This window comes from Anabrus simplex, chromosome 1, assembly GCF_040414725.1.
Source record: "Anabrus simplex isolate iqAnaSimp1 chromosome 1, ASM4041472v1, whole genome shotgun sequence".
Taxonomy (NCBI): Eukaryota; Metazoa; Arthropoda; class Insecta; order Orthoptera; family Tettigoniidae; genus Anabrus; species Anabrus simplex.
The window spans coordinates 183,395,403-183,539,581 of record NC_090265.1 but is presented as its reverse complement, the minus strand read 5'-3'; the positions used below and the strand labels follow the sequence as shown (position 1 = coordinate 183,539,581).

Here is a 144,179-nt window from a genome sequence, read left to right as displayed (position 1 = left end):
GGATAGTCGGTATGAGGTAGTGACGTGAGGTAATTTGAGTGAATTAAAGGAGGAGTAATTGTGTTCGATGTTAGGTAAGCATCGAGAGGTATTTAGTGGTAAGTGAGGAAGAACACGTATATGAACATAAATTTGTAGTACATGACCATTCATCATTTGTGGGAGGTAAGTACCCCATTCAACTTAAATGTGCTAGTGAAGTCTAAGAACAAATAAGCATTATGCTGGATTACGGAATAATTGAACCATCTTGTAGCCATGGTATTGATACTTTAATTATTGTTGCCAAGGAGGATGTGATCTATTGAGATATATAAGTCAATGAGGGCAAAATTGGTTCAGTTTGGGTGACAAGGTGCTACTCAAGAGTTCCATTTTCATCATCTGCAGAGGCGGGAAATATGTCTAAATTCTTTTTCTGTATCAGGGGTATTTCACTATTGTGAGCCGTATCGAGAAGTGTGCATATTCCTTAAAAGATCAGGAAGGGAAGATTGTCGGTACTTACAACATTAAGAACTTAAAGAAGTATTTCACGTGAGATTTGTTGAAATAAGAGTAAGATGATTAAATTTTGTGAGAAACTGGCAAAATAAAACTAACATCTGCGATATGCGTGTGAACCAAGTGTCGTATTGGTGTATTGGAAGAATAAGTGCTACATTGTCATGTTCTGTGTGACAAAACGGAGAACAGGACATTGGACAGTTATCTGCGATAACAATATGCGAGAAAAGTTCTCATATAAGTGAATTTTCACAAAATATTTTGATATGTTAAAAAAAGGAGAAGAATGTTGTATATTGATTGAAAATTATTTGTGTGTGTTAAATTAAGGGCTATGCTCTTGTGTATTGTATGAGAATGGGACACTGGACAGTTACCTGCGATGACAATGTGCGAGAAAACTCTCATATGTGATGTATTATAAAATGTATGGATGCTGAAAAAGAAAATTATTGTTGTATACTCATTTAAAGTGTTTATATGTGTCAGTGTTATATTTATATTATGTTGTTCATAAATCAATCGATTATTTGTTCTTCGATTTATTTATGAGGGAGGCGAATTGTAACGGTTCAAATCCCGTTACAAGATGATATCTGTATTTTTATTATTGTATGATTTGATCTGTATTTTATTATTATTATTATTATTATTATTATTATTATTATTATTATTATTATTATGTCAGTATTATTATTATGTTATCTGTGATATTGTTACTATTATTGTAATTATCAGTCTTATTTCATTCGATTTTGCAATGCCTGTTGCTTGCAAGATTGTACTTAAGTGTATGCATATATAAGTATATGTAGATTAACATTAAATACCTGTACAGTAAGAGTTTCGATGTATCAGATGTGGCAGTGACGTTGTTATATTGCTATACCACTGGCGATTCTGCCAAGTCATCGCCACTTCATGGCTACGGCATCGTATTTATTTAGCAATGCGCTCAGAGAGTCAGCCGCCCCGGGCTATTTCACCACTGTATGTAATATCTGTCGCGTAGGTGGGAGTATGTCATTGTTATTTCTGGAGATTACGTAGATGTGTCAACCAACGTCTATATAAGGTAGCTCCATATTGTAGCGTCAGTCATTACTTAAACGGAAGCAGTACAGTGAACAAGTCTACTAGATGAAGAGGCCTCAGTCGGTCAGTCAACGAGTGTGAACGAGAGATGGAGAAGACTCAGTGAGCCATTAATCATTGGTCATTGAGAGAGTGAGGACAAAGGCTGGTCGCTCACGTAGTGGAAGACACGGACGCAAGGGCTTACCATGGAGTCAGAAAGGGCAACCCTGGACCTGCCAAGAGGTAATACCATATTGACTTACAAAGAAGTCAGATGATATGGAGAAGAAGCAGTCACAAGGATGTTTCACCAAGTTAGGCGTGACACATCTACAGTAAACACCAGATCAAAGGAATACGTCGTAATTACACTCAAAGTGTTGAAGGTACAGTCAAGTGAATCAGTGAGGGAAATATTTCGTATAAATTGTTAAATGTCCGGTCAAGAAGAATTCAAATTCATGCCTAGTTTCTTTCAGTTGCAATGTCATAATTTCATATTCTCATCTGTTTTATCGCAACAAGACTCACTATTTTTTGATATATTATTTAAAGAATATATATTGTTCTATCAAACGAATTCATAGTTTTATTTCATTGACAGTAAAATATCTTAACCTCAAAATTAATGAGGAAACCGAATGCCAATCTCCTTTTCCCAGAACTTATATGGTATGTTGTCAAAAGTAAGCTTATTACCCCAAACCCTAGAGATAGTCAAGAGTCTCTTTCTATTATTGCTGCACTGAGTGGCAGCTGGCGCCCTTCAAATAACGTATGTGTAAGTAAGCAGGTAACAAGCAAGTGTGAGTACAAGGTCCAACGAGTGTGTATTTTATTTAATGAATGTTAATTTTCATAATTTCTATTTTAAATGCAGATATTCAGATTTTCAAGTTAAATACAGTTTTATATAATATTTGTAAATTTAGTCAGAGAGTTAGGAAAGTCACACAAAGAAGGCAGCTAAGGATAACATGATGGCAAGCATAATTGGCAGTCATACGAATTTTAGTGAAAAATGGAAGGGTATGTATAGGTATTTTAAGGCAGAAACAGGTTCCAAGAAGGACATTCCAGGAATAATTAATGAACAAGGGGAGTGTGTATGTGATTATCTTCAAAAGGCAGAAGTATTCAGTCAGCAGTATGTAAAGATTGTTGGTTACAAGGATAATGTCGAGATAGAGGAGGAGACTAAGGCCAAAGAAGTAATAAAATTTACGTATGATAACAATGACATTTACAATAAGATACAAAAGTTGAAAACTAGAAAAGCGGCTGGAATTGATCAGATTTCTGGGGATATACTAAATGCAATGGGTTGGGATATAGTACCATATCTGAAGTACTTATTTGATTATTGTTTGGTCGGAGGAGCTATACCAGATGAATGGAGAGTTGCTATAGTAGCCCTTGTGTATAAAGGAAAGGGTGATAGACATAAAGCTGAAAATTACAGGCCAGTAAGTTTGACATGCATTGTATGTAAGCTTTGGGAAGGCATTCTTTCTGATTATATTAGACATGTTTGTGAAATTAATAACTGGTTCGATAGAAGGCAATTCGGTTTTAGGAAGGGTTATTCCACTGAAGCTCAACTTGTAGGATTCCAGCAAGATATAGCAGATATCTTGGATTCTGGAGGTCAAATGGACTGTATCGCGATTGACCTGTCTAAAGCATTTGATAGGGTGGATCATGGGAGACTACTGGCAAAAATGAGTGCAATTGGACTAGACAAAAGAGTGACTGAATGTGTTGCTATATTTCTAGAAAATAGATCTCAGAGAATTAGAGTAGGCAAAGCTTTATCTGACCCTGTAATAATTAAGAGGGGAATTCCTCAAGGCAGTATTATTGGACCTTTATGTTTTCTTATATATATAAATGATATGATAAAGGAGTGGAATCGGAGGTAAGGCTTTTTCCGGATGATCTTATTCTCTATAGAGTGATAAATACGTTACAAGATTGTGAGCAACTGCAACGTGACCACGAAAATGTTGTGAGATGGACAGCAGGCAATGGTATTGCCCCCATTTTTCCCGAGCTAAGCCCAGCCATCGAGCGATGAGTCCCAAGGTGGACCGTTCGATCGTTGGCTATCACTTTCTAGAGGCATTTAAGGGTTGTAAGGATTGATGACCAAGCAGGATAAAAAGAAATATTAAAACAACACTCTGACATTTATTCACATAAGCAATTAAACAACAAAATATTCTTGCTAATATTTCCTTTTTACATAACAGAGCTTTCATAATATCGGGCTTCTTCCTCGATTTAGAGTGACTTGTGTTCATATCTCCAGCTCTACTGTGCTGTAAATGAAACCAAAGAAGTAATTAGGCCACTTGCCTTTTTAAACCAAACATTTGACTGAAAGAACTAAATAAACATGTGTTCAAAGTTTCACCAATTTAAAGTTGCCTCAACACGTGGTCTTTACAACGTACACAGCTGAATTAGTCATTTACAATATTTAATAATGGTTAATGACGCTAACATGAACTTCAGTAGCAAAGAAAAACTGTTTCCAAAATTCTCAAAATTAATTAATTATTATCTCGATTATTATTATTATTATCATTCAATTAACCTGTTTCATTGTAACACGATCGTGCTCTTACTAATTCTCCACCGCATCATTTATCTAATGTTCATCATTAGTATTTCAGAGTAATGATTTTTGATTAATTATTAATGACTTATTTTTACAATGTTGCAAAGCAATCATGCGGCTGACAAAATTTCTACCTTTAATCTTTGCATGTCATTTCTATTCAAATTAATCTTAAAGTATTTCAGATTTTTAGAAATTTACATTACCAACGTGTGAGCTAGTTAAACAAATTTTGTTACAAATCGAGTGCCTTTACAAAGTAACGAGATGATCTTTCCTTTTAAATCTCGCAAATAAAAAATTAAATTCCTTCCTAGTCTTCCTTGACTTAATTTAATTAAACTTTCCCTTAAGGGCATGAAATTATTTCTTAAGGCAACACACAACGATGAATGTGATCCGCGTCACGGCGAGTGCGCGACCAGATCAAAGTTAAATTAAATAAACATGGCACAAGAGAAATATACACATTTACACACACATTCACACTAGGGAAACACGTTTTATGTACACTATTTACAACGAATCCTGACTTGGCAATTTTAGTTATGATTTTTATCGATGGACGGGACGCGTAATGTCTCGCAAAAATAATTCGTGTACAGAAATTCTCTTACATTAATGGTGGCTAGTGATCGAAGTCATGAGTATCACTTGGTAGAAATACATTTCATATATCAGCACAAGTTCATCTAATTCATGAGATTATAATGGAAGATTCTAGTAAAATCCATAAGCACTACCATCATGTGGGCTACAGGTTGAATTTACCGCAAGCGTGAGCCTTACTCGCATTATTTTTACTTCCTACCTGTGAAATACACTCACAAACACGTGCTCCACTAATTATAATCTATCTTGCGCTCCAAATACACAAGAATAAATCAATATCACCACTAATTCATCATTTACTTAATTATGCAACGAATATCCCTCAGGATAGGCCATATTCCAGACCCTTCATGAACAGAGCACATTCCATCTCACATTTAGGAACTCTACAATAGTTTTATGGCTCACGAGCGTTTACTTCTGTTTTACCCGATCTTTAATCAACATTATTATTATTTAAGTGATTATTACATCTACTGATTCTCCTGGAATGTCGTAAAATTAGATGACTTCATCATAAAAAAAACAACAAGTGATTTTAAAGACACTAGGTTCGACCCTATTCACTCAAAATGTACACGCGAATTTTCCGTCCGGTAACTTTCAATATTACAAATAAAGTATATTTATCGTGTGGTCAGTGATTATTAAACTTAAGCTCCTTAAGCATGGGAAGTCAGTCAAAGACAACCTACATGTCTACTCTAATAGATTCCAAAATCTCATTCACACGTACCTAGTCTACCATGACACCTTAAGAAGTAGGAAAATGAAATATTTCTAACTACAGCAAACTGATAGATCTACGACTTAAGAAGAAAGACCTCTAGTTGTACAGAAGATAGAACAGATAAATTAAATTAAAAAGGTACTCAAGTTTTTGTAGAGTTCGATTCCCGTCGACAGTCAGTTATTTCAGCATACTCCGGCCAGTCTTCTTCCAATTACCAGAGACGCCTTACATTTTTACAGCTCCATGGAGGCTCTGTGATGGATGTCCCTCGATGAAATGATGATGGTAGTTGCGGAATTCTTCATCTTGAGATCTTCAATTCCAAGACGTCTTCGTTGATTGCTGGTCACAAGCTGTAACTGAGATGACAAATTAAGTATTTTGAACAAGCACACGCAGAACATAAACAGCTCGTCTACACTGTCACACTTAACTTGGCTCCTAGGTGTTTTTATTCCACAGAATTCACTAATTATCAGACTAAATTCTGGTAGAACGGGCGTCGACTTGTCTTGAAATTTCTCCTTCCACGTGATCCGGTGATGAACAAGCATTAAGAAGAGCGTAAAGAGCAGAGCATAAAGCATTAAGAGAGCGATCCACTCGAAGCAAGGCCTTTTATAATTAGCCCAGGAAGGCGTGTTCTTCAGCGAGTACGGTAATTGGCTGATGATCACCTTTAATTTGCGCAGACTATTCCAGAAACAGGCTGAGTCGCGCGTGCGAAGGTAGTCACGTGGTTAGCTATAACCTTGACACAGTCCTGCCGGTGACGTATCGCACCCCTCTGAACGACAAAAAAAAACTCGTTCACGGCTCGCCACAAGTTCCCAAGTGGTGTGTTGTAGCTTCAAGCAGACAATAAAATCTTTGCTTTCCACTTGTTAAAATATTCGTAAAGTCGCCAATTTTCACGGGGACATCTCTCCCTTGGTTGGAATATAATTTCATTTGTAGATGAAATTATTACATAACAGTGTCCATTACTATTGTTCCGGAAAATTGGTTGTTGAATCACCTGGTAATAACTTAGTTGAGCTCGCGATAGGTGTGAGACTCGGAGTTCTTCGTTCCGCTCCTGGCATCCAGTAGCCTAGTCTCTCCATACAGGGTGTTTCTCAAGTTTTATTTCCATCTTCGGTAACTTATTTTTCCCTTTTAACAGATGGTTACACGGTGTCAGCTAGTGGTGTAGATGTTCGGTAGAGTCTATGCGTCGACCTGTATCGCGCTTCCTTCTTGAAGTTTAGTGATTTTGCCTTCAGGATTCGTTCTCTCTCTTCTCATTGGAGATGAGGTCTTTTCTTAATGGCACCTTGGCTGTGCTCCTGACTCGAGTTGTTATGTTGGCTTCCCCGAGCCTTGGCCTCTTGGTATTGAAGGCTTTCCGCTCCCACGATATCAGGGTTGGTATCCTGGGTTTGGATTGCTCTTCGCCATCTTTCGTTTTCCTGCGTCGAGTTTTGAAGGTCTTTTAGATATTTCTCCTTTTCTTCTTCTCGCCAGTCTCTCCTTCCTCTTGAGTGGCGGAAGTCCTGGTTTCGGTTCCAGCTCCTTCGGTAATCTGAGTATGGACGCTTCCTCTCGTTACGTCTGGAATATTCCCAGTTTCTAATGGGTCTATTTCTGCGTACGGGCGATCGATCACGAGGTGAATCTTGCCCTCCAGGGTTACGTTTCCACGTTCTCCCTTGGTTGACTGATTTCGATTCTTCCTCCTTATTCGTTGTTACCTGATGGATCTGAGGTTCCGAATTTCGTCCCTGACGAACTGGTTCCTTGGACGTCATGTCTAATTGTCTTAACAACGCCTCAGCCTGAATTGCAGATTGCGTATTTGAGGCTATCATGATCCTCTGCACATCTGGTGGTAACTGTCGGGTGATCAACTTAACCAACTCAGGTTCTGATGGCGGTGAGTCTAGTTCCCTTAATTTTCTTAATTGGCTGGACAGGAAGTCCGCATATCTCGTGGGCGTAGATGATGCATATTTCCTGGCGTATAACTCCGTCCTAAGGTTGTATTGGACGTCGCTATTCCAGTACTTCTCCAGGAATGCTTTCTTGAAACTTTCGAAATCGTCAAACGAAAATCGAAATGCAACAAACCAGGTATGAACTGAGTCTTCCAGGAATTTTTCGGTGACTCTTAGCTGCCTTTCTGGTGGAATTTTCGCATCGCGAAAGTAATCCTGCAGTTCCCGAATAAAGCCTTTCGGAGTCACGTTTCCTCTAACGTTATTGAATTTCTTGGGTTGGTCTTCGTGAAGACGAATTATGTTTACTATTTGCGTCTGGCCGGTTGTATTCATTTGGGACGCATTTACTGTCGGCTCTGAAGAAATGTCGATTGTATTCGCAGCGCCTGTCCCTGCAGTTGCAAGTGGAGTTGACGTCAGACCCGTGCCGGTTACACGTTGCTCCAGTAATGCCTGCTTCTCTAGCAATGAGTTGGTGACCTTGCTAGTGTTCTCGTTCTGGATTTTCAGGAGATGCATTTCATGTACAAGCTCCTTAATTCCATCCGTGTACTCCTTTCGAATCCCTTCGGTTTCAGTTTTTGACTCAGTCGTGACCTTATGTATGGCATTCATCAGGGTGGTTTTAATGGTTTTTATTTCGCCCCAACTATCCTCAAGCGACTCGTGGATATAATCCATCCGTTCCGAGGTATCGACTTGGGATGTCTCGATTTTGTCGAGAATGCCCTTTTCGACTTGTTGTAGTTTCTCGTTTAATCCAACGAATTTCTTCGCCCAAGCCGTTTTCGTAACCTTAAGGTCCTCTGAATTTGTGTCAATCTTTTCCTCAATATTCAGGAATGATTGTTCAACTTCGCCCTTGTATTTGTCGATTCCAGTTAATATGTCCTGCTGAACGTTCGCCAGTCGTTCACTGAATTCATTGGACATGCCCGCCATAGACTTGGCAATGTTTTCGTTTACCTCCTTTTTCATAGTAGCGAAATCATTTTTGACTATTACGAGCTCGCTCTGCATTGAGGCTAGCTTGCCGTTAAAAAGTTTAATGTCCGAACATATTTTTCCTAAACCTTCTTCAGTTTGGTTTTTAATGTCCGTCAACTTTTCTTCAATAGCTTCCCCGAGAGATTTTTCGAGGTTTATTTGTGCGTCACTGAGATCACTAAGTCCTTTTTCTAAGTGTACCTGAGTGTCACTAAGTTTTCTCTCTAAATGCAATTGATTTTCATTAAGCTTTTCCTCTAAGGTTTTCTCTAAGTTAGCTTGACTATTATTGAGTTCAAAGAGTCCTTTCTCTAAGTTCACCTGACTATTATTGAGTTCAAAGAGTCCTTTCTCTAAGTTTTTCTCTAGGCTGGCCTGATTTCCACTAAGTTTTTTCTCTAAGTTAGCTTGACTAATGTTCAAGTTGGCGTTAATCCTCTCCTCCATAGCCAACAACATCTGCCTTAAGTCCTCCATAGTTACAATTATTCATTAAATGGCTATTCTGGTATTGGAAGAATTCTAACCGGACTACTGAAATATTGGGAATCGAACTCTATCAAATTTGTGAAGGCACCGATTTGTCGATATCATGAAAGTTCCAAATTTTCACCAATATCGGTCGCAATTATGAGTCTAACTTTAATTAATTATCATCGCAGCAAATTCAAATTTCTAATTACCAGCAAGAATTTGTTTTTAACAATATTCGTACAAGTTACATTTAACATGTGCTTATGTTAGCCACAAGAATTTGGGCGAATAAATGTGTCAGAGTCAGCCTAATTTAATTGGTCATCTGATCTTGTCAATGTCATAAACACTGGACAGCACAAGATCATTTTCGAGCTTGGATAAGCCAATCTCGAGCCCCACGCTTGGATTAAGCCATCTTAAATGCCCCCATTTTTCCCGAGCTAAGCCCAGCCATCGAGCGATGAGTCCCAAGGTGGACCGTTCGATCGTTGGCTATCACTTTCTAGAGGCATTTAAGGGTTGTAAGGATTGATGACCAAGCAGGATAAAAAGAAATATTAAAACAACACTCTGACATTTATTCACATAAGCAATTAAACAACAAAATATTCTTGCTAATATTTCCTTTTTACATAACAGAGCTTTCATAATATCGGGCTTCTTCCTCGATTTAGAGTGACTTGTGTTCATATCTCCAGCTCTACTGTGCTGTAAATGAAACCAAAGAAGTAATTAGGCCACTTGCCTTTTTAAACCAAACATTTGACTGAAAGAACTAAATAAACATGTGTTCAAAGTTTCACCAATTTAAAGTTGCCTCAACACGTGGTCTTTACAACGTACACAGCTGAATTAGTCATTTACAATATTTAATAATGGTTAATGACGCTAACATGAACTTCAGTAGCAAAGAAAAACTGTTTCCAAAATTCTCAAAATTAATTAATTATTATCTCGATTATTATTATTATTATCATTCAATTAACCTGTTTCATTGTAACACGATCGTGCTCTTACTAATTCTCCACCGCATCATTTATCTAATGTTCATCATTAGTATTTCAGAGTAATGATTTTTGATTAATTATTAATGACTTATTTTTACAATGTTGCAAAGCAATCATGCGGCTGACAAAATTTCTACCTTTAATCTTTGCATGTCATTTCTATTCAAATTAATCTTAAAGTATTTCAGATTTTTAGAAATTTACATTACCAACGTGTGAGCTAGTTAAACAAATTTTGTTACAAATCGAGTGCCTTTACAAAGTAACGAGATGATCTTTCCTTTTAAATCTCGCAAATAAAAAATTAAATTCCTTCCTAGTCTTCCTTGACTTAATTTAATTAAACTTTCCCTTAAGGGCATGAAATTATTTCTTAAGGCAACACACAACGATGAATGTGATCCGCGTCACGGCGAGTGCGCGACCAGATCAAAGTTAAATTAAATAAACATGGCACAAGAGAAATATACACATTTACACACACATTCACACTAGGGAAACACGTTTTATGTACACTATTTACAACGAATCCTGACTTGGCAATTTTAGTTATGATTTTTATCGATGGACGGGACGCGTAATGTCTCGCAAAAATAATTCGTGTACAGAAATTCTCTTACATTAATGGTGGCTAGTGATCGAAGTCATGAGTATCACTTGGTAGAAATACATTTCATATATCAGCACAAGTTCATCTAATTCATGAGATTATAATGGAAGATTCTAGTAAAATCCATAAGCACTACCATCATGTGGGCTACAGGTTGAATTTACCGCAAGCGTGAGCCTTACTCGCATTATTTTTACTTCCTACCTGTGAAATACACTCACAAACACGTGCTCCACTAATTATAATCTATCTTGCGCTCCAAATACACAAGAATAAATCAATATCACCACTAATTCATCATTTACTTAATTATGCAACGAATATCCCTCAGGATAGGCCATATTCCAGACCCTTCATGAACAGAGCACATTCCATCTCACATTTAGGAACTCTACAATAGTTTTATGGCTCACGAGCGTTTACTTCTGTTTTACCCGATCTTTAATCAACATTATTATTATTTAAGTGATTATTACATCTACTGATTCTCCTGGAATGTCGTAAAATTAGATGACTTCATCATAAAAAAAACAACAAGTGATTTTAAAGACACTAGGTTCGACCCTATTCACTCAAAATGTACACGCGAATTTTCCGTCCGGTAACTTTCAATATTACAAATAAAGTATATTTATCGTGTGGTCAGTGATTATTAAACTTAAGCTCCTTAAGCATGGGAAGTCAGTCAAAGACAACCTACATGTCTACTCTAATAGATTCCAAAATCTCATTCACACGTACCTAGTCTACCATGACACCTTAAGAAGTAGGAAAATGAAATATTTCTAACTACAGCAAACTGATAGATCTACGACTTAAGAAGAAAGACCTCTAGTTGTACAGAAGATAGAACAGATAAATTAAATTAAAAAGGTACTCAAGTTTTTGTAGAGTTCGATTCCCGTCGACAGTCAGTTATTTCAGCATACTCCGGCCAGTCTTCTTCCAATTACCAGAGACGCCTTACATTTTTACAGCTCCATGGAGGCTCTGTGATGGATGTCCCTCGATGAAATGATGATGGTAGTTGCGGAATTCTTCATCTTGAGATCTTCAATTCCAAGACGTCTTCGTTGATTGCTGGTCACAAGCTGTAACTGAGATGACAAATTAAGTATTTTGAACAAGCACACGCAGAACATAAACAGCTCGTCTACACTGTCACACTTAACTTGGCTCCTAGGTGTTTTTATTCCACAGAATTCACTAATTATCAGACTAAATTCTGGTAGAACGGGCGTCGACTTGTCTTGAAATTTCTCCTTCCACGTGATCCGGTGATGAACAAGCATTAAGAAGAGCGTAAAGAGCAGAGCATAAAGCATTAAGAGAGCGATCCACTCGAAGCAAGGCCTTTTATAATTAGCCCAGGAAGGCGTGTTCTTCAGCGAGTACGGTAATTGGCTGATGATCACCTTTAATTTGCGCAGACTATTCCAGAAACAGGCTGAGTCGCGCGTGCGAAGGTAGTCACGTGGTTAGCTATAACCTTGACACAGTCCTGCCGGTGACGTATCGCACCCCTCTGAACGACAAAAAAAAACTCGTTCACGGCTCGCCACAAGTTCCCAAGTGGTGTGTTGTAGCTTCAAGCAGACAATAAAATCTTTGCTTTCCACTTGTTAAAATATTCGTAAAGTCGCCAATTTTCACGGGGACAGTATGTTGATAAACGGGGTTAAAAGTCAGGTTGTGAGTTTCACAAATAGGAAAAGTCCTCTCAGTTTTAATTACTGCATTGATGGGGTGAAAGTTCCTTTTGGGGATCATTGTAAGTATCTAGGTGTTAATATAAGGAAAGATCTTCATTGGGGTAATCACATAAATGAGATTGTAAATAAAGGGTACAGATCTCTGCACATGGTTATGAGGGTGTTTAGGGGTTGTAGTAAGGATGTAAAGGAGAGTGCATATAAGTCTCTAGTAAGACCCCAACTAGAGTATGGTTCCAGTGTATGGGACCCTCACCAGGATTACCTGATTCAAGAACGGGAAAAAATCCAAGGAAAAGCAGCTCGATTTGTTCTGGGTGATTTCCGACAAAAGAGTAGCGTTACGAAAATGTTGCAATGTTTGGGTTGGGAAGAATTGAGAGAAAGAAGAAGAGCTGCTCGACTAAGTGGTATGTTCCGAGCTTTCAGCGGAGAGATGGCGTGGAATGACATTAGTAGACGAATACATTTGAATGGCGTTTATAAAAGTAGGAAAGATCACAATATGAAGATAAAGTTGGAATTCAAGAGGACAAACAGGGGCAAATATTCATTTATAGGAAGGGGAGTTAGGGATTGGAATAACTTACCAAGAGAGATGTTCAATAAATTTCCAATTTCTTTGAAATCATTTAGGAAAAGGCTAGGAAAGCAACAGATAGTGAACCTGCCACCTGGGCGACTGCCCTAAATGCAGATCAGTATTGATTGATTGATTGATTGATTGATTGATTGATTGATTGATTGAGTAATACTGCAATCATCTCTGTCAACGTAATGGGAACAACAATATCTGCAGTGTACAAACCACCACAGGAACGCTGGCCAGATCCACCTCTTCCAAACATAACTCATCCAGGTGTTTACCTTGGCGATTTCAACCGTCATCACGCTTCATGGGGTATGACAAATATGATGAAAACGTAGAAAAGCTATCAGATTGGATGGACTAGATCCAACTTTATCTGTCCTACAATGCAAAAGACAAAAAAATCTTTCCATTCTGCTAGATAGAGTAAAGACACCAATCCTGATCTCTGTCTAATAACAATGGATGCTAACCATATTCCTTTACCTCACACAACATATTTACTATCAGGTTTTCCACGCAGCCAGCATCGTCCAATTATTTTAACCATCGGTTTGCAAGTCCCATTAATTACAGCAAAACAAAAAACCAGATGGAACTTTAAGAATGCGCAATGGATGAAGCATTATCATGACGTTGATTCTCATCTTCGGTGGATTCCACCTAAACTAGAGAATCATAAACGCTGCACCCGCTCTTGCAACGGTCAGTGCAAGATTATGCCGGTAGCTCATTAATTCTTCTCAGGGTATCCTTTTTTCGCCCATAAAATCTGAGATTTTATATGTAATTATTTAACGTGGTTTCGGAAGAGAAATTGGCCGCTGGGGTACTCGTGATGGGAGTATCGATATCCACGAGAATGACGACCGATATCTAGAAATCATCTCGCATTTCGTTTGTAAAAACTTGTCGATTGCTTACATCTAGAAAACTTAACAACTAACTTAACTCTAAACGTTACCAGAACAGAAATCATAACTCAGTCACATACTAAAGAAAATATATAAGATTATTTATTGACAAAAATTAATGTTCGAGATATAGTGAAATCTGGGTAGTATTAATTCCGTGTTATCTCATCATTTGAAAATAAGTTAGAGTCAGTGCTGGCTCATTTAAGATAAAATAGTGGAACTTAAAAAAAATGCTAACATTCTCTCATTTATAAGTTCAAATTCCAATAAATACACATGTGAACCTTCGTAGCCATGTTCCGAAAGTATTACATTTTTTTTAAAATAATATTTGCGATCATTGAGCATTCAAGGAATCAAATAAAATTTTCATATTGTAAATACTGCTCTGTTAATTATTAAAGTTATCCTCACAACATATGAGACATGTTTCCCAAGTATACACTTTCGCGTGTATTAAATTGTGGCAGTGTTCACCGTCCTTCCATTCTTAAGTTAAAGTCTTTCATAGGTTTGAACTCCGAGTGTTAGGTAATATCTTTCTAGTGTGAACAAGTAACGACTTACGAGCTAAAGCAATACCACCCTCGTGCCTACGATATCTGGCTCCTAACTAACCATTGTAATATTCTTCATTTTTATATACTGAGTTAAAATCATATTTATCTGAGTAGAAATAAAAAAAATCTAACTAACTCTTCGAATAGTTTCTAATCTACACACTCATCTATTAGTGGCTCAATGTACTCTTATGATCTGCACTGTCTCAATATTTCATTTATATACGTGCTACTGAACGTGTATGGATAGTATAGAATGCAGGTATTTCATATCAACCTGTAAGATCACCGCTCCATGAAATACTAGATATATAATCAATCATGAGTCTATTGCATCATATATATAAGAACACTCTCTCTTACGCAGTACCTGTTATTCACCCAAGTCAAACACAATATCACTGTCACGATACACAATTCTACATAATTCATGTTTACCTTACCTTGAAATGGTCATCTGCGCGGAATTCTCTTCTTGACGTATATTTTCAAACATGGCATAGAAACTCACCTTATATTACTAATAAATCATTAACACGTCAAATAGCAATTCTTACACTTCCCGTAGAACATAACTAAATCTCTTCACTTAAACCATTCATCAATATATACTCACATTTCAATACACTACCGTCGATACTTTAACATCCTATCGGCTTCCATTTAGCCGCCTGCATATAGCCATAACTCCGAAACCATATGCTAAATATTCAAGAATTGCTTAGCAAAATACGCAGTCAATAACCTCTATTTTTAATAACAGTAATATGAATTCATATGCCCTCTTTCTCTGACGAAAGGAATACTTAATTTGTCAATGATCATCGTATTGCGCAGGTAATTCGTGACGTAAACTATACTCAGGTAAAACGAGATTAATCGAACCTTTACTAGTAACTTAGACTCATTGATTCTAGCTCTACTCAAGTAACATACCTTTCTCTTATCGGATATTATTTCCACTGTCGATGTGCTAGTGCAGTATCCAGTATATGTCATATTGTCATTCTAATTCATCACTTCCATCTAATTTTAAAATCTTAAGTATTTCACACATTACTTATATTACACACGCGTTCTTAATTACTTCATAAATCACCAAACTCTCAGCACATGCCAAAATAGACTGAGGGTGCAGATTGCAAGAAACTACTCTACTATAGAAAAGTATGGACTTAGCTCGTCAGTTGCTACATCTGGTCTGGTGGTTGCTCCGTCCTTCACTTGCTGCTAGACCCTCAGATTGGAACTGGATCTCTGTCTGAACTGGACATTCACGGTCATCTGCTGGTTACATAGCTCGTCAGACCACTTCGTATCATCCGGTCTTTCGGCTGGCCGATGCTCATTCAACGTCATCATCTCCACTGGTTGGTCTGTCCAATAATCTCCGCCTGGTCATCTGATTCTACGGTACATATCCCCAGTTCGGTCCATCTTGATGAATTAGCAGACAGTCATCATCTTGTATCTGTTGACAATGAAAAGAATTCCCTGTGCGCAGTAATTAGTCATGATATTCTGCATTTTCTGTTATTTAAAATAATCGTTAAAGTTTTTCTTTTTGTAAAAAGTTTTCTCCGTAAATAATTATTTTTTTTACTGCTACGGTAGTTATACTCTTCTCGTGTGTAGTTATTAAATATTTCACAATGGTGAATTCCGATTCTTTCTATCGTTACGTTGCTACTTGATATTCCAAATCCGTCGTATATCACCAAAATTTATATATTTTTTTTCTCGGCTCATCTACTGGCATACAGCGATGAATACTTTAATTATATGCTGTCGCGAATATATTTAATTAATATTCTTCTTCAGTAGGCAAATCTATTCTTGGAATATGTAGATCTGCTCGCATCTGCATCTTGTCTACATGAAAGTAATTTTTTAGAGTCTCGTTAAACAATTCACCCGCTGCTATATTTTTTAAAACAATTCAAATGAGCCTCTACTGTTCTCCAGTGTCTTCGAAACCTATCCTTTCCGTGACGTACATAGCCTCCTATACGTTGCATTGATACGAAGTTCATTGCCTTAGTAGATCGCATGGGCCATACCTTCCTACGCCGCCATTTTGTTGTTGGTCTACGAGATGCGAACGGGCACATTTAATCCCCCTGGCATGAAGAAAATATATTGGTCACGATATATTTTCTCATTGTTAACTTGAATCTCAAATGTGACTTTGCATCTCGTATATTCTCTGCCATTGCGATATTATCTATTCGATTATCGAATATCAGCAGATTGATATCGATTACGTCCTAGTTGCATTAATTTGTTTACATGTCCCGTAACCATGTATTTGGCAACTGCTTTTTCTTCATTCTAGTGGTCGTAATAAAGATATTTATTCCTTCCTCTTTGCGCATTTCACAATGGTAGGTCATTTAATGGCTTTAGACTTTCTTATCTCTTAAGTTCTTATTACATTTGCTGATTCTCTTGGAAGTACAACTTGATATTGCATGCATTATGTACGTTACGATATTTGCCATTTATACTTGCTATTTCGTACGCATTATTCCCAAGTACGCGTTCGATTTTGTAGGGACCATTGTATAACGGCAGAAATTTAGCACATATCTTTGCTGGTGCATTTGATATTGGTGCAGTCTTAACCAGAACTAGATCTCCTTGTTTGAAATGTGGATGGAACTTCTTATTCCGTAGTCTTCTTAACCGTTTTTGAGACTGATCCTTGAGTCTCTGTTGGATCTTTAGATTTATTTCTTGAGGATCTGGCTTTTTCTCTAGCTGCATAGTGAAAATGCTGTCCCATGTTCTCTGTGGGTGAACATTTTTATGGGCTACGCTAGGAATTTGGGCTATTGATTGATTAACCGTGTTGTTTAAACTTTCAGCTATGATATCTAGCATATCTATCCATTTCCAATGTTGTTGACTACAATATATTCTCCCGAATTTAGCGATCTCCTTCATATATCTCTCTACGGGATTAGCTGCTGGATGACGAACTGAGCATAACGTATGCTTGATGCCCTCATTTCTTATTCGTTCGCGGAACATAACTGAAGTAAATTGTGTTCCTCTATCAGTAAGGATCCTCTCAGGTTTTCCCATTTCAGGAAATGTCTTATTAATGAGGCCGTGTAAAACTTGTTTAGTATTGGCTCTCTGTATGGCTTGCAATGAAATATATTTAGAGAATATGTCGATAACCACTAGTATATATTTCTTTCCCTTCCTAGCAGTGGGCAACTTTCCAAAAATATCTATTGCATAAATTTCCTGAGCTCTAGATGGTATAATTGGGATCGGTTTATGTCCGCATGTGTAATTGTTATGCTTTACTCTCTGACACACATCGCATGTTTTTGCTATGTTTCTTACTGATCTTCGTAATCCATTCCACGTGAATTTCTCCATTATCGTCCCTATAACCTTGTCTATACCAGCATGTCCTGTCATCTTATGAGTATGCCAGATTAATTCTCTTTGTAGCTCTTCCGGTATTACAATTCTTTTGCTGTTACTGATCTTGTCCACTACTTTCAATAGTATTCCGTCTACGATTTCATATTTCTTTGTGAGTTCTGGCGTTGATTCCCTGTTAACCAAATTATCGATGATGATCTTTAATTTCTGGTCAGATTCTTGAAATTCTCTCAGATTCTCTAACTTTCTTAGTAGTTGTTCGTCTTGAGTATCCAGTTCGATTGCTAGCACATGTTCTTCACCTTCATGTGGGTTTCTACTTAACGCATCAGCTAAGATGTTTTCCTTTCCACTGCAATGTTCAATCTTTAGGTCAAACTGTTGCGTGAATAACATCCATCGCGTTATCCTTTCGCTGATCATGACGGCTTTTAACCCAAAAGTCAACGCCTTGTGGTCTGTCCGTATTGTTACTGGGTAGCCATAAATTATACTTCTCCAATGTTGTAATGCGTGCACTATTGCGAGTAGTTCAAGCTCAGTAGTGGTATAATGTTGCTCATGTTTTCTAAGTTTCCTACTGGTAAATGCCAAATAAGTTCTTCTTTTGGTTTCATTATCTTCTTGATATAGGCATGCTCCTACACCAACGTGTGATGCATCAGCTTGAATTATGAATCTCTGTTGATAATCAGGATATCCCAGTTTGATACTTTTCTTCATCAGCTCTTTCATATTGATGAATGCTTCTTCTGCCTCATCATTCCACTTCCATTTATTGTTGACCTTTAGCAAGTTCTGTAACGGTGCAGCCGTATCTGTGTAACCTTCACAATGGTCTGAGAAGAATCCAGTCAACCCAAGAAATTGCCTTATATGCTTTACTTTAGTCGGCCTTGGGAAATCGCATATTGCCTTTATTTTTACGGGATTTGGTCTTATCCCTTCTCCATCGATCACGTGACCTACAAAAAGTACTTGACTTTGGCAAAATTTAGATTTTGATAAATTTATTTTGAAGCCAGTTCTCTGTAAATTACTTAATAGCTTTTCCAATTTGACACAGTGTTCTTCGAAGGTAGTGCTCGCAAAGACTAAATCATCAACATAACAATTTACAAAGTCCTTTACTTCACTCGTTAGGCTTCTGTCTAGTGCCCTTATCAATACTGCCGAACTTACCTTTAATCCGAAAGGCAACCGACAATAGGCATATGTTTGGTTATTAAACATAAAACCTGTTAATAACCGTGACTTTTCTTCAAGTACAATATGGTGAAATGAAGCTGTGCAGTCCATACTCGTAAAATATTTCTGACCTCGAAATCTCTTCACAATGTCCTTAATTTTAGGGGCCTGACTATACTCTGGAATCAGTCTGGAATTTAGGACTCGCGCATCGAGGCACAAACGCAGTTTTCCGTTTTTTTTCTTTACAATTACTATTGGGTTCAGAAATGGAGTGGTAGTCTTCACGATCAATCCATCAACTAACATTTCCTCGATGATTTGTTTAACTTCAGTGAAATACTTCTCTGGCACATCATATATTTTTCCCTTGTATGGCGTCCAGTCAGTAACTATCAGTTTGTACTTGTAGTTAGGAATCTGCCCTGGTTTATCACTAAAAACTTCAATATATTTGTTTATGATGTTGTACAATATTCGTTTTTCTTCTGCAGATACCTCAGCTTGAGTAATAGCTTCCCAAATTTCAGATTTTTCATAGCTCTCCTCTTCGATTGCAACGATTTCCTCAATTCTCATGATTAATTCCGGCTCTATTTCTGTGCTAAGATCTTTTTCTTCTAGTTCTTGGCTCTCTCCGTCCAATAGATCCACTTCTTTTCCCTCGATATTCAACCATTCATTTTCTTCAAGTGTGCTACTAATTTGAACTCTTTCTACAGTTCTATTTCCATCATTTTCTACCACTGGAAATCGAATTTCACCCTTATCCATATCAATTGTCATCCTAGAGCTTATCATGAAGTCTATTCCAAAAATGACGTTGTACTTTATTTTCTTCATAACCATGAATGGATGCTCAAATTCATATTTTCCGATCTTTATACTTAAGTAGGCTTGTATCTTGCATTCAACAGACTTGTCTGGAATTATGCCTCGGATTTTTACACCAGATACAGGTATGATTGGTATCTGTATTTTCTGATTTAGCTCTTGGAATAAGGTATATGACGTTACACTTATGCTAGCTCCAGAGTCCACTAAACAGTACAATCGGGTGTTGAACACTCTCACAACTATTACTGGTAACTTGAATTTAGGTTGAGTTTCGTGACAAGTATCTTCTTTAATTAAATCTTCAGGTTGAATGTCCCAATGATCTATTTGTGCTACTACCCAACTGCGAATTTTGACAATATTCACTATCGGTTTAATATTTACAATTTCGTGTTTAACTAGTTCATCATCGGCGTTTTTTTTTTCGCTCAGATGTTTGGGAAATTTCTGTGTTCCCATGATTTTCATGCTCCTTCCAACCTTCTTCCTGTCTTCTTCGTTTATAATTCTGAAGTTCGAGACTTTCTGCGCCTTCGAGGTCGCCGTTTATATCCTTATTTTTGATGGCTTCCTCCCATCGGCTCCTATTTTGTCTCTCTTCTCTTAGCTCTTGAAGATATCGCCTATTCTCTTCATTTTGATTATATTGTGCAGGTCTTCTCCTCTCATCGTATCGCCTTCTGTTCCTCTGATATGGTCGACTTCTATTGTTCCCATATCGAATGTTACTCCTATACTGGAAACTATTTCTATTTCCAATTTGCCCACATCTTCCGTGCTGTTGACCACTATACTGACAATAACATTTTCTTGGTTCTTTGTTTTGGGCTCTAACACAATCCTCTGTCCTGATTTCATGACCCTTATTTAGTCCTTGGTTAGTGATTTCGGAGCTGAGCGTATTGACTGCTTCTATTTGTCTTATATTTCTGGGGTTCCTCTCTATTAAGCAGGATGACGTTAGGTCGATCTGTCTTAATCGTCTCTCCATGTCAATAGCAGTTTGTATATCAGAGGCTGCTAATAATCTTTGTATTTCGAGTGGTAATTGCCTCTGAATATTTCTAATTGCCTCCAGTTCGCTAGGTGGAGAATCTAAGTCCTGAAAACGATGAAATTGTAGGGAGAAGAAATCACTAAAGCGAGTTTGGCCTGCAGTCGAAAATTTCCTTGAGTACAGCTCTAATCTTAGCTGTTGCTGGATCTCAGGATCCCAGAACTTCTTCAGGAAAGCTACCTTAAACTCGTCATAGTTATGAAATGTGTACTTGAAAGCCTGGAACCAAATATTTGGGTTCCCGTCCAGATGTTTTTCGATAATTCTCAATTTCTTTTCCTCCTGAATTTTTCCTTTCCTAAAATATTCCTCTATGTCCCTAAGGAATTGTTTCGGTGAGGTCTTAGCCGAACCGTCGAAATGTTTCGGGCGGTCGTCGTAATTTTTAATAATATTAATTATCGTACTTCCTTCACTCTGTTTACTACCGTTTAATATTTCTATATCTCTTCTACTTGGGTCGCTTATCCCTGAAGGTGTGTTCTCTCTCTCATTAATCTGTACCTCTACTGCTCTATGTCTATCACTAAAGCTTGAGGCCATAGATTTCGCCGTGTGTGATTCCACCTTCATCTCCTGTATTTCTCTTCTAATCTGTTTCACCACTTCTTCCGTCTTTTCGATTTTTCGTTCCGATTCCACCTTGTTATCTTCTATTTTCTGCTTCAATTCATCAATTTTCTGCGCTACTTTGCTCGCAGCTTGGTCATATTTCTCATCTAAGTCTTGTTGCCTTAGATTTAATCCTTGCATACCAGCTGTTATATCATTTATTTTCTCTTCTTCCAATTTTCGGATCGTTTCCTGGCTCTCTGTTACCATCTCATTTATTTTATTTATTTCCTCGTGTATTTCCCTGTTTCTATTCTCCATGGTTTCAGTCAACCTCGTCTGCATGTTTTGGATTTCGTTCCTAACTTCATATACTTCCGACCGTGTTTTCGCTGTTTCTTCAGTCGCTTCTTCTTGTTTCTTGCGTAGCTCATCGATCATACCTTTGTGTTCATCTTATATTTTTCTAACGAATTCTTCTAAAGATTCTTTCTGTTTTAGCTGATCCTCTCTTCTTTCCTCTCTCATCTCAATGATGCATCTCTGGAATCTTGATTCCCGTTCCTGTTCTTTCTCTTCTTGTTTCTGTTGCCATTCTTCTTGTTTCTTGTGCAATTCTTGCATCAACTCATAATCCTCTTTCTTTCTTTCTTCGCGTTGTTCTTGTTGCTTTCGTTCCTTTTCTGTCCGTCTTCTTTCCTTCTCTTCTTCCAGCTTCCTCTCTTTTTCTTCACGCTCCTGTTTCTCCTCCTGTCTTTCTTCTTCCAGTTTCCTCTCTTTTTCTTGTTGTTGCTTCAAATATTCGAGAAACCATAATGGCGCTCCCTCTTGTTTCTCTTGAGCTCTTCTCATCTCCTCTTCTTGTTCTCTTCTTGTCTGAACTCTACCCTGTGTTGCCATTTTATGTCGTTTTCTATATATTCGTTATAATATCTCAAAGTTTATATTAAGCTCTCTATTTTGTTAAAAATCACTTATTTGCCTAACAGTCCTCTAAGTTCACAAAATATTAAATATTATATCACACACACCACAATAACTTAGTCTACAAGGTTTAAAAATAGTTCAAGGTTTGCACTATATGCACTAGTTTGAAGTTTTCTCTTCAGTAAATAATAATACTGATGGACCTTCCTGGAGATCGGCACCATCTCACCAGATAGACCAACAACAACCAGACCAAGAGTTCAAATCTATGATTTCGTTCACATTTCGGAACATGTTACGAAATAAATAAATTAAAATTCCGTTATGCTGCATTCCATATTTATATGTATGGCCATCAGCCTATACCATAATTAAAATTAACTAAGTTTCATTTCATATTGACTTAAAATCACCTAACCCTAGATTATTATTATTAAAAAGAAGCATTCATCTAATAAATACAATAATTCCTTATTAATATATCTTCACAGGTTCAGCCATGTGGTAATAATTAATAAATTACTCAATACATTAGTGACATGTTTTCTATACCCGATACCTACATTTCGAGCTTCGTCACATGATTGCCTATTAAGTAATATAAATTATCAGACTATTTTCATACACTCCCGCGATGCGTTTCTCTTCAGTCGCCAACCATTAATGCGACATTTAATTTATTTCAAAGTGAAGACCGTTTCCAATACTTTTTTCACTTTATTTGGCGTTCCCACGGTGTATTTCTCTTCACTCGCTCCACTGTTGCGGCATTTTATTCTTTGGCAACCAACAGTTCCCACGGCATCTTTCTCCATTTTAAATCACGTTATGATGTCAAAAATTACCTCTGGCAACCAATATTCAATGATCCCGCGGTGTCTTTCTCTTCAAATCGTCACACATTGCGGCGTCATTTTAATAACTTTCCCACGGTGTGTTTCTCTTCAATTGCCCCACAGTTGGGCAGCCATTTTAAATACTTGCACCCGCTTTTGCAACGGTCAGTGCAAGATTATCCCGGTAGCTCATTAATTCTTCTCAGGGTATCCTTTTTTCGCCCATAAAATCTGAGATTTTATATGTAATTATTTAACGTGGTTTCGGAAGAGAAATTGGCCGCTGGGGTACTCGTGATGGGAGTATCGATATCCACGAGAATGACGACCGATATCTAGAAATCATCTCGCATTTCGTTTGTAAAAACTTGTCGATTGCTTACATCTAGAAAACTTAACAACTTAACTCTAAACGTTACCAGAACAGAAATCATAACTCAGTCACATACTAAAGAAAATATATAAGATTATTTATTGACAAAAATTAATGTTCGAGATATAGTGAAATCTGGGTAGTATTAATTCCGTGTTATCTCATCATTTGAAAATAAGTTAGAGTCAGCGCTGGCTCATTTAAGATAAAATAGTGGAACTTAAAAAAAAATGCTAACATTCTCTCATTTATAAGTTCAAATTCCAATAAATGCACATGTGAACCTTCGTAGCCATGTTCCGAAAGTATTACATTTTAAAAAAAATAATATTTGCGATCATTGAGCATTCAAGGAATCAAATAAAATTTTCATATTGTAAATACTGCTCTGTTAATTATTAAAGTTATCCTCACAACATATGAGACATGTTTCCCAAGTATACACTTTCGCGTGTATTAAATTGTGGCAGTGTTCACCGACCTTCCATTCATAAGTTAAAGTCTTTCATAGGTTTGAACTCCGAGTGTTAGGTAATATCTTTCTAGTGTGAACAAGTAACGACTTACGAGCTAAAGCAATACCACCCTCGTGCCTACGATATCTGGCTCCTAACTAACCATTGTAATATTCTTCATTTTTATATACTGAGTTAAAATCATATTTATCTGAGTAGAAATAAAAAAAATCTAACTAACTCTTCGAATAGTTTCTAATCTACACACTCATCTATTAGTGGCTCAATGTACTCTTATGATCTGCACTGTCTCAATATTTCATTTATATACGTGCTACTGAACGTGTATGGATAGTATAGAATGCAGGTATTTCATATCAACCTGTAAGATCACCGCTCCATGAAATACTAGATATATAATCAATCATGAGTCTATTGCATCATATATATAAGAACACTCTCTCTTACGCAGTACCTGTTATTCACCCAAGTCAAACACAATATCACTGTCACGATACACAATTCTACATAATTCATGTTTACCTTACCTTGAAATGGTCATCTGCGCGGAATTCTCTTCTTGACGTATATTTTCAAACATGGCATAGAAACTCACCTTATATTACTAATAAATCATTAACACGTCAAATAGCAATTCTTACACTTCCCGTAGAACATAACTAAATCTCTTCACTTAAACCATTCATCAATATATACTCACATTTCAATACACTACCGTCGATACTTTAACATCCTATCGGCTTCCATTTAGCCGCCTGCATATAGCCATAACTCCGAAACCATATGCTAAATATTCAAGAATTGCTTAGCAAAATACGCAGTCAATAACCTCTATTTTTAATAACAGTAATATGAATTCATATGCCCTCTTTCTCTGACGAAAGGAATACTTAATTTGTCAATGATCATCGTATTGCGCAGGTAATTCGTGACGTAAACTATACTCAGGTAAAACGAGATTAATCGAACCTTTACTAGTAACTTAGACTCATTGATTCTAGCTCTACTCAAGTAACATACCTTTCTCTTATCGGATATTATTTCCACTGTCGATGTGCTAGTGCAGTATCCAGTATATGTCATATTGTCATTCTAATTCATCACTTCCATCTAATTTTAAAATCTTAAGTATTTCACACATTACTTATATTACACACGCGTTCTTAATTACTTCATAAATCACCAAACTCTCAGCACATGCCAAAATAGATTGAGGGTGCAGATTGCAAGAAACTACTCTACTATAGAAAAGTATGGACTTAGCTCGTCAGTTGCTACATCTGGTCTGGTGGTTGCTCCGTCCTTCACTTGCTGCTAGACCCTCAGATTGGAACTGGATCTCTGTCTGAACTGGACATTCACGGTCATCTGCTGGTTACATAGCTCGTCAGACCACTTCGTATCATCCGGTCTTTCGGCTGGCCGATGCTCATTCAACGTCATCATCTCCACTGGTTGGTCTGTCCAATAATCTCCGCCTGGTCATCTGATTCTACGGTACATATCCCCAGTTCGGTCCATCTTGATGAATTAGCAGACAGTCATCATCTTGTATCTGTTGACAATGAAAAGAATTCCCTGTGCGCAGTAATTAGTCATGATATTCTGCATTTTCTGTTATTTAAAATAATCGTTAAAGTTTTTCTTTTTGTAAAAAGTTTTCTCCGTAAATATTTTTTTTTTTACTGCTACGGTAGTTATACTCTTCTCGTGTGTAGTTATTAAATATTTCACAATGGTGAATTCCGATTCTTTCGATCGTTACATTGCTACTTGATATTCCAAATCCGTCGTATATCACCAAAATTTATATATATTTTTTTTCTCGGCTCATCTACTGGCATACAGCGATGAATACTTTAATTATATGCTGTCGCGAATATATATAATTAATATTCTTCTTCAGTAGGCAAATCTATTCTTGGAATATGTAGATCTGCTCGCATCTGCATCTTGTCTACATGAAAGTAATTTTTTAGAGTCTCGTTAAACAATTCACCCGCTGCTATATTTTTTAAAACAATTCAAATGAGCCTCTACTGTTCTCCAGTGTCTTCGAAACCTATCCTTTCCGTGACGTACATAGCCTCCTATACGTTGCATTGATACGAAGTTCATTGCCTTAGTAGATCGCATGGGCCATACCTTCCTACGCCGCCATTTTGTTGTTGGTCTACGAGATGCGAACGGGCACAACCCTTTGTTGGAACAATTATTGGAGCAGCAAGACGTAACATACCTCGTGGGTATAGTAGGAACTACATTCCTTTTCGGAATGAATAGACTGAAGAGCTTGCTAAAGCATACGAAGGAAACGGATATCCTGCCTTGGGCATTCAGATTCTACAATCCTTGAACACTCAAAGAAGGGAGCACTGGCATAGCACAACACAAGGTCTTGATTTTACTCACTCCAGTTACAAAGTTTGGTCACTTCTTAGAAAACTTGGAGCAGCAACACCACTGCCGATTTCCAGAACTGAACTTAATCCATCTTCCATCGCACAACACATTAAAAAGAGGTCAGAAGATGTTCCGATAGATGCCTGCAGATACAAAATTATACAAGAGAGTCTTAAAGCAATCAATGATCACCTGGATGATAACCCATTTTATTCCTCTCCTGTTATGAAAACGTAGAAAAGCTATCAGATTGGATGGACTAGATCCAACTTCATCTGTCCTACAATGAAAAAGACAAAAAAATCTTTCCATTCTGCTAGATGGAGTGAAGATACCAATCCTGATCTCTGTCTAATAACAATGGATGCTAACCATATTCCTTTACCTCACACAACATATTTACTATCAGGTTTTCCACGCAGCCAGCATCGTCCAATTATTTTAACCATCGGTTTACAAGTCCCAGAATTTTTTAACGCACCTAAGAAATAATGGCAGGAAGTGGCTCAGGAATTTCTTCTCAGATATCCTCGCCAAAGGAAAAACACCACCAGAGTTCAAAATTGCAAAAATCATCGCAATCGTTAAACCTGGGAAACCAGCAGACGACCCAGCAAGCTACTGTCCAATTTCACTCCTCAGCGTTTGCTATAAAATTCTGGAACGCCTAATTTACAAAATATACTGCACATTAGGCAGGAGAATACCACCAGAACAGGCTGGATTCAGGGAAAAACGAAGCTTTTGTGAGCATGTCTTAGCCTTAACATTCTTTATGGAATCAGGTTTCCAAAGAGGATTGAATACATCCGTGGCTTTCATTGACTTAACTGCTGCGTATGATACAGTGTGGATTGATGGATTAATGTTGAAGATAAAACAAGTACTACCGTGTAGAAAACTCACTGCCCTGTTATCTACTATGTTAAGGAATCGTTATTTCAGAGTGTGTGCAGTTGACAAGATGAGCAAATCGTACACCACCAAGAATGGCTTCCCTCAAGGATCGGTTTCAGCCCCATTGTTCTTCAACCTATATACAAGTGATGTTATAGAAACAATGTCCTGTAAGTTCTGCTATGCTGATGACTCTGCCATAGCAATTCAAACTAACCATCTTGAAGAAGGAGAAGAAATACTGACACAGGATCTACAAAAACTAGAAAACTATTTCAAACAATGGAGGCTTTGCCCAAACCCGTCAAAATCGGAGGTCACAGCTTTTCACCTTAACAATAGAATCTACAAACAAGAGCTGAACATTAAATTCTGCGGAAAAAAGGGTGAGAAACAATCCTAACCCAAAATACCTGGGGGTTACTCTGGACCTCTCTCTGACTTACAGAATACACCTCGAGAATACTGCACGAAAACTTAGGACCAGGAAGGAATAACATCATTCGCGAACTAGCCGGCACAACAAGGGCTGCTGATGCAAGTACTCTTCGTATGGCAAGCCTTGCTCTGGTCTACTCTGTTGCCGAATACTGTGCACTGGTATGGTATAGAAGTGCTCATGTCCACAGAGTGGATACTCAGCTCAATGAGACCTTAAGGACGGTAACGGGCACATTAAGATTAACCTCTGTGCCATGGTTGCACGTACTGGCAAGTATACCTCCTCCATAACTGAGAAGACAACAAGCTGCTGCCCAAACTTGGAAAACTTATATCTGTCCTGACTTTAAACACCTTCCAATTCATTTAGTACTGAGTAATCCACCAACCATTTGTCTGAAATCCAGGAAGCCTATTTGGGATGATAACATTATTAAGCAGCCAGGGCCTTTCAACACCAACAAAGTCTGGAAGGAAGGGTGGAGAGATTCCTCATCATCTCGTCAAATCCAATTAGATGATCCTTCCCAACATGTTCCAGGAACTGATCTACCAAGAGCTACGTGGTGCCAATTAAACCGCATACGAACTGTTCATGGTAGGTGCAAAGCAACGCTGCACAAATGGGGATGGCTAGATTCACCTGCTTGCGACTGCGAGCTCAAGAACAGACGATGAATCACATCATTCGGGAGTGTCCAGAGCGTACCTTCACAGGTGTTTAAAAAAGTTCATGAAAGCATCAACTCCAGCGCTTTCCTGGCTGACGAGTCTTGATATTCATTTTAAATTTATTACGTACATATTTGTGTTAAATAATGTAGATCATTTGTTCCGTACGAAATCTATATATATAAAATAACTTGTCCTGACTGACTGACTGATTGATTCATCATCGCCGAGCCAAAACTACTGGACATAAAGAAATGAAATTTTGGGGATATATTCATGTTAAGATGTAGGTGCTCGCTAAGAGAGGATTTTTAGATATTCTGTCGTTAAGGGGGTGAAAAGGGGGATGAAATTTTAAAATGAGTGTATCTATATCTCAAAACTTTAAAAGTTTACAGATGTAAAAATTGGTATTTAGAATCTTCTTTAAAAATAAGGAAACGCGTATTTTTTGTTTTCAAAAAATTCCAATAGGAGGGGTGAAAAAGGGTGAAAAAGTGGTTGAATGCCTTTCATAGGATACCGGTACTTATATCTCAGAAATTGAAGATATTACAGACCTGAAAATTGGTACTTTTGATCTCTTTTAAAAATAAAGAAACACGTATTTTTTGTTTTTGGAAAATCCATTTAATGAGAGGGTGAAAAGGGGGGTGAATTTTTAAAATGAGTGCATCTATAACTTAAAACTTTTAAAGTTTACAGATGTAAAAATTAGTATTTAGAACCTTCATTAAAAATAAAGAAGCACGTATTTTTTTGTTTTCGGAATATCCCAATAGGAGGGGTGAAAAGGGGTGAAAAAGGGGTTGAATGCCTTTAATGAAGATACTTATATCTCAGAAACTGAAGATATTACACATCTGAAAGTTGATGTTTGGGATCTCATTTAAAAATAAAGAAACACGTATTTTTTTCTTTTCGGAAAATCCAATAAATGGGGGGGGGGTGAAAAGGGGTGAATTTTTAAAATGAGAGTATCTACAGTATATCTCAAAACTTTTAAAGTTTATACATGTAAAAATTGGTATTTAGAATCTCCTTTTAAAATAAAGAAACACGTCTTTTTGTTTTGGGAAAATCCCAATAGGAAGGGTGCAAAGTGGTGAAAAAGTGGTTGAATGCCTTTAATGAGGCTACTTATATTTCAGAACCTGAAGATATTACAGACCTGAAAATTGGTATTTGGGATCTACTTTAAAAATAAAGAAACAGGTATTTTTTAGTTTTAGGAAAATCCAAATAATGGGGGGTGAAAAGAGGGGTGAATTTTTAAAATGAGTTTGTCTACATCTTAAAACTTTAAAAGTTTAAAGATGTAAAAATTGGTATTTAAAATCTCCTTTAAAAATAAAGGAACACGATTTTTTTTTTGTTTTCTGTAAATCCCAAAAGGATGAATAATGGGTTGAATGCCTTTAATGAGGATACATAGATCTCAGAAACGGAATATATTACAGAACTGAAAATTTGAATATGGGATCTCCTTTAAAAATAATGAAACACGTATTTTTGTGTTTTCGGAAAATCCAATTAATGGCGGTTAAACATGAGTGAAATTTGGGGTGAATTTTTTGAAAGACTATATCTACAGAATATCTGAGAAACGTAAAATGTTATAGATGTAAAAAGTGGGTATTTGGAATCTCCTGTAAATGTAAAGAAACACAGGTGATTTGTTTTTGGAAACTCCACTTAGGTAGGTAGGTAGGTAAGGGTTATTCTGCCCGAAGGCAGGTCCGAACCTCCGCAGAGGTGTTCCTGAGCCGGAGTTTACGTGCGGTAGGGTGGCCAGTTCCTTTCCGCTCCTCCATTCCCTTACCTCCACCAACAGCGCGTGGCAACCCATCCATCTCCTGACCACGCCCAATGTTGCTTAACTTCGGAGATCTCACGGGATCCGGTGTTTCAACACGGCTACGGCCGTTGGCTAAACTCCGCTTAAGGGGAACTATAAAGGGGTGAAATTTTAAAATGAGAATTTCTACAGTATATCTCAAAAAACTTAAACATGTTACAGAAGTGAAAAATGGTACTTTTTATTTCTATTAAAAATACAGAATCGTGTATTTTTAGATTTCGGAAATACCACTTGGGCGGAGGGGGGTTAAAGTGGTTGAAAATGGTGTTGAGTTCTTTTAATTGGGCTACTGATATCTCAAAAATGAAGATGATACAGACGGGAAATTTGATATTTGGAGTCTGCTTTACAAGTAAAGAAACACGTATTCTCCGAGAATCCAATGAAAGGCGGGGGTGAAAGAATTGAAAAATTAATTGACTTAATTGTATGAGAATACATACATATAACAAAAACTAAAATTGTTACAGACGTGAAAATTGGTATTTGGATCTCTTTTAAAACAAAGAAAAACGCGTTTTGTGGGGGAGCGTGAAACCGTGTTGGGGGGCGGGAGTGAAAAGGATTTGAATTCCTTTCATGAGGACACATCATTTACTATTAATGAAAAAGTATTTCTTGCCGGAAAATTCACTTGGGCGGGGGGAGGGGTGGTGGGAGGAGTGTGAAAGGAAATGAAAAAAAAAATTATTTTACGGGGATACTTAGGCTATATCTCAAAACTGAAGGTAATAGACGTGAACATTGGTGTTTGGAATCTCCTTTAAACGTAAAGAAACACGCCTCCTTTTAATTTTTTTTTGGGGGGGGGACAAATAAACGGCGGTGGGGTGTAAAAGGAGGTGAGACCAATTGATTTTACTGTTCATAATGTACTTATAAGGAGCATCCGTAGCTCAGGCGGCAGCGCGCCGGCCTCTCACAGCTTGGTTCCGTGGTTCAAATCCCGGTCACTCCATGTCACTGGCATTCGTGCTGGACAAAACGGAGGCGGGACAGGTTTTTCTCCGGATACTCCGGTTTTCCCTGTCATTATTCATTCCAGCAACACTGTCCAATATTTCATTTCATTTGTCATTCATCGATCATTGCCCCAGAGGAGTGTTTCGGCAGCCGGCACAATTCCTATTGTCGCCACTAGATAGGGCTTTATTAATTCCATTCCTGACACTGTCATATGACTGGAAACAGGCTGTAGATTTTCGATGTACATATTCTGAAAATAAACCGATCATTTTTAATCTTTCCTGGGTTCGTTTTCAACAGCAATTTGAACAGCTTTCGGAGAACGTTCTTAGATTACAGTACATTCTCCTGACATATAAATAAAAATTTAAACACATTTGAAGTAAACGATGGGAATGAGATTGACCGTCAAATTGTTCACCTCTATAATAAGGTCAATAATGCACGGAAGTATGTCATTCTTATCGCCAGAAATCCCGCACACTTGCCTACACGCGACAATGGTGCTGGTCACATTGTCAACAATGACGATGGCAGCAGATTTAATTTACCGCCATGTAGCGGTCTTGCTTCTTACTGTGGGGTCCAGAACATCTATAATAATAATAATAATAATAATAATAATAATAATAATAATAATAATAATAATAATAATAATAATAATAATGTTCTGGACCGTCGTCAAATGTGCGGACCGCGCTGGAAACGGGTCCTGGACGGGTAATGACTAAGAATGCAGTCTGGCCGCGGGTTCAGTACCGCCAAGGCACCCAAGACGACACCACGCCGGATCTCCTGAAGGATTTGATCCATATTAAAAATGCTTGTAGGAAAAGATGGCAAAGATTTAGGGACCCAACTGACCGGGTGGAATACCTGGACCTAGCCCGGGAAGTAAGAAATCGACTGCTGGAAGGAAATATTGAAAAATGGGAGGAAACTTGCGGTAATCTAATAAAAAACGAGTCAAATCGCGAATTTCGGCGTATTATATATCTAGAACAATAAGCATTCAATTACAAAATTCAATATAATACCGTAGCGAAGCACGGGTATCTTGCTAGTATACATATATATTGATAAGAAAGCGATCGCCAACATATTGATAGTCTGGAGTCTACCGAGCGTTGTGGTAGTATCGGCGTGTATAGATTTTTCCTACACGAATAAAATCCCCTGAATGACCTCAGGTTTATAACTAGACAACTTAAAAGAGCACTAGAAGTTTCAAAGCTACACAACAGTTTGGGAGAAATGAAAGTAAAATACACGACTTCGGTTTTATTTTTAGATTATCATTTTAAAACGCAAGAGGAGTTTTTTATTCGAACCGTAGGAGAAGTAATCTTTCCTCCTTTCTGACAACCTGCTCTCGGTCAAACTTGTATAGTTCGAGCGCGGACAGTGCATAGACGCAGAATTCGAGGCTCGTGGCGAACGTGAATTTAGCAGGTGAATTTTCGTAGTGTGGCAGCTCAGAGTTTATTACACTATCTCTACCAGTGCAGTAGTTCCGTGTGAGTGTTAGTGAAGTGATTGGTGAAAGCGTAAAGCAAAAATTCAATAAATTAATAATTCCACGCAAGGTGAAGCAAGTGCCAATGGAAGCCATAGTTAAGCAGGCCGTACAAGAAGCGCTGAGCAGCAAGGAGACACTTGGCACGCTTACCAACCTTATCCAGGACCAGGTAACAAAGTCAGTTGTTGATCAATTAAAGGTGACTATTAATTTTAATACGAGTGTAATTGAAGAACTTAGGAGGGCCCTGGAGGAGCGGGACAAAACAATCAGTGATCTAAAAACTGAACTGCAGGATTAAAACTGACTGTTTGGAACAATATCAAAGAAGGCAGTGCCTACGTGTGTTCGGTATACCGGAAACTGCGGACGAGAATACTGACAACTTAGTTCTAGACATTGCGAAGGAAATCGGGGTCAGTCTTTCCGTGGATGACATTGATAGGTCTCACAGGGTTGGGAAAATCCAGAACGGGCGTCCGCGACCTATAATTGTCAAGTTTGTATCATACCGTAAGAGAAACGCTATGTTCACGAACAAAAAGAAACTTAAGGGCTCGAATAAAACCATCCGCGAGGACCTTACTCCAGCAAGACTCCGGCTTCTTCAGGACGCAGTCGCAAAATTTACCGTCCAAAACGTATGGTCTAGAGATGGGATCATATATGTAAAACATGGGAACCGAAAAATAGCCAATACTAATCGTTCAGATTTGAGCAGTATTCACTAGCCATGAGCAGATTCTCTGCAATATAAGAACCGCCATAGTTGTTTTAGTTCACTTATGTTAATTTTCCACATAGTTGTAGTGTTGATTTAGGTGCTAATCTTATAGTTATAGTAGGTAATTCTTACTATCAGTTGTCATAACGTTCAAGTTGGCAACATTAAGCAACCAGAAAACAAATGTCTCTAATTTCAGCCTCCTTTCACCACTGTCCCAGGCAGATCATTACCCCGTCGTGCCAGCCCCCTCGAAGAATACCGCTAACCGTCTCAAATACATTCTTGCGCCCTACCCTACTTCTCTACAAATAGCACATGTCAATGCACAGAGCATTGTCCCACATTTCTGAGAATTCTCCGAAATATTTTCAACCTGTAATCTGCATGCTATAATGATTTCAGAATCATGGCTGCGTCAGTCTATCCCTGCAGCACTGGTTAAAATGAGTGGATACACTTTAATTAGGAACGATAGAGAAGGAAAGCCTGGAGGCGGAGTCGGAATGTTCATACGTGACGATTTGAAATACAAGGTAATATTCAAATCGCCAAGTGAATACTCTCACAGGCTCGAGTTCTTGTTCGTAGAAATTGAAATTCGTGGTACGAAGTGTTTACTCGGTGTAGTGTATCGCCCACCGAAGACCGGAAACACAACGGATCTAGAGGAAGCCCTACAGGATTTAATATCCAGGTATGAACACATGGTTTTAATGGGAGATTTTAACACCGACCTGACAAATGAAACTACTGAAACTAGGCGACTAACATGCATGTTTGAATCCATCAATATGACAATTCTGCCCTTACAACCCACACACCATGTTGCAACATCGCACACACTCCTTGACTTAATCGTTGTAAACATTAAAGACCGTATATTGTCATATGGACAGATACCTGTGCCAGGCCTTTCCCGCCATGATATGATTTACGCTGCATACTCTTTGAAGTGTCCAAAATACAAGCCTAAGATAATCACATACAGAGATTTCAAAAATTTGAACGAAGAAACCCTCATTGAGGACGCTCTGAACACACCATAGCACACAGTTCAGTACATAAAGGACATCGACGACAAAGTATCTCATTTTAACGAACTTCTCTTAACTTTATACGACAGACATGCCCCATTACGTACTGCTCGAGTAAAGCGATTATCTAACCCGTGGCTCAATCAAGAAATTCGTGATCAAATGAAAGACAGAGACGTAGCCTATAGCTACTATGTGAAATATCCAACACAAGACAATTTTGTGAAATATAAAAGACTCCGAAATAAAACAACGCAGATGATAAGAAACGCTAAAATACGCTACTCGTACGAAGTTTTAAATACACATAACTCTGCAGCTGTATGGAAAACTCTCCGCGATATGGGTCTAAATAAAACAAAGACAAAGGATAGTAACTGTAATGTACCTCTGGACGATCTGAATAATTATTTTTGCTCAAGAAACGTCCAGACGAATGGAAATACAAAGAGAGCCACTATTAACAAAATATCTTCAAAGAGAAAGCATGGTGGAGAAACATTCTACTTCTCTCATGTGACTCCAGGTGATGTAAAGAGCGCCCTCAATGACATAAAATCAGGGTCTACCGGACACGACGGAATAAACCTATCCCTTTTAAGAAAAATTCTAGACATCATTCTTCCTACAATAACGCACATTATTAACACCTCTCTTATGACGGGAATCCTTCCTGAGAACTGGAAAAATGCCATCATCAGACCCTTGCCGAAAAATAGTCCCCCTATAACCTTTGACGATTACCGACCTGTTAGTATCCTCCCTGTACTAGGAAAAGTACTGGAAAAACAAGTACACAAACAAATGACAGACTATCTCTTACATCATAACTTACTCGACAGATATCAATCAGGGTTCAGATCGAATTACAGTACCAACACAGCATTGGTAAAAGAAACTAACGACATTCAGCTAGCAATGGATAACCGATAAATGACAATTCTAATTCTTCTCGACCTTACAAAAGCATTTGACTGCGTAGACAAAGACATTTTACTAGCCAAATTAGAAGCGATGAAATTTTCTAATAATGTATTATGCTGGGTACGTTCCTATCTCAGTGGACGTAAACAATGTTTGTCAGTGGGAGACAATATGTCTAGATGGCTAAATACTGAAATAGGGGTAGCACAGGGTGGGGTGTTATCACCGCTTCTGTTCTCCCTATACATGAATGACCTATCAGAACAATTGACGAACTGTAAATATCACTTATATGCTGACGATATCCAATTGTATATTCATACCAAGCCGAATGACATACAAGAAGCAACCATGAAACTAAACGAAGACCTATTTAACATTAACGAATGGACTAGTAGCCACTGCCTGAAGGTAAACCCACTAAAATTGCAATCCATCATAATAGGATCTAAAAAAGCGCATGCTAAGTTAGAAAGTATCAATATACCGGTTATCAAGATCAATGAAACACCTATAACACTGAAAGACTCCGTTAAGAACCTTGGAATAATTTTTGATAAGTATTTAAGTTGGTCAGAGCACGTAACAAAAATTTGTCAACGTGTATTCGGCTCATTACACTCACTGCACAAACTGAGGGACTTTCTTCCTGTCAAAACCAGGAAACTGCTCGTTCAAGGACTAATTCTACCAATATTTGATTATGGTGACGTAGTTTATAATAACATTTATTCACTTGGTTCCAAACTTCAACGGGCGCATAATGCCTGCATTCGATTCATTCTAAATGTTCCGCTCCATTCCCACATCAGCCCATTCCTCCATCAGCTGTCCTGGTTAAGATTATGCCATAGACGCAAGCACCATGCTGTTTCTCTTCTGCACAAAATACTGCGAACAGGTAAACCAGACTACCTGAGAATAGATTTCAGCTACCTCTCTTCCTCAGGTAGAACACCCGCAAGGTCATCAACACGATCCCTGTTGTCCATACCCATTCACCACAGTAGGATGTATAACTCATTTGTACCGGGGACCATACGTTCCTGGAATTCCCTCCCGACTAAAATTAGAGACATAAGCAACCTAAAGGTATTCAAAAAAATGTGCTGGAACTTTTATCTACAATCAGAATAATTTACTCCAAGAAGTACCCTCAAATGTTAGATTAAGTCAAATGAATAAAATGTAAATGTAAAATTAGTAACATTAACAATTTTCGAGGTATAGTTTTAATAATAGTAAATAGCCTACTATAAATTCATTTTAAAATGTTAAAAACAAATTATGATACTTTACATTTTCAGTTAAATTACATTTCACGTTAATTTTAAATTATATTCAACTTATTTTTAATTTTAAGTAGTTATAATGTGCTGTTTACACAGGTGTACAATTATATGGTTTGGCATAATAGCAGGCTTCATAGCCTGAGCCTCGCCATGTACAGAAAGACATTAATAAATAAAAATTAATAAATAAACATGCACCGTGCCTGTGTACATTTATGACTAGCAGTCATTCCTCGTCAGGTGACGCTGCTATCATCTGGACGGGTTTATATCGATAGTGGGTAGATAGTCATAACATTCCGGCTGATCAGTGTAAGTTTGGTGTGTACATGCTTAACGTAATACCTTTTCTTTGCTAGTAGCTTTACGTCGCACCGACACAGATAGGTCTTCTGGCGACGATGGGATAGGAAAGACCTAGGAGTTGGAAGGAAGCGGCCGTGGCCTTAATTAAGGTACAGCCCCAGCATTTGCCTGGTGTGAACATTGGAAACCACGGAAGACCATCTGCAGAGCTGCCGACAGTGAGATTCGAACCCACTATCCCCCGGATGCAAGGTCACAGCCGCGCGCCTCTAAGTGCACGGCCAACTCGCCCGGCAATACCAGTTTTGCCGAATGGCTAACGTATCACCTTCCTAACTTTTAACATGAACACTTTCTTCATTCATTGACTAAATGTATAATGACTCAATGTAAGAATCAGTGTTCTTCCTGACTTGCAGATCCCAAAGTCATTGGTTCAAACCTGGTAGAAGTTCTGTACTCAAATCCACTCTAGGGTTTTATAAAGTCCATTCGGCACTCAATGTTGTACGGTGTTTACAAAGGTCCCTTTCGGCGTACGTTCCTTGATTACTCAACAAAATGTTTTAAAAAAAGCTGACTTCCAGGTTCCCTGCCGTCTGGTAGGGTAAAACGGAGCGCCGAAGTTAATATAAAGGCATTCAAACTAGTCGAAAATCATAATGCTTGGACACGGTATATGAGTATAGCTGCAGTCGCTTAAGTGCGGACAGTGTCCAGTATTCGGGAGGTAGTAGGTTCGAACCCCACTGTCGGCAGCCCTGAAAATGGTTTTCCGTGGTTTCCCATTTTCACACCAGGCAAATGCTGGGGCTGTACCTTAATTAAGGCCACGGCCGCTTCCTTCCCACTCCTAGCCCTTCCCTGTCCCATCGTCGCCATAAGACCTATCTGTGTCGGTGCGACGTAAAGCAACTAGCAAAACAAATATATATATATTTTTAAAAAATTAGATTTTGAATACAGATCTAACAATGATAATTCCTTGTAAATTAGGCATCAAAAATTCCGTGATTTAACTTTAGATTCCCCATTTAATCCCAAATATCCTGAGAGTTAGCCGCCTCTGTGGTGTAGTGGTTAGCGTGATTAGCTGCCACCCCCGGAGGTCCGGGTTCGATTCCCGGCTCTGCCACGAAATTTGAAAAGTGGTACGAGGGCTGGAACGGGGTCCACTCAACCTCGGGAGGTCAACTGAGTAGAGGCGGGTTCGATTCCCACCTCAGCCATCCTCGAAGTGGTTTTCCGTGGTTTCCCACTTCACCTCCAGGCAAATGCCGGGATGGTACCTATCTTAAGGCCACGGCCGCTTCCTTCCCTCATCCTTGCCTATCCCTTCCAATCTTCCCATCCCCCTACTAGGCCCCTGTTCACTATAGCAGGTGAGGCCGCCTGGGCGAGATACTGGTCATACTCCCCAGTTGTATCCCCCGACCAAGAGTCTGAAGCTCCAGGACACTGCCCTTGAGGCGGTAGAGGTGGGATCCCTCGCTCAGTCCGAGAGAAAAGCCGAACCTGGAGAGTAAACAGATGATGATGATGATGATGATATCCTGAGAGTTACTCCTCTCTAAACACTAGGAAACCAGGATTAGCGGTTGAGAAAATTGAGCTCCTGTTTTCTAAAGCAAACGGGGTTCAATGTCGGGTTAGTACGGTGGTATCTATCCATCATCCCTGTTTACAGTTGTTGTAATTTTGTTGATGACTTTTTACTCCGGTGTAAAAAAGTAAACTGCATCGGCCGGGAATCGAACCCGGGCCGCCCGCGTGGCAGGCGAGCATTCTACCACTGAACCACCGATGCTACACACGGCACAACACGATATGTGCTTCAATACACCAATATCTTGTCTTGGAGAACGTGAATGGAACAAGCCCTATAGCCGCTTATCACTTAATGAGAAGCTCTCTGCCTAACTGATAAAGTAAGCTGAGAATAGTACTGAACGAGATTAGCACTAGGAAACGTTGTGATACGACTAATATATCACGCCTTCCGGGCACGCGTGTTTCAAAATCAGTTGCTACCAAAGATTACCCTGATTCCCCAAAATGTCTTCAAACTTTCTCCAGATATCATGGAAGAAGGCATAATCAGGTCTCAAAGATTCTAAAACAATCGTCCTCTTACCTTTAAATTTTATAAAATAACGTCGGTTACCAGTCTATTCATCACTAGTCCAGCCCAGACCCGGAACTAGGGCGGGGCAGATTTCTGGGAGGGGCAAAATTTGAAAAGCATATTAAAAAGAATAGTAAGTTATTTAATTTTTCAAAATAATAATACCACAATTAATATTGTTTAATTTTATTTAATTTTGTTGCCCAATCCATCAACTATATTACACTGAGACTCTATACCAAGTTATTTTCTTCATTATAAGACACGACGTCCGCCTCTGTGGTGTAGTGGTTAGCGTGATTAGCTGCCACCCCCGGAGGCCCGGGTTCGATTCCCGGCTCTGCCACGAAATTTTTGAAAAGTGGTACGAGGGCTGGAACGGGGTCCACTCAGCCTCGGGAGGTCAACTGAGTAGAGGTGTGTTCGATTCCCACCTCAGCCATCCTCGAAGTGGTTTTCCGTGGTTTCCCACTTCTCCTCCAGGCGAATGCCGGGATGGTACCTAACTTAAGGCCACGGCCGCTTCCTTCCCTCTTCCTTGCCTATCCCTTCCAAACTTCCCATCCCTCCACAAGGCCCCTGTTCAGCATAGCAGGTGAGGCCGCCTGGGCGAGGTACTGGTCATACTCCCCAGTTGTATCCCCCGACCAAGAGTCTGAAGCTCCAGGACACTGCCCTTGAGGCGGTAGAGGTGGGATCCCTCGCTCAGTCCGAGAGAAAAGCCGAACCTGGAGAGTAAACAGATGATGATGATGATGATATCCTGAGAGTTACTCCTCTCTAAACACTAGGAAACCAGGATTAGCGGTTGAGAAAATTGAGCTCCTGTTTTCTAAAGCAAACGGGGTTCAATGTCGGGTTAGTACGGTGGTATCTATCCATCATCCCTGTTTACAGTTGTTGTAATTTTGTTGATGACTTTTTACTCCGGTGTAAAAAAGTAAACTGCATCGGCCGGGAATCGAACCCGGGCCGCCCGCGTGGCAGGCGAGCATTCTACCACTGAACCACCGATGCTACACACGGCACAACACGATATGTGCTTCAATACACCAATATCTTGTCTTGGAGAACGTGAATGGAACAAGCCCTATAGCCGCTTATCACTTAATGAGAAGCTCTCTGCCTAACTGATAAAGTAAGCTGAGAATAGTACTGAACGAGATTAGCACTAGGAAACGTTGTGATACGACTAATATATCACGCCTTCCGGGCACGCGTGTTTCAAAATCAGTTGCTACCAAAGATTACCCTGATTCCCCAAAATGTCTTCAAACTTTCTCCAGATATCATGGAAGAAGGCATAATCAGGTCTCAAAGATTCTAAAACAATCGTCCTCTTACCCTTAAATTTTATAAAATAACGTCGGTTACCAGTCTATTCATCACTAGTCCAGCCCAGACCCGGAACTAGGGCGGGGCAGATTTCTGGGAGGGGCAAAATTTGAAAAGCATATTAAAAAGAATAGTAAGTTATTTAATTTTTCAAAATAATAATACCGCAATTAATATTGTTTAATTTTATTTAATTTTGTTGCCCAATCCATCAACTATATTACACTGAGACTCTATACCAAGTTATTTTCTTCATTATAAGACACGACGTCCGCCTCTGTGGTGTAGTGGTTAGCGTGATTAGCTGCCACCCCCGGAGGCCCGGGTTCGATTCCCGGCTCTGCCACGAAATTTTTGAAAAGTGGTACGAGGGCTGGAACGGGGTCCACTCAGCCTCGGGAGGTCAACTGAGTAGAGGTGTGTTCGATTCCCACCTCAGCCATCCTCGAAGTGGTTTTCCGTGGTTTCCCACTTCTCCTCCAGGCGAATGCCGGGATGGTACCTAACTTAAGGCCACGGCCGCTTCCTTCCCTCTTCCTTGCCTATCCCTTCCAAACTTCCCATCCCTCCACAAGGCCCCTGTTCAGCATAGCAGGTGAGGCCGCCTGGGCGAGGTACTGGTCATACTCCCCAGTTGTATCCCCCGACCAAGAGTCTGAAGCTCCAGGACACTGCCCTTGAGGCGGTAGAGGTGGGATCCCTGGCTAAGTCCGAGGGAAAAACCGAACCTGGAGGGTAAACAGATGATGATGATGATGATAAGACACGACACAAGAATTAACGTACTTCATGGGTCTGAAGTGAGTCTTATACTGTTATGCCTACTACTGATATGAATAATTGCGACGTAAAGCCCCTAGCCAAAAAAAAAATAAAACTGATATGAATAATTAGTAGCCTGAGCGCTCGGCAGCGGGGTCGAGCTCGAAAACAGTTTGCCCTTGACGCGATGAGCGAGCATCTCATCTACCTCACCCCCTTTCTGCTTCCAATAAACAGTAAACACCTGCAGTCTGCACATGTAGCATGCTTACACTGTTGTCTGCGTGTGTTGATACGAACCGACAGTTGTTTTATTTTATTTGCATTTAGTATTTAGTTATTAGTGTTCGGAGTGTTGAGTTGTTATTCGTGTTACCGTCTATCAGCGTTTGGAAAACGGAGTTGTTCAGTACAATTTGAGCTGCGTTTTTGTCAGGTTCCAAATTATGGATGGCAGAAAACGACTCAGTGGAGCCGAGTATAGAAAACTTGCCAAAGAAAAAAAGGAAGAAAGGAAGCGATGTGCTGTCACAAACACCAAAATTAGAAGGATTTTTTTAAAAACCTAATGTTAATGAAGATGATGACTCAAAAGAAAAATCAAACAAGTAAATATTAATTTTTATTCAATAATTCAATTATAGCACATTAGGGAAGAGATGAATTAATTGTGCCTTATCGGACTTTACGACATTTTTTAAATTCTTCATTGTGTAATATATCATATTACTGATTGAATTTTAATACCGGCTTTTAATATTTTAGACTAGCTGATGTACCCGTGCTTTGCTACGGGATTCTCAGAAAGACTGACTTTGTGGTTTTCCTAACCTGAAATCAACATAGGTCATTACAAAAACGTAAGTATGAATGTAGCGATTAAAAGCAATGCTATCATATAAAATAATCGATCAAATGGAAAGCCGCACGTTTTATCACTTTTAACGAACAGTGCTGCGGTTAGATTGCGGTGCCAATCTAATAGTTCAAAGTTCCAGAGCTGGGATGACCAGGCCGCAGTTTGCCATGAACACTTATCTGCCACTATTCCGCTAAATATGCACACTGTTCATTCCAATCAGTGCCTCAGAGTAGGGATTAAATAGCCCGAATGCTATGATGATCCAGTGTGTCACGTACCAGTAGTATCAGAAAATTTATAAACCAGGGGAATGGCATGCTAAAGAAGAAAGTTATCTAACTCCCCAGCTACTTCCTATCAATATTCAGACAGGCTGTTACACTCTGTACGAATGGGCGAGTTGACTGTGTGGTTAGCGTTGCGCAGCTGTGAGCTTGCATCCGAGAGATAGTGGATTCGAACCCCATTGTCGGCAGCGCTGGAGATGGTATTCCGTGGTTTCCCACTTTCACACCAGTCAAATGCTGGGCCTGTACCTTAATTAAGGCCTAAGGCACTCCTAGCCCTTTCCTATCCCATCGTCGCCATAAAACCTATCTATGTCGGTGCAACGTAAATCAAAAAATGCTCTGTACGCAGCAGTAATCCTATCTACCAGAGATGAGGGGCAACAGAAGACACAAAGCACATCACGACAAACAATGGTCAATGTAATGTTATTGTTGATCAATGTTATGAGCTTTCTATATTGTAGGCCTTCACATTTAGTTTTCTTTCGACTCTGTGATTTGTAAAATATTTTATACCATAAACTGTAGTTTCTTATTCTCCGACTTTACATACCGATTTTCATTAAATACTGTTTACCCATTTTCTCGTTACTCGGCGCTGATATGGACTTAGTAACAAAAATCCAAATTCATGAATAACTTTGTGATCATAGCCAGTACGGTAACAATGTATAAGACATGAATAATAGGAAATTTAATACTATATAACCTTAATTATGTAGCATTCATCGATTACACCTCTAATAAGAAATATTTGAGAATTACATTTTAGGCCTTCCCCTAAATTACCATTTCACTCAGCGTGAATAAAAGAATTTACAGCTTAGACTATAGCGACTTATTTCCTGATTTTGCATACCGATTTTCATCAAGATAGGACTACTAATAACAACAATATTTGAGAATTAAATTTTAGGCCTTCCCCTAAACTACCATTTTTCTCAGTGTGAATACAATTAACTTATTGATAGCCTAGATTTTAGCAACTTATTCCCCAACTTTGCATACCCATTTTCTTTGAAATACGACCACTAATATAAGTAGTTGAGAATTCAATTTTAGGGCTTCCCCTAAACTGCCATTTCACTCAGCGTGAGTAAAATTATTTATAGCCTAGATTGTAGAGGCTCATCCCCCGACTTCACATACCGATTTTCATTAGACCACTAATAACATAAATAGTTGAGAATTCAATTTAAGGCCTTCCCCTAAACTACCATTTCACTCATCGTGAGCAAAATGATTTATAGCCTAGATTGTAGAGGCTCATCCCCCGACTTCACATACCGATTTTCATTAAATTCTCTTCAACCGTTTTCTCGTGATGCGTGTACAGACAGACAGACAGACAGACAGACAGACAGACAGACAGACAGACAGACAGACAGACAGACAGACAGACAGACAGACAGACAGACATTACGGAAAAGTAAAAAATGCATTTTCTTGTTACTATGGGCATGACCGATACAGAAATACCATTATTTTCAAATTCTGAGCAATGTACAGACAAAACTCTTATTATATATATATAGATGACGTTGAAGCTGGAGAGGAAGGCACGCAACATGTCGAACTTTGCAAGAAACTCAGTCCTACTGGTGAAGCGAATGAAGATGAATTATTATCTCGACCAGGCCCTACAACTGGTCTTCAAGAAACGTCCGAGTTTTCCTTTGATTTATGGGATCCTGGTTCATGGCCGCAGAGTTTTTCAGGTTCTGAAAGCTGTTACATAACAAAAATGAGCTTTGAAAATCTGATCGAGCCAAATTTAAGTAATAGCAGCAGAGAAGGCCGTTACTTTACCAAAGATTGGTTTTATAATGTTATTTGCTTTACGTCCCAATAACTACTTTTACGGTATTCGGAGACACCGAGGTGCCGGAATTTACTCCCGCGGGAAATGTTTACGTGCCAGTAAATCCACCGACACGACGCAGCGTATTTGACCACCTTCAAATACTACCGGACTGAACCAGGATCGAACCTGCTAAGATGGTGTGAGAAGGCCTGCGCCTCAGCGGTCTGAGCCACCCAGCCCGGCGAAAATGTGTTTGTGGGACATAAAACCATTATTATTATTATTATTATTATTATTATTATTATTATTATTATTATTATTATTATTACGGTGATACCGTAGAACGCAGAGGCGTAAGAAGGTGTTGAGGTAAATGGGTGGACAGAGAAGAGATCGAAGCATAATTTAAAACGATAAAATTTGAAATTTTATTTCTTTCCTTTCTTCTTTTTTTTTTTTTACTTTAAATTTGGTAAATAAATGACAGCTGAATAGAACAATCGTGAGCTCGTCAGCACCTGTTAAAAGAACCCCACTGCACTACAGCCCTTGACGGGCCTTGGCCTACCAAGCGACCGCTGCTCAGCCCGAAGGCCTGCAGATTTCGAGGTGTCGTGTGATCAGCACGAAGAATCCACTCGGTCGTTATTCTTGGCTTTCTAGACCGGAGCCGCTATCTCACCGTCAGATAGCTCCTCAATTCTAATCACGTAGGCTGAGTGGATCTCGAGCCAGCCCTCAGATCCAGGTAAAAATCCCTGACCTGGCCCGGAATCGAGCCCGGGGCCTCAGGGTAGGAGGCAGACACGCTACCCCTACACCACGGGGCCGGCACCTGTTACATTAATGCATTGTAAACCCAAAAAATTCATTTACTATAGAGAAAATTACTGACATGATTCCAAAGAGATGAATTTGTCGCTCGAAAGTTACACTATTACAAAGAGCACTTTTGCTCCAATCACTTATACTCTAGGAGACTGAGCTCAGAAATTTACAATATTCCAACCTCTCAAAAACTAAAGTTTTCAATCCAAATTTTACATTAGATCATTTAGAGAACAGTCTTTACTGTCTTACCCGTTCGACAGTCTGATAACACTTGATTATGAATCTTCAGAAATTAAACAGGGGCAAGTGCCCATACTAAATGGTCTTAGTAGTCAAAAGAAAAGGTTTAAAGAGGTCGACCATAAACAAAATGCTAGGAGGTGAAACACTTGCAGTCCTTTTGAAATCTACCTTGAAACACTTAAAATCCTATTTGGGCTTATGGCCCTAAGTTGCAGAGGCTAAGCCTATACTATAGAGGGTTACTAGACGGAGAAAAATATTAAGTTCCAAGAGGCGAGATAAATTTTAAGTTTTACAAAGTCATAGTCCCCCAGTACCAAGTTGATTGGGAATTAAAAGAGGGTGAACACTGTTTATTCCCTAAGTTAGAATAAAGTCCTTAGACTTGTTTGAGAATTTACATTTAAAAGATGATACTGAACTTTAGAATTTTACATTAAGAATGAATTTTGAAACCTTCTCCTCAGGTCAGCTTTCTGTAAAAACCACATAATTAAACGATGTCTGCCATTACCTTGAGCTGGTAGGCCTTCCGACGGTGGGCAACGCTTGATGCCTGCTTCCACTACGTATGCACTCTAATCCTCTAGACTGGATGGTAAAAACAACATGGCCAAAAAGCTCCCAGTTTTTATAGCCGAGGGGAAGGTTCCAGAACTCTCTAGGCCGAAGGCCTGTATACACCCTCAGTTTTGATTGGCTACTCTAATTAATATCAAAAAATTTTGATTGGATAATAATTGCATGAAGAGGGACGAGATAGAAGGGCTAGTAATCTTACAACAACAACAACAACAAAAAACAATCTGCAAACACTTCGGGTTATTAAACTCAGAAGCTACAAATTTCTTTGAAAATTAATTGTCCATCCTCCCACCAGAGGGGGCACATAACATGACAGTAGAGACATCTGAAGATTAAAGTTCAAACTCCTTCCAATACACAGTTCAAGGTTCACATTACAGATGACCTAGTGCACCCGAAAAGGGCATGATCCAAGGACCTCTGGTCAAGACTGGTCATTTAAATTGCAGACGCAGTGCTCTTTTGAGGACAGAAAATTAATAAATATCAATATCACTGTGACAGATGAAATAAGTCTTTAAAATTTGTTCTATAAATTTTCCGAATTTGCGATCCATTGCGCAACCTTTATCTTTATCTTTGTCCATTGGTAAGCTTGCGGAAGAGTGAAGCCTGTGACGTCATGGGTGGGGCTGTGCCGGTGATCCACCACGACGCAGCTTGGGGGAAGTTACCCCCACCTCACGTTCAAGAAAAGCGGGAGAGGCAAGCTTTTTCGAAGCAAAATATGAGAGCCATCTTTAAATCAGCTTGGCCAACTTGATTGTCTACGCTGTGAGAATTACTAACATCCATATTCCGGCGTCGCTTTTCGATCCAGAAGAGATAGTTATAATTGGGGTATTTATTTAAAGTGTGTAATATCCTTGTTGCTGATAACTTACGGACAGAGAAAGAATACTTAGTTATATAATAGTGGAAAAGTACTAGGAGCCATCTGGTTAGTGTTAAGACACCTCACTAACGCGGGGATTCACCCCAAAGTAGTGGGAGAACGAGGAAACACTTTTATTAATTACAAGAGATCCTACGAACAATAATCGCACGGATGTGTCTCATCTACATCAGGTGGATACTGGTCACCTAATGGTCGCACTATTTGACCTCTAGTGGGCCCTGGATAGGTCATATGCATATTTTAAGTGGGGGGTACCCTCCCTCAGACTCAACGATGGATCTCACCTCTACCGCCTCAAGGGAAGTGTCCTGGAGAGTGAGAATTTGGGATACAACTGGGGAGGAGGACCAGTACATAGCCTAGGCAGCCTCACCTGCTATGCTGAACAGCGGCCTTGTGGTGGGATGGGAAGATCGGAAGGTACAGACAAGGAAGAGGGAAGAAAGCGATCGTGGTATTAAGTTAAGTACCATTTCGGCATTTGACTAGAGGATAGTGGGAAACCATGGAAAACTACTTCGATGATGGCTGAGATGGAAATTAAACCCCACTCTACATAGTTGACCTCCCGAGGCTGAGTTGAACCCGTTCCAGCCCTCGTACCACTTTTGAAATTTCGTGGCAAAGCCGGGAATCAAATCCGGGGAGGCAGCTAATCACACTAACCACTACAGCGCAGAGGCAGACTACTCGTAATTTAATCTTGGAAGTAAAATTGTAATCGGCACACTTTAGTAATTGTTATGTTCTAGTAAGAGAAAGGCCACGAAGCGTGTGAAAATGGAAGACTCCCTAGACCTCGAAAACCTAATACGGTCAGGGTCGAGAAACAACAAGAGTTGACCAAGGGATTTCGGAGAGGAAAGATGAAACCGAGGGCCGGGCTGAGTGGCTGAGACGGTTGAGGCGCTGGCCTTCTGCAGGTTCGATCCTGGCTCTGTCCGGTAGTACTTGAAGGTGCTCAAATACGACAATTTCGTTTCGGTAGATGTACTGGCACATAAAAATACTTCTGAGGGACTAAATTCCGGCACTTCGGCGTCTACGAAAACCGTCAAAGTAGTTCATGGGACGTAAATATCTCACATTATTATTATTATTATTATTATTATTATTATTATTATTATTATTATTATTATTATTATTATTATTATTATTATTATTATTATTATTATTATTATTATGAAACCGAGGAGCCTGACATAAGAATTGTCAGACTCACCTTGCAGAACCGTGGTTGCCAACGCAAGTTCCCAAGTCGAGAGTCCCTGGTCCCCCTATTACTTGCCTCTTACGACAGAGTTTTATTCTATCGCCCCCATCCACAGGGGTTGCGTGGTTGAGAATGTAACAGAATTAAACATGCGACGGCGAAGGGGTTAAGTAATTTCCATTCCGCTGTTTGAATAAATATTTTGAATAAGTTACCATGAAAAAAAATGAAAACATGATTATGACATTCAAACTTTGCTTGGGAGCAGTCTTACCTAGTGACGATAGCCACTTAATGTCTCTATGGCTCTATGCTAAAAAGCACGAAGTGGATTAATTTATGTTTCCATGCAAACTTTGGTGTCATTCCATCCCCATGTGAAAAAGAAAATGTCATTTATTCCCAAGAGACACGCATTCTATGAAGTAATTGTAACTGTGATTTTACTGATTACTTGTTTAAATAGTAATCTTATTTTTCTTATTCTTGTTCTGGTTTGCCCCTGCGATAAGTCTTCTCGAACTGGGTCGATCCTGTACAGTACGTTTTGCGTCTTCATAGCTCCTGCATCCTGAGTTCACAAGAAATGTCATTTTCTTGGTCCTCCACGAGGGCGTTTCCCTGATATTTTACCTTCCAAAATGTCCATCAACACATTCCTATGTCGAAGCCTATGTCCCATCCAAAAAAGTTGTCTCTTCCTAATCTGTCGACTCAACAGCTGTCTCTTTCCTTGGAACCCCCTGTGGGTGCGGACGGTAGAATAATACCCACGGTATCCCCTGCGTGTGGTAAGAGGCGACTAAAAGGCGCCCCAGGGGCTCTCAAATTAAGAGGGCGGAATGGCGGCCACGGGGCCCTTAGCCGATTCCTGACATTGCTTCCACTTACTTGTGCCTGGCTCCTCACTTTCATCTATTCTATCCAACCTCAACTCTTGTTCTTTCCCGACCCCAACGGTTTTAGGATTGCGAATCCTAGGGAATCTTTCATTTTCACGACCTTCGTGGCTCTTGTCTTTCTTTGGCCGATACCTTCATTTTTCGACGTGTAGGATCCCTTCCATTTTTTCTCTGATTAGTGTTATATAGAGGATTCTTGGCCAGATGTACTTCCTCTCAAAACAATAATCACCACCACCACCACCATATTTTCTTGGACAATGTTCAATACCTCAGTGTTCGTCTTCTTCCCCACCCAAGTAGTTTCATTTCTAGCTTCGCTCCTCGCTGAATAACCTAACCTCCCATAATCGCGCGTATATTATCAAACTAATACGATTCTAACTAGGTAGGTTAAATAATGAAGATTTTCTTTATTCCGTACCTTTACCAATTCCTTGATATTGTTGTATAAAGCTTCAAACACCTCAGACACAATAACTGAAATTGATTGTTTTGATACTCTAGACGAATAGGTATATAAGTGAAATGTCATCAGTTCCTCGGAATCTTTAAAGTTGTAGGCTATCTATAAAAAATATAGGCTTTCCGATAATCTGTACCATTAGGCCTCTACTTGCAATTTCAGATAAAATTACTGTCAACAAGAACTGAAAATCATGTCGGGGTATTCTCAAGAGAATTCCGAAAACCTGCTGCATAATGAATTAAAGCTTCTGACATAAGTATACTTTTCAAACTTAATTCTACTCTCCTTTCCAGTATTTTTCTTTGTCACACTTCGCGTCTGCACTTTTGTCTAATCGTACTAACTAAAATAATGAAAGCTGTAGTTGTAAGTATTTTTTTCTTCCTGACAAATATTCGTTTGTAGGGAAGGGAGTTAGGGATTGGAATAACTTACCAAGGGAGATGTTCAATAAATTTCTAATTTCTTTCAAATCATTTAAGGAAAGGTTAGGAAAACAAGAGACAGGAAATCCTCCACTTGAGCGATTGCCCTACATGCAGATCAGTATGGATTGATTGATCGATTGATTGACCCAAATTATCCGTTGCAGCCGACGCGAACACCACATCTCAAAGGCTTCTATATGATTTTTCACGAGAGTTTAATCCTGATGTAAACAAATAGGCGGAGCATCTTGGCTTTGCACGTGGACATATACGTAGTTGATTGGAGAATCAACCGTCGCACTCACTGGACTGTATGCCAGCTCGAAGAAAATTAGTACGTCCCATTAATTTAATTTTATCTTCGTTTATTACATTTAGATAGTCTGAAGGAGTACGCAATCAAATTAAAATATGGTTGTCATATATACCGGTATATATCTATATATTTTTTAAATAAAACAGTGATTAAACAACGAGATATGAAGGCAGAAGGCGTGGTGTAATGCAGGAAGTCTTCTCAGAGTGAGGGAAAGTCCCAAGCTGTACAGCGTGGAGATAAGGTGTTGCATCTTGCAGCAGCAGTCAGTGTCAGTATTCATAGTGAGAGAAATGGAGCAAGAGGTAGGACCATCGCCTGTAGCGAAGCACAACAGAGGAAAACCGCTCAGAAGTGACCATAGGCAGTGCGTTGTTAATGTTTTTAATAAAATAAGTGAACAGAATCCAGAATATCCCTTCAGACCCCTCTGTTTAGTTTCGCACAGCTCAAAAACTGTTCCTCGTCTATTTTAGGTCATATGCGCAGCACTGTATGTCCGAACACGAGACGTTGACGGGGCGGAGGTCGATACTACACGCTCAGCGAATCACAACTCTTTCTTTGGCTGAGGCGTGGACATGCCTTGTTTACATCAGGATTAAACTCTCGTGAAAAATCATATAGCCTCTTAATATCACTCTTGGTTAAAGTCCAGGTGTCAACATAATACAGGCACCATTTTTTTTACGTAAGATGAGCGACATTGGTTTATGACATAGAAGGGACTGTTCATCACTGAAGGCTTGCTTTGCCCAGTGTTGGACTGAAGGTTTACTGTTATCATCTGGCCAAGGTATTTCAACACGTGTAATGGACGTGGCTTCCTACTAAACATCATGATTAATTACATTTGAATATTTTTCGGGCAACTATAAGTATGCCGAATTATTTTTATTTTTTACTTTTCCCATCATCATCATCATCATCATCATCATCATCTGTTTACCCTCCAGGTTCGGTTTTTCCCTCGGACTTAGCGAGGGATCCCACCTCTACCGCTCAAGGGCAGTGTCCTGGAGCTTCAGACTCTTGGGAGTCATACAACTGGGGAAGAGGGAAGAGGGAAGGAAGCGGCCGTGGCCGTAAGTTAGGTACCATCCCGGCATTGGCCTGGAGGAGAAGTGGGAAACCACGGAAAACCACTTCCAGGATGGCTGAGGTGGGAATCGAACCCACCTCTACTCAGTTGACCTCCCGAGGCTAAGTGGACCCCATTCCAGCCCTCGTGCCACTTTTCAAATTTCGTGGCAGAGCCGGGAATCGAACCCGGGCCGCCGGGGGTGGCAGCTAATCACGCTAACCACTACACCACAGAGGCGGACACTTTCCCCATCACTGAATATAATTATATACAGAGATGGGCAGTTTATTTCGTTAATCTTGGAAAAAGAATAAGTCTATTTACATAACTGTGTTAATAACGTTGCCCTTGCAGATGAAATGTATGTTTTCCTTTTCGCCTTCTTTCTTTGCTCAGCTGTACACAATCCATGATTATTCAAACAATTTCGAGCATTGCTTCCAATTATTACTTGCCATGGTCCTCTTTACCGATCATTGTCCTTCCCCTCAAAATCACTTGACAATCTCTAAATTAAACACATATTAATATAATTTTCTTTCTTTCATTCATTTTTTCTTTCATTCCTTCTTAATCCAGGTTTCATTTTTTTCCTCGGACTCGGACTCAGCGAAGGATCCCACCTCTACCACGTGTCCTGGAGCATTAGTCTTTGGGTCGGGGGTTAAAACTAGGGAGGAGGACCAATACCTCGCCCGGGCTCCCTCACCTGCTATGCTGAACAGTGGCCTAGTGGGGGATGGGAAGATTGGTAGGGATAGACAAGGAAGAGGGAAGGAATCGGCGGTGGCCTAAACTTAGGTACCATTTCGGAATTAGCCTGGAGAAGTGGCGAACCCCCACTACTCAGCTGACCTCCCAAGGCTGAGTGGACCCAGCCCTCGTACCATATTTCAAATTTCATGGCAGAGCCGGGAATCGAACCCGGGCATCCGGAGCAGCAGCTAATCACACTGACCACTATACCATAGAGGCGGGCATTATTATAATTTATAAGCATATAATTTCAAATTTCACTGACATTAAGAAATTAAGTAGGTTATAGAATAACCAGGAATTTAGATCAAAGAATATTATTTCAGACATTTGAACTACGAAGCTGTGACGGGTGATCAACATGCTTAGCATAAAATTATGCTTTCTGGGACATCTAATCGAATAATTTGTGTATAAAAATTGTGCTTCCTGCCGTGACCAGGATTCGAACCTGGGTTATTGCGGCCACAACGCAATGTCCTAACCACTAGACGATCACGGCTACGAGCACCGCGCTCTACAAGTGTTTCAGAACTGTATTACAGCTACTGGTACCATAACCAAGTGGTCTCGCTCCATTTCTCTGTGGACAAATTCCACGCCATGTGCCCTCTAGGAGCTACTGGAGGAACTGTTTCCTTGTAACTACCGTCCGGTATCCGTATTGTGACATTTAAAACAGAAAATTTCCTATAAAATGACCCAAACATCCAGAGCCCTCAAGAAATTAAAAAAAAATCATCAGCTTCTCAACTCTAAAGAATCTGGGTCCGATTCTACCTCACTCATTCAATACTTCTTTCTCCTCCTTTTATCTGTTCACCATCCAGGGTCGGTTTTTCCCTCGGACTAAGCGAGGGATCCCACCTCTACCGCCTTAAGGGCAGTGTCCTGGAGCTTCAGACTCTGGGTCGGGGGATACAACTGGGGAGGATGACAAGTACCTCGCCCAGGCGGCCTCACCTGCTATGTTGAACAGGGGCCTTGCAGGGGAATGGGAAGATTGGAAGGGATAGACAAGGAAGAGGGAAGGAAGCGGCTTCGAGAATGGCTGAGATGAGAATCGAACCCTCTCTACTCAGAGGCTGAGTTGTCCCCGTTACAGCTCTCGTACCACTTTTGAAAATTCTTAGTGGAGCCGGGAATCGAATCTGGGCCACCGGTTGTGGCAGCTAATAACACTAACCACTACACCACAGAGGCGGCCTTCAATTTATTTATAGTGGTGAACAAAATAAACACAGCACTATGGTAGGTATGTTATGTAAACAAATTAGATCTTCCTGACTATTGATTATTCTCTTTAATATTACCGGACAAGGTTTTCGGAAGGATAAAGGACACCATAGTCGTCCCTGAGGAATACATTCTCTTAGTTACTCTTTTATCAATTGGGTATAGAAGTATTTCGTGTTTATGATGGGAAATCAGCTGTATCTGAAAACCTAAAGCCATAATCCACTCAAAATTCTCCCCTGCAATGCATTTTGCTAAAAAAATTGAAATGGAAGTGTTAACGTGTCCATGAGTTGTGGAGTCAATTATGCATCAGACCTTTCTCATTTAAAGGGTGAATACAAGAAGGGTAGAAGATTTTCACCGAATAACCCTCTGGAGACAGAAGAAAGTAAGGTATGTGTTTGTGTGGCAACTGATCACACTAACCACTGCGCCATAGAGGCGGACATTGTGGTTATTATTAAGCACATAATTTAAAATTTCAGAGACATAGTGCAAATATAACAGATCTTGAATGACGAATGAGCTGGACACCGGGGGCCTGTTGGAGAGAGTGTGAGAAGTGTTTTCTTTATGTGCATTGTTTTGGTTCTGTTTTGACGGACATCTGCTTCTTGATACTAGAGAATGAAGAAGCTACTGCGGTATGAATGCTATGGTTATTTTGCTATTGGAATCAAGAAATTATATGAATGGACTTTACTTCAAATAGACGTTTAAAAATGCCTTCGGCCTCACTTGACTTCTCCTGCGGCTTTGTAGAAGGATCTTACATCCTTATTTTCCATGTGAGTGTGGTGCAGATTTGACAGTGTGGTAATTTCTTGTAAACTGTACTACTCTGCTCCTTTGTAATTGTATTTCTCTTTGACCTTCCTGGGAGTTTGTACTCTATTCAAAGTTGGTGTGACTGTAAATATTTATCTCCTCTTTGATGTAACTTTTATCTTTGTGTAAGTTATGGTTGGCAAATTATCAACTTCATAAAAAAATTTCATGTCATTTTAGAAATGTACACTTGGACCCCTGTCTTTATCTATATGTGGTTGTTGGGTTTGACTTTCTCTGAACCTGATATAAAAAACCCCTGTGGGTGGGGGCGGTAGAATAACAACCACGGTATCCCCTGCCTGTCGTAAGAGGCGACTAAAAGGGGTCCCAGGGGCTCTGAACTTTGGAGCGTGGGTTGGCGACCACGGGGCCCTTAGCTGAGTCCTGGCATTGCTTCCACTTACTTGTGCCAGGCTCCTCACTTTCACCTATCCTATACGATCTCCCTTGGTCAACTCTTGTTCTTTTCCGACCCCGACGCTACTAGGTTTGCGAGGGCTAGGGAGTCTTTCATTTTCATGCCGTTTGTGGCCCTTGTCTTCCTTTGGCCGATATCTTCATTTTTCGAAGTGTCGGATCCCTTCTATTTTTCCTCTGATTAATGTTATATAGAGGATGGTTGCCAAGTTGTACTTCCTCTTAAAACAATAATCACCACCACCACCACCTGATATAAAGTGTCAAGCTGGTGAAAAATCGGCTTATTGTATTTAATATCGCTTACTGGTGGTTGTTATCATAATAATAATAATCATCATCATCATCTGTTTACCCTCCAGGTTCGGCTTTTCCCTCGGACTCGGCGAGGGATCCCACCTCTACCGCCTCAAGGGCAGTGTCCTGGAGCTTCAGACTCGCGGTCGGGGGATACAACTGGGGAGAATGACCAGTACCTCGCCCAGGCGGCCTCACCTGCTAAGCTGAACAGGGGCCTTGTGGAGGGATGGAGAGATTGGAAGGGATAGGCAAGGAGGAGGGAAGGAAGCGGCCGTGGCCTTTAGTTAGGTACCATCCCGGCATTCGCCTGGAGGAGAAGTGGGAAACCACGGAAAACCACTTCCAGGATGGCTGAGGTGGGAATCGAACCCACCTCTACTCAGTTGACCTCACGAGGCTGAGTGGACCCCGTTCCAGCCCTCGTACCACTTTTCAAATTTCGTGGCAGAGCCGGGAATCGAACCCGGACCTCCGAGGGTGGCAGCTAATCACGCTAACCACTACACCACAGAGGCGGACAATAATAATAATAATAATAATAATAATAATAATAATAATAATAATAATAATAATAATAATGTTATTTGCTTTACGTCCCACTAACTACTTTTACGGTCTTCGGAGACGCCGAGGTGTCGGAATTTAGTCCCGCAGGAGTTCTTTTTACGTGCCAGTAAATCTACCGACACGAGGCTGTCGTATTTGAGCACCTTCAAATACCACCGGGCTGAGCCAGGATCGAACCTGCCAAGTTGGTGTTAGAAGGCCAGCGCCTTAACCGTCTGAAACACTCAGCCCGGCGGTGGTTGTTATACCCACGTTGACATGAGTTTTGAATTCAAACAGTAATTCTATACTTGTATTACTGTACCCGATTTTTTGGATGTTTGTCCTTTCGAGAATTCTGTTTATACAGTGCACATATCTTGGATTTCCGTTCATTGTGAGGTTAGTTCTTACTCCGCTTGAAATTCTTCAATATTTTCATTCCCGAGCATGGTCGTATTCATTTTAATTCGTAGCCCTGTGTTATGTCAGTTGTGAATACGAGGAATCTTGACGTGACATTTCATTTTCTTGTACCATCCACTTGACCTCAACTGCACTCTGCCCTTTTCCTATTCTTATTCTGTATATTATTTCTATTCTGTCCGCCTCTGTGGTATAGTGGTTAGTGTGATTAGATGCCACCGCCGGAGGCCCGGGTTCGTTTCCCGGCTCTGTCACGAAATTTGGAAAGTGGTACAAGGGCTGGAACGGGGTCCACTCAGTCTCGGGAGGTCTAATTAGTAGTAGTGGGTTCGATTCCCACATCAGCCATCCTCGAAGTGGTTTTCCATGATTTCCCACTTCTCCTCAAGGCAAATGCCTGGATGGTACCTAAGGCCACGGCCGCTTCCTTCCCTCTTCCTTGTCTATCCCTTCCAATCTTCTCATCACATCGCAAGGCCCCTGTTCAGCATAACAGGTGAGGCCACCTGGGCGAGGTACTGGTCATCCTCCCAGTTTTATCCCCAACCGAATGTCTCACGCCCCAGGACACTGCCCTTGAAACGGTACAGGTGGGATCCTTCTCTGAGTATGAGGGGAAAAACAACCCTGGAGGGTAAACAGATTAAGAAGAAGAAAAATATGTCTATTCTAGATACTCTGATGAATGGTCCATGTAATATTGCAATACATTATTTTTGTAAGAAAGTCCAATGAATCATTTTGACATAAAAAGTGTTCGCTGCCGTAACCAGGATTCGAACCTGGGTTATTGCGGCCACAGCACAATGTCCTAACCACCAGACGATCGCGACTACGAGAAGCACATACTATCAATGTTTTAGTACTGCATTACAGCTACTGGTACTATAACTAAGTGCTCTGGCTCAATTTCTCTGCTGTCAAATTCCGCGTCATGTGCACTCTAGCAGCTACTTGAGGAACTGTTTCCTTGTAACTACCGTCCGGCATCCGTATTATGGCATTTAAAACATAAATAATTTCCCCTCAAATGTCATACCAAATAGCCAGAGCCCTCAAGAAATAAAATACACTCTTCAGCTTCTCAACCATAAACAATCTGGGCAAGATTCCACCACACTCATTCAATACGTACGTTCGTAATCTATTTACCCTCTAGGGTCGGTTTTTCCCTCGGACTCAGCGAGGGATCCCATCTCTACCGTATCAAGGGCTTCAGACTCTGGGTCGGGTATACAACTGTGGAGGAAGACCAATACCTCGCCCAGGTGGCCTCACCTGCTATACTGAACAGGGGCTCTGTGGGGGGATGGGAAGTTTTTGGGAGGGACAGACAAGGAAGAGGGAAGGAAGCGGCCGTGGCCTTAAGTTAGGTACCATACCGGCATTTGCCTGGAGGAGAAGTGGGAAACCACGGAAAACCACTTCCAGGATGGCTGAGGAGGGAATCGAACCCCCTCCCGAGGCTGAGTGTACCCCGTTCCAGCCCTCGTACTACTTTTCAAATTTCGTAGCAGAGCCGGGAATCGAACCCGGACCTCTGGGGGTGGCAGCTAATCACACTAACCACTACACCACAGAGGCGGATCCTCATTCAATACACCAGATAAATTCAAACAGACTGGTGTTTATAAAATCACCTATTAAAACTGTGAATGATTTTACATAGGACAGATTTCAATATTTCAAGAACACCTGGTGACTTCGGCTACAGAAGCAAGAAAAATCAGTAGTTGCTGCACATCTACATGATACAGGACAAGAAGTATCAAGAGGACGGGTGGCCACGGCTCTACGCCTCTGCATTCGGTAGAAGGGACAGGGCTGGTCCTCACAGCTGGCCCCAACCGTCGGCTGTCCTGAGAAAGGTTTTCCGTGGTTTCCCATTCTCCTGCACTGAGGCGAATGCCGGAACAGTTCCTAGTATAGGCAAGGGCCACCAGCCCCATTACCTTCTCCGAGCATCTCCTTCACCGTTACAAATCTCCCGGCCTGAGAGACGGCGTCACCATCTAAGAGGCCCGCCTCCCCCTTCAGGGATAGCCTCCAGATTTCTCTCACCATTTTACACACACATCCAGAAGGGACAAAACTGAATATTTTAGAATCTCTAGAGTCAGCCTTTGTGGTGTAGTAGTTAGTGCGAGTACATGCCACCCACGGAGGCATGCATGCATTTCCAAAATTCGCCTAATTCATACTGTTACGAAGACACCGAGGTTCACAGAGGTGAAAGAAGGTGCGGGCATGAATGTGTGATTATAACACAGTCAGAAGATTAATTTAAAATTGGAGTTATATTACTTTCTCTGCTTGTTCTTTTTTTCCTTTTCTATCTTAAACTTTACACTTTGCTAAGCAAATAACAAGTCAGGTGAAAAATCTAGCTCGTGAGCTGGGGTTACAATCTTAGAAAATCAGAAAAATCAACAAAGAACCAATTAACAAACAGAACTTGAAGATCACTAATTACATGAGCGCTGCTGTTCCTTTCAACCAACAATCAAGGCCACGGCTCTCCCATTTTTTACATCAGTAGAAGAGATTCTCTTCTTTCTCAATCTGTTTAACCTCCAGGGTTGGTTTTCCCTCGGACTCAGCGAAGGATCCCACCTCTGCCGCCTCGAGGGCAGTGTCCTGGAGCGTGAGACATTGAGTCTTGGGATACAATTGGGGAGGATGACCAGTACCTCGCCCAGGCGGCCTCATCTGCTATGCTGAACAGGGGCCTTGGTGGGGGATGGGAAGTTTGGAAGGGATAGACAAGGAAGAGGGAAGGAAGCGGCCGTGGCCTTAAGTTAGGTACCATCCCGGCATTTGCCTGGAGGAGAAAAGGGAAACCACGGAAAACCACTTCCAGGATGGCTGAGGTGGGAACCGAACCCACCTCTACTCAGTTGACCTCCCAAAGCTGAGTGGAACCCGTTCCAGCCCTCGTACCACTTTTCAAATTTCGTGGCAGAGCCGGGAATCGAACCCGGGCCTTCGAGGGTGGCAGCTAATCACACTAACTACTACACCACAGAGGCGGACTAAGAGCTTCTCTGCTCTACAAATTTACACTTTCTAGGCCTATCAAAGACACAACCTACATTTAACAAATTAAACAGTATTCACCAACTGGTCAACAGTCAGATTTGCCTTTAAAATGAATTAAATAAGGTTAACTGTAACAGGGGTAACAAGTACCCATTCTACCTGCCCTTGTTTAAAAACAAAGGGTCAAAGTTACTGGCCGAACATCAAATGTTAGGCGGCTAACTCTTGCACTCCTTGAAATTTACATGAAATACTTAAAACCCTACTTGGACTTATGGCCCGATGTTACAAAGGCTAAGCCTAGACTACGGAGGTGACTAGATAGATTTTAAAGGTTACAAAATCGTAGACACCTCAATATCAAGTTGAGAGCGAATACAAGAGGGTACCTCACTCTTTATTCCCTAAATTCGAGTAAGTTCTTTAGACTTGTTTGAAATTTGCATTAAGAAATAAAAGCTACATTGCGAAAGACATTTGAAACCTTCCCCTCGAGCTAGCGTTCAAAGACTATTACGTTGTTAAGCAGAATCTGCCATTACCATGAGCTAGGTGACCCCCCAAAGATGGACGAGGGAGCCCTTTCCCCCTGCCTCCGACAAACACATTCTAGACTGCAGCGATCACAAAAGACAACATGGCCCGAAATGTGCCAGCTTTTGCAGCGGAGAGGAAGGTTCCAGATTTATCTGAGTCGAAACCCTGACACACCCACAATTTTCATTGGACAATCAAATAAATATCAAAAACCGTGATGGGTTACTTAAATAAATCTACGAATTTTTTCATTGGTAGAAACTTTTACTTGCTGGAAAGAGATAGAAGTGTAAATAACTTTTGAATACAAAAAACGAACTATAAACAATTCAGATTAGGAAACCTTGACATACAAAATACTTTGCAAATTAATAGTTCATCTTCACCCCACAGGGCGCTATAGATGTTGAAAGTAGCGATATCTGTCGAGAAATGTCCAAACCTCTTGTATTAAACAGTTAGACGACCCAGTTCTAGATGGCCTTATAAAAGGCGCTTGATTCAAATGCACGGGGCGGGTGTACCTCCCGTACACATTTTTTAAAAATGGGTCAGAGGTTTAGTTTGCTTCTTTCTTCCTTTCTTTCTTTCTTTCTTTCTCTCTCAATCTGCTTACCCTCCAGGGTCGGTTTTTCCCTCGAACTCAGCGAGGAATTCTACCTCTACCGCCTCAAGGGCAGTGTCCTCGAGTTTCAGACATCGGGTTGTGGGATACAACTGGGAAGGATGACCAGCAGCTCGCTCAAGCGGCCTCATCTGCTATGCTGAACAGGGGCCTTGCGGGGGGATGGGAAGATTGGAAGGGATAGACAAGGAAGAGAGAATGAAGCGGCCGTGGCCTCAAGTCCGATAATGCATAAAAACTACTGCACCGCCTCTGTGGTGTAGTGGTTAGTGCCATTAGCTTCCACCCCCGGAGGCCCGGGTTCGATTCCCGGCTCTACCACGAAATTTGGAATGTGGTACGAGGGCTGGAACGGGATCCACTCAGCCTCGGGAGGTCAACTGAGTAGAGGTGGGTTCGATTCCCACCTCAGCCTTCCTGGAAGTGGTTTTCCGTGGTTTCCCACTTCTCCTCCAGGCAAATGACGGGATGGTACCTAACTTAAGGCCACGGCCACTTCCATCTCCCTTTCTTATGTATCCCTTCCAATCTTCCCATCCCCCACAAGGCTCCTGTTCAGCATAGCAGGTGCGGCCGCCTGGGCGAGCACTGGTCACCCTCCCCCTCCCTATTGCATCCCCCGATCCAATGTCTCATGCTCCAGGACACTGCACTTGAGGCGGTAGAGTTGGGATGCCTCGCTGAGTCCGAGGGAAAAACCAACCCTGGACGGTAAATAGATTAAGAGAATTGGAAGGAGAAGAAGAAGAAGAAAAAGCTAATTTCCTGTTGCACTCATGCCCAGAAAATGAAATAAGGGTTACTAAATAAAGTTAATATTCTTTATATGTAAGAAAATGTTACATTCTTCACATAATATGTAACATACGTAATATCACTAAGAATGTGTAAAAATATGAGAGCGATACCCAAGTATAAGCATATCAGAATCACAATCCGTCGACATTTCTCATTTTCAGTGGTTTTCAAGTAAAGGAATGAAATATGTAATTATATAAGTATCCGCATCCTAGTGATAATTCCACTTAACAATACAAAGGTGTCCCATTCTAGAAGTGGGTGGACAAACAGGGGTTAAAAGGCAGTGCAAGTCACCGCGCACCTCATCCCTCCTGGGGTCATCGCACGCACCTGCTGTCCGGAGTCGTGAATTCTGAGACTCATTAGGATGTCAGTTTAGCTACGAGTTTGTAGTCGTGAGTTTTGATACTATTTCTACTGATATCAGTCCGTGAGTTTTGATACTATTTTCTACTGATATCAGTCCGTGAGTTTCGATACTATTTTCTACTGATATCAGTCCGTGAGTTTCGATACTATTTTCTACTGATATCAGTCCGTGAGTTTCGATACTATTTTCTACTGATATCAGTCCGTGAGTTTTGATACTATTTTTTACTGATATCACTCCGTGAGTTTCGATACTATTTTCTACTGATATCAGTCCGTGAGTTTCGATACTATTTTCCACTGATATCTGTCCGTGAGTTTCGATACTATTTTCTACTGATATCAGTCCGTGAGTTTTGATACTATTTTCTACTGATATCAGTCCGTGAGTTTTGATACTATTTTCTACTGATATCAGTCCGTGAGTTCGTTCGTTCTTTCGTAATCTGCTTACCCTCCAGGGTCGATTTTTCCCTCGGACTCAGTGAGGAATCCCACCTCTACCGCCTCAAGGGCAGTGTCATGAGGCTTCAGACTCTGGGTCGGGGATACAACTGGGAGGATGACCATTACCTCGCCCAAGCGGCCTCACCTGCTGTGCTGAACAGGGGCCTTGTGGGGGGATGGGAAGTTTTGGAAGGGATAGACAAGGAAGCAACCGTGGCCTTAAGTTAGGTACCATTTCGACATTTGCCTGGGGGAGAAGTGGGAAACCACGGAAAACCACTTCCAGGATGGCTGAGGAGGGAATCGAACCCCCTCTACTCAGTTGACCTCCCGAGGCTGAGTGGACCCCGTTCCAGCCCTCGTACCACTTTCCAAATTTCGTGGAAGAGCCGGGAATCGAACGCGGGCCTCTGGGGGTGGCAGCTAATCACACTAACCACTATACCACAGAGGCGGACAGTCAGTGAGTTTTGATACTATTTTCTACTGTTATCAGTCCGTGAGTTTTGAGACGCAACCGTGAGGAATCCCACCGCTGCCGCCTCAAGGCATTGCTGCGGAGTATGGGACTTGGGTCGGGGATACAACTGGGAAGGAGGATCAGTATCTCGCCCATTATAACAAACTGTCGAGTATAATTAGTGGATATCCAATTATGACACTGAGAATATGCATTGGAAATCCCAGCATCAAGATAAAACAGAAACTCTATTTTATGACGTCAATAAAGTTTAATAGCAAGTAGGAGAAATTTCGGGTTTCGATTCCCACCCCAGCCATCCTCGAAGTGGTTTTCCGTGGTTTCTCAATTCTTCTCCAAGCAAATGTCTGGATGGTACCTTAGGTCACGGCCACCTCCTTCCTTGCCTATCCCTTAATATCATGTACATCTCTCCTGTTCAATATTGCAGGTGAGGAAACCTTGGCGAAATACTCGTCGTCCTGCCCAGTTGTATCCTCGATCCAAAGTCTCACGTTCCAGCACACTGCCATTGGGGAGGTAGGGGTGGGATCTCTCGATGAATCTAAGGAAAAACCAACCCTGGACGGTAAACAGTTTAAGAAAGAAAGAAACAAAGAAAGAAAGATAGAAAGAAAGAAGGACATTTTGCTGTGGTATGAGATATTGTAATTTTGTTTGTGGATTTAAAGGCGTGAAACAACGATTAAAATATTTTCCATTTCACCACAAATCTAAGCAAATATTTCATTGCTATATGTCAACGCTCTCTCATTTGCCATGTTTTCTAAGAGACGCCAGGGTGTAGGAATTTTTTCCCACAGGAGTTTTCTAGCACGCCGGAAGTGGAAGGCATTTAATCATCCTCAAATGCAATAGAACCAAGCCAATATCGAAATCTATACCTCGGAAAATGAGGGACGACTAATCGATCTACCCATGGAGATTTAAGGAACTGAATGTTTTAAGGGAAATTTGACACTTCCTTTATTGTAAACATCATCATCATCATCATCTGTTTACCCTCCAGGTTCGGTTTTTCCCTCGGACTCAGCGAGGGATCCCACCTCTACTGCCTCAAGGGCAGTGTCCTGGAGCTTCAGACTCTTGGTCGTGGGATACAACTGGGGAGAATGACCAGTACCTCACCCAGGCGACCTCACCTGCTATGCTGAACAGGGGCCTTGTGGAGGGATGGGAAGTTCGGATGGGATAGGCAAGGAAGAGGGAAGGAAGCGGCCGTGGCCTTAAGTTAGGTACCATCCCGGCATTCGCCTGGAGGAGAAGTGGGAAACCACGGAAAACCACTTCCAGGATGGCTGAGGTGAGAATCGAACCCACCTCTACTCAGTTGACCTCCCGAGGCTGAGTGGACCCCGTTCCAGCCCTCGTACCACTTTTCAAATTTCGTGGCAGAGCCGGGAATCGAACCCGGACCTCCGGGGGTGGCAGCTAATCACGCTAACCACTACACCACAGAGGCGGACTATTGTAAACATTCCACTCCTGAATTGGAATCTCCTTGTTAATCGGCATGCCTGTCGAATATATATTGTGCATAAATATCAATAATCAAAATGAGGAAAGCTGAGGTACAAAATTTGTGCTCCTGCCGTGACCAGGATTCGAACCTGGGTTATTGCGGCCACAACGCAATGTCCTAACCACTAGACGATCACGGCTACGAGGAACAAGTAGCAGTGCTTCTTACTGCTCAATAAGATCAGAAATCTCAAACTCTGGTGGTCTCGCTCCGTTTCCTACGATGTTCACTAGCGTCTGGGGACCTCTGGCAGCGTGTAGAAGAACTGTTAGTTTGTAGCGCTCTTCCGTATCGCGACAAGACCGACCCCAATCCTCAGACCTTAATGCTACTCTTCTTCTTCTCGTTCTTAATCTGTTTAACCTCCAGGTTCGATTATTCCCTCGGAATCAGCGAGGGATCCCACCTCTACCGCCTCAAGGGCAGTGTCCTGGAGCTGCAGACTTTCGGTCGGGAGATACAACTGGGGAGAATGTCCGGCTCCAAGGCCAAATAGTTAGCGTGCTGGCCTTTGGTCACGGGGGTCCCGGGTTCGATTCCCGGCAGGGTAGGGAATTTTAACCTACATTTGTTAATTTCGCTGGCACGGGGGCTGGGTGTATTTGCTGTCTTCATCATCATTTCATCCTCATCACGACGCGCAGGTCGCCTACGGGAGTCAAATCAAGAGATCTGCACCTGGCGAGCCGAACATGTCCTCGGACACTCCCGGCACTAAAAGCCATACGCCATTTCTATTTCACTGGGGAGAATGACCAGTACATCGCCCAGGCGGCCTCACCTGCTATGCTGAACAGGAGCCTTGTGGGAGGGCCTTGTGGGGGGATGGGAATACTGGAAGGGATAGACAATGAAGAGGGAAGGAAGCGGCCGTGACCTTATGTAAGGTACCATTCCGTCATTTGCCTGGAGGAGAAGTGGGACACTGCCCTTGAGGCGGTAAAGGTTAAGAGATTAATAAGAAAAAGAAGAACTCTTTGTGATCATAATATAGTGTAAAGTAATAGCGTCCGAAGTTATTCAAGTAAAGATTTGCGACTGTTGATGCGGATTTTTTTCCGTAAAATGCTATCTCAGCATTTGTGCGGACTAGATGGGAAGAGAGGGAGATGAGAGAGTTTTGATAACCTACGTAGCGGATTGAAATAATCAGAATCGCATCCAGGTGAAGTCTGTCACCGTTAATCAGAAGACGAGCAAATAATTGACTTTCACCGGAATTTACGTGACTGTGGAGAAAAAATCTTGGGTAAGGTTATCATGTCTGTATGAAATACAAAACACAACAAGTTACATGTAGTCACTTGAATATGCAATTGGTGGCTGAAGGAGAACTGCTGTATGACCACTACTTGCTCAGAAACATGTAAGCTCATCAGTAGCTAACTCAGTCAGTGAAAATCACTTAGAATGTGACTTACTAGGAGAGCTGAGAAGCCGACGTGACCATAGAAATAAAATAACAATCACAGTCACAGCCTTTGATAAGTACCTCTTAGTTAGATTATCAACCTCAAGTGCCAAACATACGAGCATCGGTGGTTCAGTGGTAGAATGCTCGCCTGCCACGCGGGCGGCCCGGGTTCGATTCCCGGCCGATGCAGGATAATTTTAACTTATACGTAGTAAATTTGCCTACGATCCACTGAACTCCTTTTGCCTGAAATGTGAATATGATGTGACCATGGTAAAGATTTATATACAATAAAGGAATGCTAACCCACTGAGACGTAAGTGTGTAGTTTAATTGAATTGAAAACCTCGTAGAGCTATGTAGTGAAGTTATTGAATTTGTCTAGCTCCATTATTCAAAAATAGTCTCACAAATTGCCACTTCTTCATTCACTAAACGGCTGTAAAGTAATGAAATGTTTTATTGGGGAATTAAATCGGATCTACACCTTCTAAAGACCCGTCAGTGCTTCATTTGTGCAATAAGGTATTTTTTTAAAATTACAGATATTTCTCCACTCACCCCCTTCGCAGACGAAAATCGGTTTAGCCTTCTTTTACTTCCACTTCTTCTTCTACCACTACCAGCGATTTTCCCACACCTATGTGGTGAACCCTCCAGGGTTGTTTCTCCATCCGGCTCAGCGAGGCTGTATGTGTGAGAATGAGACTACGGTTCCATGATACAACTGAGGTGGAGGACCAGTATTTTGAACCAGTATACTGAACAGATATCTTGTAATGGGAAGATTGAAAGCCCGTGGCCTTAATCTCGTCATTTGCCTGGATCAGAAGTGGAAAACCACCGAAATCCACTTCGAGGATGGCTAAGGTGGAAATCTAACCTCCCTCTACTCAGTAGACCTCTCGAGGTTGAGTGGAACCCCGTTCAAACCCTGGTACTACTTACCAAATTTTGTGAAACAGCCGGGAATCGGGCCCGGGGTTTCGGGGTGGCAGTTAATCACGCGAACCAGTACACCACAGAGGCGGACTGAAGAGTCTCATATGCGTTCAATATCTAAAGCTCGCGTCCAATAGTATAAGATGATTTGACTCTAGCAAATATTACCGAATTGGTATCCAAGTGATATCAAAGCTTAATTCTCACCAAGTTGCCCGCGGTTCGAATCCTGCTAATGCCTGAGGCTATAGAAATGAAAAGTGGCGTCCCTGTTCTTCGTGAGTCATTTAAAACTGGAGGTCCCGTGGCTAAAATACTAAAGCGTCGACTGATAAATTAAACTAAATTCGAATAAATGTCGTTAGCCATTTTCCCTCCGTGGACATAATCTTTATTTCTTTCTTCTTTCTTAATCCGTTTACCCTCCAGGTTTGGTTTTACCCTTGGACTCAGCGAGAGATCCCACCTCTAACGCCTCAAGTGCAGTGTCGTGGAGCATAAGACTTTAGGTTGGGGATACAACTAGGGAGGGAGACCAGTACCTCGTCCTGGCAGCTTCACCTGCTATATTGAACAGGGGACTTGTGGGAGCATGGGAAGACCGGGAGGGATAGACAAGGAAGACCGAAGGAAGCGACCATGGCCTAAAGTTAGGTACCATCCCGTCATTTGTCTGGATGAGAAGTGGGAAACCACAGAGAAGCAATTTCAGGATGGCCGAGGTAGCAATCGAACCCACCTCTACTCATTTGACTTCAAGAAGCGAACTCGAACTACTTATTTTTGCAGAAAATTATGTTTTCCAGATCGTCTAACAGATTATCTTCCGGAATAAAAGCGTATTCTTTGCCATGTCCAGGAATCGACCCTGGGTTATTGGGGCCACAACGGAATGTCCTAATCACTAGACGATCACGGCTACGAAGAATGTTGAGAAGTCTCTCTATACGACTGCCTTATAAAGGTTGGTGCAAAACCTCAGCCCATGATTGAGTTTAGCATTTTTTTCTTCTAGTTACTCGCGCACGACTCCTAGTGTTCATATTTCCTTCCCGAACTTAAACATTTCCAACCCCCATGATATTAAGTTTGAGATTTGAGAGGTCTGGGGTGTCTGTTATTTTGCACTCTTTGTGACCCTTTCTCTCGTCGATCCTTCCATTAGGCTGCTCCCACTTCTGTCTCTGATTGATTTGGAAAGAAGATGATTGACCAATTGCACTTCCTCTTTAAACAACAATAGCCCCCATCAAGTCCGACTCGTTGGCTGAATGGTCAGCGTACTGACCTTCGGTTCAGAGGGTCCCGGGTTCGATTCACGGCCGGGTCGGGGAATTTAACCTTCATTGTTTAATTCCAATGGCCCGGGGTTTGGGTGTTTGTACTGTCCCCGACATCCCTGCAACTCACGCACCACACATAACACTATCCTCCACCACAATAACACGCAGTTACCTACGCATATCAGATGCGCCCACCCTCATTGGGGGTCTGCCTCACACGGGCTGTACTCGGCTAGAAATACTCACACGAAATTAAAAAAGGCCCCACCAAGCAGTATATTTTACAGTGTACGGTACGGTACGTGGAAAATGGTCGTTTATTTTAACACATTTGAACATTTTAGTCGCCCGCTGCCTTCTACGATATGCAATCCACCAGTTGATGTCAAGGGGACTTACAGGTACGAACAAACGTCAGATAATGTAGGCTGTATAAGAAATGTCGTCCAATAACAAAAATGTAAGATGCTTCAAGAGTAGACTCAAGCATTCTGTACATTGTGTGTAAATTTATATGTGATAGCATCATATTTTAATTCACTGTAAATTATAGTATTAAGGCATCTGAATTATTTAAGGTATGTGTGAATTTGTACAATACTAAGTTTATAGTTGTAAGTGGACGGCTCCATCTAATGCAAACCATAGTATAATATTTTAAACTACTTAAGGTAGGTATGCATTTGTATATTCGGTGTTGTTATGTTAAGCTGGTAGTAAACACAACCTATAGTATTGGAAGCCATAGTGTTAAGCACTGGAGATACTCTAGTTGTATGTGAATTTGTATATGATGATGATGATGATGATGATGGATTTACAATGTTAAACAAATTGTATTTCTTGTAAAATTTTCTTTCCATGGAATTGGTTGTTTTACTCTGTAAATGATCATTGCCACCTGGATAATTCCTAATTTCGATGCATTTGTTAATGATAATATAACAAACCACACACATAGACAGTGAGGGTCAGTACAATTAACACCGCAACTGGTATCACATATATTCGTAACATAATTGGTATAATGGCAGTAGAATCTGTTATAACACAGATATTTGAATTGAAATTAAAGAATGAGTTCTTAATAATAATAATAATGTTATTTGTTTTACGTCCCACTGACTACTTATTGGTCTTCGGAGACGCCGAGGTGCCGGAATTTAGTCCCGCGGGAGTTCTTTTACGTGCCAGTAAATCTACCGACACGAGGCTGACGTATTTGAGCACCTTCAAATACCACCGGACTGAGCCAGGATCGACCTGCCACGTTGGTGTCAGAAGGCCAGCGCCTTAACCGTCTGAGCCACTCAGCCCGGCGAATGAGTTCTTAATTTGTCGTTCTATCTATCTATCTTTCTTTCTTTCTCTCTTTCTTTCTTATCGCTTGATCATCCAGGAATGGATTTTCCCTCGGGCTCAGCGAGGGATATTACTACCGCCTCCAGCGCAGTGTCCTGGAGTCTAGGACTTCGGGTCGGAGGATACACCCAGGTGGTCTCACCTGCTATACTGAAGCTGCGCCTTGCGGGGAGGGGTATGGAACGATCGGAAGGGGTAGACAATGAAGAGGGAAGGAAGCGGCCATGGCCTTAAGTAAAGTACCATTCCGTCGTTTGCCTGGAGGACAAGTGGGACACTTTCCTTGAAGCGGTGGAGGTTATGAGATTTATGAGAAGAAAAAGAATAACTCTTTGTGATCATAATATAGTGTAAAGTAACAGCGTCCGAAGTTATTCAAGTAAAGATTTGCGACTGTTGATGCGGAATTTTTTTCTTCGTAAAATTCTATATCAGCATTTGTGTGGACTGGATGGGCAGAGATGAAGATGAGAGAGTTTTGATAACCTTTGTAGCGGACTGAAATGATCAGAATCGCATCCAGGTGAAGTCTGTCACCGTTATTCAGAGGACGAGCAAATTAATTGATCTTCACCGGAATTTACGTGACAGTGGAGAAAAAACCTTGGGTGAGGTTATCTATCATGTTTGTATGAAATACAAAACACAACATGTTATATGTAGTCACTTGAATATGCAATTGGCGGCTGAAGGAGAACTGCTGAATGACCACTACTTGCTCACAAACATGCAAGCTCATCAGTAGCTAACTCAGTCAGTGAATCACCTAGAATGTGACTTACTGAGAGAGCTGAGAAGCCGACGTGACCGCAGACATAAAATGCCAATCACAGTCACAGTTAGATTATAAACCTCCAGAGCGAAACTTTCGAGCATCGGTGGTTCAGTGGTAGAATGCTCGCCTGCCACGCGGGCGGCCCGGGTTCGCTTCCCGGCCGATGCAGAATAATTTTAACTTATTCGCAATAAATTTGCTTAGGATTCAGTGAACTCCTTTTGCCTAAAATGTGAATACGCCATGTATGCATGGTAAAGAGTCATACACAATAAAGGAATGCTAGCCAATTGAGACGTAAGTTTGTAGTCTCAGGGAATTGAAAACCTCGTAGAGCTACGTAGTGAATTTATTGAAGGTGCCTAGCTCCGTTATTCAAATTAACTCTCACAAACTGCCACTTCTTCATTTGCCAAACTTGTGAAGTACTGAAATGTTTTATCTGGGAATTAAATCGGACCTACACCTTCATTTGTATAATAAGATATTTTTTCAAATTATAGATATTTCTGCACTCACCCTCTTCGCAGACGAAAATCGGTTTAGCCTTATTTTACTTCTTCTTCTTCTACTACTACTAGCGACTTTTCCGCACCTGTGTGGTCACCTCTGCGGGGTTGATTTTTTTCTCGGACTCAGTGAGGCAGTTTGTCTGAGCGTGAGACTATGGTTAGGGGATACAACTGAGGTTAAGGAGCAGTATTTTGCCCAGACGGCTTCACTTCTTATACTGAAGAGGGGCCTTGTAATGGGAAGACTGGAAGGTGTAAACAAGAAAGAAGGAGCGAAGCAACCGTGGCCTTAAGCTAATTACCATCCCATCATTTGCCTGGAGAAGTGGAAACCACGGAAAACGACTTCGAGGATGGCTAAGATAGGAATCCGACCTCCCTCTACTCAGTAGACCTCCCGAGGTTGAGTGGACTCCGTCCCAAGCCTTGTACCACTTTGCAAATTTCGTGACAGAGCCGGGAATAGGGCCTGGGCCTCCGGGGGTGGCAGTTAATCACGCGAAACACTACACCACGGAGGCGGACTGAAAAGCTTACTTCCAATAGTATAAGACGACTTGACGTTAGCAGATATTATGGAACAGGTATCCAAGTGATATAGTAGTTTAATTCTCACCAAGTTGTCCTGCCAATGCCTGAGGTTAAAAAATAAATAATGACGTCTCTGTTCTTCGTATGTCATTTAGAACTGGAGTTCTCGTGGTTATGATACTAATGCGTTGACTGATAAATGAGTGTAAATTCGAATAATTGACGTTAGCCATTTTCCCTACATTGACAGAATCTTTCTTTCTTTCTTTCTTTCTTTCTTTCTTAATCCGTTTGCCCTCCAGGGTTAGTTCTACCCTTGGACTCAGTGAGGGATCCCACCTCTAACGCCTCAAGGGCAGTGTCCCGGAGCATGAGACTTTAGGATAGGGACACAACTGGGAGCGGGGGGGGGGGGGAGACCACTACCTCGTCCAGGCGACTTCACCTGCTATGCTAAACAGGCGCCTTGTGTGGGGGTAACGGAAGGTTGGAAGGGATAGACAAGGAAGAGGGAAGGAAGCGGCCGTGGCCTTAAGTTACGTACCATCGCGGTATTTGCCTGCAGGAGAAGTGGGAAATCACGGAAAACCACTTCAAGGATGACTGATTAGGGTATCGAGTCCCCTTCTACTGTTCTGACATACCGTGGCTGAGTGGACCTTGTTCCAGCCCTCGTGGCAGAGTCCGTAATAGAACTCGGGCCTCCGGGGGCGGCAGCTAATCACACTAACCACTACACCACAGAGGTGGACATCACGCAGATTTACAAAGCCTATTATGCAACATTTAAGAGTCTTGAAATGAAATGGCTCTGATGACATCTAGTTATTTCCAAGATTACAAGAACATGTTATCGGACAAAAACATTCGGTTTAGCGTTTGAATTTGTCTATAATGAACATATTTTGGATGCGTTCCTTATGTCAGCTTGACGTGAGTCAAAAATCTATGATATCTATGTAAAACCTGAAGTTTCTTAAAGTTTTCAAATTCACACACACACACACACACACACACACACACGTACACACGCACACCTGTGTCAGTTACTAGAATGTCTCCGTGAGGAAGATAGGAACAATATTGTCCATTGATATCCAAAAGGGCCAACGTTACATTTTTTGAGACTTTGAGTTCTGATGACACGCATATTCTGGCAAAAAAGCGGGTGTTTTAGTCACACTAAAAAAAACAGAAAATACAAAATATGAGTCTGGGGCGAACGTTCTCCAGACGTTACTGCCATAAGGGCCAACGTCCTATCTTGACCACACATTAGGCCCGTTTTTTGGAAGAAAATAAGGTACGTTATATCCTTATATGGATCGTTGTTACAATTACAGAAAATGCGTTTTTAACAACTCTTAATATCCCAATCTAAACCTAGCATTTTTTGCACTATCATAGTAACGAGAAAAGCAACGGAAACTACAGTACTCCTCATTTCGCTAGTACGCCTCTTCAACGATGCCTAGGCCATCTATGACAGCTGATGGTGGAGCTGTTGAGGATCCAACCAGCCTTAGGGCTGAAGACTGAACATACATACTGTATATCATAGTATCTGTGTCGTGTAGCAACAGTGACATTAGAAAGATTTCAATTGCACTGCAGCGTACAAAGAAATACTCCATAATAAAACGAAGTTCCTCCACTATAGTGTAGTGGTTAGCGTTATTTGCTGCCATCCCCGGAGGGCCGGGTTCCCATTTCCGCCTCTGTCGAGGGCTGGAAATGGGTCCACTCAGCCACGGGGTGCCAACGGAGTGGAGGAGGTTTCGATTCCTACCTCAGCCACCCTTGAAGTGGTTCTCTGTGCTTTCACACTTCTCCCACAGGCAAATGCCGGGATGGTACCTAACTTAAGGCCACGGCCTCTTTCTTCCCTATTCCTTGCCTTCCCTACCAATCTTCCCATCCCCACGCAAGGCCCCTGTTCAGCGTAGCAGGCGAGGCCGCCTCTGCGACGTACTGGTCAATTTCTCCAGTTGTATCCCCTGACCCAATGTCTCACGCTCCAGGACAGGTCCCTTGAGGCGGTAGGTCGCATCCTTCGCTGAGTCCGAGGGAAAAACCAACCCTGGAAGGTAAACGGACTAAGAAAGAGAAGAAAAAATAAAGATTATAATAAGTTCCGTTTCACAACGACTCTAAGCAAATATTTCATAGTTCAATAATGACTTTGAAAACCATGAATTTAAAAACATATTTTTGCTATAGTCCCCCTCTGTGGTGTAGTGGTTAGCGTGATTAGCTGCCACCCCCGGAGACCCGGGTTCGATTCCCGGCTCTGCCACGAAATTTGCAAAGTGATACGAGGGCTGGAACGGGGTCCACTCAGCCTCGGGAGGTCAACTGAGTAGAGGTGGGTTCGAATCCCACCTCAGCCATCCTCGAAGTGGTTTTCCGTGGTTTCCCAATTCTCCTCCAGGCGAATGCCGGGATGGTACCTAACTTAAGGCCACGGCCGCTTCCTTCCCTCTTCCTTGCCTATCCCTTCCAATCTTGCCATCCCTCCACAAGGCCCCTGTTCAGCATAGCAGGTGAGGCCGCCTGGGCGAGGTACTGGTCATACTCCCCAGTTGTATCCCCCGACCAAGAGCCTGAAGCTCCAGGACACTGCCCTTGAGGCGGTAGAGGTGGGATCCCTCGCTATGTCCGAGGGAAAAACCGAACCTGGAGGGCAAACAGATGATGATGATGATGATGTTGATGATGATTTTTGCTATACATTGTATGTTAATGCTTCCTCATTTGCCATGTTTTTTAAGAGATGCCTGGGTGTCGGAATTTTTTCCCAAGGAGTCTTCTAGCGTTCCGGAAGTTGAAGGCATTTAATCACCGGCAAATGCAATAGAATTATCTGCCTCGGAAAATGAGGGACGACTAATCAATCGACACATGGAGATTTAAGGAACTGAATGTTTTAACGAATATTTGTCACTGAATGTGCTTCCTTTTATTGTCATCGTTTACTCCTGAATCTGAATCTCCTTGTTAATCTGCGAGCCTGTCGAGTACATTATGCATAAATTACAGTAATCTAAATGAGGAAAACTGAAGTACAAAATGTCAGCCCCTGCCGTGACCAGGATTTGAACCTGGGTTATTGCGGCCACAACGCAATGTCCTAACCACTAGACGATCACGGCTATGAGGAACACGTAGGCTAGCTCCTTACTTCTTTATAAGATTTGAAATCTCAAACTCTGTTGGTCTCGCTCCATTTCCTACGATGTTTACTACCGTCTGGGGACCTCTGACAGCGTGTAGAAGAACTGTTGGTTTGTAGCGATCTTCCGTACTGTGACAAGACCGACTCCAATCCTCACTCCTTAATATTATTGCCGATCGTTCAAGGATGGCGAATCGAGTAGCCGGTTATGTTGGAAATGTGGGATTGTTTCGGTTTGTTGTGATCGTATGTAGTCGGTGTAATTTCATGAAAGTTGACGATGTAGTGGTTTGTGTGATTACCTGCCACTCCCGGAGGCCCGGGTTCGATTCCTGGCTCTGCCACGAAATTTGAAAAATGATACGAGGGCCGGAACGGGGTCCACTCAGCCTCTTGGAAATGGTTTCCCGTGGTTTCCCACTTCTCCTCCAGCCAAATGCCGGCATAGTACCTAACTTTAGGCCGCGGCCGCTTCGTAGAATGCTATCTCAGCATTTGTGTGGACTGGATGGGCAGAGAGGGAGATGAGAGAGTTTTGATAACCTTCGTAGCGGACTGAAATAATCAGAATCGCATCCAGGTGAAGTCTGTCACCGTTAATCACAAGACGAGCAAATTAATTGATCTTCACCGGAATTTACGTGACAGTGGAGAAAAAAACCTTGGGTGAGTGACGATGAATGTTGGTTTCTTTGTAGAATATAAGTGTGTGAGTGTATTTATATGAGTCAGTGGACATTTATGATCTGTCATTCTCCACAGTTGTATCCCCCGACCCAATGTCTCACGCTCCAGGACAGTGCCCTTGAGGACGTAGTGGTGTGATCCCTCGCTGAGTCCGAGGGGAAAACCTACACTGGTGGGTAAACAGGTAATTAAAAAGAAGAAAATGAAGAAGACAGTGCTGTAGTGTGCATGCATCATTTTGAGAATAAGTCTGAGGATCGGAAAGACTTTTCTCTAATTGCAGGCGGTGTTCCTCGAGAGATATTAATTTACATAAAATATAATTGATATTGTGATATTCCGTCAGTATCTATGTGCTTCAATGTTCTGCCAAAAATTTGAAAATTACTACGAGGACGGGAACGGTGTCCACTCAGCCTCAGGGTGTCACTTCTTTTCCGGGCAAATTCCGAGATGGCACCTAACACCACGGCCGCTTCCGACCTTCTTCCTCGCCAATCCCTTCCAAACGTCTCATTCCCCACAAGGGCCTTGTTCAGCATAGCACAGGTGAGGTCGACTGGGCGAGTTACTGGCCCGCCATCCCAGCTGTATACCGGACGAAATTTCTCAGGCACCAGAACAGTGCCCTTGAGGCGGTAGAGGTGGGAACTCCCGCTGAGTGCGAGGGAAAAACCAAACTGGGCTGTAAACGGCCACATGTTGGGTACCATTTCGGCATCTGCCTGGAGGAGAAAATGGAATCCATCGGAAACTACTTCGAGGATGGCTGAGGTGTGAATCGAATTCCCATCTACTCAGTTAACCTCCCGAGGCTGAGTGGACCCCGTTCCAGCCCTAGTACCACATTTCAAATTTCGTGGCATAGCCGGGAATCGAACCCTGCTCTCCGGGGCGTGGCAGCTTATCACACGAACCACTACACCACATAAGACACTTTGATTTATTTTTGAAAATATAATGTGAATAAGGTGAGTTTTGGAAATGTGTGCTCATTAAGTTATGAATAATGGTATTTTTTAATATTTCTACACTTTTATTGTCAGTACATGTTTGTTTAAATTGTATAAGACTAGTTATTCGCTAAATAGTCGAAATAATTATAAGTTGAGCTCCAGATTCGCTGTAGATCAGTTCTAGAGCTAGTGTATATTACTGCAGATGAAACCGGAAGTTATGGCTTCTAAGTAAACTTGACTCGATTTTTTGTCTTCTGAAGGTGTCAGAACCCGTGTTAAGTGTAACATACAGACTCAACGACATACTAAAGAAGGCTAGATTTAAGGAAGATACTATCGATTAAGTGACTGCGCGTTTTGTGTCATGTAACTATCACCTTGCAATCCAGAGATAGTGGGTTTGAACCCTATTGTCGGCAGCTCTGATGATTATTTTCCGTGCTTTTCCCATTTTTATAGCAGGCAAATGCTGGGGCTGTACCTTAATTAAGGCCGAGTATTCCATCGTCGTCCTAAGAGTTATCTGTGTCGGGGCGACAAAAAGCAAATTTAAAAAAATCATTCCTGTGATAGTGGACACAGAAGAACTCTCACATCAACGCTGGGAACCAACCCACAGAACACATGCTTTCTTTAATACGACATTCATGACGTCTTAGGGATTGTCACGTCCGACTCGGCCGGGTCGGTGATTTTAACCTTCATTGGTTAATTCCAATGGCCCGGGGACTGGGTGATTGTGCTGTCCCCAACATCCCTGCAACTCACACACCACACATAACACTATCCTCCACCACAAATACACGCAGTTACCTACACATGGCAGATGCCGCCCACCCTCATCGGAGGGTCTGCCTTACAAGGGCTGCACTCGGCTAGAAATAGCCACACGAAATTATTATTAGGGATTTTCACAATTATTAATTAAGATATGTATTTATTTATATCCTGTGATGAAACTGTGTATGGCTGAGTGGTCAGCGTTGAGGCATCGGGTTATATGGTCCCAGGTTCGATTCTCATCTGAGTCAAGGATTTTAACCGCATTAATCGAGTTAATTCCTCTGGGTCGGGGACAGGGTGTTTGTGTTAGTCCCAACATAGTCCTCTTCACATTCACACAACAAATCACACTAACTACCACCAGTGAAACACGTAATTGTGAATACTTTCTTCCACAATCGGTTGGCGTCGGGAAGGACATCCGGCCTTAAAATAGTGCCAAATCCACATCTGCTGTACAGTTCGCACCCGCGATCACACCAGGGTGTGGGAATAGTGGTAGACGAAGAGAGCAAGAAGAAGAATATGTCGTATGGTAATCGTAGGTTTTTTGAATCCCTTACAATTTACCAGATATTTTATCAAAATATTAGGACCGGTCACGAGGCTGAGTAGGTCAGATGGAAGAACGCTGGCCTTTGCAGATGAAGTTGGCGGGTTCGATCACTGCTCAGCCCGGTGGTATGTAAAGCTGCTCAAAATTTAAAAAAAGATACTACCAATTAAGTGGCTGCGCGGTTTGTGTCATGTAGCTATCACCTTGCAATGCAGAGAAAGTTGGTGTCCGTAGATTTACTCCGGGACAAAATTACGGCCCCTTGGTGATTCCGAAAACAGCAAATGTAATTAGTGAGACGTAACACCAACACAATTATTATTATTATTACTATTATTATTAGTTATTATTATTAATTATTATTATTATTGTTATTATTATTAATATTATTATGATCATTATTATTATTATGAGATGCGGAAAAGACCAAAAAACCGATCACGCAAAGCTCACTTACAAGTTGTGCATTTCCTTCTTTGCCAGGCAGCCTTCAATTTTTCTCTCATCGTGGTTCTTCGGTCTTCTGTCCACTTAGGTCCTGTCTTCTTCTTGTGGTTTCTCTCTGACTCTACTTCCCACTTGTTGATTTTCGTTCTGTACCAGGTTTGGTCAGCGATTTCGGCCACTTTGATTCCTGATTTTTCCAAGTCTTGGCGGATTTCCGTTGTCCACCTATTTGTTTTGGTGTTTTCTGTTGCCTCAAGTAAGATTCTTGTCAGTCTGTTTTCTGGAAGGCGTTTGATGTGTCCGTAAAATTTCAGGCGTCTTTTTCTGATGTCGGCCGCAAGGTTTGAGAGCTCCTCGGTTTTTGTACGAGATTGCAGTCTGTATCCTTCGTCAGTCCGTTTTGGGCCGAGAATTTTTCTGATGAGTTTACGTTCCTCTTTAAGGATGTCTTCGAGTACTGTTTTCCTGTGGAGATCCAGTGTTTCACTCGCGTATAGTATTTCAGGTTTGATCACAGTGTTGTAATGTCGATTTTTGGTGAAGATTGAAAGGCATTTTTTGTTGTAAATGTTTTGCATTCGGCCGAGGGCTCTCTTCATTTTCTGGATGCGGACCTCGAGGTCCTTCTGTTCATTTCCTGTTGGTATTATAATTTTCCGAGATATCGGAATTCAGTTACTTTTTCGATTGTGCCAAGTTTCGTGTTCAAATTCTGGAGGCTGCAGTGGTTGCACATGACCTTGGTTTTTTGAGAACGAGATTTGTAGGCCGAATTTTTTGGAGTATTTCTTGAGGGTTTCGATTTGGCTGATTGGCCGTTTTTCGTTTGTTGCAAGGATCGCGAGATCATCTACGAAAGCGATACAGGAGATTTTTACATGCCTTCTTGTCATATTTAATGGTTGCCAATTTCCTTGAGCTTTTAGAGCCTGTTCTCATTCTCTCATGATTTTGTCCAGGGCTATGTTAAAGAGTAGTGGGGAAAGTCCATCTACTTGTCGGACACCGGTTTTTATCTGAAATTTTTCAGATATATTTCCCATGAATTTTACTTGGGAAGTTGTGTTGGTGAGTGTTAGTCTGATGATTTTTTGAGTCTTCTTGACCAGTCTTCATTGCTGGTCAATGGAGTCGTATGCTTTCTGGAAGTCCACGATGGTGCCGATTGTGGGTTGTTTTCTTGTTATAATAATAATAATTATGTACTAATTGAAATGTAGTCGTCATTTACATGTGGTTGATGGGTTTGAATTTCTCTGTACCTGATCTTTTATTAAGATATGTCAAGCTGGTAAAACACGCCTTATTGTATTTGTAAACACAGTCAGTATCGCCTACTGGTTGTTGTTATACCCACGTTGATTGGATGCTTGAATTCAACCATTATTCTATATTTCTATAACCGTGCCTGATTGTTGGACGTTTGTCCTTTTTGAGAATTCTGAATATAGGCCTATATATGGCTATATCATGGATTTCTGTTCATTGTGAGGTTAGTTCTTACTCCCCTTGAATTTCTTCAATTTTGTTACAGTCCTGATTATGGTTCATGGCATTGAATTATGTCAGTTGCGAATACCAGGAATCTTGACGTGATATTTCATTTCCTTGTGCCCAGTTGACCTCCACCGCCCTGTACTTATGCTTCCACTGCAATCAGCCCTACGTTCGTTCGTAATCTGTATTCCCTCCAGGGTGGGTTTTTCCCTCGGACTCAGCGAGGGAACCCTCCTCTACCGCCTCAAGGGCAGTGTCCTGGAGCTTCAGACTCGGGGTCGGGGATACAACTTGGGAGGTGACCAGTACCGCGCCCAGGCGGCCTTACCTGCTATGCTGAACAGGGGCCTTGTGGAGGGATGGGAAGATTGGATGGGACATGCAAGGAAGAGGGAAGGAAGCGGCCGTGGCCTTAAGTTAGGTACCATCCCGGCATTTGCCTGGAGGAGAAGTGGGACACCACGGAAAACCACTTCCAGGATGGCTGAGGTGGGAATCAAACCCGGACCTCCGGGGGTGGCAGCTAATCACGCTAACCACTACACCACAGAGGCGGACATCAGCACTGTTTACAGAGGAAACTTTTTAATGAAGGTTTTTATTCAGGTGTGAATTAAAATGGAACTGCATCGGCCGGGAATCGCACCCGGACCTTCAATAAGTTCACTACATAGCTCTACAAGGTTTTCAATTCCCCGAAATTATAAACTTACATCTCGATGGGATAGCATTCCTTTATTGTGTATAACTCATTTCCATGCATATACCACATTCACAATCAGCCCTACGTACTATTCTTATTCTGTATTTTACTTCTCCATATCTATTCTACATGGTATGATCTCACGACGCAATGAGTAATTGTGTTATTTCAGGTACTTAATTTTCGATAATCTGATGAGCAGTCTATGTAATTTTTGCATTACATTAACTTTTTCAGAAAGTTTAACGGAATAATGTCTGCAATAAAAACACGCTCCCTGCCGTGAGCAGGATTCTAACCTGGGTTATTGCCACACCGCAATGTCCTAACCACTAGACGATCACGCCTAAGAGAAGAATGCTACACCGCACTACGCTACTATCTTATAATGGATGGTGTTAACGTCAGCTGTCTCCCTCCATTTCTCCATGGTCTTCTTGAACGACAGGTGGCCTCTGGTAGCTACTTGGCGACTACGTATTTCCTTGCGGCCACAATCCATCATCTATGCCGGTTGCACTTGCAATGACTGTATTCTTTTTTTAAATGTAAAATTAAGACTATTTCTATTGTTGCTTGTATTTCAAACACCATATATTTAGTAAAACTACATCCACATAAGCTTTTATATGAAGATCACTTGATAGATGTCTATTACCAGTCCCTTTCATCTATCACCTTACATTCAGCCACTGCGCCTCTTCTGGCCAGAGAGCAGTGGCGGCTGGTGCAGAAAATCAGTTGTGTGCTGTAACCCATCCCCACTTCAAAAAATAAAAATATTTTGAAACATACCGGGCCCGCCTCTGTGGTGTAGTGGTTAGCGTGATTAGCTGCCACCCCCGGAGGCCCGGGTTCGATTCCCGGCTCTGCCACGAAATTTGAAAAGTGGTACGAAGGCTGGAACGGGGTCCACTCAGCCTCGGGGTTCAACTGAGTAGAGGTGGGTTCGATTCCCACCTCAGCCATCCTGAAAGTGGCGAAGTGCTGGTCATACTCCCCTGTTGTATCCCCCGAACAAGAGTCTGAAGCTTCAGGACACTGCCCTTGAGGCGGTAGAGGAGGGATCCCTCGCTAAGTCCGAGGGAAAAACCAAACCTGGAGGGTGAACAGATGATGATGATGATGAATCATACCGGTATGTGGTTTTCAAGAGGCTCTCCCTTGAGTATTCCACACTGAACAAACACGCAAATAACCCCAACACATATACACATTCCTGTCCTGGAGCTTCAGACTCTGGGTTGAGGGATGAAACTGTGGAGGATGACCAGTACCACGAACAGGCGGCCTCACCTGCTATCTGAACAGGGGCCTTGGTGGGGGATGGAAGATTGGATGGGACATGCAAGGAAGAGGGAAGGAAGCGGCCGTGGCCTTAAGTTAGGTACCATACCGGCATTTGCCTGGAGGAGAAGTGGGAGACCACGGAAAACCATTTCCAGGAGGTGGGAATCGAACCCGCCTTTACTCAGTTGACCACATTCCTCATCATCATCTGTTTACCCTCCAGGTTCGGTTATTCCCTCGGACTCTGTGAGGGAATCCCATCTCTACCACCTCAAGGGCAGTGTCCTGGAGCGTGAGACATTGGGTCAGGGGATGCAACTGGGGAAGATGACCAGTAACTCGTCCAGGCGGCCTCACCTGCCGAACAGGGGATTTGGTGGGAGGTGGAAAGATTGGAAGGGATAGAACAGGGAGACAGAAGGAAGTTAGGTACCATCCCAGCATTTGCCTCCAGGAGAAGTGGGAAACCACGGAAAAACTACTTTTAGGACGGCTGAGGTGGGAATCGAACCCACCCCTACTGATTTGACCTCCCAAGGCTGATTGGACCCCGTTCCAGCCGTCGTACCACTTTTCAAATTTTCGTGGCAAAGACATGAATCGAACCCGGGCCTCCGGGGTTGGCAGCTAATCACACCAACCACGACACCACAGAGGCGGACATCAGCACTGTTTACAGAGGAAACTTTTTAATGAAGGTTTTTATTCAGGTGTGAATTAAAATGGAACTGCATCGGCCGGGAATCGCACCCGGACCTTCAATAAATTCACTACATAGCTCTACGAGGTTTTCAATTCCGCGAAATTATAAACTTACATCTCGATGGGCTAGCATTCCTTTATTGTGTATAACTCTTTACCATGCATATACCACATTCACATTTTAGGCAAAATGAGTTCAGTGGATCGTAAGCAAATTTATTGCATGTAAGTTAAAATTATTCTGCATCGGCCGGCAATCGAACCCGGGCCGCCCGCGTGGCAGGCGAGCATTCTACCACTGAACCACCGATGCTCGCGTGATAGGCGTTGGAGATTTATTGTGAAACTTACAAGTACTTATCAAAGGCTGTGACTGTTACTTTTTGTATACGGTCACGTCGGCTTCTCAGCTCTCTCACCGTCTGAGTTAGCTAGTGCATCTTTGTGAGCTGGTAGTGGTCATTCAGCAGTTCTTCAGCCGCCAATTGCATATTCAAGTAACTACACAATTATGGCATGTTGTGTTTTGTATTTGATACAGGCATGGTAACCTTACCCGAGGTTTTTTCCCGAATGTCAATTAATTTGCTCATCCTCAGAATAACGGTGACAGACTTCACCTGGATGCGATTCTGATTATTTCAGTCCGCTACGTAGGTTATCAAAACTCTCTCATCTCCCTCTCCGTCCATCTAGTCCTCACAAATGCTGAGATAGCATTTTCATCATCATCATCATCATCATCATCATCATCATCTGTTTACCCTCCAGGGTCGGCTTTTCCCTCGGACACAGCGAGGGATCCCACCTCTACCGCCCCAAGGGCAGTGTCCTGGAGCTTCAGGCTCTTGGTCGGGGGATACAACTGGGGAGTATGACCAGTACATCGCCCAGGCGGCCTCACTTGCTATGCTGAACAGGGGCCTTGTGGAGGGATAGGAAGATTGGAAGGGATAGGCAAGGAAGAGGGAAGGAAGCGGCCGTGGCCTTAAGTTAGGTACCATCCCGGCATTCGCCTGGAGGAGAAGTGGGAAACCACGGAAAACCATTTCCAGGATGGCTGAGGTGGGAATCGAACCCATCTCTACTCAGTTGACCTCCCGAGGCTGAGTGGACCCCGTTCCAGCCCTCGTAAGCCGGGAATCGAACCAGGACCTCCGGAGGTGGCAGCTAATCACGCTAACCACTATACCACAGAGGCGGATTTTACGATAAAAAATCGGCATCAGCAGTCGCAAATCTTTACTTGAATAATTTCGGACGCTCTTTCTTTACACTATATTATGATCACACCGAGTTCTTTTTTCTTCTTCTTAATCTCATAGCCTCCACCGCCTCAAGGAAAGTGTCCCACTTCTCCTCCAGGCAAATGCCGGGATGGTACCTAACTTAAGGCCACGGCCGCTTCCTTCCCTCTTCCTTGTATATCCCTTCCAACCATCCCATCCCCACCAAGGCCCCTGTTCAGCATAGCAGGTGAGGCCGCCTGGGCGAGGTACTGGTCATCCTCAACAGTTGTATCCCCCGACCCAATATCTCACGCGCCAGGACACTGCACTTGAGGCGGTAGAGGTGGGATCCCTCACTGAGTCCGAGGGAAAAGCAAACCATGGAGGGTAAGCAGATTAAGAAAGAAAGAAATATATATAGACCGATTAGCCTCTGTGGTGTAGTAATGTGATAACAGAGTAAAGAAGGTTAAAATATAATTAGCCAACAACAACAAGCAATTCGGTGGAAAGAAGATATTACAAGAAATGACACTAGTTTAGCATTGTAAATCCATCATCATCATATACAAATTCACACAACTTAAGTATTTCCAGTGCTTCCAATACTATAGGTGGACCAGCTTAACATTACCACACCACCATATACAAATTCATACCTTCCTTCAGTAGCTGAAAATTTCACACTATAATTTGCAATAGATGGAGCGGTCCAATTACTGACTATACAGTAATCTTAGTATTGTACAAATTCACACATACCTCAAATATTGCAGATGCCTTAATACTACAATTTACAGGGCAAAAAAATATGACAGTATCATATGGATATGTACACACAATGTACAGAATGCTTGAGTCTACTCTTGAAACATCGTAAATTTTTGTTATTGACGACATTTCTTATACATCCTACATTATCTGACGCTTTTTCGTACTTGTAAGTCCTCTTGAGATCAACTGGTGGATCATAGAAGGCAGCGGGAGAGTAAATGTTCAGATGTGTTAAAATAAACGACCATACACTGTAAAATATACTGCTAGGTGGGGGCTATTCTTGTTTAAAGAGGAAGTACAACTGCTCAATCATCTTCTCTAAACGTCAATCAGAGACAGAAGTGAGAGCAGTCTGATCCATCCAACAATGAAAGGATCGACGAGAGAAAGCGTCACCAAGAGTGTAAAATGAAAGACATCAATCAATCAATCAATCAATCAATCAATCAATCAATCAATCAATCAATCAATCAATCAATCAATCAATCAATCAATCAATCAATCAATCAATCAATCAATCAATCAATCAATCAATCAATCAATCAATCAATCAATCAATCAATCAATCTATCAATCACTACTGATTTGCATTTAGGTGGCAGATTCCCTATCTGTGGTTTTCCTAGCTTTTTCTTAAATGATCGCAAAGAAATTGGAAAATTATTGAACATTTCCTTTGGTAAGTTATTCCAGTCCCTAATTCCCCTTCCTATGAACGAATATTTGCCCCAATTTGTCCTCTTGAATTCCAACTTTATCTTCATATTGTGATATTTCCTACTTTTAAAGACGTCACTCAAACTTATTCGTCTACTGATGTCCTCCCACGCCATCTCTCCACTGACAGCTCAGAACAAACCACTTAATCGAGCAGCTCGTCTCCTTTCTCCCATTTCTTCCCAGGCCAAACTTTGCAACATTTTTGTAACGCTACTCTTTTATCGGAAAACACCCAGAACAAATCGAGCTGCTTTTGTTTGGATTTCTTCCAGTTCATGAATCAAGTAATCCTGGTGAGGGTCCCATACACTGGAATCATACTCTAGTTAGGGTCTTACCAGAGACTTATATGCCCTCTACTTTAGATCCTTACTACAACAGCTAAATACCCTCATAACCATGTGCAGAGACCTGTACCCTTTATTAACAATCATATTTATGAGAATGAAGGTCTAGACCTCTCAAACCTAATACGATGGTGGTTGGAAATTTTTAAGGTCCGGCAGGAAATATGAACATGAAGAGTCGTGCGCGAGTAAATAGAAGCAAAAAATGCTAAACTGAATCATGGGCCGAGGTTTTACACTGACCAATATAAGACAGTCGTATAGCGGGTGCATTCACTATACTTCGTAGTCGTGATCGGTTAGTGGTTAGGGCATTGCGTTCTTGCCGCAATAATCCAGGTTCAAATCCTGGTCACGGCAGGGAGTGCTCTTTTATTCCAAAAGATATTCCGTTACACGATCTGAAAAACATAATTTTATGCAAAAATAAGTAGTCCGTCCACCTCTGTGGTGTAGTGGTTAGTGTGATTAGAATCCACTCCCGAAGGGCCGGGTTCGATTTCCGGCTCTGCCACGAAATTGGAAAAGTGGTACGAGGGCTGGAACGGTGTCCACTCAGCAGCGGGAGGTCAACTGAGTAGAGGGTTCAATTCCCTTCTCAGCCATCCTCGAAGTGGTTTTTGTTTTTTCCGACTATTCCTCCACGCAAATGCGTACTTAACCCTGACAGTAACACGTCTATAAATATCGCTTTAGTTACACCACACGTTTCGAAGACGTGTCAGTCAAAGCCTATTATTTAAAGTTACATTAAAGTTACCAGATGGAATGAACAAGGAATAGAGGTGGTGTGGGAGATAACTCTCCCCTTCTTAAGAGGAATAGATGGCATTCATTCGCACAACACGTCAGAAAAACGTATGGTGTTACTGTCAGGGTTAAAGTAATGGCCACGGCCGCTTCCTTCCCTCTTCGTTGGCTGTCCGATCCAATCTTCCCATCCCTCACAGGGCCCCTGTTCATCATAACAGGTGAGGTCGCCTGGTCGAGGCACTGGCCCTCCTTCTCAGTTGTATCACCCGGCTCAATGTCTCACGCTCCAGGGTACTGCCCTTGAGGCGGTAGAGGTGGTATCCGTTGCTGAGTCTGAGGGAAAAACCGACCCCCGAGTGTAACGGGATAAAGATGAAGAAGAAGAAGAAGAAGAAGTGGCGAACGAAATAAAAACTCTACTATATTAGGAATGTAAATAAATTAGATCTTTCCCATGTTTAACCAGACACAACAACACTTCTAACATTGTTACAATATTTAAAAAATCCTTCTGTGTGAAAAGAACAACTTTCCTCCCCACAATTCTTGTTTCAGGGACCTCTCGTGATCCGCGGACTACAGATTAAAAACCATAGGGTTACTGGACATTCTTTCTCAGTAACTGTGTTGAAATAAACTTCTCTCACCTGCTCCGTAGCTCAAATCACAGCAAGAAACCTCCTGGTGAAAGTCAGAGTAGTTCGAAGAATGAAAGTATCGATAAAATAGACGCCCACCGGAGGGCGTGAAAATTAAAGACGCCATAGCCCTCGAAAAAATTGTAATATCGCGCTCGGAAACGAATAAGTGACGACCAAGAGAGGTCGGGAAGAAGACATGAAACTGAGGGGCCTTGCACGAGTAAGTGGAGCTAATGTTAAACTCAGTCATAGGCCCTGTGGTCGCCAAACTACAATATGAATTTATGGCCCTTATAGCCTACATTTATCCAATTCTACTGTAAGACAGGCTAGGTAGAGCATGGATGTGACATCCCTTGTGGGGGGAAGACAAAATTGGAAGGGATAGACAAGGAAGAGGGAAGGAAGCCGCGGTGCCTTAAGTTAGGTACCATCCCGGCATTGGCCCGGAGGAGAAGTAGGAAACCACGGAAAAACCACTTCTAGGATGGATGAGGTGGGAATCGAACCCACCTCTACTGATTTGACTTCCCAATGCTGAGTGGACCCCGCTCCAGCCTCGTACCACATTTCAAATTGTCATGGCGAAGACGGAAATGGAACTCGGGCCTCCGGGGTTGGCAGCTAATCACGCTAACCACGACACTACAGAGGTGGACATCAGCACTGTTTACAGAGGAAACTGTTTATGAAGATTTTTATTCAGGTGTGAATTTAAATTGAACTGCATCGGCCAGGAATCGCACCCGGGCCGACCCTTTGGCAGGCGAACATTCTACCCCTAAACAACCGATACCGCACGCCGATGGTCAAATGTACGGATGTCTTGTCTTGGAGAACGAAAATGGAACAATTCCTATGCCCGCTTATCACTTATTGAGAGACCCGCTGCTCGGTGACAAAGTTATGTGAGCATAGTTCTGAAAGTGTTTAACCCCGGGTAACGTTGTGATAGGACCAATATACAGTATGTGGCTCTGTTATTCGTACAGGCTTCAATTTCTTATGAAGTCTCGTATATTCACATTAATGATTGAAAAACTGAAACAAAACGTACATTACGGACATAAACACGATTCGTCAATGCTAATTCGTTAGTCAAAACCATACTTATCTACACACAGGCAGGAAGATTTTATATGAATGTGCCGGCATCGACAAACGGGTGTACCAATTGAATTCGTATACATGGACAGGATGATGCGCGCCGTGTATTTGCGATGCACGGAGAAGTCTGTGACGGCATACGACTTGCCAAGTGTGTTATTCTCCTTCCTAGTTTATCTGTGACCGGGCGAGTTGGCCGTGCGCGTAGAGGCGCGCGGCTGTAAGCTTGAAGCCGGGAGATAGTAGGCTCGAATCCCACAATCGGCAGCCCTGAAGATGGCTTTTCGTGGTTTCCTAATTTCACACCGGGCAATTGCTGAGGCTGTACCTTAATTAAGGCCACGGCCGCTTCCTTCCAACTCCTAGGCCTTTCCTATCCCATAGTCGCCATAAAACCTATCTGTGACGGTGCGACGTAAGCCGCTAGCAAAAAAAGAAAAAAAAGTTTATCTGTGCTGGACATGGGTAGGAGTGTCTACTAGAAAAAGACCTGCACCAGGCCTCTCCGGAGACCATACGCCATTATTATATGGGCAGGAGTGCAGACTTAAGTACCGAGCTTAAGAACACTATACTGTACATTAAGTGCCACTTCAAGGATTTTCATTACAAAAAATTAGACAGCTGGTCAATAGAACACATTCTACGGTGCAATATGGGGTTGATAAATTTAAATAGAAAGGCACTGTTAAGAACACTCCCAGTCAACCCAGGAGAAAGTGCTTAGCGGAAAGGAACATTTTTGTTCGACTTCAAAAGTCAGATTCCAAATTAAGTGCACCAATATTGATGCAACTCACGGAGGAGCGACCTGGAAAGAAGATCAACAACTCCACCATCCGTCGGATCCTACATCGGCTTGGATACTATGGAAAAATCTCTCGGAAAAGGCCATAGGCCTACATAAGTAGAAAAAACAGACTGCTTAGACTGACATTCGCTAAGGAGCATATAAATAAGGAAAAGGAATTCTGGAATGACGTTATCTGGTCTGATGAGACTGAAATATACCTTTTCGGGTCAGGTAGCATCCGCAGAATATGGAGAAAAATTGGTACGGACAATGATTTGGCAAATACTCTCCCAATTGTAAAATACGGTGGTGGGTCTGTGATAATTTGGGGCTGTATGTTAGCCAGAAGTGTAGGTAACATATATTTCATTGACGAAATAATGAACAAGGAGGGCTATAATGCAATTCTGAGGACAAACGTGAAGCAGAGTGCCGAAAAAATGGGGATGTGTCCTGTTTATACGTTCCAGCATGATAATGACCCAAAACACTTTGCTGATATTAATAAGACATGGTTGATCTGGAACATTCGTAAGCAGCTTAGAAGACCTAACCAGTCTCCGGATTTAGATCCTGTGGAAGATCTTTGGGGTATGTTAAAGAGGAATATTCGTAGGCAACGTGCGTGTACGAAGGAGGAATTTAAAAGTATGAGTCTTCAGGAATGGCAGAAAATAAGCTCTGACGTGTGCAAGAAATTAGTGCATTCTATGCGGTGACGATGTCTGGCGGTTATAAAGGCTAGGGTACATTCCACTAGATATTAACATGTTCCAGGTAGGCCTACCCTTTATTGTTTGTTTATTTCATGTGTTCAATTTGCTTGCACGAATAGGAAAAATACAAGATTATGGGTGCCCTTTTCTTTCTTTCTTTTTTTTTTTTTTTTTGCTAGTTGCTTTACGTCGCACCGACACAGATAGGTCTTATGGCGACGACGATGGGACAGGAAAGGGCTAGGAGTGGGAAGGAAGCGGCCGGGGCCTTAATTAAGGTACAGCCCCAGCATTTGCCTGGTGTGAAAATGGGAAACCAGGGAAAACAATTTTTAGGGCTGCCGACAGTGGGGTTCGAACCTACTATCACCCGAATACTGGATACTGGCCGCACTTAAGCGACTTCAGCTATCGGGCTCGGTCTTTTCTTTATTAGAAGCTGTATGTTTTGTTAATATGGTTGAAAACAGATATAGTAGCTATATGTTTTCTGAAAGCTTTGTTGAATATATGTTCAGTAAACAAAATCCTTTTCTTTTTATTATTTTCTGACAGTGCGTTGAGGCACTAAAGCAAACAGCCCGTACGAATAAAATACGTACATACTGTATTGCCCCTTTTGGGCGTCCCAAGTTCTAACACAGTTTTTGTCAAAGGTTACACAGAGTGTTGACTTTCCCCCAAATGACTTCGAACTGTCTCTAGGAAAATCATGGGAGAGAACATATTTCAGGCCTCAAGGATTCTAAATCAATCGCCGTCCTACCCTTAAATTTTATAAAAATATCAACCGTTATCAGCCTACACATACACACACACGCGCGCGCGCGCGCGCGCGCGCGCGTATCAGTGTATGGCATCTGTCCCAAAACAGACACATGCTTATAAAAATTTCTTTCTTCCTTCCTTTCTTTCTTTCTTTCTTTCTTTCTTTCTTTCTTTCTTTCTTTCTTTCTTTCTTTTTTTTTTCTTAATTCGTTCACCGTCCTGGGTTGGTTCTCTCCCATACTCTGCGGAGGTTACGACCTCTACCGCTTAAAGGGCAGTGTCCTGAAGCGTGTGACATTTGATCTGGAATACGTTTAGGGAGGAGAACCAGTATCTAGTCATGGTGGCCTCGCCTGTTATGGTGAACAGGGTCCTTGTGGGGGATGGGAAGATTGGAAGGGATAGGGAAGGAAGTGGCGGTGGTTTAATTTATGTACCATTTCGGCATTTGACTGGAGGAAATTGTGAAACCACGGAAAACCACTTCGAGGATTGCAAAGGTGGGAATCGAAAACCCCTCCCGAGGCTGTAATTGTATTCCTGTTTGACCTTCCCGGGAGTTTATATTCTGTTAAAAGTTGGTAAGCTTGTATATTGTTATCTTCTCTGTGATGTAACTTCTGTTTTTGTGTAAACCATAGTTGGGAAATTATCAACTTCATACAAATCGTTTCTATTTTCTTTGAGGAACGTTCTATTTGGACGCCTGTCGTCATTTATATGTAGTTGTTGGATTTGACCTTCTCCTTACCTGATCTATTATGTCAAGCTGCTGAAGAAAACGTCTTATTGCATTTGTAAACATAGTCAGTATCGCCTACTTGTGGTTGTTATACCCACGTTGATTGGTTTCGTGAATTCAAAGCGTTATTCTTTATTTGAATTACTGTAGCTGACTTTTGGATGTTTGTCCTTTCTGAGAATTCTGAATATACAGTATATTGGATTTCCGTTCATTGTGCGGTTAGTTCATACTTCTTCACGTTTTTACATTCCCGTAGGCCTATATGGTCGTATTCAACTTACTTCGTGGCATTGAATTAATATCATCATCATCATCTGTAGCTGTTTATCCTCCAGGTTCGGCTTTTCCCTCGGGCTCAGCGAGGGATCCCACTTCTACCGCCTGAATGGCAGTGTCCCGGAGCTTCAGACTCTCGGTCGGCGGATACAACTGGGGAGAATGGCCAGTACCTCGCCCAGGCGGCCTCACCTGTTATGCTGAACAGGGGCCTTGTGAAGGTATGCAAAGACTGGAAGGGATAGGTAAGGATGAGGGCAAGAAGCGAGCGTGGCCTTAAGTTAGGTACCATCCCGGCATTCGCCTGGAGGAGAAGTGGGAAACCACGGAAAACCACTTCGGGGATGGCTGAGGTGGGAATCGAACCCACCCCTACTCAGTTGACCTCCCGAGGTGGAGTGTACAGCGTTCCAACCCTCGTACCACTTTTCAAATTTCGTGGCAGAGCCGGGAATCGAACCCGGGCCTACGGGGGTAGCAGCTAATCACGCTAACAACTACACCACAGAGAGGGACGCATTGAATTGTCATTTGTGAATACCAGGTGTCCGCCTGTGTAGTGTAGTGGTTAATGCGATTAGCTGCAAACCCCAGAGGCCCGGGTTCGATTCCCGGCTCTGCACCGAAATTTGAAAAGTGGTACGAGGGCTGGAACTGGGTCCACTCAGCCTCGAGAGGTCAACTGAGTAGAGGTGGCTTCTATTCCCACCCCAGCCACCCTGGAAGTGGTTTTCCACTTCTCCCCCAGGCAAATGCCGGGATGGTACTCAACTTAAGGGCATCGCCGTTTCCTTCCCTCTTCCTTGTCTATCCCTTCCAATGTTCCCATCCCCCCCGCAAGGCCACTGTTCAGCATAGCAGGTGTGGCCGCCTGGGCGAGTTACTGGTCATTCTCCCCAGTTGTATCCCCCGACCCAGATTCTGAAGCTCCAGGCCACTGCCCTTGTGGCGGTAGAGGTGGGGTCCCTTGCTGAGACCGAGGGAAAATCGACCCTGGAGGGAAAACAGATAAAGAAGAAGGAGACGAAATAGAATGCCAGGTATCTTGGCGTGATATTTAATTTCCGTGTTCCATCCACTTGACCTCCACCGCACTCAGACTTTCCCCATTCTTATTCTGTCTATTATTTCTATTCTAGATATTCTGATAATTGGTCCATGTCATTTTGCATTAAATTATTTTTCTGAAAGTTTAACGGATTAATTTCTGGAATTAAAACATACCCTCTGCCGTGACCAGGATTCGAACCTGGGTTATTGCGGCCACAACGCAATGTCCTAACCACTAGACGATCACGGCTACGAGAAGAGTACTGCGCTGGTCTACATGACTGTGTTATATAGGCTGGTGCTAACGTCAGCGGTTTCGCTCCATTTCTCCGTGGTCTTCAACGTCAGGTGGCCTCTGGTAGCTACTTGGCAAACTATATCCTTGCGGGCACGATCCATCATCTGTACCTGTGGCACTTGTAATGATTGTATTCTCTTCTCTAGTAGAAACAGAAGTAACTATTTCCATTGTTGCTTGTATTTGAGACTACATAGCCTACATTTAGTAACAATACATCCTCATACGCCTCTATTATATGATGATCGTTTGATAGATCTTTATTACCAGTCTCCATCTATCACGTTTCATTAACCCACTGCGCCTCTTCTAGCCAGGGTTCTCAATTTCAGTGGTGTGCATCATATTTTCTTGAACTTCCCGGAGTAAAAATTCACAACCTGCCGTGACCAGGATTCGAACCTGGGTTATTGCGGCCACAACGCAATGTCCTAACCACTAGACGATCACGGCTACTTCTGGGGTTGCACGTTGCTCTACACGACTGTGGTATATATACTAACTTCAGCTATCTCGCTCCATTTCTCTGTGATCTTTACAGTGACTCTATATGTACAGAGTGGTCGAGTGTTGTTCAACCAAGTACTCATTCAGCTGATAGATGAAGCAAAGAGGTATTATTATTGTTTCAATAAAGAATAGACTAGTTCAATATTTTCTTCTTCTTCTCCTTCTTGTTAATCTGCTTACCCTGCAGGGTTGGTTTTTCCCTCGGACTCAACGAGGGATCCCACCTCTACCGCCTCAAGGGCAGTGTCCTGGAGCGTGAGACTTGGGTCGGGAGATACAACTGGGGAGAATGACCAGTACATCGATCAGGCGGCCTCACCTGGTATGCTAAACAGGGGCCGTGGTGGGAGATGGGAAGATTGGAAAGGATAAGCAAGGAAGAGGAAAGGAAGCGGCTGTGGCCTTAGGTACCATCCCGTCATTTGTCTGGTGGAGAAGTGGGAAAACACGGAAAACCACTTCCAGGATGGCTGAGGTAGGAATCGAACCCACTTCTACTCAGTTGACATCCCGAGGCTGAGTGGACCCCGTTCCAGCCCTCGTACCACTTTTCAAATTTCGTGGCAGAGCCGGGAATCGAACCCGGACCTCCGGGGGTTGCAGCTAATCACGCTAACCACTACACCACAGAGGCGGACACGAGGTTTTCATTTCCCCGAAACTATAAATTTACGTCTCTTTTATTGTGTAGAACTCTTCACCATGCATATACCATATTCACATTTTAGGCAAAATGAGTTCAGTGGAACGTAAGCAAATTTATTGCGTGTAAGTTAAAATTATCCTGCATCGGCCGGGAATCGAACCAGGGCCGCCCGCGTGGCAGGCGAGCATTCTACCACTGAACCACCGATGCTCTCATGCTCGACGCCTAAGGTTTATAGTAAAACTCACCAGTATTTATCAAAGGTCACCAGTATTTATCAAAGGCTGTGATTGCTGTTTTTGGTCTTCGGTCACGTCGGCTTCTCAGCTCTTTCACCGACTGAGTTAGCTACTGAAGAGGTAATGAGCTTGCATCTTTGTGAGTAAGTAGTGGTCATTCAGCAGTTCTTCAGCCGCCAATTGCATATTCAAGTAACTACATAATTATGGCATGTTGTGTTTTGTATTTCATTTTTGTGGTATACTGTAGTCACGTCCTAGTTCGTGAACCATGGGCAACGGCTGAGTGGCCTAGTAAGTGGTCCTGAGAGTCGGGATACCAGTTGCTATGGAATGGGAGTGGGCATCTCGGACATATTCTGTGTCCTGGCCCTCCTTGTGCTCAGGCGGCTAGGACTGTAAAATTCACCGGTGGTCCTTAACCCGTTAGAGGAGAGATCCTCACTTGGACTATGTGCAAGTAGGGTAGCATCCTGCTTCATGAATTTACCGAGCTCAGAACATTTTAAGCAGGCCTCGAACCTACGGGAGTAACGGATTTCCACTCCCATTTGACAGACGAGGGACTCCTTGGAAACAACTTGGCGAACGAAATGGAATTCGATGGGAAGCTATCAACATTAATGGGGCTTATGGAAGAAAGAAAGTAGAACTGACTGGGTCAGCAAAGAGGATGCATCTGGATGTGATAGGTGTAAGTGATATTCGGGTAGGGGAGATAACGAGGAAGAGATAGGAGATTATAAAGTGTACTTGACGGGTGTTAGAAAGGAAAGGGCAGAGTCAGGGGTAGGCCGCTTTATCAGGAATACCATTGCACGCAACATAGTTTCTGTTAGGCACGTAAATGAGCAAATGATGTGGGTAGATTTGTCAGTTGGAGGAATTAGGACTAGAGTTGTGTCCGTGTATTTACCATGCGAGGGTGCAGATGAGGATGAAGATGACAAGTTTTATGGAGCATTGAGTGACATCGTGGTCAGGGTCAGCAGCAAGGATTGAATAGTGCTAATGGGCGATTTTAATGCGAGGGTTGGAAATATAACTGAAGGATACGAAAGGGTGATTGGTAAATGTGGGGAAGATATGGAAGCTAATGGGAATGGGAAGCGTTTGCTGGACTTCTGTGCTATTATGGGTTTAGCTGTTACGAATACATTCTTCAAGCATAAGGCTATTCACCGTTACACATGGGAGGCTAGGGGTACCGGATCCATAATAGACTATATCTTAACAGACTTCGAATTCAGGAAATCTGTTAGGAATGTAGGAGTTTTCCGCGGATTTTTAGTAGATGATACAGACCACTATCTGATCTGTACTGAACTAAGTATCTCTAGGCCTAGGGTAGAGAAAGCGAAATCTGTCTGCAAACGAATAAGGGTAGAAAATCTCCAGGACGAGGAAATTAGACAGAAGTACATGGATATGATTAGTGAGAAGTTTCGAACAGTAGACAATAAGCAGGTTAAGGATATAGAAAGTGAATGGGTGGCTTACAGGGATGCTGTAGTAGAAACAGCAAGGGACTGCCTAGGAACAACTGTGTGTAAAGATGGGAAAAGGCGAACATCTTGGTGGAATGATGAAGTGAGAGCAGCTTGTAAACGTAAAAAGAAGGCTTATCAAAAATGGCTCCAAACAGGGGCCGAGGCAGACAGGGATTTCTACGTTGATGAAAGAAACAGAGCGAAACATATAGTCGTTGGATTCAAAAAGAAGTCATGGGAAGATTTTGGTAACAACCTGGAAAGGCTAGGTCAAGCAGCAGGGAAACCTTTCTGGACAGTAATTAAGAATCTTAGGAAGGGAGGGAAAAAGGAAATGAACAGTGTTTTGAGTAATTCAGGTGAACTCATAATTGATCCCAGGGAATCACTGGAGAGGTGGAGGGAATATTTTGAACATCTTCTCAATGTAAAGAAATCATCCTGGTGGTGTTGCGAACAGTCAAGCTCATGTGGAGGAGGAAAATGATGTTGGTGAAATTATGCTTGAGTAAGTGGAAAGGATGGTAAATAAACTCCATTGTCATAAGGCAGCAGGAATAGGTGAAGTTAGACCTGAAATAGTGAAGTATAGTGGGAAGGCAGGGATGAAATGGCTTCATCTATATATATATATATAAGTCATTGTATGTATGTGGGTGGGTGGGTGGGTTTGTACCACATCTCCTCCCAAACCATTGGAGCGATTTCAACCAAATTTGATACACTTATGACTTGGTATCAGGAGACAAACCGCGTAGGGGTAAGACATCCCAAACACCCCTGGGGGCGGGGGGGCGAGGGGGGTCATATATAAAAATAAATGAAAATAGTGTCGAATCCATACTTTTCGGGGTCGCTGAGATGAATAGTGACACTCTAATTTTTTTAAAGTCCAAGTTCAGCCCCCTTTGTGGTGGGGGCGAGGGGGGAGTGATATATACAAATAATCGAAAATAATGTCGAATACATAGTTTTCGGGGTCGCCAAAGTGAATAGCGACACTCCGGATTTTCAGTATCAGGAGACAAACCACGTGGGGGTAAGACACGCCAGGAACCCTTAGGGGCGGAGGGCGAGGGGGGTCATAAATAAAAATAAACGAAAATAGTGCCGAATCCATACTTTTCGGGGTCGCTGAGATGAATAGTGACACTCCAATATTTTTAAAAGTTCCAAGTTCAGCCCCCTTTGGGGTGGGGGCGAGGGGGGATTGATATATACAAATAATCGAAAATAGTGTCAAATACATAGTTTTCGGGGTCGCCAAAGTGAATAGCGACACTCCGGATTTTTGGTATCAGGAGACAAACCACGTGGGGGTAAGACACCCCAGGAAACCTTAGCGGCGGGGGGGGGGGGCGAGGGGGTCATATATAAAAATAAATGAAAATAGTGTCGAATCCATACTTTTCGGGGTCGCTGAGATGAATAGTGACACTCCAATTCTTTTAAAGTCCAAGTTCAGCCCCTTTGGGGTGGGGGCGAGGGGGAGTGATATATATAAATAATCGAAAATAATGTCGAATACATAGTTTTCGGGGCCGCCAAAGTGAATAGCGACACTCCGGATTTTTGGTATCAGGAGACAAACCGCGTGGGGGTAAGACATCCCAAACACCCCTGGGGGCGGGGGGGCGAGGGGGATCATATATAAAAATAAATGAAAATAGTGTCGAATCCATACTTTTCGGGGTCGCTGATATGAATAGTGACACTTCAATTTTTTTAAAGTCCAAGTTCAGCCCCTTTGGGGTGGGGGCGAGGGGGGAGTGATATATACAAATAATCGAAAATAATGTCGAATACATAGTTTTCGGGGTCGCAAAGTAAATAGCGACACTCAGGATTTTCAGTATCAGGAGACAAACCACGTTGGTTTAAGACACACCAGGAACCCTTAGCGGCGGGGGGCAGGGGGGTCATATAAAAAATAAATGAAAATAGTGTCGAATCCATACTTTTCGGGGTCGCTGAGATGAATAGTGCCACTCCAATTTTTTTTAAAGTCCAAGTTCAGCCCCTTTGGGGTGGGGGCGAGGGGGAGCGATATATATAAATAATCGGAAATGGTGTCGAATACATAGTTTTCCGGGTCGCCAAAGTGAATAGCGACAATCCAGATTTTCAGTATCAGGAGACAAACCACGTTGGGGTAAGACACGCCAGGAACCCTTATAGGCGGGGGGCGAGGGGGTCATAAATAAAAATAAACGAAAATAGTGTCGAATCCACACTTTTCGGGGTCGCTGAAATGAATAGTGACACTCCGATTTTTTTAAAAGTCCAAGTTCAGCCCCCTTTTAGGGTGGGGGCGAGGGGGGAGTGATATATACAAAGTTTTCGGGGTCGCCAAACTGAATAGCGACGCTCCGGATTTTTGGTATCAGGAGACAAACCACGTGGGGGTAAGACACCCCAGGAACCCTTAGGGGCGGGGGTGAGGGGGGTCATATATACAAATACGAAAATAGTGTCGAATCCATACTTTTCGGGGTCGCTGAGATGAATAGTCCTACTCCGAATTTTTAAAAGTCCAAGTTCAGCCCCCTTTGTGGTGGGGGCGAGGGGGGGGGAGTGATATATACACATAATCGAAAATAGTGTCGAGTCCATACTTTTCGTGGTCGCTTAGGTGAATAGTGACAACCCGGGAATTTTTAAATTCCAAGTTCAGCCCCCTTTAGGGTGGGGGACAAGGGGGGAGTGATGTATAAAAATAATCGACAAGAATGTCAAGTACTCTTCGGGGTCTCTGAGATGAATACTGACACTCCGGATTTTTACTATCAGGAGACAAACCACGTGGGGGTAGGGCACCCCTGGAACCCATAGGGGCGGGGGGCGAAGGGGTGCGATATAAAAATCATCGAAAGTAATGTCGAATGCATCCTTTTGGGGTCGGTTAGATGAATAGTGACACCCCGGGATTTTTTAAAGTCCAAGTTCATTCCCCTTTGGGGCGGGGAGCAAGGGGGGTGAGATATAAAAATAATAGTATTTAGTGTCAAATATACAGTTTTCGGGGTCGCCGAGGTGAATAGTAACACTCCGAAATTTTAATATCGGGAGACAAACCACGTGGGAATAAGACACCCCAGGAAACATTAGGGGTGGGGGCGGGGGGCTTGAGATATGAAAATCATCAAAGTAGTGTGGAATACATACTTTTTGGGGTTGCTGAGATGAATAGTGACACTCCAATTTTTTAAAGTCCAAGTTCAGACCCTTTGGCGTTGGGGCGAGGGGGAAGTGATATATACATGTAATCGAAAATTGTGTCGAATACGTAGTTTTCGGGGTCGCCAAAGTGAATAGCGACACTCCGGATTTTTAGTATCAGGAGACAAACCACGTGGAGATAAGACACCCCAGGAACCATTAGGGGCAAGGGGGGTCATATATAAAAATAAACGAAAATAGAGTCGAATCCATACTTTTCAGGGTCGCTTAGATGAACAGTGACATCCCGGGAAATTCTTAATTTCAAGTTCAGCCCCCTTTAGGGTGGGGGACAAGGGGGGTGATATATAAAAATAATCGTAATTAGTGTCGAATCCACAGTTTTTAGGGTCGCTGAGGTGAATAGTGGCACTCTGGACTTTTAAAGTCCACATTAAGGCCCCTTTTGTAGTGAGTGGTTAGGAAGGGAGTTAGATATAAAATAATCGAAAATAATGTCACATCCATGGTTTTAGGTGTCGATTAAATGAGGAGTGACACTCCGGTTGTCGTTTAAGTCCAAGGTGATCCCCAATTGCCAGGCGGGTGAGAAGGAGTCAAGAACAGAAAATATCCAAATGACCGAGACTAAGGATGTTTTTGTACGTTCCAGTATAACTGTCAGCAGAACTTAATGCAAATATTACCTAATACCTGAAAAAAATACTAAGGGGGAAAGACACCCCTTGAAGCCTTAGATAAGGGTACGAAATGTAATTAAGACTGAAAATGCCCGATATTAGTGTTGAATCCATACGTTTCGGGACTACGGGAACAATTTCAAACAAACTTGGTCACTTATGACTTATTATCAGGAGACAAAGTGCGTGGAGGTATGACAACCCTAGCACACCTACGACGGGATGAGATGTAGAAATAATAGAAAATAGTGTCGAATCCATTCTTTTCGGGGTCGCTGAGATGAATAGTAACGCTTCAATTATTTTAGAAGTCAAAATTCTGCCTCCTTTCGCATAGCGGTGAGAAAAAGTGAAAAACAAAATTTCGAAAATGACCGAGAGAATGGACGCATGTGTGTATACTGGACCTACTGTCTGGAGAAATATACCCTAGGGGTAAGAAACTCCTAGCCTCTAAAGTAGGGGCGAAATGTAAATATTAACCAAAATGACCGAAATTTGTGTCTAATCCATAGTTTTCGGGGTCGCTGAGATGAACTGTAACACTCTGGATGCCGTTTAAGATAAAGCTCAGTCCTACTCGGCAGGCGGATGAGAACTGGCAAAAAATTGAAAACGTCCAAATAGACAGAGATTAAGGATGTGTGTATGTTTTAACATATCTCTCAATCAAACTTGGTATACACATGACTTACTATATAGAAAACATTACTGTGGAGGTCAGATACACCTAGCCCCCGCTGGTGTTGGGGAATGAGAGGGGCTGACGTGCAAAAATAAGGAAAATAACCAATATTAATGTCGAAATCCATTGTTTATGTGTCGCTGATACGACCTGTGACGCTGTGGATAGCGTTTAAGTCCACGTTCAGCCTCCATCGAGGCAGGAGCTGAGAAGGGCTTAAAAGTAAATAGTATAAAATGACCGAGATTAGTGTTTACTCGATAATTAAATAATCTAAAACTTGAAGTCAGATACATCTAAATAACTATAAAACTACATGATAAGTCATAAAATCAACATCTTAAAAAGAATTCTATAAGCATTCACTTCACACTCAACTAACTGGTAATACAAATATTAAAAGTAAACATTCAAAAACTATCCGGGCAACGCCGGGTACTACAGCTAGTAGACTAGTAGAATTAGCATGGAATGTTGGTAAGGTACCTTCAGATTCCACAAAAGCAGTAATTGCACCTATGTATAAGCAAGGGAACAGGAAGCATTGCAACAACTATCGAGGTATCTTATTGATTAGTATACCAGGCAAAGTATTCACTGGCATCTTGGAAGGGAGGGTGCGATCAGGAAGTTGGATGAAAACCAATGTGGTTTCAGACCACAGAGAGGCTGTCAGGATCAGATTTTCAGTATGCGCCAGGTAATTGAAAAATGCTACGAGAGGAATATGCAGTTGTGTTTATGTTTCGTAGATCTAGAGAAAACATATGACAGGGTACCGAGGGAAAAGTTGTTCGCTATACTGGGGGACTATGGAATTAAAGGTAGATTATTAAAAGCAATCAAAGGCATTTATGTTGACAATTGGGCTTCAGTGAGAATTGATGGTAGAATGAGTTCTTGGTTCAGGGTACTTACAGGGGTTAGACAAGGCTGTAATCTTTCATGTTTGCTGTTCGTAGTTTACATGGATCACCTGCTGAAAGGTATAAAATGGCAGGGAGGGATTCAGTTACCGTAGTTGGAAATGTAGTAAGCAGTCTGGCCTATGCTGAGTACTTGGTCTTAATGGCAGATTGTGCCGAAAGCCTGCAGTGTAATATCTTGGAACTTGAAAATAGGTGCAATGAGTATGGTATGAAAATTAGCCTCTCGAAGACTAAATAGATGTCAGTAGGTAAGATATTCATCAGAATTGAATGTCAGATTGGTGATACAAAGCTAGAACTGGTCGATAATTTCAAGTATTTAGGATGTGTGTTCTCCCAGAACGGTAAGTAAGTGAGATTGAATCAAGATGTCGTAAAGCTAATGCAGTGAGCTCGCAGTTGCGATCAGCAGTATTCTGTAAGAAGAAAGTGAGCTCCCAGACGAAACTATCTTTACATCGGTCTGTTTTCAGACCAACTTTGCTTTACGGGAACGAAAGTTGGGTGGACTCAGGATATCTTATTCATAAATTAGAAGTAACAGACATGAAGGTAGCAAGAAAGATTGCTGGTTAAAACAGGTGGGAACAATTGCAGGAGGGTACTCGGAATGAGGAGATAAAGGCTAATTTAGGAATGAACTCATGAATGAAGCTGTACGCATAAACCGGCTTCGATGGTAGGGTCATGTGAGGCGAATGGAGGAGGATAGGTTAAATGGACTCGGTTATGGAGGGTAAGAGAATTAGAGGTAGACCAAGGCGACGATGGTTAGACTCGGTTTCTAACGTTTTAAAGATAAGGGGTATATAACTAAATGAGGCCACAACACTAGTTGCAAATCGAGGATAGTGGCGACGTTTATTAATTTCACAGTGGCTTGCAGACTGAACGCTGAAAGGCATAACAGTCTATAATGATTATATATGTATGTAATGTATGATAACATTTTTTTCTCGAATGTCTAGTAAATTTCCGACGAAGATCAATTAATTTGCTCATCCTCTGAATAACGGTGACAGACTTCACCTGGATACGATTCTAATTATTTCAATCCGCTACGTAGGTTATCAAAACTTTCTCTTCTCCCTCTCTGCCCATCTAGTCCACACAAATGCTGAGACAGCATTTTACGAAAGAAACCCGCATCAACAGTCGAAAATCTTTACTTGAAGAATTTCGGACGCTGTTACTTTACACTATATTCTTCTTTTCCTTCTGCTTAATCTCATAACCTCCACCGCCTCAAGGAAAGTGTCCCACTTCTCCTCCAGGCAAAATGACGGAATGGTACCTTACATAAGGCCACAGCCGCTTCCTTCCCTCTTCATTGTCTATCCCTTCCGATATACCGAGCTCCAGGGTTAGTTCTACCCTTGGACTCAGAGAGGGATCAAACTTCTAACGCCTCAAGGGCAGTGTCCCAGAGCAAAAGACTTTAGGATAGGGCACACCTGGGGAGGGAGACCAGTACCTCGTCCAGGCGACTTCACCTGCTATGCGAACATTAGCCTTGTGGGGGATCGGAAGATTGGAAGGGATAGACAAGGAAGAGGGAAGGAAGCGGCCGTGGCCTTAAGTTACGTACCATCGCGGAGAAGTGAGAAATCACGGAAATCCACTTCAAGGTCGGCTGGTTATTGTATCGAGCCCCCTTCTACTGTTCTGACATACCGTGCCTGAGTGGACCCTCTTCCAGCCCTCGTGGCAGAGTCCGTAATAGAACTCGGGCCTCCGGGGGCGGCAGCTAATCACACTAACCACTACACCACAGAGGTGGACATCACGCAGATTTACAAAGCCTTTTGTTCAACATTTAAGAGTCTTGAAATGAAATGGCTCTGATGACATCTAGTTATTTCCAAGATTATAAGAACATGTTATCAGACAAGGACATTCGGTTTAGCGTTTGAATTTGTCTATAATAGTTGAGACTTTGAGTTCTGATGACACTCACATTCTGGCAAAAAGGCAGGTGTTTTAGTCACACTGAAAAACCAGAAAATACAAAATATGAGTCTGGGGCGAACATTCTCCAGACGTTACTGTCATAAGGGCCAACGTCCTATCTTGACCACACATTAGGCCCGTTTTTTGAAAGAAAATACGGTACGTTATATCCTTATTTGGATCGTTGTTACAATTACAGAAAATGCGTTTTAACAACTCTTAATATCCCAATCTAAAACTACCATTGTTTGCACTATGATAGTAACCAGAAAAGCAACGGGAAACTACAGTACTCCGCATTGCGCTAGTACGCCTCTTCAGTGATGCCTAGGCCATCTATGACAGCTGATGGCGGAGCTGTTGAGGATCCAACCAGCCTTAGGAATGAAGACTGAACATAAATACTGTAGGCCTACATCATAGTATCTGTGTCGAGTAGCAACAGTGACAGTAGAAAGATTTCAATTGCCCTGCAGCGTACAAAGAAATACTCCATAATAAAACGAAGTTCCTCCTCTATGGTGTGGTGGTTAGCGTGATTTGCTGCCATCCCCGGAGGCCCGGGTTCGATTTCCGGCTCTGTCGAGGACTGGAAATGGATCCACTCAGCCACGGGGTGCCAACGGATTGGAAGGGGTTTCGATTCCTACCTCAGCCACCCTTGAAGTGGTTCTCTGTGCTTTCACACTGCTCCTACAGGCGAATGCCGGGATGGTACCTAACTTAAAGCCACGGCCGCTTCCTTCCCTATTCCTTGCCTGTCCCTTCCAATCTTCCCATCCCCACGCAAGGCCCCTGTTCAGTGTAGCAGGTGAGGCCGCCTCTGCGACGTACTGGTCAATTTCTCCAGTTGTATCCCCCGACCCAATGTCTCACGCTCCAGGACAGGTCCCTGGAGGCGGTAGATGTGGGATCCTTCGCTGAGTCCGAGGGAAAACCAACCCTGGAAGGTAAACAGATTAAGAAGGAGAAGAAGAAATAAGGATTAAAATAAGCTCCGTTTCACAACGACTCGAAGCAAATATTTCATAGTTCATAGTTCAATACTGAGTTTGAAAACCATGAATTTTAAAAAATATTTTTGCTATACATTGTATATTAATGCTCCCTCATTTGCCATGTTTTTTAAGAGTTGCCTGGGTGTCGGAATTTTTTCCCAAGGAGTTTTCTAGCGCTCCGGAAGTGGAAGGCATTTAATCACCGTCAAATGCAATAGAATTATCTCATCATCATCATCATCATCATCATCATCATCATCATCTGTTTACCCTCCAGGTTCGGTTTTTCCCTCGGACTCAGCGAGGGATCCCACCTCTACCGCCTCAAGGGGAGTGTCCTGGAGCTTCAGACTTTGGGTCGGGGGATATAACTGGGGAGAATGACCAGTATCTCGCCCAGGTAGCCTCACCTGCTATGCTGAACAGGGGCCTTGTGGAGGGATGGGAAGGTTGGATGGGACAGGTAAAGGAGAGGGAAGGAATAGGCCGTGGCCTTAAGTTAGGTACCATCCCGGCATTTGCCAGGAGGAGGAGTGGGAAAACACGGAAAACCACTTCGCGGAATCGAACCCACCTCTACTCATTTGACCAGCCCCCGTACCACTTTTCATATTTCGTATTAGAGCCGGGGATCGAACCCGGGCCTCTGGGGCGCCAAGTAATCACACTAACCACTAGACCACAGAGGCGAAATTTTTTTAAAAATTTATTGTTGTGAACTAAATGAACACAGCACTATGGTAGGTACGGTATGTAACAAATTAGATCTTCGTCCTGACTATTATTTTTATAGTACCGGACTAGGTTTTCGGACGGAAAAAGGACACCACAATCGATCTTGAGGAATATCTATACAAATACAGTTGTAGGGGTCCGCTGTCTGTAATTTCGTTTGTTTTGCCAATTTTTCAGATATTTATCCGTTTTAGGTCAACTCAAGACCTAATCGGTGGTTTTTATTTTTCGTGTCTGTTCGTCTGTTTGTCTGTTTGTCCATTTGTTCCACCATCACGGCGAAACGGCTGGATGGATCTCAACCAAACTTCATTTTTAGATTATACTCATCCCCAGGAAGGTTTCGATATGCACATCATTTTAAAAGCTTTGCATAGAGGAGGGTTCATAGGAAAACCAAAACGGTTTTCCTCCATCTTCTCTTATACTATTGATTTTCTGTAAACTCCGTGGACCGTATGTGAAACACGTCTTCATAATAAACAAGTTCCGGTATGTTCATAATTTACCTTACTCTTCAAATGACGGAGGAATTAACTATTTTCTGCGGGCTTCATGCTCTGCATTGAGTGACCGACAGACCGACAACGAACCTACATGTTACCATGGCAACGTCTCTGAGTGCTTGCCAGTAGAGAAGTAACATATTGCCATTTTCCTCATCATGTCTTTAAATTCGTGGTTGTTCCTTGGGTAGAATACAAGAGAGGCGTCAATCGACCATTCTGCGGGATATTGGCGGAATATCGGTGGAGGTTATAACCGCCCTCGAATAGCTCAAGTAATAACACCATTAGTCATCATCTGATCTGTTTACTTAAGAATCCCTGCACCTAAATTTCTCCTCTGTTTCGGCTTAATTTATTGAGGGAGCATTTGATTTTCCAATATATTCACTTGGAATTCACATACGAATATTTGTACTCATCCCGCTGTGCTCAGTTATAATCCTATTCTCTATTAATTTCAACTTCCTCAACTGTATTACTTTCCTCCTTAATTACTCCGTATGTATGCGAATGCTAATCCCGAAACCTGGACAGTCTTTTCTTTGAGGAAATACAACTTCCAGGCTATGCAAATGTATAACGTTTGGCCCCGGAAAATATCGGAATATGGATGCAATTATAACGACTGTGCAGACCTTCCTTTCGGAATAATTGGTGGCTAAACCGTAAGTCGTATCACAAAAGCGCGTTTCAATTTGGAGAGATCTACAAATTTGGGCCTATGACATTTTGTCGTATCTCTATCCCTTATTCGTTAAATAGTACTGCATTTCTCGAGTTCAAGTTAATTTTGTATGTTTTACACGTGTATGTTATCGTTTGGTACACTTGTAGGAAAGATGCATCATGACATTGGGCACGCACATTGACATGGTCAGTGGCCATATGATCGCAAAATTTTTTGATTCCAGGGTCACATGAGTATCACAAAAATAAAGTAGTATGTGAAAACTGTACCAAATTTCACCCCATTCAATGACTAATTGAATCTAACACATAAATATAGGAAATACGAGAAAATGTCACAGGACCAACCACGTAGAACACTGAACGAGTCGACTGATGGTGAAGTCCGTTTGCAGGTGCAATTTAATATAGTCTTACTCACTGCCTTTACAGTAATTTACAAAGAAATCCGTATACAATGTAAAATACTGTAGCGAAGCACGGGTACATGTGCTAGAATATTAATATATTCACTCTTTATCAATTGGGTAAGAAGGATTGCACGTTCAAGACGGGTAATCAGCAGTATCTGAAAAGCTACAATCCACTTCAACTTTCTCCCCTGCAAAGGGTTTTGTTTCAAAAATTGAACTGCGAGTAATAACGTTAACATGAGGTGTGAAGTCCGTTATTGATCAGACCTTTCTTTCTTTCTTTCTTAATTTTTTACCCTCTAGAGTTGGTTTTTCCCTCGGACTCTGCGAGGGATCCCACCTCTGCCGCATTAAGGGCCATGTCCTGGAGCATGAGGAATTTAGTCGGAGGATACAACGGAGGAGAATGACCAGTACATCGCCCAGGTGGCCTCACCTGCTATGCTGAACAGGGGCCTTGTGTGGAGTTTGGAAGATTGGAAGGGACAGACAAGGAAGAGGGAAGGAAGCGGCGTGGCCTTACGTTAGGTATCATCCTGGAATTTGCCTGGAAGAGAATTGGTAAACCACGGAAAACCACTTCGAGGATGGCCGAGGAGGGAATCGAACCCCCTCTCGAGGCTGTGTGGACCCTGTTCCATACCTCGTACCACTTTTCGAACCTCTCTCTACACATTTGACCTCCCGAAGATGAGTGGGCCCCGTTTTAGTCGTCGTTCTAACAACTACACCAGAGAGGTGGACCAGAATTGTGTTATTGCTAACCAGTGTACGTTATTATGTTATTTGAGGTATTTAAATTACGATACTCTGATGATCGATCTATATATTTTTGCATAAAATTAAGTTTTTCAGAACGGCTAACGGAACAACTTCCGGAATGAAAACGTACTCCCTGCATTGACCAGGATTCGAACCTGGGTTACTGCGGGCACAACGCAGTGTCCTAACCACTAGACGATCATGGCTACGAAGAAGAGTGGGACATGTCGCTATACGACTCTGTTTTAAAAGTTGATGCAAAACCTCGGAGCTTGAATGACTTCAGAATTGCTTACATTTACTCACGCACGGCTCCTCACTTAAGTGGTTTGTGTAATTAGCTGTCAGCCCCGGAGGGTCGGGTTCGATTCCCGGTTCTGCCAAAAATTTGAAAATTACTACGAGGACGGGAACGGTGTCCACTCAGTCTCAGGGTGTCACCCGAGTATAGGGGGGGGGGGGTTGGATTCCCTCCTCAGCCATCCTCAAAGTGGTTTTTCGTGGTTTCCCACTTCTTTTCCGGGCAAATTCCGAGATGGCACCTAACACCACGGCCGCTTCCGACCTTCTTCCTCGCCAATCCCTTCCAAACGTCTCATTCCCCACAAGGGCCTTGTTAAGCATAGCACAGGTGAGGTCGTCTGGGCGAGTTACTGGCCCGCCATCACAGTTGTATCCCGGACGAAATTTCTCAGGCACCAGAACAGTGCCCTTGAGGCGGTAGAGGTGGGAACTCCCGCTGAGTGCGAGGGAAAAACCAAACTGGGCTGTAAATGGCCATATGTTGGGTACCATTTCGGCATCTGCCTGGAGGAGAAGATGGAATCCATCGGAAACCACTTCAAGGATGGCTGTAGGTGTGAATCGAACTCCCATCTACTCAGTTAACCTCCCGGGGCTGAGTGGACCCCGTTCCAGCCCTCGTACCACATTTCAAATTTCGTGGCATAGCCGGGAATCGAATCCTGCTCTCCGGGGCGTGGCAGCTTATCACACGAACCACTACACCACATAGTCGGACACTCTGATTTATTTTTAAATATATAATGTGAATAAGGTGAGTATTGGAAATGTGTGCTGATTAAGTTTTGAATAATGGTATTTTTTAATATTTCTACACTTTTATTGTCAGTACATGTTTGTTTTAATTGTATAAGACTACTGTAGTTATTCGCTAAATAGTCAAAATAATTATAAGTTGAGCTCCAGATTCGCTGTAGATCAGTTCTAGAGCTAGTGTATATTACTGCTGATGAAACCGGAAGTTATGGCTTCTAAGTAAACTTGACTCGATTTTTTGTCTTCTGAAGGTGTCAGAACCCGTGTTAAGTGTAACATACAGACTCAACGACATACTAAAGAAGGCTAGATTTAAAGAAGATACTATCGATTAAGTGACTGCGCGTTTTGTGCCATGTAACTATCACCTTGCAATCCAGAGATAGTGGGTTAGAACCCTATTGTCTGCAGCTCTGAAGATTATTTTCCGTGTTTTTCCCATTTTTACAGCAGGCAAATTTTGGGACTGTACCTTAATTAAGGCCGAGTTCGCTTCCTTCGCACTCCTAGCCCTTTAGTATTCCATTGTCGTCATAAGAGCTATCTGTGTCGCGGCGACAAAAAGCAAATTAAAAAAAAAATCATTCCTGAAATAGTGGAGACAGAAGAACTCTCATATCAACGCTGGGAACCAACCCACAGAACACATGCTTTCTTTAATACGACATTCATGACGTCTTAGGGATTGTCACGTCCGACTCGTTGGCTGAATGGTCAGCGTACTGGCCTTCGGTTCAGAGTATCCCGGGTTCGATTCCCGGCCGGGTCGGGGATTTTAACCTTCATTGGTTAATTCCAATGGCCCGGGGACTGGGTGATTGTGCTGTCCCCAACATCCCTGCAACTCACACACCACACATAACACTATCCTCCACCACAATAACACGCAGTTACCTACACATGGCAGATGCCGCCCACCCTCATCGGAGGGTCTACCTTACAAGGGCTGCACTCGGCTAGAAATAGCCACACGAAATTATTATTAGGGATTTTCACAATTATTAATTAAGATATGTATTTATTTATATCCTGTGATGAAACTGTGTATGGCTGAATGGTCAGCTTGAGGCATCGGGTTTTATGGTCCCAGGTTCGATTCTCATCTGAGTCAAGGATTTTAACCGCATTAATCGAGTTAATTCATCTGGGTCGGGGACAGGTTGTTTGTGTTAGTCCCAACATAGTCCTCTTCACATTCACACAACAAATCACACTAACTACCACCAGTGGAACACGTAATAGTGAATACTTTCTTCCACAATCGGTTGGCGTCGGGAAGGACATCCGGCCGTAAAACAGTGCCAAATCCACATCTGCTGTACAGTTCGCACCCGCGATCACACCAGGGTGTGCGGATAGTGGTAGACGAAGAGAGAGAGAAGAAGAATATGTCGTATGGTAATCGTAGGTTTTTTGACTCCCTTACAATTTACCAGATATTTTAGCAAAATATTAGGACTGGTCACGAGGCTGAGTAGGTCAGATGGAAGAACGCTGGCCTTTGAAGATGAAGTTGGCAGGTTCGATCACTGCTCAGCCCGGTGGTATTTAAAGCTGCTCAAAAAAAAATGATACTACCAATTAAGTGGCTGCGCGGTTTGTGTCATGTAGCTATCACCTTGCAATGCAGAGAAAGTGGGTGTCCGTAGATTTACTCCGGGTCAAAATTACGGCCCCTTGGTGATTCCGAAAAGAGGAAAGATAATTAGTGAGACGTAACACCAACACAATTATTATTATTATTATTATTATTATTATTATTATTATTATTATTATTATCATTATTATTATTATTAGATGCGGAAAAGACCAGAAAACCGATCACGCAAAGCTCACTTACAAGTTGTGCATTTCCTTCTTTGCCAGGCAGCCTTCAATTTTTCTCTCATCGTGGTTCTTCGTTCTTCTGTCCACTTAGGTCCTGTCTTCTTCTTGTGGTTTCTCTCTGACTCTACTTCCCACTTGTTGATTTTCGTTCTGTAGCAGGTTCGGTCAGAGATGTCGGCCACTTTGATTCCTGATTTTTCCAGGTCTTGGCGGATTTCCGCTGTCCACCTATTCGTTTTGATGTTTTCTGTTGCCTCAAGTAAGATTCTTGTCAGTCTGTTTTCTGGAAGGCGTTTGATGTGTCCGTAAAATTTCAGGCGTCTTTTTCTGATGTCGGCCGCAAGGTTTGAGAGCTCCTCGGTTTTTGTACGAGATTGCAGTCTGTATCTTTCGTCAGTCAGTTTTGGGCCGAGAATTTTCCTGATGAGTTTACGTTCCTCTTTAAGGATGTCTTCGAGTACTGTTTTCCTGTGGAGATCCAGTGTTTCACTCGCGTATAGTATTTCAGGTTTGATCACAGTGTTGTAATGTCGAATTTTGGTGAAGATTGAAAGGCATTTTTTGTTGTAAATGTTTTGCATTCGGCCGAGGGCTCTCTTCATTTTCTGGATGCGGACTTCGAGGTCCTTCTGTTCATTTCCTGTTGGCACTATAATTTTCCGAAATATCGGAACTCAGTTACTTTTTCGATTGTGCCAAATTTCGGGTTCAAATTCTGGCTGCTGCAGTGGTTGCACATGACCTTGGTTTTTGAGAAGGTTGATTTGTAGGACGAATTTTTCTGAGCATTTCTTGAGGGTTTCGATTTGGCTGATTGGCCGTTTTTCGTTTGTTGCAAGGATCGCGAGATCATCTGCGAAAGCGATACAGGAGATTTTTACATGTTTTCTTGTCATACTTAATGGTTGCCAATTTCCTTGAGCTTTTAGAGCTTGTTCCCATTCTCTCATGATTTTGTCCAGGGCTATGTTAAAGAGTAGCGGGGAAAGTCCATCTCCTTGTCGGACACCGGTTTTTATCTGAAATTTTTCTGATATATTTCCCATGAATTTTACTTGGGAAGTTGTGTTGGTGAGAGTTAGTCTGATGATTTTTTTGAGTCTTGTTGTCCAGTTCGTATTTATTGCCGGTCAATGGAGTCGTATGCTTTCTGGAAGTCCACGAACGTGCAGATTGTGGGTTCTTTTCTTGTCATTATTATTATTATTATTATTATTATTATTATTATTATTATTATTATTATTATTATTATTATTTTATCCGTTTGCACTCCAGAGTTTGTTTTTCCCCTGGACTCAGCGGATGATCCCACCTCCACCACCTCAATGGCAGTGTCTGGAGGGTGAGATATTTGGTCTGTTATACAACTGCGGTGGAGGACCACTACCCCGCCCAGTTGGCCTCACCTGTTATGCTGAACGGGGTCCTTGTGGGGATGGGAGATTGGAAGGGATAGCAAAGGAGGAGGAAAGGAAGTGGCGGTGGCCTTAAGTTAGGTACCATCTCGGCATTAGCCTGGAGAAAATTGCGAAACATCGGAAAACCACTTCAAGAATGGCTGAGGTGGAAATCTATCACCCTTTCCGAGGGTGAGTGGACCCCAGTCCAGACTTCGTACCACTTTTCAAATTTCATGGCAGAGCTGGGAATCAAATCCGTGCCTCATGGGAGTGGCAGCTATAATCACCCTAACCACTAAACCATACTCCGCTCCCTTGTAATTTTATTTATCTTTGCCCTTCCTGGAAGTATGTATTCTGTTCAAAGTTCAAATTATGAATGTAAATATTTATGTTCTCTTTCATGTAAGTTTCATCTTTGTGTAAATCATGGTTGGGAAATTATCAACTTCGTACAATCTTTTGTGTTATTTGAGAAATGTACTAAGTGGAATGTAGTCGTCATTTACATGTAGTTGATGGGTTTGAATTTCTCTGTACCTGATCTTTAATTAAGATATGTCAAGCTGGTAAAACACGCCTTATTGTATTTGTAAACACAGTCAGTATCGCCTACTGGTTGTTGTTATACCCACGTTGATTGGATGCTTGAATTCAACCATTATTTTATAGTTCTATAACCGTGCCTGATTGTTAAACGTTTGTCCTTTTTGAGAATTCTGAATATAGGCCTATATATGAATACTAGCAATTGTACCCGTGCTTCGCTACGGTATTCCAGATTGTATACGGATATCGAAGTTAATTACTGTACATGAAGTTAATAATAATTTTTAAATTGCATGTAAATTGGCGTTATCCGAGAAAAGGCATAGAGAGGTCCGCAGACGATGTTTCCAATGTAAAGTGCGAGTTGTGGAGTTGTGATGATAACGACAGGCGCACTTGTCTACCACAATTCATTATGTTTTAGAAACGTTGAATAGGGTGAAATTTGTGTAAGATTTTCACACAGTGCATTACTTTTCAGATACACGACAGCTTCAAACATAGAATTTGGCTCACATATGGCTACTGGGTGGGCCAATATTCGTGTAGAATTTGATGATCCCATCTTTCCTATAAGTGAATCAAACCATCATTTGTACGTGTACAAAGTGCAAAATTTAGGTAAATCCAGAAATAGAGAAAAAATTAATGTATAAGGGATAGAGGTACGACAAAAGGTCACAGGGCCGAAGTTGTAGACCACTCGAAATTGAACAGAGATTGTGCCATCCGTTTTGTGATACGACTTACCGTTAAGCCACGAAATACATCGGAAGGAAGGACTGCACAGTCATTAAAACTGCCTCCATATTTCGATACTTTTCGGGGGTAAAAAATAAAATTTTTAAACATCTCGTAAATTTTCCGTCGGTTACATGCTAAAAGCTATAATTTTGCAAAATTTCAATTTTCTAACTTGTCTGGGAGATTGTGCTGTGATCTTGATATGGGAGAGTGAGTTAAAAATCAGGACTTTCAGGAAACTTTTAAGCCCATTAAACCTGTAGGTTCTGGATAAATATCACCGACTGTGTTCTCATGCAGGTTTGAAACTTCCAGCATGTACCCCTCAGAGAATTATGAGAATTTGAGATTTTTCTAGGGACCCTGAAGACATCAGCTTGTCTGGTACCAAGTTTCAAATTTCTAAGATGCCTAGAATGGTCTCACTAATTCACGTCTGTTTTCATTTTCATGCCTTAATTTATATATACAATATATATATATAGTACAGTATATATATAGTTCAGTATATATAGATCGCGCCAAACAGACTTCCATTTATTAGTGTGGATTATATTTCACCAGCTTCCCTAGTGGTTCTAGGGGCGTCTTACTCCCACAGTACGTTTTCCAGGTAGTAATTTACACTTGAAAGTCATACTGGAACAAACACACGTCCATTATCTCGGTTATTTCTGACAATTTACTTTTTCACTCTTTCTCACCTCCTATGCCAAAGGGGGCTGAAGTTAGACTTTAAAAATCCGGAATGTTACTATTCATCTCAGCGCCCCGGAAAATTGTGGAATCGGCAGTATTTTCGATTATTATTATTATATCTCACTCCCCCCTCCCCCACCCTAAAGCGGGCTAAACTTTGAGTTTTAAAAAATCGGAATGTTACTATTCATCTCAGCGACCCCGAAAATTATGGATTAGACACTACTTTCGATGATTTGTACATCTCAGTCCCCTTGCTCCCCCCCACCGCCCCTAAGGGTTCCTGGGTTGTTTTACCCCCATGTGGTTTGTCTCCTGATACAAAAAATTCGGGGTGTCACTATTCATCTCAGCGACCCCGAAAACTATGTATTCGACACTATTTTCGTTTAATTTTATATATCACTCCCCCCCTCGCCCCCACCCTAAAGGGGGCTAAACTTTGAGTTTTAAAAAATCGGAGTGTCACTATTCGTCTCAGCGACCCCTTAAAAGTATGGATTCGACACTATTTTCGTTATTTTGTTTATCTGACACCCCTTCGTCCCCCCGCCCCTAAGGGTTCCTGGGCTGTCTTACTCCCACTTGTTTGTCTCCTGATACTAAAAATCCAGAGTATACAATTCACCTCGGCGACCCCCGAAAACTATGTATTCGACATTATTATCGTTTAATTCTATATGTCACTCACCCTTCGTCCCCCATGCGAAATGGAGCTGAACTTTGAGTTTTAAAAATCGGGAGTGTCACTGTTCATCTCAGCGACCCCGAAAACTGTGGATTCGGCACATTTTTCGATAATTTGGTACCTTGTCCCCCCTTGGCTCCCACCCCTAAGGGAGCTACGGATGGCTTACCCCCACAGTGCTCGTCTCCAGATAGTAAGTCATAAGTGTGCCAAGTTTGGATGAAATTGCTCCACTGGTTTAGGAGGAGATGTGTCATTTACACACACACATACATGCATACATCCATTTTTATATATAGTAAGAAGAAGAAGAAGATTATGCTTGCTTTATTATTACATACAGAAATTTTATTTTGAACACTGCAGAGGTCTCGATAGACTTGTAACTGTGTAGAACATCTGGTAATTCTTGTAAAAGTTGCTTGTTGAAACAAAATTAATGACATGATATATGATAGCAAGAATGAAGAGGATGAAACCCGGCGCCGGCACATATGCCTCTCCTCTCGAATAGCTCAAAACTTAACGTCCCGATCCGACGGACAAATCATCATCAACACCGTCATATGCCCTCACACCATATAAGACCAAAAACAGCTTCCTACGTCCTGAACGTAAAATGGCTCCTTGAATATTGTGTTCTCTACCTATCTTATGTACGTTGCCTAGCGACAGCGACTCTATGCATTTAATCTTGGTGACAGCACGTTGGATTGTTATATCTCAATGCACGTTTTCCGATAGTTTTTCGTTCATAACTCACTAACGAAAGCGAAAATGCAAATTCCGGCTTCGAGGTGCATTCGGACCCCTTTCCATCTACCTATGTTCAAAATTTCAGATCTCTACGTGTTATAGATTTTGCTGGGCATCGCGCACAGACAGACAGACAGACAGACAGACAGACAGACAGACAGACAGACAGACAGACAGACAGACAGACAGACAGACAGACAGACAGACAGACAGACAGACAGACAGACAGACAGACAGACAGACAGACAGACAGACAGACAGACAGACACTTCCTTTTATAATATTACTAGCAATTGTACCCGTGCTTCGCTACGGTATTCCAGATTGTATACGCATATCGAAGTAAATTACTGTACATGAAGTTAATAATAATTTTTAAATTGCATGTAAATTGGCGTTATCCGAGAAAAAGCATAGAGATGTCCGCAGACGATGTTTCCAATGTAAAGTGCGAGTTGTGGAGTTGTGATGATAACGACAGGTGCACTTGTCTACCACAATTCATTATGTTTTAGAAACGTTGAATAGTGTGAAATTTGTGTAAGATTTCCACACAGTGCATTACTTTTCAGATACTTATGCGACAGCTTCAAACATAGAATTTGGCTCACATATGTCTACTGGGTGGGCCAATATTCGTGTAGAATTTGATGATCCCATCTTTCCTATAAGTGAATCAAACCATCAATTGTACGTGTACAAAGTGCAAAATTTAGGTAAATCCAGAAATAGAGAAAAATTTAATGTATAAGGGATAGAGATACGACAATAGGTCATAGGACAGAAGTTGTAGATCACTCCAAATTGAACGGAGATGGTGCCATCCGTTTTGTGATACGACTTACCGTTTAGCCACGAAATACATCGAAAGGAAGGACTGCACCGTCATTAAAAATTGCCTCCATATTTCGATATTTTTCGGGGGTAAAAAATAAAATTTTTAAACATCTCGTAAATTTTCCGTCGGTTACATGCTAAAAGCTATAATTTTGCAAAATTTCAATTTTCTAACTTGTCTGGGAGATTGTGCTGGGATCTTGATATGGGGGAGTGGGTTAAACATCAGGACTTTAAGGAAACTTTTAAGCTGTAGGTTCTGGATAAATATCACCGACTGTGTTCTTATGCAGGTTTGAAACTCCCAGCATGTACCCCTCAGAGTACGATGAGAATTTTAGATTTTTCTAGGGATTCTGAAGTCATCAGGTTGTCTGGTACAAAGTTTTACATTTTTAAAATGCCTAAAATGGTTTCACTAATTTACGTCTGTTTTCATTTTTATGCCTTAATTTATATATATACATATACATAGTACATATAGATCGCGCCAAACAGACTTCCTTTTATTAGTGTGGATAATATTTTATCCGCTTCCCTAGTGGTTCTAGGGGCGTCCTACTCCCACAGTACGTTTTCCAGGTAGTAAGTCATACTTGAAAGTCATACTGGAACATACACACGTCCATTATCTCGGTCATTTCTAACAATTTATCTTTTCACCCTTTCTCACCCCCTATGCCAAAGGGGGCTGAAGTTAGACTTTAAACATCCGGAATGTTACTATTAATCTCAGCGACCCGGAAAACTATGGATTCGGCAGTATATTCGATTACTATTATATCTCACTCCCCCTTCCCCCACCGTAAAGGGGGCTAAACTTTGAGTTTTAAAAAATCGGAATGTTACTATTCATCTCAGCGACCCCGAAAATTATGGATTCGACACTACTTTCGATGATTTGAATATCTCAGTCCCGTTGCCCCCCCCCCCCCGCCGCCCCTAAGGGTTCCTGGGGTGTTTTACCCCCATGTGGTTTGTCTCCTGATACTAAAAATTCCTGAGTGTCACTATTCACCTCAGCGACTATGTATTCGACACTATTATTTCTATATATCACTCTCCCATCGCCCCCCACCACGAAGGGGCCAGAACTTGGACTTTAAAAAATTCCGGAGTGTCACTGTTCATCTCAGCGACCCCGAAAAGTATGGATTCGACACTATTTTCGATGATTTTTATATCTCAGCCCCCTCGCCCCCCCCTGCCCCTAAGAGTTCCTGGTTTGTCTTACCCCCACGTGGTTTGTCTCCTGATACTAAAATTCCGGAGTGTACAATTCACCCCGGCGAGCCCGAAAACTATGTATTCGACACTATTTTCTTTTAATGTTATATATCACTCCCCTCGCCCCCGCCCCAAAGGGGGTTGAAGTTGAACTTAAAAAAAAAATCCGGAGTGTCACTATTCATCTCAGCGACCCCCAAAAGTATGGATTCGACATTATTTTCGTTAATTTGTTTATCTGACCCCCTCGCCCCCCCGCCCCTAAGGGTTCCTGGGCTTTCTTACCCCCACGTTGTTTGTCTCCTGATACTAAAAATCCAGAGTATACAATTCACTTCGGCGACCCCAGAAAACTATGTATTCGACATTATTTTCGTTTAATTTTATATATCACTCCCCCTCACCCCCCTTGCAAAAGGGAGCTGAACTTTGACATTTAAAAAATGGGGAGTGTCACTGTTCATCTCAGCGACCCCGAAAACTTTGGATTCGGCACTTTTTTCGATTATTTTTATACCTTGCCCCCCCCCTGACCCCCACCCCTAAAGGAGCTACGGATGGCTTAATCCCCCCCCCCTAGTGCTCGTCTCCAGATAGTAAGTCATAAGTGTACCAAGTTTGGATGAAATTGCTCCAGTGGTTTAGGAGGAGATGTGTCATTTACACACACACATCCATTTTATATATAGTAAGGAGAAGAAGATTATGCTTGCTTTATTATTACATAGAGAAATTTTATTTTGAACACTGCAGAGATCTAAACTTAAACTGTATATCCGAAGAAATTATTCGAATCCGAGGAATGAATATTACTTCGCTCGCGGCATGCCCAATCATGAGAATGGCTTCAATAATATTAGTCATCAGTTTCAGAGTCGTGTTCATTGCAGAGGGCAGGATTCTTATTCTTAAGAAGGATAATTAGTGCCACAATCGTCCGCTCTAAGATGTTCGAGGGTACTCCAGGTGACTCCAAGTCTTTCGAAGCTCTGCTGTGTAGTCGATAGACTTTAACTGTGTAGAACATCGGGTAATTCTTGTAAAAGTTGCTTGTTGAAAGAAATGAATGACATGATATATGATAGCAAGAATGAAGAGGATGAAACCCGCCGCTGGCACATAGACCACTCCTCTCGAATAGCTCAAGACTTAACGTCCCGATCCGACGGACGAATCATCATCAACACCGTCATATGCCCTCACACCATGTAAGGCCAAAAAACAGCTTCCTACGTCCTGGACGTAAAATGGCTCCTTGAATATTGTGTTCTCTACCTATCTTATGTACGTTGCCTAGCGACAGCGACTCTATGCATTTAATCTTGGTGACAGCACGTTGGATTGTCATATCCCAATGCACGTTTTCCGATGGTTTTTCGTTCATAACTCACCAACGAAAGCGAAAATGAAAATTCCGGCTTCGAGGTGCATTCGGGCCCCTTTCCATCTACCTATGTTCAAAATTTCAGATCTCTATGTGCTGTAGATTTTGCTGGGCATCGCGCACAGACACACAGACAGACAGACAGACAAACACTTCCTTTTATAATATTACTAGCAATAGATATCATGGATTTCTGTTCATTGTGAAGTTAGTTCTTACTCCCCTTGAGTTTCTTCAATTTTGTTACAGTCCTGATAATGGTTCATGGCATTGAATTATGTCAGTTGCGAATACCAGGAATCTTCACGTGATATTTCATTTCCTTGTACCCAGTTGACCTCCACCGCCCTGTACTTATGCTTCCACTGCAATCAGCCCTACTGTTCGTTCGTTCGTAATCTGTTTTCCCTCCAGGGTGGGTTTTTCCCTCGGACTCAGCGAGGGATCCCACCTCTACCGCCTCAAGGGCAGTGTCCTGGAGCTTCAGACTCGGGGTCGGGGATACAACTGGGGAGGACGACCAGTACCGCGCCCAGGCGGCCTTACCTGCTATGATGAACAGGGGCCTTGTGGAGGGATGGGAAGATTGGATGGGACATGCAAGGAAGAGGGAAGGAAGCGGCCGTGGCCTTAAGTTAGGTACCATCCCGGCATTTGCCTGGAAGAGATGTGGGACACTACGGAAAACCACTTCCAGGATGGCTGAGGTGGGAATCAAACCCGGACCTCCGGGGGTGGCAGCTAATCACGCTAAATACTACACCACAGAGGCGGACAATCAGCCCTACGTACTATTCATATTCTGTATTTTACTTCTCCATATCTATTCTACATGGTATGATCTCACGACGCAATGAGTAATTATGTTATTTCAGGTACTTAATTTTTGATAATCTGATGAGCGGTCTATGTAATTTTGCATTACATTAACTTTTTCAGAAAGTTTAACGGAATAATGTGTGCAATAAAAACACGCTCCCAGGCGTGTGGATTCAAACCTGGGTTATTGCGGCCACAACGCAATGTCCTAACCACTAGACGATCACGCCTAAGAGAAGAATGCTACACCGCACTACGCTACTATCTTATAAATGGATGGTGTTAACGTCAGCTCTCTCCCTCCATTTCTCCATGGTCTTCTTGAACGACAGGTGGCCTCTGGTAGCTACTTGGCGACTACGTATTTCCTTGCGGCCACAATCCATCATCTATGCCGGTTGCACTTGCAATGACTGTATTCTTTTTTTTTAATGTAAAATTAAGACTATTTCTATTGTTGCTTGTATTTCAAACCCCATAATTTAGTAAAACTACATCCACATAAGCTTTTTATACGAAGATCACTTGATAGATGTCTATTACCAGTCTCTTTCATCTATCACATTACATTCAGCCACTGCACCTCTTCTGGCCAGAGAGCAGTGGCGGCTGGTGCAGAAAATCAGTTGTGTGCTGTAACCCATCCCCACTTCAAAAAATAAAAATATTTTGAAACATGCCGGGTCCGCCTCTGTGGTGTAGAGGTTAGCGTGATTAGCTGCCACCCCCGGAGGCCCGGGTTCGATTCCCGGCTCTGCCACGAAATTTGAAAAGTGGTACGAAGGCTGGAACGGGGTCCACTCAGCCTCGGGAGGTCAACTGAATAGAGGTGGGTTCGATTCCCACCTCAGCCATCCTGGAAGTGGTTTTCCGTGGTTTCCCACTTCTCCTCCAGGCGAAAGCCGGGATGGTACCTAACTTAAGGCCAAGGCCGCTTCCTTCCCTCTTCCTTGCCTGCCCCTTCCAATCTTCCCATCCCTCCACAAGGCCCCTGTTCAGCATAGCAGGTGAGGCCGCCTGGGCGAGGTGCTGGTCATACTCCCCAGTTGTATACCCCGACCAAGAGTCTGAAGCTTCAGGACACTGCCCTTGAGGCGGTAGAGGTGGGATATCTCGCTAAGTCCGAGGGAAAAACCGAACCTGGAGGGTAAACAGATGATGATGATGATGATGATGAAACATACCGGTATGTGGTTTTCAAGAGGCTCTCCGCTGAGTATTCCACACTGAACAAACACGCAAATAACCCCAACACATATACACATTCCTCATCATCATCATCACGGCCGCTTCCTTCCCTCTTCGTTGGCTGTCTGATCCAGTCTTCCCATCCCTCACAGGGCCCTGTTCAGCATAACAGGTGATGTCGCCTGGTCGAGGCACTGGCCCTCCTTCCCAGTTGTATCACCCGGCTCAATGTCTCACGCTCCAGGGCACTGCCCTTGAGGCGGTAGAGGTGGTATCCGTTGCTGAGTCTGAGGGAAAATCCGACCCTCGAGTGTAACGGGATAAAGAAGAAGAAGAAGTGGCGAACAAAATAAAAACTGTACTATATTAGGAATGTAAATAAATTAGATTTTTCTCATGTTTAACCAGACACAGCAACACTTCTAACATTGTTTCAATATTTAAAAAAATCCTTCTGTGTGAAAGGAACAACTTACCTCCCCACAATATTTTTTTGTTTCAGGGACCTCTCGTGATCCGCGGACTACAGATTAAAAACCATAGGGTTACTGGACATTCTTTCTCAGTAACTGTGTTGAAATAAACTTCTCTCACCTGCTCCGTAGCTCAAATCACAGCAAGAAACCTCCTGGTGAAAGTCAGAGTAGTTCGAAGAATGAAGGTATCGATAAAAAAGAAGCCCACCAGAGGGCGTGAAAATTAAAGACGCCATAGCCCTCGAAAAACATGTACCATCGCGCTCGGAAACGAATAATAGACGACCAAGAGAGGTCGGGAAGAAGACATGAAACTGAGGGGCCTTGCACGAGTAAGTGGAGCTAATGTTAAACTCAGTCATGAGCCCCGTGGTTGCCAAACTACAATATGAATTTAGGGCCCTTATAGCCTACTATTATCCAATTCTACTGTAAGACAGGCTAGGTAGAGCATGGATGTGACATCCCTTGTGGGGGGATGACAAGATTGGAAGGGATAGACAAGGAAGAGGGAAGGAAGCGGCCGTGGCCTTAAGTTAGGTACCATCCCGGCATTGGCCCGGAGGAGAAGTGGGAAACCACAGAAAAACCACTTTTAGGATGGCGAGGTGGGAATCGAACCCACCTCTACTGATTTGACTTCTCAATGCTGAGTGGACCCCGCTCCAGCCTCGTACCACTTTTCAAATTGTCATGGCGAAGACGGAAATGGAACTCGGGCCTCCGGGGTTGGCAGCTAATCACGCTAACCACGACACTACAGAGGTGGACATCAGCACTGTTTACAGAGGAAACTGTTTATGAATATTTTTATTCAGGTGTGAATTTAAATTGAACTGCATCGGCCGGGAATCGCACCCGGGCCGACCCTGTGGCAGGCGAACATTCTACCCCTAAACCACCGATACCGCACGCCGATGGTCAAATGTACGGATGTCTTGTCTTGGAGAACGAGAATGGAACAATTCCTATGCCCGCTTATCACTTATTGAGAGACCCGCTGCTCGGTGACAAAGTTATGTGAGCATAGTTCTGAAAGTGTTTAACCCCGGGTAACGTTGTGATAGGACCAATATACAGTATGTGGCTCTGTTATTCGTACAGGCTTCAATTTCTTATGAAGTCTCGTATATTCACATTAATGATTGAAAAACTGAAACAAAACGTACATTACGGACATAAACACGATTCGTCAATGCTAATTCGTTAGTCAAAACCATACTTATCTACACACAGGCAGGAAGATTTTATATGAATGTGCCGGCATCGACAAACGGGTGTACCAATTGAATTCGTATACATGGACAGGATGATGCGCGCCGTGTATTTGCGATGCACGGAGAAGTCTGTGACGGCATACGACTTGCCAAGTGTGTTATTCTCCTTCCTAGTTTATCTGTGACCGGGCGAGTTGGCCGTGCGCGTAGAGGCGCGCGGCTGTAAGCTTGAAGCCGGGAGATAGTAGGCTCGAATCCCACAATCGGCAGCCCTGAAGATGGCTTTTCGTGGTTTCCTAATTTCACACCGGGCAATTGCTGAGGCTGTACCTTAATTAAGGCCACGGCCGCTTCCTTCCAACTCCTAGGTCTTTCCTATCCCATAGTCGCCATAAAACCTATCTGTGTCGGTGCGACGTAAGCCGCTAGCAAAAAAAGAAAAAAAAAGTTTATCTGTGCTGGACATGGGTAGGAGTGTCTACTAGAAAAAGACCTGCACCAGGCCTTTACGGAGACCATACGCCATTATTATATGGGCAGGAGTGCAGACTTAAGTACCGAGCTTAACAACACTATACTGTACATTAAGTGCCACTTCAAGGATTTTCATTACGACAAATTAGACAGCTGGTCAATAGAACACATTCTGCGGTGCAATATGGGGTTAATAAATTTAAATAGAAAGGCACTGTTAAGAACACTCCCAGTCAACCCAGGAGAAATTGCTTAGCGGAAAGGAACATTTTTGTTCGGCTTCAAAAGTCAGATTCCAAATTAAGTGCACCAATATTGATGCAACTCACGGAGGAGCGACCTGGAAAGAAGATCAACAACTCCACCATCCGTCGGATCCTACATCGGCTTGGATACTATGGAAAAATCTCTAGGAAAAGGCCATACATAAGTAGAAAAAACAGACGACTTAGACTGACATTCGCTAAGGAGCATATAAATAAGGAGAACGAATTCTGGAATGACGTTATCTGGTCTGATGAGACAGAAATATACCTTTTAGGGTCAGATAGCATCCGCAGAATATGGAGAAAAATTGGTACGGACAATGATTTGGCAAATACTCTCCCAGTTGTAAAATACGGTGGTGGGTCTGTGATAATTTGGGGCTGTATGTTAGCCAGAAGTGTGGGTAACATATATTTCATTGACGAAATAATGAACAAGGAGGGCTATAATGCAATTCTGAGGACAAACGTGAAGCAGAGTGCCGATAAAATGGGCATGTGTCCTGTTTATACGTTCCAGAATGATAATGACCCAAAACACTTTGCTGATATTAATAAGACATGGTTGATCTGGAACATTCGTAAGCAGCTTAGAAGACCTAACCAGTCTCCGGATTTAGATCCTGTGGAAGATCTTTGGGGTATGTTAAAGAGGAATATTCGTAGGCAACGTGCGTGTACGAAGGAGGAATTTAAAAGTATGAGTCTTCAGGAATGGCAGAAAATAAGCTCTGACGTGTGCAAGAAATTAGTGCATTCTATGCGGTGACGATGTCTGGCGGTTATAAAGGCTAGGGTACATTCCACTAGATATTAACATGTTCCAGGTAGGCCTACCCTTTATTGTTTGTTTATTTCATGTGTTCAATTTGCTTGCACGAATAGGAAAAATACAAGATTATGGGTGCCCTTTTCTTTCTTTCTTTTTTTTTTTTTTTGCTAGTTGCTTTACGTCGCACCGACACAGATAGGTCTTATGGCGACGACGATGGGACAGGAAAGGGCTAGGAGTGGGAAGGAAGCGGCCGGGGCCTTAATTAAGGTACAGCCCCAGCATTTGCCTGGTGTGAAAATGGGAAACCAGGGAAAACAATTTTTAGGGCTGCCGACAGTGGGGTTCGAACCTACTATCACCCGAATACTGGATACTGGCCGCACTTAAGCGACTTCAGCTATCGGGCTCGGTCTTTTCTTTATTAGAAGCTGTATGTTTTGTTAATATGGTTGAAAACAGATATAGTAGCTATATGTTTTCTGAAGGCTTTGTTGAATATATGTTCAGTAAACAAAATCCTTTTCTTTTTATTATAATCTGACAGTGCGTTGAGGCACTAAAGCAAACAGCCCGTACGAATAAAATACGTACATACTGTATTGCCCCTTTTGGGCGTCCCAAGTTCTAACACAGTTTTTGTCAAAGGTTACACAGAGTGTTGACTTTCCCCCAAATGACTTCGAACTGTCTCTAGGAAAATCATGGGAGAGAACATATTTCAGGCCTCAAGGATTCTAAATCAATCGCCGTCCTACCCTTAAATTTTATAAAAATATCAACCGTTATCAGCCTACACACACACACACGCGCGCGCGCGCGCGCGCGCGCGTATCAGTGTATGGCATCTGTCCCAAAACAGACACATGCTTATAAAAATTTCTTTCTTCCTTCCTTTCTTTCTTTCTTTCTTTCTTTTTTTTTTTTTTCTTAATTCGTTCACCGTCCTGGGTTGGTTCTCTCCCATACTCTGCGGAGGTTACGACCTCTACCGCTTAAAGGGCAGTGTCCTGAAGCGTGTGACATTTGATCTGGAATACGTTTAGGGAGGAGAACCAGTATCTAGTCATGGTGGCCTCGCCTGTTATGGTGAACAGGGTCCTTGTGGGGGATGGGAAGATTGGAAGGGATAGGGAAGGAAGTGGCGGTGGTTTAATTTATGTACCATGTCGGCATTTGACTGGAGGAGTAGGTAAAAACCTATTAAGGCTTAAAGACACTGTCTTTATTTATAGCTTTGAAGGCTATTGTGAAACCACGGAAAACCACTTCGAGGATTGCAAAGGTGGGAATCGAAAACCCCTCCCGAGGCTGTAATTGTATTCCTGTTTGACCTTCCCGGGAGTTTATATTCTGTTAAAAGTTGGTAAGCTTGTATAGGCCTATTGTTATCTTCTCTTTGATGTAACTTCTATTTTTGTATAAACCATAGTTGGGAAATTATCAACTTCATACAAATCCTTTCTATTTTCTTTGAGGAACGTTCTATTTGGACGCCTGTCGTCATTTATATGTATTTGTTGGATTTGACCTTCTCCTTACCTGATCTTTTATGTCAAGCTGGTGAAGAAAACGTCTTATTGTATTTGTAAACATAGTCAGTATCGCCTACTTGTGGTTGTTATACCCACGTTGATTGGATTCGTGAATTCAAGGCGTTATTCTTTATTTGAATTACTGTAGCTGACTTTTGGATGTTTGACCTTTCTGAGAATTCTGAATATACAGTATATTGGATTTCCGTTCATTGTGCGGTTAGTTCATACTTCTTAACGTTTTTACATTCCCGTAGGCCTATATGGTCGTATTCAACTTACTTCGTGGCATTGAATTAATATCATCATCATCATCTGTAGCTGTTTATCCTCCAGGTTCGGCTTTTCCCTCGGGCTCAGCGAGGGATCCCACTTCTACCGCCTGAATGGCAGTGTCCCGGAGCTTCAGACTCTCGGTCGGGGATACAACTGGGGAGAATGACCAGTACCTCGCCCAGGCGGCCTCACCTGTTATGCTGAACAGGGGCCTTGTGAAGATATGCGGAGATTGGAAGGGATAGTTAAGGATGAGGGAAGGAAGCGAGCGTGGCCTTAAGTTAGGTACCATCCCGGCATTCGCCTGGAGGAGAAGTGGGAAACCACGGAAAACCACTTCGAGGATGGCTGAGGTGGGAATCGAACCCACCCCTACTCAGTTGACCTCCCGAGGCGGAGTGTACAGCGTTCCAGCCCTCGTACCACTTTTCAAATTTCGTGGCAGAGCCGGGAATCGAACCCGGGCCTACGGGGGTAGCAGCTAATCACGCTAACAACTACACCACAGAGACGGACGCATTGAATTGTCAATTGTGAATACCAGGTGTCCGCCTGTGTAGTGTAGTGGTTAGTGCGATTAGCTGCAACTCCCAGAGGCCCGGGTTCGATTCCCGGCTCTGCACCGAAATTTGAAAAGTGGTACGAGGGCTGGAACTGGGTCCACTCAGCCTCGAGAGGTCAAATGAGTAGAGGTGGGTTCGATTCCCATCCCAGCTATCCTGGAAGTGGTTTTCCACTTCTCCCCCAGGCAAATGCCGGGATGGTACTCAACTTAAGGTCATCGCTGTTTCCTTCCCTCTTCCTTGTCTATCCCTTCCAATGTTCCCATCCCCACGCAAGGCCCCTGTTCAGCATAGCAGGTGAGGCCGCCTGGGCGAGTTACTGGTCATACTGCCCGGTTGTATCCCCCGACCCAGATTCTGAAGCTCCAGGCCACTGCCCTTGTGGCGGTAGAGGTGGGGTCCCTTGCTGAGACCGAGGGAAAAATCGACCCTGGAGGGAAAACAGATAAAGAAGAAGGAGAAGAAATAGAATGCCAGGTATCTTGGCGTGATATTAAATTTCCGTGTTCCATCCACTTGACCTCCACTGCACTCAAACTTTTCCCATTTTTATTCTGTCTATTATTTCTATTCTAGATATTCTAATGATTGGTCCATGTCATTTTGCATTAAATTATTTTTCTGAAAGTTTAACGGATTAATTTCTGGAATTAAAACATACTCTCTGCCGTGACCAGGATTCGAACCTGGGTTATTGCGGCCACAACGCAATGTCCTAAACACTAGACGATCACGGCTACGAGAAGAGTACTGCGCTGCCATGCCATGCCATCCGCATGTTCGATGCATTGAGCCGTAGGCTCAATGCGAGAACTTTTTAGCCCGTCGACCGATACCGGTCTTGAGCGCTATGTCATTAATATTTGATCCCATGGCTGTAATATTGCTGGTGAATGGGGTTAGGGTGAGAATCTAGACAATCTTTGGCCAGAGTATGGCCGGGCGCGTGAGCGCTGTTTTACGTAGTGAGCTGTACAGTAGTGGCGCTAGGCACGTAGAGGAGAAAGTAAAATGCGCTAGGTGCGCGGAGAAGTTTACGTTACGAGTACCAGCGGTCTCTTGTGTTTGAGGCCGCGAGTATCGTAGGAGCCTAGATTGTGAATCAGGGGGTTACCACTTAGTGGGGCCCTCCTGTAAATTGTCTTGGCTAGGTTTATCATTCTCACCCTAACAGTGTCTATCTGACACAGGTTGTGGAGGTGGGTGATACGTGTATACCGATCGCAACCCGTAATAAGCTGCAGGGCCCGGTTATGAACGGACTGCAGCCTACTCAGGTGACAATCGGCGGCCACGCCCCATATAGGACAGGTCTAACCATCGTCGTGTACAGGAGGAGCCTGTTTTGTGGTGTGAGGCTGTTTTCAGCATAGATCAGAGGGAATAATTTTGATACCCTTGCATGGGCGGAGCCTGAAATGTTAGTTACATGCTGACGGTAGGTCAGTCCGCGGTCTAGTGTGACCCCCAGGTACTTGGCGCTGTCGGACCATCTGATAACCTCACCAAAGAAGTTCAGACCGTCCGACAGTCTGCCGCGTCTCTTCGTGAAGAGCGTAGCCTGACATTTGCCTACATTAATTTTGATGCGCCACTTCTCGAGCCAGGGCTCGATAGTGGTCAGCGCTGTCTGAAGGTGGTGTTCGACTCTCGGGGCCTGCCATGAGACCGCGGACAGAGCTGTATCGTCAGCATATAAATATAGATTGACATTCGCAGGTTTTGGCATGTCGGAGGTATAGATTTTGAAAAGCACCGGGGAAATTACCCCACCCTGCGGTACTCCGGCTGTGATGGGGCGTGCTGTCGATAGCTCCTTGTTTACGGAGATTTGGAAGCTACGGTCGCTGAGGTAACTTGCGACTAATGCTGTGAGATACCCAGAGAAACCAAGGGTTCTTAGCTTGTATACTAGTCCGTCATGCCAGACCTTGTCGAATGCCCTAGCGACGTCAAGAAAACAGACTCCTGTGTACCTGTTGTCGTTAAAGTTTTTCGTAATGTCTTCAGTCAGTCGTAGTAGTTGGTGGGTGGTGGAGTGGCCTTTCCTAAAGCCGAACTGCTCGTTCGGTTCTATATTGAGGTCGTCTATTACAGTCTGTAGGCGGGAGAGGAGAATAGCCTCAAACAGTTTGGAGATAACTGAGAGCAGGCTAATAGTTCTGTAGTTCTGTGGGAACGTCGGGTTAGCTGTTCCTTTTCTCAGCATTATAACCTTAGCCAATTTCCAACAGGCTGGGAAGTGAGCGAAGCGAAATATTGCGTTGAAAAGTTTAGTCACAAAAGTAATGGCCTTCTTAGGGAGATTCTTAAGGAAGGTAGATGAAATCCCATCCAGGCCGGGGGTTTTCCTGTTTTTCAGGCGCTGGATGTGACGTACCACCTCTCTGGTTGAAACAAATTTGAAGTCCCTAGGAAGGTCATTATCGTCATATTCGAGGAGGCTATCCTCGACCTCATCTATAAAGTCTTCGTCTGCTGGCTCCTCATTCGGAGAACACGTAGATTCGAACGTGTCTGCGAATGCCTCTGCCTTGTCTTTGTCTGAGTGGGCCACTCCACGTTGTCCGTGCAGTGGGGGTATGCCTGTCCTTTCACCTGTAAATTTACGGGCCATACGATAAATGGAGCCACCCGTAGAGCTAACTCGGCCAACCTCGACTGGAATGCAGCTCGGCGGTGGTGTTCCATTAGTACTCTAATGTTTCGCCGGTGTCTGTTCCATAAGATCTTCATATTGGGGTCCCTGGTGATGTGCCACAGCTTCCTAACTCTATTCTTGAGCTTCAGAAGCTGGAGTACTGCAGAGGGGAGCGGGCGCCGTAGCGGGGGTCTGGTCTTCGGTCCCACGGAGGAAGTTTCAGCTGCATTCCTAATAGCTGTGGCAATTCGTTCAGCTTGGACGTCTATGTCTTCCGAAGAGCGAATGCTGGGATTGCCTGTGATGTTCTCTGAGAGTGTGGTCCGGAAAAGCTGCCAGTCAATTTTCCTTCTATGTAGTGGGATGAGGGGGGGGGGGGGGGGGGTTGGAAAGGGGCGTGGCGTCTAGGGTGAGTAGGACGGGGCAATGATCGGAGTCTAGTGGGTCTTAGTACTGCGCTGGTCTACACGACTGTGTTATATAGGCTGGTGCCAACGTCAGCGGTTTCGCTCCATTTCTCCGTGGTCTTCAACGTCAGGTGGCCTCTGGTAGCTACTTGGCTAACTATATCCTTGCGGGCACGATCCATCATCTGTACCTGTGGCACTTGTAATGATTGTATTCTCTTCTATAGTAAAAACATAGATAACTATTTCCATTGTTGCTTGTATTTGAGACTACATACATTTAGTAACAATACATCCTCATCATCATCATCATCAAGATTGGAAGGGCAGACAAGGAAGAGGGAAGGAAGCGGCCGTGGCCTTAAGTTAGGTACCATCCCGGCATTCGCCTGGAGGAGAAGTGGGAAACCACGGAAAACCACTTCGAGGATGGCTGAGGAGGGAATCGAACCCACCTCTACTCAGTTGACCTCCCGAGGCTGAGTGGACCCCGTTCCAGCCCTCGTACAACTTTTCAAATTTCGTGGCAGAGCCGGGAATCTAACCGGGACCTCCGGGGGTGGCAGCTAATCACGCTAACCACTACACCACAGAGGCGGACATACATCCTCATACGCCTCTATTATATGATGACCATTTGATAGATCTTTATTACCAGTCTCCATCTATCACCTTACATTAAGCCACTGCGCCTCTTCTAGCCTGGGTTCTCAATTTCAGTGGTGTGCATCATATTTTCTTGAACGTTCCCGGAGTAAAAATTCACAACCTGCCGTGACCAGGATTCGAACCTGGGTTATTGCAGCCACAACGCAATGTCCTAACCACTAGACGATAACGGCTACTTGCAGGGTTGCACCATGTTCTACACGACTGTGCTATAAATACTAACTTCAGCTGTCTCGCTCCATTTCTCTGTGATCTTTACAGTGACTCTATATGTACAGAGTGGTCGAGTGTAGTTCAAACGCAATTTTTTAGCCAAGTACTCAGTCAGCTGATAGATGAAGCAGAGAGATATTATTGTTTCAATAAAGAATAGACTAGTTCAATATTTTCTTCTTCTTCTCCTTCTTGTTAATCTGCTTACCCTCCAGGGTTGGTTTCTCCCTCGGACTCAACGAGGGATCCCACCTCTACCGCCTCAAGTGCAGTGTTCTGGAGCTTCAGACTCTTGGTCGGGGATACAACTGGGGAAAATGACCAGTACCTCGCCCAGGCGGCCTCACCTGCTATGCTGAACAGGGGCCTGGTGGAGGGATGGGAAGTCTGGAAGAGATAGACAAGGAAGAGGGAAGGAAGCGGCCGTTGCCTTAAGTTAGGTACCATCCTGGCATTTGCCTGGAGGAGAAGTGGGAAACCACGGAAAACCACTTCCAGGATGGCTGAGGTGGGAATCGAACCCACTTCTACTCAGTTGACCTCCCGAGGCTGAGTGGACCCCGTTCCAACCCTCGTACCACTTTTCAAATTTCGTGGCAGAGCGGAGAATCGAACCCGGACCTCCGGGGGTGGCAGCTAAACACGCTAATCACTACACCACAGAGGCGGACACGAGGTTTTCATTTCCCCGAAACTATAAATTTACGTCTCAAAGGGCTAGCATTCCTTTATTGTGTATAACCCTTTACCATGCATATACCATATTCACATTTTAGGCAAAATGAGTTCAGTGGATCGTAAGCAAATTTATTGCGTGTAAGTTAAAATTATCCTGCATCGGCCGGGAATCGAACCCGGGCCGCCCGCGTGGCAGGCGAGCATTCTACCACTGAACCACCGATGCTCGTATTCTCGACGCCTAAGGTTTACAGTAAAACTCACCAGAACTTATCAAAGGCTGTGATTGCTGTTTTTGGTCTACGGTCACGTCGGCTTCTCAGATCTCACACCGACTGAGTTAGCTACTGAAGAGGTAATGAGCTTGCATCTTTGTGAGTAAGTAGTGGTCATTCAGCAGTTCTTCAGCCGCCAATTGCATATTCAAGTAACTACATAATTATGGCATGTTGTGTTTTGTATTTCATGTTTGTGGTATACTGTAGCCACGTCCTTGTTCGCGAACCATGGGCAACGGCTGAGTGGCCTAGTAAGTGGTCCTGAGAGTCGGGATACCAGTTGCTATGGAATGGGAGTGGGCATCTCGGACATATTCTGTGTCCTGGCCCTCCTTGTGCTCAGGCGGCTAGGACTATAAAATTCACCGGTGGTCCTTAACCCGTTAGAGGAGAGATCCTCACTTGGACTATGTGCAAGTAGGGTAGCATCCTGCTTCATGAATTTACCTAGCTCAGAACATTTTAAGCAAGCCTCGGACCTATGGGAGTAACGGAGTTCCACTCCCATTTGACAGGCGAGGGACTCCTTGGAAACAACTTGGCGAACGAAATGGAATTCGATGGGAAGCTATCAATATTAATGGGGCTTATGGAAGAAAGAAAGTAGAACTGACCGGGTCAGCAAAGAGGATGCATCTGGATGTGATAGGTGTAAGTGATATTCGGGTAGGGGAGATAACGAGGAAGAGATAGGAGATTATAAGTGTACTTGACGGGTGTTAGAAAGGAAAGGGCAGAGTCTGGGGTAGGCCGCTTTATCAGGAATACCATTGCACGCAACATAGTATCTGTTAGGCACGTAAATGAGCAAATGATGTGGGTAGATTTGTCAGTTGGAGGAATTAGGACTAGAATTGTGTCCGTGTATTTACCATGTGAGGGTGCAGATGAGGATGAAGATGACAAGTTTTATGAAGCATTGAGTGACATCGTGGTCAGGGTCAGCAGCAAGGATAGAATAGTGCTAATGGGCGATTTTAATGCGAGGGTTGGAAATATAACTGAAGGATACGAAAGTGATTGGTAAATGTGGGGAAGATATGGAAGCTAATGGGAATGGGAAGCGTTTGCTGGACTTCTATGCTATTATGGGTTTAGCTGTTACGAATACATTCTTCAAGCATAAGGCTATTCACCGTTACACATGGGAGGCTAGGGGTACCGGATCCATAATAGACTATATCTTAACAGACTTCGAATTCAGGAAATCTGTTAGGAATGTAGGAGTTTTCCGATGATTTTTAATAGATGATGCAGACCACTATCTGATCTGTAGTGAACTAAGTATCTCTAGGCCTAGGGTAGAGAAAGCGAAATCTGTCTGCAAACGAATAAGGGTAGAAAATCTCCAGGACGAGGAAATTAGACAGATGGACATGGATATGATTAGTGAGAAGTTTCGAACAGTGGACAATAAGCAGGTTCAGGATATAGAAAGTGAATGGGTGGCATACAGGGATGCTGTAGTGGAAACAGCAAGGGAATGCCTAGGAACAACTGTGTGTAAAGATGGGAAAAGGCGAACATCTTGGTGGAATGATGAAGTGAGAGCAGCTTGTAAACGTAAAAAGAAGGGTTATCAAAAATGGCTCCAAACAGGGGCCGAGGCAAACAGGGATTTGTACGTTGATGAAAGAAACAGAGCGAAACAAATAGTCGTTGGATCCAAAAAGAAGTCATGAGAAGATTTGGTAACAACCTGGAAAGGCTAGGTCAAGCAGCAGAGAAACCTTTCTGGACAGTAATAAAGGATCTTAGGAAGGGAGGGAAAAAGGAAATGAACAGTGTTTTGAGTAATTCAGGTGAACTCATAATTGATCCCAGGGAATCACTGGAGAGGTGGAGGGAATATTTTGAACATCTTCTCAATGTAAAGAAATGATCCTGGTGGTGTTGCGAACAGTCAAGCTCATGTGGAGGAGGAAAATGATGTTGGTGAAATTATGCTTGAGGAAGTGGAAAGGATGGTAAATAAATTCCATTGTCATAAGGCAGCAGGAGTAGATGAAGTTAGACCTGAAATGGTGAAGTATAGTTGGAAGGCAGGGATGAAATGGCTTCATAGAGTAGTAAAATTAGCATGGAATGTTGGTAAGATACCTTCAGATTGGACAAAAGCAGTAATTGCACCTATGTATAAGCAAGGGAACAGGAAGGATTGCAACAACTATCGAGGTATCTCATTGATTAGTATACCAGGCAAAGTATTCACTGGCATATTGGAAGGGAGGGTGCGATCAGTCGTTGAGAGGAAGTTGGATGAAAACCAGTGTGGTTTCAGACCACAGAGAGGCTGTCAGGATCAGATTTTCAGTATTCGCCAGGTAATTGAAAAATGCTACGAGAGGAATAGGCAGTTGTGTTTATGTTTCGTAGATCTAGAGAAAGCATATGACAGGGTACCGAGGGAAAAGTTGTTCGCTATACTGGGGGACTATGGAATTAAAGGTAGATTATTAAAAGCAATCAAAGGCATTTATGTTGACAATTGGGCTTCAGTGAGAATTGATGGTAGAATGAGTTCTTGGTTCAGGGTACTTACAGGGGTTAGACAAGGCTGTAATCTTTCATGTTTGCTGTTCGTAGTTTACATGGATCACCTGCTGAAAGGTATAAAATGGCAGGGAGGGATTCAGTTACCGTAGTTGGAAATGTAGTAAGCAGTCTGGCCTATGCTGAGTACTTGGTCTTAATGGCAGATTGTGCCGAAAGCCTGCAGTGTAATATCTTGGAACTTGAAAATAGGTGCAATGAGTATGGTATGAAAATTAGCCTCTCGAAGATTAAATTGATGTCAGTAGGTAAGAAATTCATCAGAATTGAATGTCAGATTGGTGATACAAAGCTAGAACCTGCCGATAATTTCAAGTATTTAGGATGTGTTGTGATCGTACATATATCACACCCCCGAATTATATGTAGAAGTTAGAGATATTATTGTCAGTATTCGATTTATTATTATTATTATTATCATCAGTATTTCATTTGTATATTTTGCCATTTATATTGGTAAGCTGGAAGATATCCACATATGTAGGTATGAGTAATTTGTTTTGCACGTGTGGGAAAACATTGCTTTAATAACTCTGGTAATTTGGTTGAGTCATATGGCTACCCCAGTGTTTGTTGTGATGTACTCGTGTCGGGATATTCCGTGAGTCATGTATATATCCCCGCCTGATGAGATGAGCTTGTTCTTGTATTAGGGAAGTTCGTTCACTCATCCGAGGCAAACACCAGAGTTTGTTTATCTCTTGGGAGCAAGGTCTTGACAAGAGGTTCACTCATGATTGGCTGGCAAGCACCAATCCAGACGTATCATCTGAGAGGAGGGGGATGTTGATGTCTATAAAGGTTGATCATACGGCGGCAAACGGGGACATTGTAAAGGTGATTGTAAAGGAACGAGAAGGAAGATAACTACAACCAGTGACACTGTATGAAGGAACGACAACTAACACACTGTACGGGAAGGAAGTGGTGCTGATAGTCGGTACTGGAGTGACACGGCAGCAATGGACTGGACTTCAAACGTTCGTGGAGCGTAGTCTTGTTATGTTCGTGGAATGTGGATGATTGTGGAGAGTGCTTGCGCATTAAGTATTGTAGCACTTGTGGCGGCCTAGCATTATATGTTGGTGAAAGCTATCTCATACTTTCCATAATTTATGTTGAGGATCGACAGACGTGTGTATATATCTTTACAACAAGTGTTAAAATATGTGAACACAGTAGTACAAGGTACAGTATCTGTGTGATGTGATAACTGCCGATTATGAGAATCGGTAAGTCGAATTGATATAGAGACAGTGAAGGGTATTTATCTTCATACATGTACATTGTTCATCGGACTATCTACAAATGGTAGCTTAGTTCTCGCTTTCGTTTTCCCACGATTTTCATTATTATTGTTGTTGTTGTAGTCTTCCAGCAATATTTTATGTGTGTATTATATGTATAATGTTGTATGTTGATGAGGTGCTCATGCACGGAATTTGTTAAGAATATAGTTAGCTATTTTAGAATCAGTGTTATTAATGAACCTAGGTGCAGTTCCTACCTAATTAGTCGTTTTCAGGAGGTTAGGTAAGGCCTGCAGCAGATGTACCAGTACGCAGCATTATGTACACGCTCTGGGATATAAAGTCCATCATGCTCTTATCTAAATTTGAGGTATCCATTCTGGTGAACTCTGGCGCGCATACTACGGACATTTCGGTTAATTATGCTTATTAATTTTATTAAGTTTTTGACTAATTTTATTTATATATTTTTATTCGTGATTTTATTTATTATTATCATCAAAAAAGTTACAGTGTGTTCTCCCAGAACGGTAAGTAAGTGAGATTGAATCAAGATGTCGTAAAGCTAATGCAGTGATCTCGCAGATGCGATCAGCAGTATTCTGCAAGAAGGAAGTGAGCTCCCAGACGAAACTATCTTTACATCGGTCTGTTTTTAGATCAATTTTGCTTTACGGGAGCGAAAGCTGGGTGGACTCAGGATATCTTATTCATAAATTAGAAGTAACAGACATGAAGGTAGCAAGAAAGATTGCAGGTAAAACAGGTGGGAACAATGGCAGGAGGGTACTCGGAATGAGGAGAAAAAGGCTAATTTAGGAATGAACTCATGAATGAAGCTGTACGCATAAACCGACTTCAGTGGTAGGGTCATGTGAGGCGAATGGAGGAGGATAGGTTACCCAGGAGAGTAATGGACTCGGTTATGGAGGGTAAGAGAATTAGAGGTAGACCAAGGCGACGATGGTTAGACTCGGTTTCTAACGATTTAAAGATAAGGGGTATATAACTAAATGAGGCCACAACACTAGTTGCAAATCGAGGATAGTGGCGACCTTTATTAATTTCACAGTGGCTTGCAGACTGAACGCTGAAAGGCATGACAGTCTATAATGATTATATATGTATGTAATGTATGATAACATTGATAACCTTACCCAAGGTTTTTTCTCGAATGTCAAGTAAATATCCGACGAAGATCTATTAATTTGCTCATCCTCTGAATAACGGTGACAGACTTCACCTGGATACGATTCTAATTATTTCAATCCGCTACGTAGGTTATCCTTTCTCATTTCCCTGTCTGCCCATCTAGTCCACACAAATGCTGAGATAGCATTTTACGAAAGAAACCCCCATCAACAGTCGAAAATCTTTACTTGAATAACTTCGGACGCTGTTACTTTACACTATATTCTTCTTTTCCTTCTGCTTAATCTCATAACCTCTACCGCCTCAAGGAAAGTGTCCCACTTCTCCTCCAGGCAAAATGACGGAATGGTACCTTACATAAGGCCACAGCCGCTTCCTTCCCTCTTCATTGTCTATCCCTTCCGATACTTCCATCCCCCTCCCCACAAGGCCTCTCTTCAGTACAGCAGGTGAGGCCGCTTGGGCGAGGTACTGGTACTCCTTCCAAATTGTATCCTCCTACGCAAAGTCTCAGACTCCAGGACACTGCCCTTGAAGGGGTAGCAAGTTCCCTCGCTGAGCCCGAGTGAATATCCAAAACTGGAGTGGTGGTGGTGATTATTGTTTTAAGAGGAACTACAACTGGGCAACCATCCTCTATGTAACACTAATCAGAGAGAAATAATGGAAGGGGTCCGACACTTCGAAATATGAAGGTATCGGCCAAAGGAAGTCAAGGGCCACGAAGGGCGTGAAAATGAAAGACTCCCTAGCCCTCGCAAACCTAATAGCTTCGGGGTCGGAAAAGAACAAGAGTTGACCAAGGGAGGTCGGATAGGATAGATGAAGGTGAGGAGCCTGGCACAAGTAAGTGGAAGCAATGCCAGGATTCAGCTGAGGGCCCCGTGGTCGCCAACCCACGCTCCAAACCTGGATTTTGAAAGGATTAAAGAAAGAAAGAAAGAAAGAAAGAAAGAAAGTAAGAAAGAAAGAAAGAAAAAGTTAAAATAAAAGCAAAAACAAATTAAGAATTCATTCTTTAATTTCAATACAAAATATCTGGGTTATAACAGATGCTCCTACCATGATACCAATTATATTACAAAAATATCTGATACTTGTTGCGGGTTAATTGTCCTGATCCTCAATGCCACTGTGTGCGTGGTTTTTCAAAATATTATTAACAAATACATCGCAATAAGGAAATATACAGGTTGCAATGATCATTTACAGAGTACAACAAGCAATTCCATGGAAAGAAAATATTACAAGAAATACTTGTAGTTTAACTTTCTAAATCCCCGGTTCGGATTCTGGTCAGGGCCAACAGACCTCCCGAGGCTGAGTGGACCCAGTTCTAACCCTCACAGCCCTTTTCACCACAGGGGCGGACCAGTGCTTAACACTGCGGCTTACAACACTATCGGTTTAGCTTGTATTCCGGAAGATATTCCGATAGACGTTCTGATAAACATAATTTTATCCAAAAATATATAGGTCGAGTTAGCCTCAGTGGTGTAGTAATGTGATAACAGAGTAAAGAAGTTAAAAAACATAATTAGCCAACAACAACAGCAGCAACAACAACAACAAGAATACAACAAGCAATTCCACTAAAGAATACAACAAGAAATGCCACTAGTTTAACATTGTAAATCCAGCATATACAAATTCACACACAACTTAAAGTATTTCCACTGCTTAACACTATGGCTTCCAATGCTATAGGTTGACCTTAACATTACCACACCACCATATACAAATTCATACCTACCTTAAGTAGTTGAAAATTTTACACTATGATTTGCAATAGATAGAGCGGTCCAATTACTTTTTTTTTTCTTTTTTTGCTATTTGCTTTACGTCGCACCGACACAGATATATCCTACGGCGACGATGGCCTAGGAATGGAATGAAACGGCCGTGGCATTAATTAAGGTACAGCCCCAGCATTTGCCTGGTGTGAAAACGGGAAACCATCTTCAGGGCTGCCGACAGTGGGGTTCAAACCCACTATCTCCCGATTACTAGATACTGACCCCACTTAAGCGACTGCAGCTATCGAGCTCGGTGGTCCAATTACTGACTACAATCTTAGTATTGTTCAAATTCACGCATACCTTAAATATTGCAGATGCCTTAATACTACAATTTACAGTGCATTAAAATATGACAGTATCACATAGAAATTTACACACAATGTACAGAATGCTTGAGTCTACTCTTGAAGCATCGTATATTTTTGTTATTGGACGACATTTCTTATACATCCTACATTATCTGACGCTTGTTCGTACCTGTAGGCCCTCTTGAGATCAACTGGTGGATTTAATTCCGTAGAAGGCAGCGGGCGAGTAAATGTTCAAATGTGTTAAAATAAACGACCATTTCTCACGTACCGTACACTGTAAAATATACTGCTAGGTGGGGGCTATTGTTGTTTACAGAGGAAGTGCAATTGGTCAATCATCTATATATATAAAATAAGAGCTTTGTCTGTACATTGCTCAGAATTTGAAAAGAATGGTAATTCTGTATCGGTCATGTCCATAGTAAGAAGGAAATGCACTTTTTACTTTTCCGTAATGTCTGTCTGTCTGTCTGTCTGTCTGTCTGTCTGTCTGTCTGTCTGTCTGTCTGTCTGTCTGTCTGTCTGTCTGTCTGTCTGTCTGTCTGTCTGTCTGTCTGTACACGCATCACGAGAAAACGGCTGAAGAGAATTTAATAAAAATCGGTATGTGAAGACGGAGGATGAGCCGATACAATCTAGGCTATAAATCACCTTACTCACGCTGAGTGAAATGGTAGTTTAGGGGAAAGCCTAAAATTTAATACTCAAATATTTATATTATTGTTACGGAGTTTTTGCGGTAGGTAGAGGTGAAAGAAGGTGCGGGCTTGAACGGGTCTCAAACTATGAAATTAAAGTTAATGTAAAATTTAACAAGGTTATATTTTCTTTTCAAAATTAAGAAATAACAAGCATGGCAGGTACAGAGTAGCAAGGCAACAAAAGTATAGTTACAATATTTACCGGATTTGGGCTACGTGCCCCGACTTCACAATTCTTGGGCAATCAGCCCAACCTTACTCCAAAATAAGTTTTAACAGAGGGGCAGAAAACCCCATTCATGCTCAGGAGCACTTGCTCCACATTACACAGAAAAGCCTCCTCGAGGCATACAACACTCAATTTACAAGAAAGAGCCACTCGCTCTCAAACTTTAAGCCTCTCAAAGGCCACACCAAACTCCACCTTCAAGCTGTCCTCTAAGGACGTAAACACAGGGGTAAAATACCCAACCTGCTGAGGTCTATTAAGTGAGAAAAGGATTAATTACATGACCTCTAACATAACAATTTGAGAGGAGGCGATCCGCACTCCTAATACCTTGTTTAAAACCTACTTGGCACTAGGCCGCTAAACAAGGGCTAATCCCATACTACAGAGGTGACTTAGGAAGGAAACAATTTACATTACGTTAAAGAAGAATCGGTTATGAAAAATAAGTTCACCTCAAAACAATATGAGTGGGAGCTCGAGAGGGTTAAGCACTCTCTATCCCAATATAAAGCTCTAAAAGAGAATAGATGCTAAGAGTAGTAACATTTTAGGAAAAGGTTACATGGTGGAAACGCTTCGGACCCGCCCCGAGAGTTAAACTGCTGAGCTAGCAAGAAAAGAAGTTATTAAAAGGCCATTACCTGGTTATTAAGCTGCTGCCCGAAGAGACAGGCGCTTCCCGCCCCCTGCTCCGTACTTTACACACTGAAAGATGGTACAGAAGTGGCACCGAGACCCGAAAATCAGCAGTTTATATACTCTCGCGGAAAGTTCGAGGCGTTTTTGGAATGAGAACACCCTCCCACAAGGATTTTATTGGTTCACCAAGAAAACTCCTACACAATACGAGGAAGAAACATATTATTGGTGGAAAATTAATTTGAGAAATTCAGGATTGGCTAAATTCAAAACAAGGGGAAAGAAAGGGGTATACAGCCAACTTAAACAATAACAGAAAGAAATTTAACAAGAAGCAAACTTTTGAAATAAAAATTTCTCCAAAAAAACAGTCCTTTCACTTCGCACTAGGGTGCACCATTGTAGTTTTTCAGTAGTGTCCTCTAGAAGAGAAAGTTCACACTTCTTACTACAGGTAAAACAAAATACATCAAAAATGGCCCAGTTCAAAAACTCCAAAATTTCCAAGTAGTGACATCTTCTGAGAAACTTGAAAATTAATACGTAGATAAAGTTCAGACTTCCTCCGGCAGAGGAGTTTCAACTGGCGCAAATTTTAAATAAGCGGTGTGGAGGTGTACCGCCCGGTACAGACCTCCCCCCCCCCCCCAAAAGTTCCTCTAAGGGGTAACACAGAAGAACATAAACTTTTGTTTGAAAACCAGGTTCAAGTTATGATGTCGATATGGAGATTAATTGCAGAAGCATTTATCAAAATTGTTGAAGTTTGATTTGATCCAGTTTCAAAAATTCTCGTAGTAACTGCTGAAGTAATGTCTTTATGTTTGTAGAAGTTGAATTCAGAAGGAAAACTTTAGTTTTTAAGTTGAGGAAAAATTTTCTAAGTCCACCAGGGATTGCAGTAAAATCCAAGAAAAGGTAGTAATGGTGAACTGGAATGTCCATATAGCTGGCTATGTACTTCAAACGTTGATCAGTTTGACGGACAGACCAGCCGCCGCTGCTTGAGTCCAAAGGAGGCCGCCCGGACCCCTCAAGTACCCTGAGATACCGCACGCCCGCACTATGAGGGGAGTAGTGGTGTTGAAGCACGCCGCGCCCGCGGCGAACATGCAGGTCGCGGGCCAGTTATAGTTGTGCGCCGCACATCAGCCTTGGCCGGGAGAAGGGCTCCGACTCGCCGTGCCCAGGTCGACCTCGCTGGATTAGAGGGGGCCCTTCCTCTATCCCAGTAGCGGCATGGCACCGCGCGGCTGCGGGGGCACTGAAACATTAAAGCTCGGCGGCAGAATTTGTTGGACCATCGTCTCTTTGAGGGCACAGGCTTGTGGAAAGGTTGAGGGGCCAGCGGCGTGCAGATATCCATTTCGTGTACAAGCCACTGTGTGTAGTGGAGCAGGAGACGGGAGCATGGTAATGGCCGTGGCAATGACAGGATGGCAGTTTAACAGTTCGGGGCGGGTTTTACAAAAATGCTTAGATATAAAACAAAATATTATAGAAGGGGCAGAATGCCTGAAAAGAGAAAACTCAAAAAAAATATAACCTTCATAATCCTTTCAAGATTATATGAGGCAAGTTAGCACAGAAATTATACAGGTTTCACCTGCGACAGGTGAACCATAAATATCCTCTCGGTGGCTGGATTGCTTAATAACAACGTAACCGGCGTAAGGAAATCGAGAATTATGCACGGCCCATGAAATCTGGGGGCAAGCTTGCCCGCGGGAACAAAATTCTTGACCAACACTTGGTCGCCTACCTTCAAATTGGTGGGTCTCCGTCCACGATCATATCTTTCCCTAACCTTTTCATGAGACACTTTAAGATTGGCTTTAGCCTTCTTCCAAAGATCTTTAATGTTGTCCGGGTCTATTGTCTCGGGTAGAATGTCACTCAGAGACCAGAGGTTAGAGAGCGGCGTGTTGGGAACAAACTTGAACATCAAAGAGGCTGGAGTAAATTTATGTGATTCATGAACCGCCGAATTCAAAGCAAAAGCTAACCAATGCAGGGACGTGTTCCATCTAGAATGATCTTCATGATGATAGGCAATAAGCGCGGACCTGAGATTACGATTAACCCGTTCAGCCAGAGATGGTTGAGGGTAATAAGCAGAAGTTGTCACATGAGATATGGACAGGTCAAAGCAGAATTTACGAAATAAATTAGATGTGAAAGCCTTAGCATTATCAGATACAATATATTGACACGGACCAAAAGAAGCAAAGATAGAATTTAGACAAGTAATGGTGGACTGAGCGGTAGCCAGCTTAGTCGGAAATAACCAGGAAAATCTTGTAAAACCATCTACGCATACAAAGATGAACTTGTTGGCATTTCCCTTCGACAGGGGGAGGGTCCTACATAATCGATATACAGGCGTTCCATGGGGCGCGACGCTTGATGAGAAGACAAAAGGCCTACCTTGGTGGTCATGGTTGGTTTACTAAGCAAACAGGATTTACAAGCCTTTAATAGTTCACGGATTTCACCGTCCATACCCTTCCAGATGAACATTTCACGAATCTTCTCACGAGTTTTAAAGATGCCTAGATGCCCTCCTAATGGGGTCTCATGATAATACTTGAAAATCATAGGTACAAGAACAGCTGGGACGACAACTTTCATCATCTTATCATGCCTTGATGGGCAACATAAAACACCATTCCTCAGAACATAAGGGACAACATGTTCCCCAGAAGAAAGGGTTTCCATTATCGGAGCCAGCGTCGGATCTTCATGTTGGTATTTCTCGATATCACTAAAGAGCATGGGAGCATCTGTTAAGATGGCATTAACATCAGATAGCATGGACTCGGGAGGAGATGAACTATCGACCGGTTCATAGGTCTCAACGTCGTTGGAAAACATACGGCTGAGTCCATCAGCAACAACATTTTCGGTACCTCTGATATGCCTGACATCGAATTGGAAGGCAGAAATACGGATGGCCCAACGGGCTATACGACCAGTACGACGCGGCCTACCTAGGACCCAGCTTAAGGCTTGATTATCTGTCTCCAGGTCGTATTTGACATGTTCCAGATACAGAGGGAACTTTTCTAAGGCAAATAAGACTGCCAAACCTTCGAGCTCATATATGGAATACTTTGCTTCTTGAGCCGATAGAGTCCTAGATGCATAGGCGATGGGTCGCCTCCCTAGTTCAGTCTCTTGAAGAAGGACTGCAGCTACCACCGACGACGACGCGTCGGTTTGGACGATGAATTTCTTTGATAAATCCGGCATAGCAAAGACAGGGGCATTACAGAGAGCTAATTTAAGATCTTCAAAAGCGGCTTGTTGAGAAGGTCCCCACTCGAATTTGATGCCTTTCCTACGAAGAAGGTTCAAGGGCGCTGCTCTATTAGCGAAGTTAGGAATAAACTTCCTGAAGAAATTCACCATACCAATGAACCTGGCGATACCTTTGATGTCCTTGGGAGGTTTAAAATCACGGATGGCCTGTGTTCTAGAATGATCGACGGCAACACCATCAGGTGACACAATATGCCCTAGGAATGACATTGAGGGCTTAGCAAAGGCAACCTTGGACAACTTGACAGTTAACCCAGCCTTACGAAGGCGATTGAGAACTTCTCGCAGATGATCTAGATGTTCTTCAAAGGTCTCCGAAAATACGACGACATCATCCAAGTAGTGATACAAGTACTCAAATTTGATGTCGGAGAAGACCCTATCTGGCAGCCTAGTGAGTACAGCTGCTCCCGTGGGGAGCCCGAAAGGCACGCGGTTGTATTCATACAAATTCCAATCCGTGGCAAATGCTGTAAGATGTTTAGACTCTTCCGCTAGGGGAATTTGATTGTAGGCCTGATTCAGGTCCAAGATAGTAAAGAACTTGGCCTTACGAAACCATGAAAAACAAGAATGAAGGTCAGGAAGGGGCACAGATTGTAACACCACCTTCCGATTGAGAGCCCTATAATCAATGACAGGCCTGAAGCCACCTTGGGGTTTCGGGACTAGAAAAATAGGTGAAGAATACGCCGACTTAGAGGGCCTAATAATACCATCCTTCAACATCTGATCGATGATTTCTTTCAGAGCCTTCATTTTTGGTGGAGATAGCCTATAAGGTGGAAAACGGACAGGAATCGAATCCGTGACCTCAATTTTGTATTCAATAAGGTCAGTAACATCAAGAGTATCAGAGAACACCTCTGGAAACGACTGACACAACTTACGAATACTATCAGCCTGCTCCTCAGGTAGATGTCTAAGGTCTAACAACATCTCATCCTGAGTAGGCGAAATAGATGAACATGATGCAGAATTACATTTTAACAAGGGGATTTTACAATTGGAAGCAAATTTGAAAGTGCACGACCTACTCTGAAGATCGAGCACAAGACCAGTGTGAGAAATGAAGTCAGCTCCTAATATAATGGGGCAAGACAAGTGCTTGGCCACAAACAATTTGATTTTCCATGTAAATTTAAAAATACGAATTTTGACCTCTAAAGAACCTAGAATTTCTAATGGAGATGAATTAGCCGAAACATATTGGATCGAAGAGGAACAATACTCAGGAAGTTTACAAACAGATTTCAATTTAGCATACCATTCAGCCGAAATAATAGAACAAACACTGCCTGAATCTAATAAAGCTGTTATTGGTTCATTATTTAACTCAATTTTAAGAAAAGGAACCGGTGCGGGCGTATCCGCCGCAATCCTAAGACATTCTTTGGGGCATTCAAAAGATGAATTTGACGACTGAACGTTCCCTGAACTTACGACCTGTTTGCCAGGGGCTGAGCCTTGGGAAGCAGAATTAGTCGACTCAGCCGAAGCCGCTGGTCACTTGGTATTATTGGCATTGGTGGGATTTGCACCAGAGGTTGAGCAGGAGGGGGTGCTATTTGAATTTGGGCAATTCTTGGGGATATGTGAGAAAGCCCCACATTTAAAACACCCTTGTGATGAACCAGATCCATTATTTGCCCTACTAGTTTTGACCAATGAACATTTATTGCGAAGATGGTCAGGCGACCCGCAAGCATAACATTTACGGGATGTGACTGGTCGGCGAGGTGGAGGCCGAGTATTACTAAAAGAAGGCGGGGGTTCTTTCGCGACACGCAAGAAATCGGCGTATCTAACTCCTTCCGCTGAGACGGCCAATGCTTCAAGTTCAGAGAAAGTTTGCGGGCACGCCGCGAAACACAAATATGACCTATATGATGGTGAAATGCCTTCCACAATAGCTTGTACAATTTGATCCTCAGGGAAGTGAAGAGCAAACACCCTAGTATAGAATTTAATATCTTGGATGAAATCTGCCAAGTTTTCATCCAAGCGCTGTACCCGATAATAGTACTTCTGAATAAGGGAGGACCTTGCCCTAACCGGGATGAAGTTAGCTAGCAAGTGGGCGTGGAAGTCTTCGATCGATGATTGCTCGGCAATGGCTCTAACTATTTTGTCAGAGAGAATACCAATTGCATAAGGATAGATGATTTGCAAAATTTGACATGGAGAAAGAGAAAAAACAAGGGCATGATCCTGAAATTCAACTAAAAACCTTAAGAAAGAAATAACTTCACTGGTGGTGTTGACAGAAAACTTTGAGATACCTCTGAGCAACATTGCCAATGGATGAGGCAAACTGCTGAACCCAGGTGACATAGTCGGTAAAGGTTTAAGTGGCAAAGAAGTTAATTCAGAACTTACATTATTCAACAATGCACGGCGTTCAGACTCGTTGTCCAATGGGGCAGAGATCGTTTGAGCTCCAACGGTTATCCTATTGACTTCTCCCTTAGGAGGCTCTTCCTCACTACCTACATTCACCGTGACGGGTTGATCAGATTTGGGAGGAACTTCCCCAGTTAACAATTGGGTGACCTTACTAGATAATTCAGAAAGACTATCGAGAACCATACTAGCTTCCTTCCTCTGTACGTCATTCAACTTTAGAGACAACAGATCGTTAACTCTATTTGAAAAATGAAATAGCCTGGCTTGCACACGTTTAATTTGATTAGGAGAAGGATCATTTTCTTCAAAAAACTAACTACAGATGCTAGCACAGTAGTATTATCCGTGATCGTGGAAAG

General features: G+C 42.4%; 13 non-coding genes across 13 annotated transcripts; 2 read left to right on the top strand and 11 right to left on the bottom strand.

Annotated features, from left to right (window-relative positions):
- Positions 1 to 38,816: 38,816 nt before the first annotated feature.
- TRNAG-GCC (transfer RNA glycine (anticodon GCC)) lies at positions 38,817 to 38,887 on the bottom strand. Its single transcript has one exon. It is a non-coding gene; the product is annotated as a tRNA-Gly (tRNA).
- A 1,264-nt stretch (positions 38,888 to 40,151) lies between these two features.
- On the bottom strand, positions 40,152 to 40,222 carry TRNAG-GCC (transfer RNA glycine (anticodon GCC)). The gene has a single exon. It is a non-coding gene; the product is annotated as a tRNA-Gly (tRNA).
- A 12,191-nt stretch (positions 40,223 to 52,413) lies between these two features.
- Positions 52,414 to 52,485, bottom strand: TRNAH-GUG (transfer RNA histidin (anticodon GUG)). The gene has a single exon. It is a non-coding gene; the product is annotated as a tRNA-His (tRNA).
- Positions 52,486 to 63,630: 11,145 nt separating this feature from the next.
- Positions 63,631 to 63,702, bottom strand: TRNAH-GUG (transfer RNA histidin (anticodon GUG)). Its single transcript has one exon. It is a non-coding gene; the product is annotated as a tRNA-His (tRNA).
- Positions 63,703 to 65,095: 1,393 nt separating this feature from the next.
- TRNAG-GCC (transfer RNA glycine (anticodon GCC)) lies at positions 65,096 to 65,166 on the top strand. The gene has a single exon. It is a non-coding gene; the product is annotated as a tRNA-Gly (tRNA).
- Positions 65,167 to 69,436: 4,270 nt separating this feature from the next.
- TRNAG-GCC (transfer RNA glycine (anticodon GCC)) lies at positions 69,437 to 69,507 on the top strand. Its single transcript has one exon. It is a non-coding gene; the product is annotated as a tRNA-Gly (tRNA).
- Positions 69,508 to 73,462: 3,955 nt separating this feature from the next.
- Positions 73,463 to 73,534, bottom strand: TRNAH-GUG (transfer RNA histidin (anticodon GUG)). The gene has a single exon. It is a non-coding gene; the product is annotated as a tRNA-His (tRNA).
- A 7,889-nt stretch (positions 73,535 to 81,423) lies between these two features.
- On the bottom strand, positions 81,424 to 81,494 carry TRNAG-GCC (transfer RNA glycine (anticodon GCC)). The gene has a single exon. It is a non-coding gene; the product is annotated as a tRNA-Gly (tRNA).
- A 9,787-nt stretch (positions 81,495 to 91,281) lies between these two features.
- Positions 91,282 to 91,353, bottom strand: TRNAH-GUG (transfer RNA histidin (anticodon GUG)). The gene has a single exon. It is a non-coding gene; the product is annotated as a tRNA-His (tRNA).
- Positions 91,354 to 91,782: 429 nt separating this feature from the next.
- Positions 91,783 to 91,854, bottom strand: TRNAH-GUG (transfer RNA histidin (anticodon GUG)). Its single transcript has one exon. It is a non-coding gene; the product is annotated as a tRNA-His (tRNA).
- An 842-nt stretch (positions 91,855 to 92,696) lies between these two features.
- Positions 92,697 to 92,767, bottom strand: TRNAG-GCC (transfer RNA glycine (anticodon GCC)). The gene has a single exon. It is a non-coding gene; the product is annotated as a tRNA-Gly (tRNA).
- A 32,468-nt stretch (positions 92,768 to 125,235) lies between these two features.
- TRNAH-GUG (transfer RNA histidin (anticodon GUG)) lies at positions 125,236 to 125,307 on the bottom strand. The gene has a single exon. It is a non-coding gene; the product is annotated as a tRNA-His (tRNA).
- Positions 125,308 to 129,333: 4,026 nt separating this feature from the next.
- On the bottom strand, positions 129,334 to 129,404 carry TRNAG-GCC (transfer RNA glycine (anticodon GCC)). Its single transcript has one exon. It is a non-coding gene; the product is annotated as a tRNA-Gly (tRNA).
- Positions 129,405 to 144,179: the final 14,775 nt, after the last annotated feature.